A 144,179-nucleotide genomic window follows, 5' to 3' on the forward strand; every position below is an offset into this window, starting at 1 on the left:
AACACAACTGATGGTCCCAACCCCATTTAAGCCTCTTTCACACTAGCGTCGTGCACTGCACGTCGCTATGCGTCGTTTGGTTAAAAAAACGCATCCTGCAAAAGTGCTTGCAGGATGCATTTTTTCACCATTGATTTGCATTAGCGTCACATTGCGACGCTTTGCCACACGTCGCAACCATCGTGCGACGGTTGCGCCGTGTTGTGGTGGACCGTCGGCTGCAAAAAACATTCCATGTAACGTTTTTTGCCGCTGACGGACCGCCATTTCCGACCGCGCATGTGCGGCCAGAACTCCGCCCCCATCTCCCCGCACCCCACAATGGGGCAGCGGATGCATGGAAAAACAGCATCCGCTGCCCCCGTTGAGCAGCGCATTCACTGCTAGCGTCGGTACGTCGGCCCGACGCTCTGCGACGGGCCGAGTACGACGCTAGTGTGAAAGTAGCCTTATAAGGCAAGAAATCCCACTTATTAAACCTGACAGAGCACACCTGTGAAGTGAAAACCATTCCCGGTGACTACCTCTTGAAGCTCATCAAGAGAATGCCAAGAGTGTGCATAGCAGTCATCAAAGCAAAAGTTGGCTACTTTGAAGAACCTAGAATATAAGACATGATTTCAGTTGTTTCACACTTTTTTAAGTATATAATTCCACGTGTTAATTCATAGTTTTGATGCTTTCAGTGTGAATGTACAATTTTCATAGTCATGAAAATACAGAAAAATCTTTAAATGAGAAGGTGTGTCCAAACTTTTGGTCTGTACTGTAACTCTATGCAAATAGGTGACCAGGTGGCATTGTTAGGTGTCTTTTACCTCAAATATGGCGGACAATGTTTATAACTTACTGGTTGCTGTATGAAGAACAGCTCCAGAGCACAAACTGCTGCCCTGACTTATAAAATACTGCACAAATTAACGTTTTAATAAGGGTTGAGCGAAACGGATCGGACAATTTCAAAAATCGCCGACTTTTGGCAAAGTCGGGTTTCGTGAAACCCGACCCGATCCCACTGTGGGATCGGCCATGAGGTCGGCGATCTGCGCGCCAAAGTCTCGTTTCGTATGACGCTTTAAGCGCCATTTCCACTGTCCAACACCACCTTTTCTTTGCAGGGACAGTGGATTTTTTTTTTGGTGCATCAGCTCTGTAGCTTCTTAGGCTGCATTCTAAGGCTCCCTGATAGCTGCATTGCTGTTTGTACGCCGCTGTGCAAACCGACTGCTTTTTTCAAAGCAAAAATCCTGTTGCTTCTTTCTGCACAATTCTCTTGTTTCTTTGTCCACACTCTTGTGTGCAGCAGTCCTTTTTATTGCTGCCATACTTGTTAATACACAGGGCCTGTTTTTTCCTGCAGTCTCTCCCCCCCCCCCTACCCCCCCCCCAAAAAAGGGAGCTTTAAATTGCCACTTAGTGGATCTACGTGAGTTCTGTTTGGCGTATATCTGCCAGCCACGTTCTGCTTGTACATTGTGTGGTGTAATACACAGGGCCTGTTTTTTCCTGCAGTCTCCTCCCCCCCCACCCCCCCAAAAAGGGAGCTTTAAATTGCCACTTAGTGGATCTACGTGAGTTCTGTTTGGCGTATATCTGCCAGCCACGTTCTGCCTTGTACATTGTGTGGTGTAATACACAGGGCCTATTTTTTCCTGCAGTCTTCCTGCCACAAAAAGGGAGATATAAATTCTCCAAAAGTTAATATACACCTTCTACCTTGTTTAACAGTAGCATATAACGGTTGTTATTTTGGAAACATTTCCGCAAAAATGAGGAAGTCTGGTGGAAGAGGCCATGGTCGGTCGTTGCCAGCTGGTACTGATGGTGGTGGTGGTAGTGGAGCATCTGGTGGTAGTGGGAAAAGCAAGATGGCACCAAAGCCTCGAGGTGTTGAGGCAGCGTCATCTGTCATGAATCCCCAATGGCTAGGGATAGCACCGGACAAGCAAAGTACAATAAATATCGGACGAGCTCTAGGGTGATGGAACCTGGGCTGACCGCTGCCCTACGCCTGACAAACGCAACTAGAGATAGCCAGGGAGCGTGCCTACGTTGGTTCTAGACGCCACGCACCAGCCTAAGAGCTAACTAGTACTGCAGAGAAAACAAGACCTCACTTGCCTCCAGAGGAACGAACCCCAAAAGATATAGTTGCCCCCCACATGTATTGACGGTGAAATGAGAGGAAGGCACACACATAGAGATGATGTATATAGCTTTAGCAAATTGAGGCCCGCTGTAAACTAGAAAGCAGAAAGATACAAAAGGGGACTGAGCGGTCAGCAAAAAACCCTAATCAAAAAAACCATCCTGAGATTACAAGAACCCAAGTGCCAACTCATGGCACATGGGGAGAACCTCAGTCCACTAGAGCTACCAGCAAGCATTGAGACATAATAAGCAAGCTGGACAAAAAACCAAACAACTGAAAATCAGCACTTAGCTTATCCTGAAAGATCTGGGAGCAGGTAGGCAGGAACCAAACAGAGCACATCTGAACACATTGATAGCCGGCAAGGGAAATGACAGAAAGGCCAGGTAAAATAGGAAACACCCAGCCTCTGATGGACAGGTGGAAACCAAAGGCCGCAACCCACCAAAGTCACCCAGTACCAGCAGTAACTACCAGAGGGAGCCCACAAACAGAATCCACAACAGTACCCCCCCCCTTGAGGAGGGGTCACCGAACCCTCACGAGAACCCCCAGGGCGATCAGGGTGAGCTCTATGGAAGGCGCGGACCAAATCAGTCGCATGAACATCGGAGGCGACCACCCAGGAATTATCCTCCTGACCATAACCCTTCCACTTAACCAAATACTGGAGTTTGCGTCTGGAAACACGAGAATCCAAGATCTTTTCAACAACATACTCCAATTCTCCCTCCACCAGCACCGGAGCAGGAGGCTCGACCGAAGGAACAACGGGCACCTCATACCTCCGCAACAACGACCGATGGAACACATTATGAATAGCAAACGATGCTGGGAGATCCAAACGAAAAGATACAGGGTTAAGAATCTCCGAGATCCTATAAGGACCGATGAACCGAGGCTTGAACTTAGGAGAAGAGACCTTCATAGGGACAAAACGAGAAGACAACCACACCAAGTCCCCAACAAGAAGTCGGGGAGTCTTCTCCTGAGATAACTTCAAATTGTCCACCACCTGATTCCAAATCTGATGTAGCCTGTCCACCACCACGTCCACTCCAGGACAATCCGAAGACTCCACCTGACCAGAGGAAAAACGAGGATGAAACCCCGAATTACAAAAAAAAGGAGAGACCAATGTGGCAGAACTAGCCCGATTATTAAGAGCAAATTCGGCCAGTGGCAAAAAAGCAACCCAGTCATCCTGATCAGCAGAAACAAAACACCTCAAATAAGTTTCCAAGGTCTGATTAGTTCGCTCCGTCTGGCCATTCGTCTGAGGATGGAATGCAGACGAGAAAGACAAATCAATGCCCATCTTGGCACAAAACGTCCGCCAAAATCTAGACACAAACTGGGATCCCCTGTCAGAAACGATATTCTCCGGAATCCCATGCAAACGAACCACGTTCTGAAAAAATAAAGGAACCAACTCAGAGGAGGAGGGCAACTTAGGCAAGGGCACCAAATGAACCATCTTAGAAAAGCGGTCACACACAACCCAGATAACGGACATTTTCTGTGAAACCGGGAGATCAGAAATAAAATCCATGGAAATGTGCGTCCAAGGCCTCTTCGGGATGGGCAAGGATAACAACAACCCACTGGCCCGTGAACAGCAAGGCTTAGCTCGAGCACACACTTCACAAGACTGCACAAAGGTACGCACATCCCTAGACAAGGAAGGCCACCAAAAAGACCTGGCCACCAAGTCTCTTGTACCAAATATTCCAGGATGACCAGCCAACACAGAAGAATGGACCTCGGAGATGACTCTACTGGTCCAATCATCCGGAACAAACAGTCTTTCTGGTGGACATCGATCCGGTTTATCCACCTGAAACTCCTGCAATGCGCGTCGCAAGTCTGGGGATACGGCGGACAATATTACCCCATCCCTAAGGATACCAGTAGGCCCAGTGTCTCCAGGAGAGTCAGGCACAAAACTCCTGGAAAGAGCATCTGCCTTCACATTCTTTGAACCTGGCAGGTATGAAACCACGAAATTGAAACGAGAAAAAAAATAACGACCAACGAGCCTGTCTAGGATTCAAACGCCTGGCAGACTCAAGGTAAATGAGATTCTTGTGATCAGTCAAGACCACCACGCGATGTTTAGCACCCTCAAGCCAATGACGCCACTCCTCAAATGCCCACTGTATGGCCAAAAGCTCCCGATTACCCACATCATAATTGCGCTCGGCGGGCGAGAATTTTCTAGAGAAGAAAGCACATGGCTTCATCACCGAGCCATTAGAACTTCTCTGTGACAAAACCGCCCCCGCTCCAATCTCGGAAGCATCAACCTCAACCTGAAAAGGAAGTGAAACATCTGGTTGACACAACACAGGAGCAGAAGAAAACCGGCGCTTAAGTTCCCGAAAGGCCTCCACGGCCGCAGGAGACCAATCAGCAACATCAGCACCCTTTTTAGTCAAATCAGTCAAAGGTTTAACAATACTGGAAAAATTAGCAATGAACCGACGATAAAAATTAGCAAACCCCAAGAACTTCTGAAGGCTCTTAACAGATGTAGGTTGTGTCCAGTCACAAATAGCCTGAACCTTAACGGGATCCATCTCAATAGTAGAAGGAGAAAAAATGTACCCCAAAAAAGAAATCTTCTGGACTCCGAAGAGACACTTTGAGCCCTTCACAAACAGAGAATTGGCCCGCAGAACCTGAAACACCTTCCTGACCTGTAGAACATGAGACTCCCAGTCATCAGAAAACACCAAAATATCATCCAAATACACAATCATAAACTTATCCAGATATTCACGGAAAATATTGTGCATAAAGGACTGAAAGACTGATGGAGCATTGGAGAGTCCAAAAGGCATTACCAAATACTCAAAATGGCCCTCAGGCGTATTAAATGCGGTTTTCCACTCATCACCCTGTTTTATCCGCACCAGATTATACGCACCACGAAGATCTATCTTAGTGAACCACCTAGCCCCCTTAATGCGAGCAAACAAATCAGTAAATAATGGCAATGGATACTGATATTTGACTGTAATCTTATTCAGAAGGCGATAATCTATACAAGGCCTCAGGGAACCATCTTTTTTTGCCACGAAAAAAAAAACCTGCTCCCAGAGGGGACGAAGATGGACGAATATGTCCCTTTTCCAAGGACTCCTTAATATAATTCCGCATAGCAGTATGCTCTGGCAGTGACAGATTAAATAAACGACCCTTAGGGAACTTACTGCCAGGAATCAATTCTATAGCACAGTCACACTCTCTATGAGGAGGGAACGAATTGAGCTTAGGCTCCTCAAAAACATCCCGATAGTCCGACAAAAACACAGGGACCTCAGAAGGAGTAGATGAAGCGATTGAAATCAGAGGTGCATCATCATGAACCCCCCGACATCCCCAGCTTAGCACAGACATTGTTTTCCAGTCCAGGACAGGATTATGAGTTTGTAACCATGGCAGACCAAGCACTAGTACATCATGTAAATTATACAGTACAAGGAAGCGAATCACCTCCTGATGAACGGGAGTCATGCGCATGGTCACTTGTGTCCAATACTGCGGTTTATTCATAGCCAATGGTGTAGAGTCAATTCCCTTCAGAGGAATAGGAACTTCCAGAGGCTCTAGACTAAAACCGCAGCGTTTAGCAAATGACCAATCCATAAGACTCAGGGCAGCGCCCGAATCCACATAGGCATCGACGGAAATGGAAGACAGTGAAAAAATCAGAGTCACAGACAAAATGAACTTAGACTGCAGAGTATCAATGGCAAAAGATTTATCAACCCTTTTTGTGCGTTTAGAGCATGCTGATATAACATGAGCTGAATCACCACAATAAAAACACAATCCATTTTTCCGCCTATAATTTTGCCGTTCACTTCTGGACTGAATTCTATCACATTGCATAGTCTCAGGTGCCTGTTCAGAAGACACCGCCAACTGGTGCACGGGTTTGCGCTCCCGTAAACGCCGATCAATCTGAATGGCCATAGCCATAGACTCATTCAGACCTGTAGGCGCAGGGAACCCCACCATAATATCCTTAATGGCCTCAGAAAGACCATTTCTGAAGTTTGCAGCCAGGGCGCACTCATTCCACTGAGTAAGCACCGACCATTTCCGAAATTTCTGACAATATATTTCCGCTTCATCATGCCCCTGAGAGAGGGCTAATAAAGCCTTTTCAGCCTGAATCTCTAGGTTAGGTTCCTCATAGAGCAATCCCATTGCCAGAAAAAACGCATCCACACTGAGCAATGCAGGATCCCCTGGTGCCAATGCAAATGCCCAATTCTGAGGGTCGCCCCGTAGGAAAGATATAACAATCTTGACCTGTTGAGCAGGGTCTCCAGAGGAGCGAGATTTTAAAGAAAGAAACAATTTACAATTGTTCCTGAAATTCAGGAAGGTAGATCTATCTCCAGAAAAAAACTCTGGAATAGGAATTCTAGGTTCAGACATGGGAGTGTGAATAACAAAATCCTGTATGTTTTGAACCTTTGCCGCGAGATTACTCAGGCTGGAAGCCAAACTCTGGACATCCATGATAAACAGCAAAGATCAGAGCCATTCAAGGGTTAAGAGGAGGTAAGAAGCAGCTAGACAGCAATTAAGGGCTAGGCAGCAAAACTCTGAAGGAAAAAAAAAAAAAAAAAATTTCCCTTCAACACTTCTTTTTCTCCTGCTTCAGCCCAAACAATTAACACTTTGTGGGCCGGCTATACTGTCATGAATCCCCAATGGCTAGGGATAGCACCGGACAAGCAAAGTCCAATAAATATCGTACGAGCTCTAGGGTGATGGAACCTGGGCTGACCGCTGCCCTACGCCTGACAAACGCAACTAGAGATAGCCAGGGAGCGTGCCTACGTTGGTTCTAGACGCCACGCACCAGCCTAAGAGCTAACTAGTACTGCAGAGAAAACAAGACCTCACTTGCCTCCAGAGGAACGAACCCCAAAAGATATAGTTGCCCCCCACATGTATTGACGGTGAAATGAGAGGAAGGCACACACATAGAGATGATGTATATAGCTTTAGCAAATTGAGGCCCGCTGTAAACTAGAAAGCAGAAAGATACAAAAGGGGACTGAGCGGTCAGCAAAAAACCCTAATCAAAAAAACCATCCTGAGATTACAAGAACCCAAGTGCCAACTCATGGCACATGGGGAGAACCTCAGTCCACTAGAGCTACCAGCAAGCATTGAGACATAATAAGCAAGCTGGACAAAAAAACCAAACAACTGAAAATCAGCACTTAGCTTATCCTGAAAGATCTGGGAGCAGGTAGGCAGGAACCAAACAGAGCACATCTGAACACATTGATAGCCGGCAAGGGAAATGACAGAAAGGCCAGGTAAAATAGGAAACACCCAGCCTCTGATGGACAGGTGGAAACCAAAGGCCGCAACCCACCAAAGTCACCCAGTACCAGCAGTAACCACCAGAGGGAGCCCACAAACAGAATCCACAACAGTCATCGTCTGACTACACAAGGCCTCGAAGGCTCCCTTATCTGGGAGTTGGAAAACAGCTTTTAAAGCCGGAGCAGCAGGAACAAGTTTTGGCTTTCCTTGCTGACTCAGCCTCTAGCTCTTTCACCTCCTCTTCAGAAGCTTTGAAATCTAAAACCAGCGAGTCGTCAGTGGCTGCTCCAGGTCCGGAAAAAGTTGCTTCCTTGTGTCCTTCACCCAAAACAAAAGTGAAGGATGCGGCAGGCAACACTACACTTTACTCCATGGAGCTCTTTACACATACCGTGCCTGGGTTAGAGAGGGAAATTGTTAAAAGCCCATTACAGGATGAATCGGACATGGAGTGCACAGATGCACAGCCACAGCTTATTATGCTGTTCCATTGACTCAGATCACTACTTTGCCCTTGCAGTGTACTGAGCCCGAATCTGACCCTGATGAGACTATGGTGCCCAGTCCCAAATGCTATAGCCACGCTATAGCTAGTGACGTCGCTACCATGAGGCGAGTTGAGCTCTCTGGCTCAGGCGGCAGTGCCGTCCCTGAAGAGAGGGGGCGGCAGATTCTGTCAGTGTAGTAACTGGATTTGCGTCGGAGACGCACGTTCAGTTACTACGCTAAGCTATTGAGTCTATTCAGGGCTCCGTCCTGGATCTCCTCATCCAGCCCTCCCCAACTCACGTGACATCATCACAGGTCCTGACGCTGAAGTCGCTGTTCTCCATGCATCTCCTTGGGTTGCTCATGGATGGCTGCTCTGTGCACACAGGACCTGTGATGAGATCACAGGAGGGGGAGGAGTCAGCGGTCACATGATCAGGGTAATCGTGTATGCAAGGACGCTGCTGTGGTGATTGTCAAGGTGCTGGATGAGGGGAAGTTGATGTGTGGGGTCAGGAGGGGTTTGCAGAGTGGATGTAGCAGAGCCATATGTGTGCAAGGTATACGGAGCGGAGCCGTGTGTACGGTGCAGAGCCAGGTGTGTATGAGGTACCAGGGCCCCGGGCTTTTCAGACACTGTGGGCCTCCCCGGTCATGTGACGGGGGTCATGTGACGGGGGTCATGTGACGGGGGTCATGTGACGGGGGTGTCATGTGACGGGGGTGTCATGTGACGGGGTGGGGTCATGTTATACCCGAACCAGATTATTCCAGAAAAATGGCCGGGCCCTACTCTACTGTAACCTATTAAATATTTGTTAAAATCTGCAATACAATTTAGGTATATTTTGACCAATAATATCACATACAAGGAACAAATATCACCGCACCATGTCAAGACCACATATTACCAACACTTGGTGACCAAATAGCACATACAAGGGACAAATACCACAACACCATTTCCAGACCACATATTACCACCACATAGTGACTGAATACTACAATACTGATCAGTAATAAAAAAAAAAAAAAAAATAAACACAATACTATCACCATAAGTGCCAGTATTCACAGGAGATCTGTACTTAGTATGCAGTGTCTGTGTAAAGGTAATACAGAGATCACTGGTGACATTATACACAGGAGCTCTGTATATAGTGTATAGGTAATACAGTGATCACTGGTGACATTGTACACAGGACCTCTGTATATAGTATAGTGTATAGTGTCAGTGTATAGGTAACACTGACTCACCAGTGACGTCTCTAGGTGAAGTCCTTCATCTTTCATCCAGCACAGACCGCCATAATTTCTTCCAGCCAGGACCCGTTTCTGCAGGAAATAACAGTTATCTCGAGCTCTGCTTGCAGAACACATTACTTAATTTTTCACAACTTCTACATTACACCACATGGAGAAAAAAAGGCGATATAGTGTCACTCTGCACAGTAACAGGACCGCCCCCCCATTTAAAACAGTATACTCAAAAAATAAAATAAATACATCACTGCAGTAATAATATCCCTTAATTAGCCCCTATGGTAATAATATTCCCCACCCTGGCCCTGTGTGTCTCATTCATGGCTCCTGCCATATGTTCTCCCATCCTGCACTCATGAGTATCCATTCTACACCATATGATCTCCCCATCCTGCCCCATCTGTCTCCATCGTATTCTCCTGCCCCATGATCCAATCCTGCCCCATGACTTTCATTCTGCCCCGTGTCTACATTCTGCCCATGCCTCCAGTCCTGCCCCTAGTGTGTCCAGCAATCTGCCCCAGTGTGTCCAGCATATTACCCCCAGTGTGTCCAGCAATCTGCCCCAGTATGTCCAGCATATTGCCCCAGTATCCAGCAATCTGCCCCAGTGTGTCCAGCATTGCCCCCAGACTGTCTCCAGCAATCTGCCCCAGTGTCTGACTCCAGCATATTGCCCCCAGACAGTGTGTCCAGCATATTACCAACAGAGTGTCCAGCAATCTGCCTGCTGTGAATTAGACTTTTTTGGCTCCCTCTTGTGGTCACTAGTGATATGACTCTGGGATTGTCTTTCCTCAGTTTGGCACCCACCTGGGTCGTTAGTCCAGGGGTGTTGCTATATGAACTTCCTGAATTCTCAGTCTGGTGCCTGGCATCGTTGTAATCAGTCCTTTCTGTTTGCTCCTGTCTGCTGGCCCTGGTTCTTGCAAAATTAAGCTAAGTCCTGCTTCCTTGTTTTTTGGTTATTTGTATTGCTCTTATTTTTTGTCCAGCTTGTACTAAATGTGATTTCTGATTTTGCTGGAAGCTCTAAGGGGCTGGTATTCTCCCCCCGGGCCGTTAGACGGTTCGGGGGTTCTTGAATATCCAGCGTGGATATTTTTGATAGGGTTTTTGCTGACCGTATAAGTCATCTTACTATATTCTGCTATTAGTCAGTGGGCCTCTCTTTGCTAAATACCTAGTTCATTCTTACGTTTGTCTTTTCTTCTTACCTCACCGTTATTTGTTGGGGGCTTGTATCCTACTTTTGGGGTCTTTTCTCTGGAGGCAAGAAAGGTCTATCTTTTCCCTTCTAGGGTTAGTTAGTTCTCCGGCTGGCGCGAGACGTCTAGAACCAACGTAGGCACGTTCCCCGGCTGCTGCTATTTGTGGTGCTAGGATTAGATATACGGTCAGCCCAGTTACCACTGCCCTATGAGCTGGTTTTTTGTGTTTGCAGACTTGGTATGTATTTCTGAGACCCTATGCCATTGGGGTCATAACATCTGCCCCAGTATGTCCAGCATTGCCCTAGTGTGTCCAGCATATTACCACCAGTGTGTCCAGCAATCTGCCCCAGTATGTCCAATTCTCCAGCATTGCCCACAGTGTCCAGCATTGCCCCACTGTCTCCAGCATTGCCCCAGTATCTCCAGCATTGCCCCCAGACAGTGTGTTCAACAATCTGCCCCAGTATGTCCAGCATATTGCCCCAGTGACTCCAGCATTGCCCCAGTGACTCCAGCATTGCCCCCAGTGACTCCAGCATTGCCCCAGTGACTCCAGCAATCTGCCCCAGTGTCTCCAGCATTGCCCCAGTGTCTCCATCTATCTGCCCCAGTGTGTCCTCCAGCATTGCCCCAGTGTGTCCAGCAATCTGCCCCAGTGTCTCCAGCAATCTGCCCCAGTGTCTCCAGCATTGCCCCCAGTGTCGTGTCTCCAGCAATCTGCCCCAGTGTCTACAGCAATCTGCCCCAGTAATCTGCCCCAGTGTCTCCAGCAATCTGCCCCAGTGTCTCCAGCAATCATCTGCCCCAGTGTGTCCTCCAGCATTGCCCCAGTGTCTCCAGCAATCTTCCTCAGTGTCTCCAGCAATCTGCCCCAGTGTCTCCAGCATTGCCCCCAGTGTCTCCAGCAATCTGCCCCAGTGTCTACAGCAATCTGCCCCAGTGTCTACAGCAATCTGCCCCAGTGTCTACAGCAATCTGCCCCAGTGTCTACAGCATTGCCCCAGTGTCTCCAGCAATCTGCCCCAGTGTCTACAGCAATCTGCCCCAGTGTCTACAGCATTGCCCCAGTGTCTACAGCATTGCCCCAGTGTCTCCAGCAATCTGCCCCAGTGTCACCACCAGCATTGCCCCAGTGTGTCCTCCAGCATTGCCCCAGTGTGTCCAGCAATCTGCCCCAGTGTCTCCAGCAATCTGCCCCAGTGTCTCCAGCATTGCCCCCAGTGTCGTGTCTCCAGCAATCTGCCCCAGTGTCTACAGCAATCTGCCCCAGTGTCTACAGCAATCTGCCCCAGTAATCTGCCCCAGTGTCTCCAGCAATCTGCCCCAGTGTCTCCAGCAATCATCTGCCCCAGTGTGTCCTCCAGCATTGCCCCAGTGTCTCCAGCAATCTTCCCCAGTGTCTCCAGCAATCTGCCCCAGTGTCTCCAGCATTGCCCCCAGTGTCTCCAGCAATCTGCCCCAGTGTCTCCAGCAATCTGCCCCAGTGTCTACAGCAATCTGCCCCAGTGTCTACAGCAATCTGCCCCAGTGTCTACAGCAATCTGCCCCAGTGTCTCCAGCAATCTGCCCCAGTGTCTACAGCAATCTGCCCCAGTGTCTACAGCATTGCCCCAGTGTCTCCAGCATTGCCCCAGTGTCTCCAGCAATCTGCCCCAGTGTCACCACCAGCATTGCCCCAGTGTGTCCTCCAGCATTGCCCCCAATGTGTCCACAGTCCACCGTTAGCTTATAAAAAAAACAAAAAAAAAACCAGTCTCCTCACCTTACCAGCGCTCCACGCGGCAAGCTCCCTCCAGCAGCGCACACTCGCCGGCGACTGACAATGACGTCAGACGCCGGTGACATGTGCGCTGCGGCCGACTTCAGCTGCCCGCACGTCAATAGGAAAGCGCCGCAGCGCCGGAAGGGGCCCGGTGAGCAGATGAGAAGGGGCCCGATGCGGGCCCCCTCTCTCTGCCCACCGGGTCCGGGGGCACATAAATGCCGGCGGGCCAGGCATTCAGTCACACTCCGGCAGATTATCAGAGGGTCAATCTGCGGTGGCCCAGGGCCCCCCAAGCCACTGGGCCCTGGGCTACCGCCCATATTGACCCTCTGATAATCTGCCCCTGATGAGGTGTACGGAGCGGAGCCATGTGTGTATGATTTGTGCGAAGCAGAGACGCATGTGCACAAGGTGTGTGGAGCGGGGCCATGTGTGCACTTGGTGTATGGAGCGGAGCCGTGTGTGCACTTGGTGTATGGAGCAGAGCCGTGTGTGTACTTGGTGTATGGAGCGGAGCCGTGTGTGTACTTGGTGTACGGAGCGGAGCTGTGTGTGTACGAGGTGTGGTGCGGAGCCGTGTGTACGAGGTGTATGGAGCGGAGCCGTGTGTGTATTTGGTGTATGGAGTAGAGCCGTGTGTGTATTTGGTGTATGGAATAGAGCCGTGTGTGTACTTGGTGTACGGATCGGAGCCGTGTGTGTACGAGGTGTGTGGAGCGGAGCCGTGTGTGTATTTGGTGTATGAAGTGGAGCCATGTGTGTACTTGGTGTACAGAGCGGAGCCATGTGTGTACTTGGTGTACAGAGTGGAGCGATGTGTGTACGAGGTGTACGGAGCGGAGCCGTGTGTGTACGAGGTGTACGGAGCAGAGCCGTGTGTGTACGAGGTGTGTGGAGCGGAGCCGTGTGTGTACTTGGCGTACGGAGCGGAGCCGTGTGTGTATGTGGTATACGGAGTGGAGCCGTGTGTGTACAAGGTGTACGGAGTGGAGCCGTGTGTGTACAAGGTGTACGGAGTGGAGCCGTGTGTGTACGAGGTGTACAGAGCGGAGCCATGTGTGTACAATTTGTGCGAAGCAGAGACGCATGTGTACAAGGTGTATGGAGCAGAGCCGTGTGTGTACTTGGTGTATGAAGCGGAGCCGTGTATGTACTTGGTGTACAGAGTGGAGCCGTGTGTGTATGAGGTGTATGGAGCGGAGCCGTGTGTGTGCAAGGTGTACGGAGTGGAGCCGTGTGTATACTTGGTGTATGGAGCTGAGCCATGTGTGTACTTGTTGTACGGAGTGGAGCCATGTGTGTACGGGGTGTACAGAGCGGAGCAGCATGAGTACGAGGTGTATGGATCAGAGCCGCATGTGTACAAGGTTTACGGAGTGGAGCCAGGGCCGGCGTCAGCACCCGGCGTACCCGGGCAAATGCCGGGGCCCTGGCGAGACAGGGGGGCCCATTCAGGGCCGGCATTAGGGGCAGGCAGGCCGCTCCCCCAGGGGCCCTCAGCTAGCGGCACATCATGCAGCCGCTATGGGGCCTCTGTGAGGCAGGGGGCCCGCCTGTCGCCAGCGCCAACTTCCCCCCCCCGCCGCCACATTGAACTATACCGGCATCTGCCGGTAAAGTTCAAAGCAAATGATGGAGGAGAGAGCGTCACCTGACGCTCCCTCTCCCATCATTCCCCACTCTGCCTCTGACACTGCCGCTGTGGGTGCGTGATGACGTCATTGCGCACTCGCTGTGTGTCAGGCAGTGCAGCGGCAGCTGCCGAGACCAGAGCAGGGAGCAGTGCGGGCACATTGAGAGGTGAGGAGTGTTTTATTTTTTTTGTAACTATAACAGTGAGTACTGGACTATGGGGCCATTCTTGGGGGGAGGGGGGCTGTGCTGTGTACTACATGTCTGTGCTATATACTTCATGTCTGTGCTATATACTACATGGGTGTGTTATATACTACGTGGGCTGTGCTATATACTATATGGGCTGTTATATGCTACGTGGGCTGTGCTGTATACTACGTGGCTGTTCTATATACTACGTGGGCCATGTTATATACTACGTGGGCTGTTCTATGCTACGTGGGCTGTTCTATATACTACGTGGGCTGTGTTATATAATATGTGGCTGTGCTATATACTATATGGGCTGTTATATGCTATGTGGGCTGTGCTATATACTACTTGGCTGTGTTATACGCTACGTGGGCTGTTATATACTACATGGCTGTGTTATATGCTACGTGGCTGTGTTATATACTATGTGGGCTGTGTTATATACTATGTGGGCTGTGTTATATACTACATGACTGTGTTATATGGGCTCATGAATCGTGGTATGTGTTAAAGGCGGGGCCCACTGAGACTCTTTCGCCCGGGGCCCTTAAAAACCTGGAGCCGGCCCTGAGTGGAGCCATGTGTGTAGGAGGTGTACGTAGCGTGGCCGCGTGTGTACAAGGTGTACAGAGCAGAGCCTCATGTGTACAAGGCTTACGGAGTAGAGCCATGTGTGTACTGAGTGGAGCCGTGTGTGTGCGCAAGGTGTACGGATCGGAGCCGTGTGTGTAAGAGGCATACAAAGCGGAACCGTGTGTATGAGGTGCGTGGAGTCGTGCGTGTACGATGTCGGTGTATGGATCGGAGAGCAAATTTCATACCTCCCAACCGTCCCGGATCCAGCGGGACAGTTCCGATTTAGAGAGGCTGTCCCGGCTGGGAGCTTACTTTTCCTGTGGACACAGGAGTACATGGCGGAGCCCCGAGGAGCACTTTAAAACTCGCACATGACGTTCCACCGGAAGTGACGCGCTGGAAGCTGACCGGAAATGATGTAATTTCGGGAGGAGATTGTGACGGAACCATGGAGGCATTCAGGGAATGCTTCAGATCCATCACCGTGTCCTCCTCCGACAGCGCGGACAGCGGGATCGCCTTGGAATCGGGGATGCAGGCCATGTGAGCAGATCATGATATGTCCTGCAGCGGGATGCTCAGGTGGGCATTACAATGGGAGCTGGGCTATAGTATCTTTATAGAATCTTTCTCTCTCTCTCTTTCTTTCCCTCTCTAATCTTTTTTTCTTTCTCTCTCTCTGTTCTTCCTTTCCCTCTTTAATCTTTTTTTTCTTTCTCTGTTCTTTCTTTCTCTCTCTGTTCTTTCTTTCCCTTCTTTCTTTTTCTCTCTTTCTTTCCCTTCTTTCTTTTTCTCTCTTTCTTTTTCTCTCTCTTTCTTTCCTTCTTTCTTTCTGTTTTCTTTCCCCTCCTTCTTTCTCTCTCTGTTCTTTCTTTCTGTTTTCTTTCTCTCTCTGTTCTTGCTTTCTTGCTTTCTCTCTTTCTCTCTCTCTCCTTTCTTTCTCTCTCTCTGTTCTTCCTTTCCCTATAACCGACGAACAGAAAAAGGGGGCGGGGGTGTTAAAAAGGTACTACTGGCCTCTCATACCTGATAGCAAAATGACTATATTTGCCCATAGGATGAATAGTATATACATGATCTCATTTATATGGTACAAATAAGTGGTGCTTATAAGAAAAGGATGTTATACCCATACATGTTATTGTGACTTACTTGGGCAAGTGGAGGACATATCCTATGGGCAACTATAGTCATTTTGCTATCAGGTCAGATTAATATTGAGGATCTGAGAGGCCAGTAGTACCTTTTTAAAGGGCGTCTTTCACCCCAAAAATCGTATATGAGCTGCGGCCACCGGCATCAGGGGTTTATCTACAGCATTCTGTAATGCATTCTGTAATGCTGTAGATAAGCCCCCGATGTATCCTGAAAGATGAGAAATAAAGGTTATATTATACTCACCCAGGGGCGGTCCCGGTCCGTTACGGGTCAGATGGGCGTCGCTGACCGCTCCAGCTCCAGCTGTTTGCGGGAAGTCAGAAGTAAGAGAAACACGCTATCAGAGCACGTTCACATGTTCAGTATGTTACCTCAGTATTTGTAAGCCAAAACCAGGAGAGTACCAATCAGAGGAAAAGTATAAAGAAACACATCACCACTTCTGGATCTCTCACCCACTCCCGATTTGGCTTACAAATACAGAGGTAAAATTCTGACCAAATACTGAACGTGTGAATGTGGCTTTAGGCTGGTTTCACACATCCTGATATTTCCGGTACCGGAAAAAACGGTACTGGAGATATTTGTGTCCGTGTGTGTAACACGTGTGGCAACTGCCGCATCTGTACGACACGGATGCCTGCCGGGGAAGAAGCACTACAGTTAGCACTGTTCCCCGTCCAAAGGGCACACTTAAAATGAAGCAAGTTGATCACTTCACCTCAGGCGGCATTTAGTCCCTGAAGAAGTGTAAAGTTCGACGTTTCAAATATATTCCTATTTAAAAGTGTATGTGTTTTCCATGCGCGCCAGGTTAGGCTAGTAAAGAGTGAACCACATTTATTATTACTGATTTTATTACGGGGGGGGCGCCATTTTTCCATTCGCCTCAGGCAGCAGAGAGGCTAGGTTCACCCCTGGCTATAGCACCTTACACGTTGACACAGAGGACGGTGCACATGACATTGAATAGAAGGTGATAGGTGATTGGCAGCCATTGGGGGAAGAGGGTGCCGCTGCCTGTAGCTCAGAAGCGGAGGAGGATGATCTGCCACATCGCGTGGCACCGAGGGACTCAGGGAAGCCCGCAGGGAGCCCCCTCCCGGCGCGATTATTCCCTATGATGCCGGAACACTGCGATCATGTTTGATCGCAGTGTGCCGGGGGTTAATGTGCCAGGGGCGGACAATGACCGCTCCTGGCACATAGTGCCGGATGTCAGCTGCGATAGTCAGCTGAGACCCGATCGCGCTCCCCCTGTGACCGCAGCTGATCGCGCTGGATGTACTATCCCGTCACTGGAAATTAAGTCCCAGGTCACCTTGACGGGATAGTACGTCCAATGGGATTAAGGGGTTAATGCTCAGTGGAATATTAATGCAACCATGCCCAATAAATCATAATATAAAAAGCTAGTTCACTAAAAAATAATAGTAGTCGGTGGTAATATGAAATATTAGAGGTAAAGTGAACATGTGCTTAATATAATCCAGAAGGGAATATTATATTCAGTACTAAGGAGCCTAGTAGCAAAGTTAAATGCACACAGCTGAATGGCACAGAATGATTACTATGGAGAAGTAAATAGATCAATGGCTGCACTCCATTTTACTGTACTAAAGCAAGGAAATGTGCGATACACTGATCATGGTTTGGAATTTAACTTTTTCTTTTTTCTCTTTTTGCTGTGCTGGTTACACACTATTTGCCCTAGTAATACTACAATACTAATGGTTTCCCATCTTCTTACAGGGACTGGAAACTCTAATTGAAGGCCTTCGTCTCCATTGAATTTAATCAACGTTCCTGTCACTTGATCTATTGTATATGCAGTGTAGTGTTTTAATATCTCATGAATATCTATTTAGCTGTTCTCTTATTTTGTTCTTATGTATTTCTTTATATTGTATATACTGGGATGTAATCAATTATCATAAGACAGGTATTGTTTGGCACAATTTCAAAAAGTTGTAATCTGTCCTATGTATCGTTGCTTAATAATAAAACAGGTATGATTCGTATTGGGGTAGTGTTGGACTCTTAATGCATGCTGGATGCTTTTAGAAAAATTTATTAAAATCACTGCTAAAGAATTCACTTTGAATTTTTTTTTTTTTAAATCAGTATTCTCTTGGATCCAAGTTTTTCTTACTTTCTTAATTCACTTCACGCAAAGGCAGTACAATGGTTATCCAGCTGCCATTATGCTCATCTGTAGAGATCTGGTAAAGGAGTCAAAAACAATAAATAATACCCTGTGTCCCCGAAATTAAGACACCGTCTTATATTAATTTTTGCTCCTAAAGTTGCACCATGTCTTATTTTCAGGGGGGGGGGGGGGGGTCTTATCTTGCAGCCCCAAATATTCCCATCATCCCATTGCAGCCCTCATCATCCCTTTACAGTCCCCAATACAGCACCCCCATCATTCCATTACAGCCCCCATCATTCTACAGTACAGTATTGCAGCCTCCCATCATCCCACATCATCCCACTGCAGCCTCCCATCAACCCGGTATCCCACTGCAGCCTCTCATTATCACAGTATCCCACTGCAGCCTCCCATGTGTGCAACACACACACACACACACACACACACACACACACCCATACACAGACACACACACACTTTCACTTTCTTACTGGTTTCCTCCGCGGTGCTGCTTTCAGTGCTTTGGTGGTGCAGGAGCCCTGGGCCAATCAGAGCGCAGGAGCCCTGGGCTAATCACAGCCCAGGAACAATCAGAGGCTATGGATGACGTCAGCTGGCCTATGGTTCTTGCGCTGTGACTGGCGCAGGGCTCATGGGAAGAGATCGACACAGAGCTCCGAGGCTGTGATTAACTCCTGCGAACAGCGCGGCTGCAGTGGCGGGCAACGGACAGCGGGAACGAGACACAACTGCATGCCCCATGCACAGAACTAGGTACCGTATATACTCGAGTATAAGCCGACCCGAGTATAAGCCGACCCCCCTAATTTTTGCCACAAAAAACTGGGAAAACTTAATGACTCGAGTATAAGCCTAGGGTGAAAATGCAGCAGTTACCGATAAATGTCAAAAGTAAAAATAGATACCAATAAAAGTAATGTTAATTGAGACATCAGTAGGCTAAGTGTTTTTTTGAATATCCACATTGAATCAGCAGCCTCATATAATGCTCCATAAAGTTTATGATGGCCCCATAAGATGCTCCATATTAAAATATGCCCCATATAATCCTGCATAAAGGTTAATAATGGCCCCGTAAGATGCTCCATAGACACATTTGCCCAATATAATGCTGCACAAATGTTGATTATGGCCCCATAAGATGCTCCATACAGACACTTGCCCCATATAATGCTCCACAAACGTTGATTATGGCCCCATAAGATGCTCCATAAAGATATTTGCCCCCATATAATCCTGCACAAATGTTGATTATGGCCCCATAAGATGCTCCATACAAACACTTGCCCCATTTGCTGTTGCTGCGATAAAAAAAAAATCACATACTCACCTCTCGTCGCTCAGGCCACCAGCACTTTCAATATTCACCTGACTTCGTTCCGGCGCCGCTCCATCTTCAGCATCTTCTGCACTGACGTTCAGGCAGAGGGCGCACACTAACCACATCATCGCGCCCTCTGACCTGAGCGTCACTGCAGAAGACGCTGAAGACAGAGTGGCGCCGGAACGAGGAGCAGGTGAATATCGCACAGAGCTGCGCTCCCCTCCCCGTTATACTCACCTGCTCTTGGCGCGGTGCAGTCCCTGCTTCCCCGGCACCGCAGCTTCTTCCTGTATTGAGCTGTCACTGTTACTGCTCATCTGGCGTAGCACCCCATCACTCTCCTTCTTGGTCAAATAGCCCTTACACAGCCTGGAGGTGTGTTTTGGGTCATTGTCCTGTTGAAAAATAAATGATTGTCCAACTAAACGCAAACCGGATGGAATAGCATGCCGCTGCAAGATGCTGTAGTAGCCATGCTGGTTCAGTATGCCTTAAATTTTGAATAAATCCCCAACAGTGTCACCTGCAAAGCACCTCCACACCATCACACCTCCTCCTCCGTGCTTCATGGTGGGAACCAGGCATGTAGAGTCCATCCGTTCACCTTTTCTGCATTGCACAAAGACACGGTGGTTGGAACCAAAGATTTCAAATTTGGACTCATCAGACCAAAGCACAGATCTCCACTGGTCTAATGTCCATTCCTTGTGTTCTTTAACCCAAATAAGTCTCTTCTGCTTGTTGTCTGTCATTAGCAGTGGTTTCCTAGCAGCTATTTTACCATGAAGGCCTGCTGAAAAAAGTCTCCTCTTAACAGTTGTTGTAGAGATGTGTCTGCTGCAAGAACTCTGTGTGGCATTGACCTGGTCTCTAACGTGAGACTGCTGTTAACCTGCGATTTCTGAGGCTGGTGACTCGGATAAACTTATCCTCAGAAGCAGAGGTGACTCTTGGTCTTCCTTTCCTGGGGCGGTCCTCATGTGAGCCAGTTTCTTTGTAGCACTTGATGGTTTTTGCAACTGCACTTGGGGACACTTTCAAAGTTTTCCCAATTTTTCAGACTGACTGACCTTCATTTCTTAAAGTAATGATAGCCACTCGTTTTTCTTTATTTAGCTGCTTTTTTATTGCCATAATACAAATTCTAATAGTCTATTCAGTAGGACTATCAGCTGTGTATCCACCAGACTTCTGCTCAACACAACTGATGGTCCCAACCCCATTAAAAAGGCAAGAAATCCCACTTATTAAACCTGACAGGGCACACCTGTGAAGTGAAAACCATTCCCAGTGACTACCTCTTGAAGCTCATCAAGAGAATGCCAAGAGTGTGCAAAGCAGTCATCAAAGCAAAAGGTGGCTATTTTGAAGAACCTAGAATATAGGACATATTTTCAGTTGCTTCACACTCTTTTGTTAAGTATATCATTCTACAAGTGTTAATTCATAGTTTTTGTGCCTTCAGTGTGAATGTACAATTTTCATTGTCATGAAAATACAGAAAAATCTTTAAGGCTAGGTTCACATTGCGTTAATGTGTGCACGCTAACGGACAGCGTTGCACGGCGAAAATGTCGCAATTAACGCCGTGCAACAGGTCCGTTAGCGCACCCATTGACAGCAATGTGAATTTTCCCTGCAGCGCATTGCTAGTGCGTGCCTCTTTCGGCTTGCGCTAGCAATGTGCCGTTCTTCTGTGGCGCGCCTCGGACGCTGCTTGCAGCTGCGCCCATTTATGACCTAGTCACATGTTCTCTTTAAATGCATGTATTTTGACTAAAAATCTTTTATGCAATTGGATTTTATTAAATAATTTCCACTGTTTGTCATCTATAGACTATGTGTTGCACTGTTAATTACTGGCTGCAAAATAACTTAACTGAGAGCCTGTCATTGAGCTTGTTCTGATGGAAGAGTTTATAACTATTGTATTCTTTTTTTTAAGCTCCTCTAAGCTCATTCAAGACCTCAAAATTCTGCTTAACTTTCATGTGTTCATAAATCAGAGAGACTCATAAGAATGGATATAAGAGTTATAAATTTGCTCTGATAGATTATCAGTTAACTCAATCTGCAGCCTAAAATAATGAGTGCAACACAGAGGCTATATAATATATTTTTTAATTAAACCCAAACGCAAAATCGATCTTGTTTTTTGCATCTTTTTTTTTTGTTGCTAAAAATGAATTAAAAAGTTTGTTCCCAAAAGTGTCCATATAATTCAACATAAATTTACACTTAGAAACATATTTACGACCTCAGGTAAATGTTTTTGTCGTATGCCGCTCACTTCTTTTTTTTTTTAAACGAGATATTATCATTATTATTTATTATTATAGCGCCATTTATTCCATGGCGCTTTACATGTGAGGAGGGGTCTACATAATAAAAAAAACAAGTACAAATGTGAATCTATTATGCATAATTTTTAAAAAATGTTTGGAAGGGAACGATTTCCAGAAAGTTTTTTGACATATTACTACGTCAATTATTTCCTGCTGTCAATGTGTTTAGTTTGCACAATGGTAGGATTTCCCCACCTCAGATCCTTATATCTAAAGGATATTCCAAAAAATGTTTGATAGATGTCTTTCTTGAAGAGAGGCCCATCTTGGGCTGGCTAGATCAGAGATGCAGCTGCACATGCTTAGTACGGAAGTACCTTGTCAGAGACCCAAGGTATTGTCTCACGCTTACCCTACTATGTCGCACAACATTGCTGAGCGCAATCAGTGTTGAGTCTCATCCAACACCAGGGAAATTATGAACAAGTGCCTGCAGTGCATTAAAAAGTTCCAGCGCCAAGTATACATGTTTAAATTCCTGTTGTGCCACACCCCTGAGGCGCTATTCTACCCAGAGAATAAAATATTGAAGAGCCCTGGGCTTATCAACTTGAGCCGCAGCTCCAAGTGGCTTCTGAACCACCTGATGTATTTAGTTTTCATTCCCTTAGGCATTCCCAATACACATTAGATAGCTGTTGGTTGAATAATGGGTTTGGTCAAAAATTCAGCCAACGACTATCTCTCTTGACTACTCCAGTGTTTCCTAAAAGACAGCTGCTGACAGACATCTTTGATGGTGGCTTGTCTAACTTGAGGCATTTAACCACTTTTGTAGCCCATCTTTGGACTTGTTCTATTTTATCAGTGTTTAGAAAACTGTCAAAATTTAGTATCCCTAAATCTATTACAAAACTACCAATGTGATACTGGGACAGGGAATTTCTTCTCATCATGCTTCAATTTAATCAGTTTAGCTAAAGAGAACCTGTTACTTGCTCAAAATAATCAAGTTAAATACCTTTTAAAAATCCCTGTATTTCTTCTGGAGCACACTATGTGAAATCTCTGCTTTGCAGTTTAACTGGGTGTTTCTTCAGAGTGTTCTCTGGGACGTACTCTTTCATCTCTCCCTCACAGATACAGCCAATCGCAATCACAGCTTGGCAGCCTCTAAGATTGCTAGATCAGCCTCCGAGCTGTGATTTGCAGCATCTGGAAGGGAGGGGGTGAAAGCACACACTGCTAGAAAAAAATCAAAATAAAATCCAGTTGGACTGCAAGCAAAAATTTCACATTCTGCCCTCAGAAGAATCAAATGTGAATAATTCTGCAATTGAGCCACGCAGACCAATATAGAAAAGTGCAGCCAACTCAGGGGAGCCCAGAGATTTTTATAAGATATTTAACTCAATTTTTTGAGAAAGTGACAAATACTCTGCAAGACATTTGGGACTTAATAAGAGGCTGTTCAGAAATCCCTATAGGCGATATCCACAGCACCAACTACATCAAAGCCATTTGAGACATATTTGAAGAAATTAGATGAGTTGTCCACTATATGTTTTTAGTTAAAATGGGCCCTACAAAAACCTGGTCATTCCTCAGTGCTGCTGCTGATGTCCCTGCTGTTCTTCGGACTTCCTGGCATAGGATGTTAGGTGATCCCTGCAGTCAACCGGAGGTCGATGATGTTTTGTCTGAGCCAGAAGAAACACTCATTGCTCTTTTTACATCCTGCTAAGCCAGAACGTGACTGCTGCAGCCAATCAACAACATTTGATTGGCTGCAGCAGTTAATTGGCTGAAGTACTGAAATTATGGATTCTGGGAGAAAATTAACTTTATTCTTCGCAGGAGCTGGCTGCTTTCAGTCATAGAGGAGTGCCTAGAACAACTACAGTCATCGCTCACAACATTGTGAGCCACATAAGTAAGTACGCCCCGGCACTTTGATTGACAGCTTGCTCTGCATAGATGTGCTGCAGAGATGTCATTCGCAGTGTTGGGGCGCACTGACAGCCACTGCTCCTTGTGTTCTGAGTGGTCACTGTAGCTGCGCCGGCACATCTGTAGGACTGAAAGTCTGCGGCTCCCAGGAGGAATAAAGTTAATTTTCCCCCGATAGCTGGACTTTTAATAAGATGAACGAATAGTATTATAACACTATTTATCTGCAGATTAACCCTATATCTGCAGGTTAATAGCATCATTTGGGGACATGACAGGTTCTCTTTAACTTAGTTCATTAGTCTGAAATTTCCCTAGAAGTGGTGTCTGTTCTAAGTTCTGCAATAACATAACCATAGAAAAACTAGTACAAAGACATACAAACCATCCATGAAAGTGAAAATGTTCACACAGAAAATAACACTTAGGAGCTCGGAATTGCTAGAATAAGTGCGCCATCTAGTGGATTTTGTGTTGTTATTATTTAAAGAGCCAGAGAGCAAAATAAGGGTTATGGATATACTGTATAGTATGTTGTTGATGGGTATGGATAGATAACATGATCAAGAAGAACAAAGTGGAAGCCACATATTACAGCTGTATAGCATAAAGCTACTTTTTCCTGCATGTAAGAAGACTCTTGCATATACGCTTTTTCATAAAACAATACTATTTGCATAATATACATTATCATATAGCATCTTCTAATCATCCACATTCAATTGTTGCTCCTTTTTGGCAAAGCCTTAAAATTTGAAAGGTCTCCTGACAGTAACCTCATCATAGGGTCAGGAGTCCAGATTCTGTGATCACCACTGATCAGCTCTGAAGCATTAAACGAGTGCTTGATTTGCTCACAGTGTCACACCAGGTGGAATGTGGTATTACACTTGTCTCAGTGAACTCTGATTTTCTCACATTGAAAATGTCCTGATTGACGTGGAAAGACGCTTATTAAGTTCTAAGGTCTCTCCAAACCCCATAATAAAGGGAGGGGAGAGAAAGGGTTAAAAAATATTAAAACATACTATACTAACCTGTAATGGGTCCTCACCTATCCTTATGCCTCACCAGCCACTACAACATTTCATGGTCTACTATGCAAATCTTTGGTTCTTCAGGTGCTCCCTTCCAGTGCTAAGGCCAAATGGGAGGGGGGAAAGAGCAGCGCACATTAATTTGAGGCAATGATGACCCCTCAATAGGACTGAGTGAGGTCAATCACTGGAGTCACTCCTTGAAAGGAGTAATGGAAGAATCAAAGACCTGAGCAGAAAACCCGAGGAGCTACATAAGGACAGGGAAGGGCTGGGGATAGGTGAGTGTTAGGTATTTTAGTATTTTAACCACTTCTCAGCCCTCAAAAAAGATCTGGAATCATACAAATCAAAATCTTCAAAAAAACAAAATTTCCCAGAAACTCAAGTTTTGAGGAAATTCGTTATGAATTAGGTTCATCATGGATAATTTTCTCATCTCTAATCCCAAAATTACCCGTATATACTCGAGTATAAGCCGAGATTTTCAGCCCAAATTTTTGGGCTGAAAGTGCCCCCTCGGCTTATACTCGAGTCACGGTCTGTGGCAGAGTCGGCGGGTGAGGGGGAGAGGGCGCTGAGGCATACTTACCTAGTCCCGGCGATCCTGTCACTCCCCCTGCCCGTCCCACGGTTTCCGGGTGCAGCAGCCTCTTCCCCTGAGCGGTCACGTGGGACCGCTCATTAGAGAAATGAATAGGCTGCTCCACCTCCCATAGGGGCGGAGCCGCCTATTCATTTCTGTAATGAAGCGGTGCCGGTGACCGCTGACAGAGGAAGAGCTGCGGCACCGAACACAGGCAGGGGGAAGGAGCGGGACGCCGGGAGCAGGTAAGTATGTCATATTCACCTGTCCTGGTTCCACACGCCGGGCGCTGTCTCCATCTTCCTGGCGTCTCTCCGCTCTGACTGATCAGGCAGAGGGCGCGATGACGCATATAGTGTGCGCGCCGCCCTCTGCCTGATCAGTCAGTGCGGGGAGACGCCGGGAAGATGGCGCCGAGAAGCTGCAAGCAAGACAGGTGAGTATGTGTTTTATTATTTTTATTGCAGCAGCAGCAGCAGCACAGCTATGGGGCAATAATGGACGGTGCAGAGCACTATATGGCAGAGCTATGGGGCAGTAATGGTGCAGAGCACTATATGGCACAGCTATGGGGCAGTAATGGTGCAGAGCACTATATGGCACAGCTATGGGGCAGTAATGGTGCAGAGCACTGTATGGCACAGCTATGGGGCAATAATGGTGCAGAGCACTATATGGCACAGCTATGGGGCAGTAATGGTGCAGAGCACTGTATGGCACAGCTATGGGGCAATAATGGTGCAGAGCACTATATGGCACAGCTATGGGGCAGTAATGGTGCAGAGCACTGTATGGCACAGCTATGGGGCAATAATGGTGCAGAGCACTATATGGCACAGCTATGGGGCAGTAATGGTGCAGAGCACTGTATGGCACAGCTATGGGGCAATAATGGTGCAGAGCACTATATGGCACAGCTATGGGGCAGTAATGGTGCAGAGCACTGTATGGCACAGCTATGGGGCAATAATGGTGCAGAGCACTATATGGCACAGCTATGGGGCAGTAATGGTGCAGAGCACTGTATGGCACAGCTATGGGGCAATAATGGTGCAGAGCACTATATGGCACAGCTATGGGGCAGTAATGGTGCAGAGCACTGTATGGCACAGCTATGGGGCAATAATGGTGCAGAGCACTATATGGCACAGCTATGGGGCAGTAATGGTGCAGAGCACTGTATGGCACAGCTATGGGGCAATAATGGTGCAGAGCACTATATGGCACAGCTATGGGGCAATAATGGTGCAGAGCACTATATGGCACAGCTATGGGGCCATAATGAACAGTATGGAGCATCTATTTTTATTTTTGAAATTCACCGGTAGCTGTTGCATTTTCCACCCTAGGCTTATACTCGAGTCAATAAGTTTTCCCAGTTTTTTGTGGCAAAATTAGGGGGGTCGGCTTATACTCGGGTCGGCTTATACTCGAGTATATACGGTATCATATCAAGCACTGATTGCTTGTGTTAAATGGTGCAGGACATAACATTCACTCATTTAAAAATGATATATATATATATATATATATATATATATATATATATATATATATATATATATATATAGTCCCTGGGTTTTAAGGTGTTAGTAAATCTAAAACTTGTTGACCAAATCACTGTCATGTAGCACTTCGCCAACTTTTTCAGCTTTTTTCATGCTAGCTTTAAAATTAGCAATAGTAGAAGAGAGGAGGGTGGCAGTGTTGTAATAAATAGACATAGAATTGCTTCTAACTCTTTTCTTATTCTTTTAAAAATGAATGAGTTGGAGAAATTAGGTATGTTAAAACAGAGATTTCCTGTGATCTTGTATAATGAATATTCTGTTTTCAGTCCAGTCAACTCTTAAAGGGTTATTTTCAAGTTATCTCTTGAGCAGCTAATGACTCTGCAGTCTCCTAACTTCCTTTTTTCTTGGAGGGGCTCTCCTCCTTGAGTAATAGTTCTGGTGAGCAGCAGAGCTGTAGTATTAGGCTACTTTCACACTAGCGTCGTGCACTGCACGTCGCTATGCGTCGTTTTGTAGAAAAAACGCATCCTGAAAAAGTGCTTGCAGGATGCGTTTTTTCTCCATTGACATTGATATTAGCGACGTAGTGCGACGCATTGCCACACATAACAACCGTCGTGCGACGGTTGCATCGTGTTGTGTCGGACCGTCGCCACCAAAAAACGTTGCATGTAACGTTTTTTGGTGCCTCGTGCCCGTCTTTTCCGACCGCGCATGCGCGTCTGGAACTCCGCCCCCGCCTCCCCGCACCTCACAATGGGGCAGCGGATGCGTTGAAAAACAGCATCCACTGCCCCCGTTGTGCGGCGCTTTCACTGCTTGCGTCGGTACGTCACAACGACGCAATTCATCGTGCATCGTACGACACTAGTGTGAAAGTAGCCTTAGCAGAGCTTCTTCTACACTGTTATCACTTGCATTTTGAGATAACAGTGCATTTGATAATGTCTGTAAAGCGCTGTAGAATATTAATGGTGCTATATAAGTTTGTGAAATAAATACATTTGAACAAGCACAATGCTTGTCACAGTAAGAGCTGTGACATTGTGGGCAGGGAACTGGAATGTGAGGCCATGTACACACGTTCAGTATTTTTCGCATTTTTTCACGTTTTTTCACTATAAAAACGTGATACAAAACGCGAAAAAAACGCAAAAAAAAGCTTACATATGCCTCCCATTATTTTCAGTGTATTCCGCATTTCAAATGTTGCATTTTTTTCTGCGAAAAAATCGCATCGCGGAAAAAAAAGCAACATGTTCATTAAATTTGCGGAATTGCGGGGATTCCGCACACCTAGGAATGCATTGATCTGCTTACTTTCCGCTTGTGACTATGCCCACCATGCGGGAGGTAAGCAGATCATGTGCGGTTGGTACCCAGGGTGGAGGAGAGGAGACTCTCCTCCACAGACTGGGCACCATATAATTGGTAAAAAAAAAGGAATTAAAATAAAAAATAGTCATATACTCACTTTCGATGGCCCCCGGAGTCTTCCCGCCTCTCAGCGGTGCACGCTGCCACTTCCGTTCCTATAGCTGGTGTGTGTGAAGGACCTGCGATGACGTCGCGGTCACATGACCGCGACGTCATCGAAGGTCCTGCACACACACACACCATCTATAGGAACGGAAGCCGCTGAGGAGATCGGCTGTCTGCAGGTGATTATAACCATTTTCTTTAATTTTTTTTATTATTTTTAAACATTCTATCTTTTACTATTGATGCTGCATAGGCAGCATCTATAGTAAAAAGTTGGTCACACTTGTCAAACACTCTGTTTGACAAGTGTGACCAACCTGTCAATCAATTTTCCAAGCGATGCTACAGATCTCTTGGAAAACTTTAGCATTCTGCAAGCTAATTACGCTTGCAAAATGCTGAAAAAAACGGGAAAAAAATGCAAAAAAAAAAATGCGGATTTCTTGCAGAAAATTTCCGGTTTTCTTCAGGAAATTTCTGCAAGAAATCCTGACGTGTGCACATACCCTGATTCTACAGGACTGATAAGAGCAGCTTGTCAGGAGCTGAAAAGAAGGGGAGGAAGATGAGAGGCTAACTGCAGTATAGAAAATAATGGCTGGAGAGAACTGACTGATATGTTTGGAGATAACTCCTGTCCTGGCCAGGCTCTAGTGGTCGAGCGCCATGGAAACAATCTGTTCATCATGTAAGATAATAGCATTGCAGGAGAATGAAAATAAATGGTGAAAGTAAAGGTACCTTCACACATAGCGATATCGTTAACGATATCGTTGCAACGTCACGCTTTTGGTGACGTAGCAATGATCCCGCTTAACGATCTCTTTATGTGTGACAGCAACCAACGATCAGGCCCCTGCTGGGAGATCGTTGGTCGATGGGAATGATCAGGACCTATTTTTGGTCGCTGATCACCCGCTGTCATCGCTGGATCGGCGTGTGTGACGCCGATCCAGCGATGTGTTCACTTGTAACCAGGGTAAATATCGGGTTACTAAGCGCAGGGCCGCGCTTTGTAACCCGATATTTACCCTGGTTAACATTGCAAAAGTTAAAAAAAAAAACTACATACTCACATTCTGATGTCTGTCACGTCCCCCGGCGTCCACAGGGTTAAAACTGCTTTCGACAGGAGCGCTGCTATGCACTCGCTGCTGCCGAGAGCTCCCTGCACTGACTGTGCCAGCGCCGGCCGGCCGTAAAGCAGAGCACAGCGGTGACATCACCGCTGTGCTCTGCTTTACGGCCGGCGCAGACACAGTCAGTGGACGCCGGGGGACGTGACAGACATCAGAATGTGAGTATGTAGTGGTTTTTTTTAACTTTTACAATGGTAACCAGGGTAAATATCGGGTTACTAAGCGCGGCCCTGCACTTAGTATCCCGATGTTTACCCTGGTTACCCGGGTGCTGCAGGGGGACTTCGGCATCTTTGAAGACAGTTCATTGAAGACGATGTGATCGCACATCAGAGGACAGAGAAATAGGGGGATTCGAGGACCCTATCATACTTACCGGTGTCCCTGGGTCCTCCTGTGTCTTCTCCTGGCCGCCGGCTTCTTCCTATGGAAAGAAAATGGCGGGCGCATGCGCAGTGTGCCCGCTCTCTGCTGCCATCTGCCGGCCGGCAGGAGAGAAGAGTTGGGGCTAAAATTAGGGTTAGGGCTAGGGTTAGGGTTAGGGCTAGGGTTAGGGCTAGGGTTAGGGTTGGGGCTAAATTTAGGGTTAGGGTTGTAGCTAAATTTAGGGTTAGGTGTTATGACCCCAATAGCAGAGGGTCTCAGAAATAAATACCAAGTCTGCAAACACAAAAAACCAGCTCATAGGGCAGTGGTAACTGGGCTGACCGTATATCTAATCCTAGCACCACAAATAGCAGCAGCCGGGGAACGTGCCTACGTTGGTTCTAGACGTCTCGCGCCAGCCGGAGAACTAACTAACTAACCCTAGAAGGGAAAAGATAGACCTTTCTTGCCTCCAGAGAAAAGACCCCAAAAGTTGGATACAAGCCCCCAACAAATAATAACGGTGAGGTAAGAAGAAAAGACAAACATAAGAATGAACTAGGTATTTAGCAAAGAGAGGCCCACTGACTAATAGCAGAATATAGTAAGATGACTTATACGGTCAGCAAAAACCCTATCAAAAATATCCACGCTGGATATTCAAGAACCCCCGAACCGTCTAACGGCCCGGGGGGAGAATACCAGCCCCCTAGAGCTTCCAGCAAAATCAGAAATCACATTTAGTACAAGCTGGACAAAAAATAAGAGCAATACAAATAACCAAAAAACAAGGAAGCAGGACTTAGCTTAATTTTGCAAGAACCAGGGCCAGCAGACAGGAGCAAACAGAAAGAACTGATTACAACAATGCCAGGCACCAGACTGAGAATTCAGGAAGTTCATATAGCAACACCCCTGGACTAACGACCCAGGTGGGTGCCAAACTGAGGAAAGACAATCCCAGAGTCATATCACTAGTGACCACAAGAGGGAGCCAAAAAAGTCTAATTCACAACAGTACCCCCCCTTTAAGGAGGGGTCACCGAACCCTCACCAAGACCACCAGGGCGATCAGGATGAGCAGCGTGAAAGGCACGAACTAAATCGGCCGCATGCACATCAGAGGCAAACACCCAGGAATTATACTCCTGACCATAGCCCTTCCACTTGACCAGATACTGAAGCCTCCGCCTGGAGAGACGAGAATCCAAGATCTTCTCCACCACGTACTCCAACTCGCCCTCAACCAACACCGGAGCAGGAGGCTCAACAGAAGGAACCACAGGTACAACGTACCGCCGCAACAAAGACCTATGGAACACGTTGTGAATGGCAAACGACACCGGAAGATCCAAGCGAAAGGACACAGGATTAAGGATTTCCAATATCTTGTAAGGACCGATGAAGCGAGGCTTAAATTTAGGAGAGGAGACCTTCATAGGAACAAATCGAGAAGACAGCCATACCAAATCCCCAACACGAAGTCGGGGACCCACACCGCGGCGGCGGTTGGCAAAACGCTGAGCCTTCTCCTGTGACAACTTTAAGTTGTCCACCACATGATTCCAAATCTGCTGCAACCTATCCACCACAGAATCTACCCCAGGACAGTCAGAAGGCTCCACATGTCCCGAGGAAAAATGAGGATGGAAACCAGAGTTGCAGAAAAATGGCGAAACCAAAGTAGCAGAACTAGCCCGATTATTAAGGGCAAACTCAGCCAACGGCAAGAAGGTCACCCAATCATCCTGATCTGCAGAAACAAAACACCTCAAATAAGCCTCCAGAGTCTGATTAGTTCGCTCCGTTTGTCCATTAGTCTGAGGATGAAAGGCAGACGAAAACGACAAATCAATGCCCATCTTAGCACAAAAGGATCGCCAGAACCTGGAAACAAACTGGGATCCTCTGTCAGACACGATATTCTCAGGAATGCCGTGCAAACGAACCACATTCTGAAAGAACAAAGGAACCAGATCGGAAGAGGAAGGCAGCTTAGGCAAAGATACCAAATGGACCATCTTGGAAAAGCGATCACATACCACCCAGATGACAGACATGCCCTGAGACACCGGAAGATCTGAAATGAAATCCATGGAAATGTGTGTCCAAGGCCTCTTCGGGACAGGCAAGGGCAAGAGCAACCCGCTGGCACGAGAACAGCAAGGCTTAGCTCGAGCACAAGTCCCACAGGACTGCACAAATGACCGCACATCCCGTGACAAGGAAGGCCACCAAAAGGACCTAGCCACCAAATCTCTGGTGCCAAAAATTCCCGGATGCCCTGCCAACACCGAGGAATGAACCTCGGAAATGACTCTGCTGGTCCACTTATCAGGAACAAACAGTCTGTCAGGTGGACAAGAGTCAGGTCTACCAGCCTGAAATCTCTGCAACACACGTCGCAAATCCGGAGAAATGGCTGACAAGATTACTCCCTCTTTAAGAATACCAACTGGTTCTGCGACTCCAGGAGAGTCAGGCACAAAGCTCCTTGAAAGAGCATCAGCCTTCACATTCTTTGAACCTGGTAAATACGAGACCACAAAGTCAAAACGGGAGAAAAACAATGACCAACGGGTCTGTCTAGGATTCAGGCGTTTAGCAGACTCGAGATACATCAGATTTTTGTGATCAGTCAAGACCACCACACGATGCTTAGCACCCTCGAGCCAATGACGCCACTCCTCAAATGCCCACTTCATGGCCAGCAACTCCCGATTGCCAACATCATAATTCCGCTCAGCAGGTGAAAACTTCCTAGAGAAAAAAGCACATGGTCTCATTACAGAGCAACCAGGGCCTCTCTGCGACAAAACGGCCCCTGCCCCAATCTCAGAAGCATCCACTTCAACCTGAAAGGGAAGTGAGACATCAGGCTGGCACAAAACAGGCGCTGAAGTAAACCGGCGCTTCAACTCTTGGAAAGCCTCCACGGCTGCAGGAGCCCAGTTAGCAACATCAGAACCTTTCTTGGTCATATCCGTCAAAGGTTTAACAACGCTAGAAAAATTAGCGATAAAACGACGGTAGAAGTTAGCAAAGCCCAAGAACTTCTGAAGACTCTTAACTGACGTGGGTTGAGTCCAATCATGAATAGCTCGGACCTTGACTGGGTCCATCTCCACCGCAGAAGGGGAAAAAATAAAACCCAAAAAGGGAACCTTCTGTACTCCAAAGAGACACTTTGAGCCCTTAACAAATAAAGCATTCTCACGCAAAACCTGAAACACCATCCTGACCTGCTCTACATGCGAGTCCCAATCATCAGAAAAAAACAGAATATCATCCAGATAAACAATCATAAATCTATCCAGATACTTCCGGAAAATATCATGCATAAAGGACTGAAACACTGAAGGAGCATTAGAGAGCCCAAAAGGCATCACCAAGTACTCAAAATGACCTTCGGGCGTATTAAATGCAGTTTTCCATTCATCTCCTTGCTTAATGCGCACAAGGTTGTACGCACCACGAAGATCTATCTTGGTGAACCACTTGGCACCTTTAATCCGGGCAAACAAGTCCGACAACAGAGGCAAAGGATACTGAAATTTAACAGTGATTTTATTCAGAAGCCGATAGTCAATACAAGGTCTCAAAGATCCGTCCTTCTTGGCCACAAAAAAGAATCCCGCACCAAGAGGGGAAGAGGATGGACGGATATGCCCCTTCTCCAGAGATTCCTTGATATACGAACGCATTGCGGTATGCTCAGGTACAGACAGATTAAATAGTCTTCCCTTAGGAAATTTACTACCTGGAATCAAATCTATAGCGCAGTCACAGTCCCTATGAGGAGGCAGAGCACTGGACCTGGACTCGCTGTATACATCCTGAAAATCAGACTAATACTCAGGAACTTCCGAAGGAATAGAGGAAGCAATAGACACCGGCGGGGAATCACCATGAATTCCCTGACAGCCCCAACTTGACACAGACATTGCCTTCCAATCCAAGACTGGATTATGGGTCTGTAACCATGGCAGACCCAAAACGACCAAATCATGCATTTTATGCAGAACAAGAAAACGAATCACCTCCCGATGTTCAGGAGTCATGCACATGGTTACCTCTGTCCAAAACTGCGGTTTATTTGCCACCAATGGCGTAGCATCAATACCTCTAAGAGGGATAGGATTTACCAACGGCTCAAGAACAAAACCACAGCGCTTGGCAAATGACAGATCCATAAGACTCAGGGCAGCACCTGAATCCACAAACGCCATAACAGGGTAGGAAGACAATGAGCAAATTAAAGTCACAGACAAAATAAATTTAGATTGCAAATTACCAATGGCGACAGGACTAACAACCCTTGTTAGGCGTTTAGAGCATGCTGATATAACATGTGTAGAATCACCACAGTAAAAACACAACCCATTCTGACGTCTATGATTTTTCCGTTCATTTCTAGTCTGAATTCTACCACATTGCATTAAATCAGGTGTTTGTTCAGACAACACCACAAGAGCATTAGCGGCTTTGCGCTCCCGCAAACGCTGGTCAATTTGAATAGCCAGCGCCATGGAATCATTCAGACTTGTAGGAATGGAGAAACCCACCATCACATTCTTAATGGCTTCAGAAAGGCCATTTCTGAAATTTGCGGCCAGAGCACACTCATTCCACTGAGTAAGCACGGACCATTTCCGAAATTTTTGGCAATACACTTCAGCTTCATCCTGGCCCTGAGAAATAGCCAGCAAGGCTTTTTCTGCCTGAATTTCAAGATTGGGTTCCTCGTAAAGCAATCCGAGCGCCAGAAAAAACACATCAATATTTGCCAATGCCGGATCTCCTGGCGCTAGCGAGAAGGCCCAATCCTGAGGGTCGCCCTGTAAGAAAGAGATAACAATTTTAACTTGCTGAGCTGAGTCTCCAGACGAACGGGGTCTCAGAGATAGAAACAATTTACAATTATTCCTGAAATTCCTAAACTTAAATCGGTCTCCAGTGAACAGTTCAGGAATAGGTATTTTAGGTTCAGACATAGGACTACTGGTAACAAAATCTTGTATGCCCTGCACACGAGCAGCAAGCTGGTCCACACTTGTAATCAAGGTCTGGACATTCATGTCTGCAGCAAGCTCAAGCCACTCAGAGGTAAAGGGGAGGAAGAAAGAGAGGAAAAAAAAAACAAAAAAAAAAAACCTCAGAATTTCCTTTCTTATTATCCCACTTCTGCAATGCATTAAACATTCAACTTTGGCCTGGCATACTGTTATGACCCCAATGGCAGAGGGTCTCAGAAATAAATACCAAGTCTGCAAACACAAAAAACCAGCTCATAGGGCAGTGGTAACTGGGCTGACCGTATATCTAATCCTAGCACCACAAATAGCAGCAGCCGGGGAACGTGCCTACGTTGGTTCTAGACGTCTCGCACCAGCCGGAGAACTAACTAACCCTAGAAGGGAAAAGATAGACCTTTCTTGCCTCCAGAGAAAAGACCCCAAAAGTTGGATACAAGCCCCCAACAAATAATAACAGTGAGGTAAGAAGAAAAGACAAACATAAGAATGAACTAGGTATTTAGCAAAGAGAGGCCCACTGACTAATAGCAGAATATAGTAAGATGACTTATACGGTCAGCAAAAACCCTATCAAAAATATCCACGTTGGATATTCAAGAACCCCCGAACCGTCTAACGGCCCGGGGGGAGAATACCAGCCCCCTAGAGCTTCCAGCAAAATCAGAAATCACATTTAGTACAAGCTGGACAAAAAATAAGAGCAATACAAATAACCAAAAAACAAGGAAGCAGGACTTAGCTTCATTTTGCAAGAACCAGGGCCAGCAGACAGGAGCAAACAGAAAGAACTGATTACAACGATGCCAGGCACCAGACTGAGAATTCAGGAAGTTCATATAGCAACACCCCTGGACTAACGACCCAGGTGGGTGCCAAACTGAGGAAAGACAATCCCAGAGTCATATCACTAGTGACCACAAGAGGGAGCCAAAAAAGTCTAATTCACAACAGTTAGGGTTGGGGCTAAATTTAGGGTTAGGGTTGGAGCTAAAGTTAGGGCTAGAGTTAGAGTTGGGGCTAAAGTTAGGACTAGGGTTGCGGCTAAAGTTAGGGTTGGGATTAGGGTTTGGATTAGGGTTGGCATTAGGGTTACGTTTGGGATTAGGGTTAGGTTTGGGATTAGGGTTAAGGTTAGGGTTGAGATTAGGGGTGTATTGGAATTAGGGTTAGGTTTGAGGTTAGGGTTGAGATTAGGATTAGGGGTGTGTTGGATTTAGGGTTCTGATTAGGGTTATGGTTGTTTTGAGGTTAGGGTTGCGATTATCCTTAGGGTTGTGATTAGGATTATGGATCGGGTTGGCATTAGGGTTAGGCCTCTTTCACATTTCAGTCTTTTGGCGTCAGTCTGAAACCGCCATTTTCATCAAATAGCGGATCCGCCATTTTTTTTGGCGGTTCCGCTATTTTCCCATAGACATGCATTAGCGATGGATTGTGGCGGATGGTCGTCCATTCCATCCGCCATGTGACGGATCCGTTGAGATTTGGTGGACGTCATCTAGACATTGATGGCCATTGTAATGTTTTTTTTCTGCGCCGAAATGGCGGTTCGCGACGGATCCTGTTATGATCCGGTGGCCTTGGAGCCGCATGAGACTTTCTCTGGAGAAGGTGGAACCTGTACTGACTGCAACCCTAAACTGACACCGCAACTAGAAGTAGCCGTGGGGTGTACCGAACACATCCTAGACACCTCGACACAGCCGGAGGACTAAATAACCCTATAGATGGAAATTCTATCTTGCCTCAGAGCAGAAACCCCAAAGGATAGGCAGCCCCCCACAAATAAAAACACAACCTATTCTGACGTCTGAATCCTTGTTGTTCCATTCTAGACAGAATCCTATCACACTGCATTGGCTCAGGCATCTGCTCTGAGGACAACGCCACAGTGCGCACCGTTCTGCGCTCCCGCAAGCGCCGATCAATCTGAATGGCCAGAGACAAAGAATCACTCAGACCGGAAGGTGTGGGAAACCCCACCATAACATCTTTAATGGATTCAGAAAGACCCTTTCTGAAAATTGCCACCAAAGCATCATCATTCCATTTAGTCAACACAGACCATTTTCTAAATTTCTGACAATACAATTCTGCCGCTTCTTGACCCTGAGACAGGGCCAACAAGGTCTTCTCCGCCTCATCCACAGAATTAGGTTCATCATATAATAATCCTAAAGCCTGAAAAAAGGCGTCTACATTAAGCAAGGCCGGATTCCCAGATTCCAGGGAAATGCCCAATCCTGAGGATCGCCACGCAGCAGGGAGATGACAATTTTAACCTGCTGAATGGAATCACCAGAGGATCGAGGTCTCAGAGCAAAAAACAATTTACAGTTGTTTTTAAAACTCAAAAATTTGGACCTGTCCCCAAAAAACAAATCAGGAGTAGGAATCCTAGGCTCTAAAACCGGAGTCTGAACAATATAATCTGAAATACCCTGTATTCTAGCAGCAAGCTGGTCTACAAGAGAAGCTAATCCCTGAACATCCATGCTAGCACAGGACTCCACAGCCACCCGGAGGAAAAGAGGGAAGGAGAGACAAAGCAGACTACAGAAAAAAAAAATGGCTCAACACCCTTCTTCCCTTCTTCTGAGATGCATTTAACTCATTGTTGGCCAGTTGTACTGTTATGATCCGGTGGCCTTGGAGCCGCATGAGACTTTCTCTGGAGAAGGTGAACCTGTACTGACCGCAACCCTAAACTGACACCGCAACTAGAAGTAGCCGTGGGGTGTACCTAACACTTCCTAGACACCTCGACACAGCCGGAGGACTAAATAACCCTATAGATGGAAATGGGAATTCTATCTTGCCTCAGAGCAGAAACCCCAAAGGATAGGCAGCCCCCCACAAATATTGACTGTGAATATGAGTAAAGACACACACAGGCAGAAAAACAGGATTTAGCAAAAGAGGCACTTCTAGCTAAATAGTAACGGATAGGACAGAGTACTAAGCGGTCAGTATTAAAACCCTAAAAATATCCACAGCAGAAAATACAAAAATTCCACATCTAACTAAAGACATAGAATGTATATCTGCATCTCCAGAGAATCCAGCATGACTGAAAAAATCCAAACAAGTCTAAGCTGGACAAGAAAAAACAATGAATTGTTCTGAATTATAAAGCACACTGCATGTGTGCTGCAGAAAAATAAACCAGACACTTATCTTGGCTGAATTGGCAGCAGGGCAAGAGGAACCAGACAGAGATGTAAACCCTCCAAGAACAATGGACAACTGGCAAAGGCTAATGGATCCTGCAAACCTAAATACCCCAGCAAAGCTGAAATCAGCAGGAACACCTGCCCAGGATATACAACCCAGAGACAACTGCATTACCACCAACAACCACCGGAGGGAACCCAAGAGCAGAATTCACAACAGGATCCGTCGCGTTCGTCATTCCATAGAATGGCCGCCTATGGGCGAAGGATCCGTCGTTACCATCATTTCGGCGGATCCGTCGCCCCAATCCGCTTTTTCAATTGCGCAAGCTCCAAAAAGTAGATACTTTTCCCAGACAACCCCCATGTAATGGATCCGTCAAAAAAACGGATCCGTTAGAACCGTTTTCTCAACAATTGTGACGGATCCGTCGATCCGTCACTATGTCGGAGCTGACTGACGCCAAACAACTGAAGTGTGAAAGAAGCCTTAGGGGTGTGTTGGGGTTAGCGTTGGATTTGGATTTGGGGGGTTTCCACTGTTTAGGTACATCAGGGGTCTCTAAACGCCACAGCCAATTTTGCGCTCAAAAAGTCAAATGGTGCTCCCTCCCTTCCGAGCTCTGCCGTGCACCCAAACAGTGGTTTACCCCCACATATGGGGCATCAGCGTACTCGGGATAAATTGGATAACAACTTTTGGGGTCCAATTTCTCTAGTTACCCTTGTGAAAATAAAAACTTGGGGGCTAAAAAAAATTTTTTGTGGGAAAAAAAATATTTTTTATTTTCACAACTCTGCATTATAAACGTCTGTGAAGCACTTGGGCATTCAAAGTTATCACCACACATCTAGATAAGTTCCTTGGGGGCTCTAGTTTCCAAAATGGGGTCACTTGTGGGGGGTGTCTACTGTTTAGGTACATCAGGGTCTCTGCAAACGCAACATAATGCCCGCAGACCATTCTATCAAAGTCTGCATTCCAAAATGGGGTTCCTTCCCTTCCGAGCTCTGCCATGCGCTCAAACAGTGGTCCCGACCACACATGGGGTATCTGTGTACTCAGCACAAATTGGACAACAACTTTTGGGGTCCAATTTCTCTTGTTACCCTTGTCAAAATAAAAATTTGGGGGCTCAAAAATCTTTTTTTGTGGAAAAAAAAATATTTTTTATTTTCATGACTCTGCATTATAAACTTTTGTGAAGCAGTTGGGCATTCAAAGTTCTCACCACACATCTAGATAAGTTCCTTGGGGGTCTAGTTTCCAAAATGGGGTCACTTGTGGGGGGTTTCTACTGTTTAGGAACATCAAGGGCTCTGCAAACGCAACATAACGCCCGCAGACCATTCTATCAAAGTCTGCATTCCAAAACGGCGCTCCTTCCCTTCCGAGCTCTGCCATGCGCCCAAACAGTTGTTTACCCCAACATATGGGGTATCAGCCTACTCAGCATAAATTGCACAATAAATTTTGGGGTCCTATTTCTCCTGTAACCCTTGAGAAAATAAAAAATTGCAGGCTAAAAAATCATTTTTGAGGAAAAAAAAAAAGGATTTTTTATTTTCACGGCTCTACTTTATAAATTTCTGTGAAGCACTTGGGGGTTTAAAGTGCTCACCGCACATCTAGATAAATTCCTTAAGTGGTCTGGTTTCCAAAATGGGGTCACTTGTGGGGGGTTTCTACTGATTAGGCACATCAGGGGCTCTCCAAACGCGACATGGTGTCCGATCTCAATTCCAGCCAATTCTACATTGAAAAAGTAAAACGGCACTCCTTCTCTTCCAAGCTCTGCGGTGCGCCAAAACAGTGGTTTACCCCCACATATGGGGTATCGCCATACTCAGGAGAAATTGCACAACAACTTTTGTGGTCTAATTTCTCCTGTTACCCTTGTCAAAATAAAAATTTGGGGGCAAAAAATCATTTTTGTAGAAAAAATGTGACTTTTTATTTTCACGGCTCTACGCTATAAACTTCCGTGAAGCACCTGAGGGTTTAAAGTGCTCACCACACATCTAGATAAGTTCCTTAAGGGGTCTAGTTTCCAAAATGGTGTCACTTGTGGGGGGATTCAACTGTTTAGGCACATCAGGGGCTCTCCAAACGCGACATGGTGTCCGATCTCAATTCCAGTCAATTCTACATTGAAAAAGTAAAACGGCACTCCTTCTCTTCCAAGCTCTGCGGTGCGCCCAAACAGTGGTTTACCCCCACATATGGGGTATCGATGTACTCAGGAGAAATTGCACAACAACTTTTGTGGTCTAATTTTTCCTGTTACCCTTGTGAAAATAAGAATTTGTGGGCGAAATGATCATTTTTGTGTAAACAAATGCTATTTTTTATTTTCATGGCTCTACTTTATAAACTTCTGTGAAGTACTTGGAGGCTCAAAGTGCTCGCCACACATCTAGATAAGTTCCTTAAGGGGTCTAGTTTCCAAAATGGGGTCTGTTGTGAATTTGCGTTTTGCTCCCTCTAGTGGTCATTAGTGATTTGACTCTGGAGCTTCTGTCTTCTCCTATATGCTCACCTGGGCCATTAGTTCAGGGGCGTTGCTATATAAGCTCTCTGGACCTTCAGTTCAATGCCTGGCATCGTTGAAATCAGAGCTAATCTGTTGTGCTCTTGTGTACTGATCCTGGTTCCTGCTTGTTAAAGCTAAGTCTCTTCCTTGCTTTTTGCTTTTGTTTTGTTTTGTATTTTTGTCCAGCTTGTTCCAATCTGTATCCTGACCTTTGCTGGAAGCTCTAGGGGGCTGGTGTTCTCCCCCCGGACCGTTAGACGGTTCGGGGGTTCTTGAATCTCCAGCGTGGATTTTTATAGGGTTTTTGTTGACCAAATAAGTTATCTTGCTTTATTCTGCTATTAGTAAGCTGGCCTCTCTTTGCTTAACCTGGTTCATTTCTGTGTTTGTCATTTCCTCTTACCTCACCGTTATTATTTGTGGGGGGCTTGTATCTTGCTTTGGGGTCCCTTTCTCTGGAGGCAAGAGAGGTCTTTGTTTTCTTCTCCTAGGGGTAGTTAGATTCTCCGGCTGGCGCGAGTCATCTAGCGATCACCGTAGGCATGATCCCCGGCTACTTCTAGTGTTGGCGTTAGGAGTAGATATTTGGTCAACCCAGTTACCACTGCCCTATGAGCTGGATTTTTGTATCTCGCAGACTTACACGTACCTCTGAGACCCTGTCCACTGGGGTCATAACAGTATGCCAGGCCTTGATTGAATGTTTGATGCATTGCAGAAGTGGGATTATAAGAAAGAAAATTTTGAGTTTTTTTTTTTTTCATCTCTCATTTTTTTTTTTTCTTTTCCCCTTTACCTCAGAGTGGCTTAAGCTTGCTGCAGACATGAATGTCCAGACCTTGATTACAAGTGTGGACCAGCTTGCTGCTCGTGTGCAGGGTATACAAGATTATGTTATCAGAAATCCTAGGTCTGAACCCAAGATACCGATTCCTGAACCGTTTTCAGGAGACCGATTTAAGTTTAGGAATTTCAGGAATAATTGTAAATTGTTTTTGTCCCTGAGACCCTGTTCGTCTGGAGACTCTGCTCAACAAGTAAAAATTGTTATTTCATTCTTACGGGGTGACCCTCAAGATTGGGCTTTTTCGTTGGCGCCAGGAGATCCGGCATTGGCTGATATTGATGCGTTTTTTTCTGGCGCTCGGTTTACTTTATGAGGAACCCAATCTTGAGATTCAGGCAGAAAAAGCCTTGCTGGCTATGTCTCAGGGCCAGGACGAGGCTGAAGTGTATTGCCAAAAATTTCGGAAATGGTCCGTGCTGACACATTGGAACGAGTGTGCACTGGCTGCTAATTTTAGAAATGGCCTTTCTGAAGCCATTAAGAATGTTATGGTGGGTTTTCCTATTCCCACAGGTCTGAATGATACCATGGCCCTGGCTATTCAAATTGACCGGCGGTTGCGGGAGCGCAAAACCGCAAATTCCCTCATGGTGTTGTCGGAACGGACACCTGATTTGATGCAATGTGATAGAAAAACCGCAAAGTCCCTCATGGTGTTGTCTGAACGGACACCTGATTTGATGCAATGTGATAGAATCCTGACTAGAAATGAGAGGAAAATTCATAGACGCCGGAATGGCTTGTGTTACTACTGTGGTGATTCTACACATGTTATCTCAGCATGCTCTAAACGTATAACTAAGGCTGTTAGTCCTGTCACCGTTGGTAATTTGCATCCTAAGTTTATTCTGTCTGTAACTTTGATGTGCTCACTGTCATCTTATCCAGTCATGGCGTTTGTAGATTCAGGTGCTGCCCTGAGTCTTATGGATCTCTCATTTGCTAAGCGCTGTGGTTTTATTCTTGAACCATTAGAAAATCCTATACCTCTTAGGGGTATTGATGCTACGCCATTAGCAGAAAATAAACCGCAGTATTGGACACAGGTTACCATGTGCATGACTCCTGAACACCGCGAGGTGATACGTTTTCTTGTTTTGCATAAAATGCATGATGTGGTTGTTTTGGGGCTACCATGGTTACAGACCCATAATCCAGTCCTGGACTGGAAGGCTATGTCAGTGTCAAGTTGGGGCTGTCGTGGTATTCATGAGGATTCCCTGCCTGTGTCTATTGCTTCTTCTACGCCTTCGGAAGTTCCGGAGTATTTGTCTGATTATCAGGATGTCTTTAGCGAGTCCAGGTCCAGTGCATTGCCTCCTCATAGGGAATGTGACTGTGCAATAGATTTGATTCCAGGCAGTAAATTTCCTAAGGGAAGACTGTTTAATCTGTCGGTACCTGAACATACCGCTATGCGTTCATATATCAAGGAGTCTCTGGAGAAAGGACACATCCGTCCGTCTTCTTCCCCTCTTGGTGCGGGATTCTTTTTTGTGGCTAAAAAGGACGGATCTTTGAGGCCTTGTATTGACTATCGGCTTTTGAATAAGATCACTGTCAAATTTCAGTATCCTTTGCCGCTGTTGTCTGACTTGTTTGCCCGGATTAAAGGTGCCAAGTGGTTTACCAAGATAGACCTTCGTGGTGCGTACAACCTTGTGCGCATTAAGCAAGGTGATGAATGGAAAACCGCATTCAATACGCCCGAAGGTCATTTTGAGTACTTGGTGATGCCTTTTGGGCTCTCTAATGCCCCTTCAGTTTTTCAGTCCTTTATGCATGACATTTTTCGGAACTATCTGGATAAATTTTTGATCATTTATCTGGATGATATTCTGTTTTTTTCTGATAATTGGGACTCGCATGTGGAGCAGGTCAGGATGGTCTTTAAAATTTTGCGTGAAAATTCTTTGTTTGTCAAGGGCTCAAAGTGTCTTTTTGGTGTACAGAAGGTTCCCTTTTTGGGGTTCATTTTTTCCCCTTCTGCTGTGGAGATGGACCCAGTCAAGGTCCGAGCTATTCTTGATTGGACTCAGCCCTCGTCAGTTGAGTCTTCAGAAGTTCTTGGGTTTCGCTAACTTCTACCGTCGTTTTATCGCTAATTTTTCTAGCATTGTGAAACCTTTGACGGATATGACCAAGAAGGGCTCCGATGTGGCTAATTGGGCTCCTGCTGCCGTGGAGGCTTTCCAGGAGTTGAAACGTCGGTTTACTTCGGCGCCTGTTTTGTGCCAGCCTGATGTCTCGCTTCCCTTTCAGGTTGAGGTGGATGCTTCAGAGATTGGAGCAGGGGCCGTTTTGTCGCAGAGAGGCCCTGGTTGCTCTGTTATGAGACCTTGCGCCTTTTTCTCTAGGAAGTTTTCGCCTGCTGAGCGAAATTATGATGTGGGCAATCGGGAGTTGTTGGCCATGAAATGGGCATTTGAGGAGTGGCGTCATTGGCTCGAGGGTGCTAAGCATCGTGTGGTGGTCTTGACTGATCACAAGAATCTTATGTATCTCGAGTCTGCTAAACGCCTGAATCCTAGACAGGCCCGCTGGTCATTGTTTTTCTCCCGTTTTGACTTCGTTGTCTCGTATTTACCAGGTTCAAAGAATGTGAAGGCCGATGCTCTTTCCAGGAGCTTTGTGCCTGATGCTCCTGGAGTCGCTGAACCTGTTGGTATTCTTAAGGATGGAGTTATCTTGTCAGCTATTTCTCCAGATCTGCGACGTGTGTTGCAGAGATTTCAGGCTGATAGGCCTGATTCTTGTCCACCTGACCGACTGTTTGTGCCTGATAAGTGGACCAGCAGAGTCATTTCCGAGGTTCATTCCTCGGTGTTGGCAGGTCACCCAGGAATTTTTGGCACCAGAGATCTGGTGGCCAGATCCTTTTGGTGGCCTTCCTTGTCAAGGGATGTGCGGTCATTTGTACAGTCCTGTGGGACTTGTGCTCGAGCTAAGCCTTGCTGTTCTCGTACCAGCGGGTTGCTCTTGCCCTTGCCTGTCCCTAAGAGACCTTGGACACATATCTCTATGGATTTCATTTCTGATCTTCCGGTGTCTCAAGGCATGTCTGTTATCTGAGTGATATGTGATCGCTTCTCCAAGATGGTCCATTTGGTTCCTTTGCCTAAGCTGCCTTCCTCTTCCGATCTGGTTCCTGTGTTTTTCCAGAACGTGGTTCGTTTGCACGGCATCCCTGAGAATATTGTGTCGGACAGAGGATCCCAGTTCGTTTCCAGATTCTGGCGATCCTTTTGTAGTAGGATGGGCATTGATTTGTCGTTTTCGTCTGCTTTCCATCCTCAGACTAATGGACAGACGGAGCGAACTAATCAGACTTTGGAGGCTTATTTGAGGTGTTTTGTCTCTGCTGATCAGGACGATTGGGTGACCTTCTTGCCGTTGGCTGAGTTTGCCCTTAATAATCGGGCTAGTTCCGCCACTTTGGTTTCGCCGTTTTTCTGCAACTCTGGTTTCCACCCTCGTTTTTCTTCGGGTCATGTGGAACCTTCTGACTGTCCTGGGGTGGATTCTGTGGTGGATAGGTTTCAGCGGATCTGGAATCTTGTGGTGGACAACTTGAAGTTGTCACAGGAGAGGGCTCAGCGCTTTGCCAACCGCCGCCGCGGTGTGGGTCCCCGACTACGTGTTGGGGATTTGGTGTGGCTTTCTTCCCGCTTTGTTCCTATGAAGGTTTCCTCTCCCAAATTTAAACCTCGTTTTATTGGTCCTTACAGGATATTGGAAATCCTTAATCCTGTATCCTTTCGTCTGGATCTTCCTGTGTCGTTTGCTATCCACAACGTGTTTCATAGGTCCTTGTTGCGGCGGTACGTTGTGCCTGTAGTTCCTTCTGCTGAGCCTCCTGCTCCGGTGTTGGTTGAGGGCGAGTTGGAGTACGTGGTGGAGAAGATCTTGGATTCTCGTCTCTCCAGGCGGAGGCTTCAGTACCTGGTCAAGTGGAAGGGCTATGGTCAGGAAGATAATTCCTGGGTGGTCGCCTCTGATGTTCATGCGGCCGATTTAGTTCATGCCTTTCACGCCGCTCATCCTGATCGCCCTGGTGGTCGTGGTGAGGGTTCGGTGACCCCTCACTAAGGGGGGGGTACTGTTGTGAATTTGCGTTTTGCTCCCTCTAGTGGTCATTAGTGATTTGACTATGGAGCTTCTGTCTTCTCCTATATGCTCACCTGGGCCATTAGTTCAGGGGCGTTGCTATATAAGCTCTCTGGACCTTCAGTTCAATGCCTGGCATCGTTGAAATCAGAGCTAATCTGTTGTGCTCTTGTGTACTGATCCTGGTTCCTGCTTGTTAAAGCTAAGTCTCTTCCTTGCTTTTTGCTTTTGTTTTGTTTTGTATTTTTGTCCAGCTTGTTCCAATCTGTATCCTGACCTTTGCTGGAAGCTCTAGGGGGCTGGTGTTCTCCCCCCAGACCTTTAGACGGTTCGGGGGTTCTTGAATCTCCAGCGTGGATTTTTATAGGGTTTTTGTTGACCAAATAAGTTATCTTGCTTTATTCTGCTATTAGTAAGCTGGCCTCTCTTTGCTTAACCTGGTTCATTTCTGTGTTTGTCATTTCCTCTTACCTCACCGTTATTATTTGTGGGGGGCTTGTATCTTGCTTTGGGGTCCCTTTCTCTGGAGGCAAGAGAGGTCTTTGTTTTCTTCTCCTAGGGGTAGTTAGATTCTCCGGCTGGCGCGAGTCATCTAGCGATCACCGTAGGCATGATCCCCGGCTACTTCTAGTGTTGGCGTTAGGAGTAGATATTTGGTCAACCCAGTTACCACTGCCCTATGAGCTGGATTTTTGTATCTCGCAGACTTACACGTACCTCTGAGACCCTGTCCACTGGGGTCATAACAGGGGTCACTTGTGGGAGGTTTCCACTGTTTAGGCACATCAGGGGCTCTCTAAACGTGACATGGCATCCGATCTCAATTTCAGCCAATTCTGCATTGAAAAAGTCAAACGGCGCTCCTTCTCTTCCAAGCTCTGCGGTGCGTCCAAACAGTGGTTTACCCCCACATATGGGGTATCGGCGTATTCAGGAGAAATTGCACAACAAGATTTATGGTTAAATTTCTGTTTTTACACTTGTGAAAATAAAAAAAAATGGTTCTGAATTAAAATGTTTGCAAAAAAAAGTTAAATGTTCATTTTTGCCTTGCACATTGTTCCTGTGAAGCACGTAAAGGGTTAATAAACTTCTTGAATGTGGTTTTGAGCACCTTGAGGGGTGCAGTTTTTAGAATGGTGTCACACTTGGTTATTTTCTATCATATTGACCCCTCAAAATGACTTCAAATGTGATGTGGTCCCTAAAAAAAAATGGTGTTGTAAAAATGAGAAATTGCTGGTCAACTTTTAACCCTTATAACTCCCTAACAAAAAAAAATTTGTTTCCAAAATTGTGCTGATGTAAATTAGACATGTGGGAAATGTTATTTATTAACTATTTTTTGTGACATATCTCTCTGATTTAAGGGCATAAAAATACAAATTTGAAAATTGCAAAATTATTTTTTTTTTTGCCATATTTCCATTTTTTTCATAAATAATCGCAAGTAATATCGAAGAAATGTTACCACTAACATGAAGTACAATATGTCACGAAAAAACAATCTCAGAATCAGCAGGATCCGTTGAAGCGTTCCAGAGTTATAACCTCATAAAGTGACAGTGGTCAGAATTGCAAAAATTGGCTCTGTCATTAAGTACCAAATTGGCTCTGTCACTAAGGGGTTAAATCAATTGCAAATTTGTTTATCTCCATGCTGTTTAACTGATTAATGCAATGTAATAAGTTGAGTATACCGCTTTAAGTAGTCATATATCGTGATAAATATCAGGACTTTACCTGTAATTTAAATGTGAATGAAGATGCCATACATTTGAAGATTGATTCATTATTTGTAATGCCACTGAAAGAGAACCTGTCAGCATGTTTTTACATCTGTAAGTCATAGTATGGTTGTAGAGTTCCTCATCTCCTAATAAAAAGTTTACCTTTTTTGAAGAAATCCAATATGCCAGTCACGAATAATCTAACAAAGAAGCCATATGCAAGTCATGCAGGAAGTGAGCGGGAGAAGTCCAAGAACATTATCACACCCCCAGTGCACTTTCTGTCTTATTTGCATGTGACTTTTACTCCTTGTTTCTTAAGATTCGTACATCAGATCTCTAAAAATAATGTATCATATTTATTGGAGGACAAGCACCTATACTGTTATGTCACCACTGCCATACATAAGGGACGCTGTCAGTAGGCTCCAGCCTTCTAAGCTGTCTATATGTAGGTCATAGGAAGCTGAATAAAATGATACCTTAGTATCTGCAATCCGATGTCTTATTCCAGAGAAATCATCTTTTTCTTAACCCCTTCATGACCCAGCCTATTTTGACCTTAATGACCTGGCCATTTTTTGCAATTCTGACCAGTGTCCCTTTATGAGGTAATAACTCAGGAACGCTTCAACGGATCCTAGCGATTCTGAGATTGTTTTTTCGTGACATATTGGGCTTCATGTTAGTGGTAAATTTAGGTCGATAATTTCTGCGTTTATTTGTGAAAAAAACGGAAATTTGGCAAAAATTTTGAAAATTTCGCAATTTTCACATTTTTAATTTTTATTCTGTTAAACCAGAGAGTTATATGACACAAAATAGTTAATAAATAACATTTCCCACATGTCTACTTTACATCAGCACAATTTTGGAAACAAATTTTTTTTTTGCTAGGAAGTTATAAGGGTTAAAATTTGACCAGTGATTTCTAATTTTTACAACAAAATTTACAAAAACCATTTTTTTTAGGGACCACCTCACATTTGAAGTCAGTTTGAGGGTTCTATATGGCTGAAAATACCCAAAAGTGACACCATTCTAAAAACTGCACCCCTCAAGGTGCTCAAAACCACATTCAAGAAGTTTATTAACCCTTCAGGTGTTTCAGAGCAGCGGAAGCAACATGGAAGGAAAAAATTAACATTTAACTTTTTAGTCACAAAAATGATCCACGAATGTTGTTGTCCAATTTGTCCTGAGTATGCTGATACCTCATATGTGGGGGTAAACAACTGTTTGGGCGCACGGCAGGGCTCGGAAGGGAAGGAGCACCATTTGACTTTTTGAATGAAAAATTGGCTCCAATCTTTAGCGGACACCATGTCGCGTTTGGAGAGCCCCCGTGTGCCTAAACATTGGAGCTCCCCCACAAGTGACCCCATTTTGGAAACTAGACCCCCCAAGGAACTTATCTAGAAGCATAGTGAGCACTTTAAACCCCCAGGTGCTTCACAAATTAATCCGTAAAAATGAAAAAGTACTTTTTTTTCACACAAAATTTCTTTTAGCCTCAATTTTTTCATTTTCACATGGGCAACAGGATAAAATGGATCCTAAAATTTGTTGGGCAATTTCTCCTGAGTACGCCGATACCTCATATGTGGGGGTAAACCACTGTTTGGGTGCACGGCAAGGCTCGGAAGGGAAGGCGCGCCATTTGACATTTTGAATGGAAAATTAGCTCCAATCGTTAGCGGACACCATGTCGCGTTTGGAGAGCCCCTGTGTGCCTAAACATTGGAGCTCCCCTACAAGTGACCCCATTTTGGAAACTAGACCCCCCAAGGAACTTACCTAGATGCATAGTGAGCACTTAAAACCCCAAGGTGCTTTACAGAAGTTTATAACGCAGAGCCATGAAAATAAAAAATAATTTTTCTTTTCTCAAAAATGATTTTTTAGCCCGGAATTTTTTATTTTCCCAAGGGTAATAGGAGAAATTGGACCCCAAATGTTGTTGTCCAGTTTGTCCTGAGTACGATGATACCCCATATGTGGGGGTAAACCACTGTTTGGGCGCACGGCAGGGCTCGGAAGGGAAGGCACACCATTTGGCTTTTTGAATGGAAAATTAGCTTCAATCATTAGCGGACACCATGTCGCGTTTGGAGAGCCCCTGTGTGCCTAAACATTGAAGCTCCCCCACAAGTGACCCCATTTTGGAAACTAGACCTCCCAAGGAACTAACCTAGATGTGTGGTGAGCACTTTGAACCCCCAAGTGCTTCACAGAAGTTTATAACGCAGAGCCATGAAAATAAAAAATAATTTTTCTTTTCTCAAAAATGATTTTTTAGCCCACAATTTTTTATTTTCCCAAGGGTAACAGGAGAAATTGGACCCCAAACGTTGTTGTCCAGTTTCTCCTGAGTACGCTGATACCCCATATGTGGGGGTAAACCACTGTTTTGGCACACGTCGGGGTTCGGAAGGGAAGTAGTGACGTTTTGGAATGCAGACTTTGATGGAATGGTCTGCGGGCATCATGTTACGTTTGCAGAGCCCCTGATGTGCCTAAACAGTAGAAACCCCCCACAAGTGACCCCATTTTGGAAACTAGACCCCCAAGGAACTTATCTAGATGTGTGGTGAGCACGTTCAACCCCCAAGTGCTTCACAGAAATTTACAACGCAGAGCCGTGAAAATAAAAAATCATTTTTCTTTCCTCAAAAAAGATGTTTTAGCAAGCAATTTTTTATTTTCACAAGGGTAACAGGAGAAATTGGACCCCAATATTTGTTGCCCAGTTTGTTGTGAGTATGCTGGTACCCCATATGTAAGGGTAGACCACTGTTTGGGAGCACATCAGGGCTCGGAAGGGAAGTAGTGACATTTGAAATGCAGACTTTGATGGAATGGTCTGCGGGCGTCACGTTGCATTTGCAGAGCCCCTGATGTGCCTATAGAGGAGAATCCCCCCACAAGTGACCCCATTTTGGAAACTAGACCCCCCAAGGAACTTATCTAGATGTGTGGTGAGCACGTTCAACCCTCAAGTGCTTCACAGAAGTTTACAACGCAGAAAAAATCATTTTTCTTTCCTCAAAAAAGATGTTTTAGCAAGCAATTTTTTTATTTTCACAAGGGTAACAGGAGAACTTGGACCCCAATATTTGTTGCCCAGTTTGTCCTGAGTACGCTGGTACCCCATATGTGGGGGTACACCACTGTTTGGGCGCACGTCGGGGCTTGGAAGGGAGGGAGCACCATTTGACTCTTTGAACGCAAGATTGGCTGGAATCAATGGTGGCGCCATGTTGCGCTTGGAGACCCCTGATGTGCCTAAACAGTTGAAACCCCTCAATTCTAACTTCAACACTAACCCCAACACACCCCTAACCCTAATCCCAACTGTAGCCATAACCCTAATCACAACCCTAACCCCAACACACCCCTAACCACAACCCTAACCCCAACACACCCGTAACCCTATTCCCAACCCTAACCCTAATCCTAACTCTAATCCCAACCCTAACCCTAATCCCAACCCTAACCACAACTGTAACCCCAACACACCCCTAACCCTATCCGTAACCCTAACCACAAGCCTAATCTTAACCCTATTTCCAACCCTAGCCCTAATTCCAACCCTAACTCTAATTCCAACCCTAACCCTAAGGCTATGTGCCCACGTTGCGGATTCGTGTGAGATTTTTCCACACCATTTTTGAAAAATCCGCAGGTAAAAGGCACTGCGTTTTACCTGAGGATTTACAGCGGATTTCCAGTGTTTTTTTGTGCGGATTTCACCTGCGGATTCCTATTGAGGAACAGGTGTAAAACGCTGTAGAATCCGCACAAAATTGACATGCTGCGGAAAATACAACACAGCGTTTCCGCACGGTATTTTCTGCACCATGGGCACAGCGGATTTGGTTTTCCATAGGTGTACATGGTACTGTAAACCTGATGGAAAACTGCTACGAATTCGCAGCGGCCAATCCGTTGCGGATCCGCGGCCAATTCGCTGCGGATCCGCGGCCAATCCACTGCGGATCCGCAGCCAAATCCCCACTGTGTGCACATGCCCTAACCCTACCCCTAACCCTAACCCTACCCCTAACCCTAGTGGAAAAAGAAAAAAAAATATTTTCTTTTTTTTATTATTGTCCCTACCTATGGGGGTGATAAAGGGGGGGTAATTTACTATTTTTTTTTATTTTGATCACTGTGATAGGTTATATCGCAGTGATCAAAATATACCTGAAACGGCAGATTCATCGGGCGCACTGCGCATGCGCCCGCCATTTTGGAAGATGGCGGCGCCCATGGAGAAGACGGACGGACGCCCGGAGGCTCGGTAAGTATGAGGGGGGGGGTGATCTGAGCATGGGGGGGATCTGAGCACGGGGGGTGGCATCGGAGCACGGGGGAGCGGACAGGACGACGGGGGAGCGGGCAGGACTACCTAGGGGGCGGACCACATAACGGAGGACTGGGGAGGAGATCGGTGGGTGTGGGGGGGGGACAGATTAGGTTTTCCAGCCATGGCCGATGATATTGCAGCATCGGCCATGGCTGGATTGTAATATTTCACGAGTTTCCATAGTGAAATATTACAAATCGCTCTGATTGGCTGTTTCAGTTTCAACAGCCAATCAGAGCGATCGTAGCCATGAGGGGGTGAAGCCACCCCCCCCCCCTGGGCTGAAGCACCACTCCCCCTGTCCCTGCAGATTGGGTGAAATTGGAGTTAACCCTTTCACCCGATCTGCAGGGACGCGATCATTCCATGACGCCACATAGGCGTCATGGGTCGGAATGGCACCGACTTTCATGACACCTACGTGGCGTCAAAGGTCGGGAAGGGGTTAATATGTAATACTTTACATGAAATGGTGAGACATGCAATGACTGACAGTCTGCCCTCATGATCTACATGTCTCCCACTGGTAACGCCGCCTTTCATTTATAATAAGCTCCGGAGGCAGATTCTCGGGGAGATCTATGTCCAGCCCATAGATCTTAACAGCTTATTTACATATTAAGAAAAATGTGGATTTCTCTGGAACAAAACACCAGATCAGAAATACGAAGGTATCATTTTAGTCACCAACCTGTAGCTTTCCAACTGTTGTGAAATTAGAATTACAATTTCTGTTAAAATTGTAAGTCATTGATTTTTTTTTTTCCATAATAGAGAGACGTGAAGGAGCAAACCAGATTGACTGCCCTTTACCAAATGAGAACTCAACCTTCTTATTTCTTAAAAATGGACTTGAGGAAATTGCATCTTTTTGGATAAAGTCCGGAGATTACCGCAGTCGCATAAATATCTCTGGTACTTTATTGAATCTCAAAATAACACTGAATAATCTGAGTATAAAAGATACTGGTTCATATGAATGCACAGGAAAAGCAGAAGGCATAGAAGAACAGTTAATTGGAACGCCTACTTTTCTTACTGTCAGAGTAAGTACAATGACGGCCTATATGATGGCTTTTTAAAATTACATATAAGAGCACTTCCACTTTCACTACCATTTGTGTAACTGCTTCAGAAAAGGACTAATTTTGCCCATAGTTTTAATGAAAAATATACTACCATTTTGCGCATATAAATGAGTCTCAATGGTAAAAAACTAAGCAAATCTTTGCAGTCTGATTCTACATTTGTACTGCCTTTAAACTGGCATTCCTACTTTTTGGGTAGCTTTGTAACATCTAGGTGACTCTATGAGATAAGGGGTCAAAATTGACTCTAACTCCCACTCGAATTGAGGATTGTGACCTGCACTGGGGCAAAGCGGTAGTGGATAATGAAAGAGGGTGGATCAAAGAAGCATCCGGATCTTCTATGCCAAAATTAAAAATGTGATAGCATGGGTCAACACCAGAAAGGAGGGTCCAAAACAATCTCTGGAATCTATATAGAAGATAGCATGGGTCAAGTTGATCATCGTAATTAGTATTTTACTTTAGGTTTCTAATACCTGTTTGTTAGCACTGCCGTCTGATGGATTAACATTCTGTCCTCCTTAGGATCATGGAATTGGCATATACACTGGCAATATGGGATTGGCATTTGTTGTGGCATTGGCATCTATATTTTTATTTTATTGGCCTTGGTAAGTATTGTACTGTAAATCAGATATAATGTGTTGGTGCCATTCTTCCTGTTGTCATATTATTATTTCCTGTTGATTTCTATGTAGAGTGACCACAATCATACCCAACTCCTGGGTCTACCTACACCAGCTATGAAGCCCATAGCTTAAGGGGACCTGGTGCTGAACTGTGCCTCTGCTCCTTGTGACACTGTCATTGCAAATCCCTGCCGTTGACATTATGGAAAGCTGGTTTATGCACCCATTTATACAGCTTTCACTGAGGTTAAATAGGTTGCCTTATCTGGGACATTAATTGCATAAGGGTAGAATATCTAGAGACAATCCTTTTATTGTCCACTATACATGCAATGAGCTCCCCTAGCAGTAGCTATAGGATTTCAAGAAGAGCCTATTATAACTCCTGTGAAAACACACCAAATTGAGTGCCCTGAGACCTCTGAATGAATACAAACCTAACCCAGACCCCTAAACAAATACAGACCTTCGACCAGATCCCGTAAATTTAACCCCTTCACGCCACAGTCCATTTTCATTTTTGCGTTTGTTTTTTGCTCCCCTGCTTCCCAGAGCCATAACTTTTTTATTTTTCAGTTAATATGGCCATGTGAAGGCTTGTTTTTTGCAAAACGAGTTGTACTTTTGAATGACGCCATTGGTTTTACCATATCTTGTACTGGAAAACGGGAAAAAAATTTAAAGCGTGGTGAAATTGTAAAAAAAAATGTAAAAAAAAAATGCAATCCCATAACTGTTTTTTTAATACAATGTTCACCAAATGCTAAAACTGACCTGCCATTATGATTCTCCAGGTCATTACAAGTTCAGGTTGCAATGGTCCTGGAGGCCAGGAGATGAGGTCCTAAAGCTCAGACTGGAAAGTTCACAATATTGACATTTGATAGAGGCAATAAGGAAGCTCCTTCTCTCTCCTCCATCCTCTCTCCATTGTGCCACTGCACATAAAAATGAACATGCTCACTTCACTTTCCCACAAAAGTTAAGAGGCCTATTATGCCTTTTATTTTCAGTAAATAATAAAAAATGAAAGTCAATAAAATAAAAAAGCAGCAACTCCCCACAAAAAAATTAAAACATTTTGCAAAATTTGTTAGTAAATACTTTAATTAGTTGAACAAAAAAAATTACAATCCTTTAAGACTTTGAGACTTCGGATCGTCAGTATGCTAAGATCGGGATGTAAATTATATTCCAACCTAGAAAAGAATAAATATACAAGTATCATAAGGATGAAAAGTCAAAACTAATGATTTTTGTATATATTAAAAAAATATATAAAATATATATTATATATTAAATAATATGTTTTAATATTTAATATATTCACCCATCTCTCCCCACCCCTATTATTTTTTTATTAATATGATGTGTGTGAAATGCTTTACAAAAATGAGTATTTCTACCACTAAATGTCCAATGCTGTTTTTGGAGCTATTTCATAAATACAGAAGTTCATTCATTGAAGAGTGGCTTTCTCCATAAATAAGGGCTGATTATGAATGGAATTTATTCTACACTTCCTATCTGGGAATGTTATGGTTATTTTTCTAAGCTTCCTTTTTGGCATTTCTTTTAGATGACCAAAGCTGCAAGAATGAAGGAAATCTCAATGAGAAAGTGTTTTCATCTACTGGTTTACATTAAAGTTTGCACTGAATTTTTAGATATTTTTTAGTTCCATAATTAGATTCTCCTTTAGATATTTTTTGTAAGGGACTGCAAGAAAAAAAAGACGCTGTTATGGTAACTAAAATCATTTTATAGATTGGTACACTTTTGGAGGTACGGATATACAATATGTGTTTTTTTAAGATTATAATTGTTTAATGGAAAAAAAATAAAACAAATAGTACTCATTCTTTATTTATGTTTTTGAATATATTGAAAAATAATTTAGTATATTTTTCTTTGTCAGAAAACAGCACACTGCTGCCTCCAATTCGTCGGGGAGATCACAAAGATACTCAAAGTCCTGACCATCACACCATTTACTGATGATTGATGAACGAGGCAATGCCTACTATTACTACTAGGCAGGTTATTGAGAGCTTCCCAGTGAATGTATAGCATATACACATCCGATTTTGACACATGGTTATATATACACCTCTGTACGGTCGCTACCTAGCTTCACAATAATCAACGAAAAACAAGCTGCCATCACTAATCGTTTATTACAGGCCAATTGGTCACTTGTTACTGGTGGTGTGTGGCCTCATGAGACTCCAGATACCAAAAATTAGAAGATCACTGATATGAAAGAAATTTGTCCCACTGGAGGTCCCAGGCGGGAGATATTAATGCCATATTTCTGATCATCATTTTAGCTTTCTATACATATGAGGCATGGCATATACAACTTTATTCATCTGACCAATATTAATTCTGGGATGCAAGTGAATGCATTGCGTTGCACATTGTGCCGCGATGCGGGACATATGTCTACCATAACCATAGATTCTACACCTGTCACAATAAACCCAATATTCATATCTGGTATTTGGCTCTGTCCCAGCTAAACCCTCGCTCTGTGTAGTTCTTTGTAGACAGGAAGGACTTATAATCATTACACTCTGTTATTAACTTTTCCCACTGATCACTCCACAGGACGTAGCTACATCACAGCGTGGGGTCGTAGAGCAAAGGGTTGGAATGGAGTGCTAGCTCTTTTACAATTTATAAAGAAGCTATACTTCTATGCCCAATATGACTGTTAGAGCTTCCCTCTCAAGAGATGGTTTAAGAGATTGGTCCTATTTTACCTTAAATTTATGACGTTTAGCAGCATTATTTAACTACTGTATTGGAATTTCTGGAATTTCTGTATAGTCCCACACAGGGTCTTCTAACAGGCATTCTCACGGGTCTTTGACTTTTGTTAAACCTCAGGCTGCCATTTCACAATTATCTAGGGATGATTAAAGCCTAATAGAAGAAAATTCTACTTTTATTTATACCCAATAGTCAATGGCTTAATACCCAACCGAACACCTATGGGGAATTCTGAAGAGACAAGTTGTCACCTCTCTCTCTCCAGACTCTAAAAAGTTTGTTCTTGAAGAATGGGAAGAATGGAAAAAGAGTGATGTTGCAATATGCCACCAACTAGTTCATTTCAGGCCTATAACACTTGATGCTGTCCTTATAAATCTTGCAGGTCATACAAAAAACTAGATGTTGTAATTTTTGATGTGGGTTGTATCTGTTTTGCATCAATTAATTTGAGTAAAACTAAAAAAATTGTAGCAAGTTATATTATTAACCTTACTTTCATGTTATGGGTTAAAAATGCTCTATGCATCTCAGTCTTGTCAAAATTTAGGAACTTGTTCTTGTATTCAATGAGATGTTGATTTAAATCTTACTTTTCAAAGGAGGTGTACTCATTTATACTGAGCATTATAGATATAGGTTTTTTTTTTAGTCCCCCTTTGGAAATTGAGCCTTAGATCGCTTGTACGGTACACTGCAATACAGTGATATTGAATTATATTCTAACATTTCAGATCTCCTATGAAGCTTAGACACAGGCTAGGCTTCATAGATATGCAAACATGGCCGACATGGGGGAGGCTTCTTCAGTTAGATCCAGTCTTAAGTAATACATTTTTATAATCTTTTTCTCATCTGGAGGAGAGATGGCGACATCTGCAGTGTGGACATATTCAATCCCACTCAAATTGAAGATTAGCGAATACAATGCCTGAGACTTTTCATAGTGTGAGAATGACCTTGGGTAAATCCAAGCAAGTTCTTATTTCCTTAGCTAATTAGAGTGTGAACATATGTCTTTGATTAGCCTTTATGCTGATTGTTTAGAATGTGACAAATAATAATAAGATTCGATAAGTATAAGTCACATTGTTGCTGTGGAGTGAGAATGTCCAAGTTTTTCCCCCAGACATTCTCAAATATCATCTTCTTCTATTGTGTTATAACATATAATATCTCTACTTACATGGATACAGACCAGCGATAGAAGAGATAAGAAGAGAAGCAGCATAGAGGCGGTCATTACAGCAGCTGCAAAATAAAAAAGTATGAATAACAGTCAAGTAAAAAAATGTCAAGGGCACTGGTCAAGTGCCCGCAGCTGGTAGCCTCTAGCTGCTGGACTAAAGCACTACAAGACTCCTAATACCTGTTGCATCCACAGGACCACTTCTGATGAGTAGGGCCCCCTGACCCAATGTAATAACACCATGGTGTGTATTAATCAGAAGAGGAACTAGAGATCCTGTAGGAAGTAGGATGTTCGCAATGCTCTTGTCCGGCAGCCACAGGCTACCAACATGACCGCTCAGTCCGAGTCCAGCAAATGGTTTGGCTAAGTTCTAGAATCCAGCATGCCCAATCCCCAGGAGCACAGTCAGAGGCCGGACATGCGAACGGGATCGTTCGTTAATTCCCCCTATATTGAGAGGTTAGGCCAATTTTTTTCCCCCATGTAGTCTAAAACACAATGCCCAGTTTTTTAAAGGCATCAAAATATATGTGCAAAAATATTAACCCCTTCACCCCCAAGGGTGGTTTGCACGTTAATGACCGGGCCAATTTTTACAATTCTGACCACTGTCCCTTTATGAGGTTATAACTCTGGAACGGTTCAACGGATCTTGGCGATTCTGACAATATTTTCTCGTGACATATTGTACTTCATGTTAGTGGTAAAATTTATTCAATATAACTTGCGTTTATTTGTGAAAAAAATGGAAATTTGGCGAAAATTTTGAAAATTTCGCAATTTTCCAACTTTGAATTTTTATGCCCTTAAATCACAGACATATGTCTTACAAAATACTTAATAAGTAACATTTCCCACATGTCTACTTTACATCAGCACAATTTTGGAACCAATTTTTTTTTTTGTGACGGAGTTATAAGGGTTAAAAGTTGACCAGCAATTTCTCATTTTTACAACACCATTTTTTTTTTAGGGACCACATCTCATTTGAAGTCATTTTGAGGGGTCTATATGATAGAAAATACCCAAGTGTGACACCATTCTAAAAACTGCACCCCTCAAGGTACTCAAAACCACTTTCAAGAAGTTTATTAACCCTTCAGGTGTTTCACAGGAATTTTTGGAATGTTTAAATAAAAATGAACATTTAACTTTTTTTCACACAAAATTTAGTTCAGCTCCAATTTGTTTTATTTTACCAAGGGTAACAGGAGAAAATAGACCCCAAAATTTGTTGTACAATTTGTCCTGAGTACGCTGATACCCCATATGTGGGGGTAAACCACTGTTTGGGCGCATGGCAGAGCTCGGAAGGAAAGGAGCGCCATTTGACTTTTCAATGCAAAATTGACTGGAATTGAGATGGGACGCCATGTTGCGTTTGGAGAGCCCCTGATGTGCCTAAACATTGAAACCCCCCACAAGTGACACCATTATGGAAAGTAGACCCCCTAAGGAACTTATCTAGATGTGTGTTGAGTAGTGTTGAGCATTCCGATACCGCAAGTATCGGGTATCGGCCGATACTTGCGGGTATCGGAATTCCGATACCGAGATCCGATACTTTTGTGGTATCGGGTATCGGTATCGAAACAACATTAATGTAAAAATGTGTAAAAGAGAGAATTAAAATAAAAAATATTGCTATACTCACCTCTCCGACGCAGCCTGCACCTTACCGAGGGAAGCGGCAGCGTTCTTTGTTTAAAATTCGCGCTTTTCTTTCCTTACGTGAAGTCCCGGCTTGTGATTGGTCGCATGCCGCCCATGTGGCGGCGACGCAACCAATCACAGCAAGCCGTGACGTAATTTCAGGTCATTCAGTATTTTAAAATTACGCTCCGGCTTTGTGATTGGTTGCGTCGCAGTCACATGGGCGACGCAACCAATCACAGCAAGCCGTGACGTAATTTCAGGTCCTTAAGGATTTTAAAATTACGTCCCGGCTTTGTGATTGGTTGCGTCGCAGTCACATGGGCGCCGCAACCAATCACAAGCCGTGACGTCACGGGAGGCTGGACACGCGCGCATTTTAAAATGGGCGCGTGTCCAGCCTCCCGTGACGTCCCGGCTTGTGATTGGTTGCGGCACGGTCAACCAATCACAAGCCGGGAGGCTGGACACGCGCGCATTTTAAAATGCGCGCGTGTCCAGCCTCCCGTGACGTCCCGGCTTGTGATTGGTTGCGGCGCCCATGTGACTGCGACGCAACCAATCACAAAGCCGGGACGTAATTTTAAAATCCTTAAGGACCTGAAATTACGTCACGGCTTGCTGTGATTGGTTGCGTCGCCCATGTGACTGCGACGCAACCAATCACAAAGCCGGAGCGTAATTTTAAAATACTGAATGACCTGAAATTACGTCACGGCTTGCTGTGATTGGTTGCGTCGCCGCCACATGGGCGGCATGCGACCAATCACAAGCCGGGACTTCACGTAAGGAAAGAAAAGCGCGAATTTTAAACAAAGAACGCTGCCGCTTCCCTCGGTAAGGTGCAGGCTGCGTCGGAGAGGTGAGTATAGCAATATTTTTTATTTTAATTCTTTCTTTTACACATTAATATGGATCCCAGGGCCTGAAGGAGAGTTTCCTCTCCTTCAGACCCTGAGAACCATCAGGAATACTGTCTGATACTTGAGTCCCATTGACTTGTATTGGTATCGGGTATCGGTATCGGATTGGATCCGATACTTTGCCGGTATCGGCCGATACTTTCCGATACCGATACTTTCAAGTATCGGACGGTATCGCTCAACACTAGTGTTGACCACTTTGACCCAACAAGTGCTTCACAGAAGTGTATAATGCAGAGCCGTAAAAATAAAAAATCATATTTTTTCACAAAAATGATCTTTTCGCCCCCATTTTTTTATTTCCCCAAGGGTAAGAGAAGAAATTAGACCACAAAAGTTGTTGTGCAATTTGTCCTGAGTACGACGATACCCCATATGTGGGGGTAAACCACTGTTTGGGCGCATAGCAGAGCTCGGAAGGGAAGGAGCGCCATTTGACTTTTCAATGCAAAATTGACTGGAATTGAGATGGGACGCCATGTTGCGTTTGGAGAGCCCCTGATGTGCCTAAAGATTGAAACCCCCCACAAGTGACACCATTTTGGAAAGTAGACCCCCTAAGGAACTTATCTAGATGTGTGTTGAGCACTTTGACCCAACAAGTGCTTCACAGAAGTTTCTAATGCAGAGCCGTAAAAATAAAAAATCATATTTTTTCACAAAAATGATTTTTTAGCCCCCAGTTTTGTATTTTCTCAAGGGTATCAGGATAAATTGGACCCCAAAAGTTGTTGTCCAATTTGTCCTGAGTACGCTGATACCCCCTATGTGGGGGGGAACCACTGTTTGGGCGCATGACAGAGCTCGGAAGGGAAGGAGCGCCATTTGGAATGCAGACTTAAATGGATTGGTCTGCAGGCGTCACGTTGCATTTGCAGAGCCCCTGATGTACCCAAACAGTACAAACCCCCCACAAGTGACCCCATATCGGAAACTAGACCCCCCCAAGGAACTTATCTAGATGTGTTGTGAGAACTTTGAACCCCCAAGTGTTTCACTACAGTTTATAACGCAGAGCCGTGAAAATAAAAATTCTTTTTTTTTTTTTCAAAAAATGATTTTTTAGCCCCCAGTTTTGTATTTTTACAAGGGTATCAGGATAAATTGGACCCCAAAATTTGTTGTCCAAATTGTCCTGAGTACGCTGATACCCCATATGTGGGGGGGAACCACTGTTTGGGTGCATGACAGAGCTCGGAAAGGAAGGAGCGCCATTTGGAATGCAGACTTAAATGGATTGGTCTGCAGGCGTCACGTTGCATTTGCAGAGCCCCTGATGTACCCAAACAGTACAAACCCCCCACAAGTGACCCCATATCGGAAACTAGACCCCCCCAAGGAACTTATCTAGATGTGTTGTGAGAACTTTGAACCCCCAAGTGTTTCACTACAGTTTATAACGCAGAGCCGTGAAAATAAAAATTCTTTTTTTTTTTTTCAAAAAATGATTTTTTAGCCCCCAGTTTTGTATTTTCACAAGGGTATCAGGATAAATTGGACCCCAAAATTTGTTGTCCAAATTGTCCTGAGTACGCTGATACCCCATATGTGGGGGGGAACCACTGTTTGGGTGCATGACAGAGCTCGGAAGGGAAGGAGCGCCATTTGGAATGCAGACTTAAATGGATTGGTCTGCAGGCGTCACGTTGCATTTGCAGAGCCCCTGATGTACCCAAACAGTACAAACCCCCCACAAGTGACCCCATATCGGAAACTAGACCCCCAAGGCACTTATCTAGATGTGTTGTGAGAACTTTGAACCCCCAAGTGTTTCACTACAGTTTATAACGCAGAGCCGTGAAAATAAAAAATCTTTTTTTTTCCCACAAAACTTATTTTTTGGCCCCCAGTTTTGTATTTTTCCAAGGGTAGCAGGAGAAATTGGACCCCAAAAGATGATGTCCAATTTGTCCTGAGTACGCTGATACCCCATATGTTGGGGTAAACCCCTGTTTGGGCACACGGGAGAGCTCTGAAGGGAAGGAGCACTGTTTTCCTTTTTCAACGCAGAATTGGCTGGAATTCAGATTGGATGCCATGTCCCGTTTGGAGAGCCCCTGATGTGCCTGAACAGTGGAAACCCCCAATTATAACTGACACCCTAATCCAAACACACCTTTTACCCTAATCCCAACAGTAACCCTAACCACTCCTCTAACCCAGACACACCCAACCCTATTCCCAACCGTAAATGTAATCCAAACCCTAACCCTATCTTTAGCCCCAACCCTAACTGTAGCCCCAACCCTAGCCCCAACGCTAGCCCTAACCCTAGCAATAACCCTAGCCCTATCACTAGCCCTAACACTAGCCGTAACACTAGCCCTAACCCTAGCCCTAACCCTAGCCCCAACCCTAGCCCCAACCCTAGCCCCAACCCTAGCAATAACCCTAGCCCTATCACTAGCCCCCACACTAGCCCTAACCCTAACCCTTGCCCTAACCCTAGCCCTAACTCTAGTCCTAACTCTAGCCCTAACCCTAACCCTAATGGGAAAATGGAAATAAATACATTTTTTAATTTTTTTATTTTTCCCTAACTAAGGGGGTGATGAAGGGGGGTTTGATTTACTTTTATAGCGGGTTTTTTAGTGGATTTTTATGATTGGCAGCCGTCACACACTGAAAGACGCTTTTCATTGCAAAAAATATTTTTTTGCGTTACCACATTTTGAGAGCTGTAATTTTTCCATATTTGAGTCCACAGAGTCATGTGAGATCTTGTTTTTTGCGGGACGAGTTGACGTTTTTATTGGTAACATTTTCGGACACGTGACATTTTTTGATTGCTTTTTATTCCGATTTTTGTGAGGCAGAGTGATCAAAAACCAGCTATTCATGAATTTCTTTTATACCGTATAATTATTTTGGTATCGCTTTATTCTCAGGACTATAACTTTTTTATTTTTTTGCTGATAATGCTGTATGGCAGCTCGTTTTTTGCGGGACAAGATGACGTTTTCAGCGGTACCATGGTTATTTATATCAGTCTTTTTGATCTCGTGTTATTCCACTTTTTGTTCGGCGGTATGATAATAAAGCGGTTTTTTGCCTCGTTTTTTTTTTTTTTTTCTTACGGTGTTTACTGAAGGGGTTAACTAGTGGGGCACTTTTATAGGTTGGGTCGTTACGGACGCGGCGATACTAAATATGTGTACTTTTATTGTTTTTTTTATTTTATTTAGCTAAAGAAATGTATTTATGGGAATAATATATATATTTTTTTCTTTATTTAGGATATTTTTTTTTTTTTTTTTACACACATGTGGGGATTTTTTTTTAAACTTTTTTACTTTGTCCCAGGGGGGGACATTACAGATCATTGATCTGACAGTATGCACAGCACTCTGTCAGATCGACGATCTGCTGTGCAGGGCTGCAGGCTTACCAAGCGCCTGCTCTGAGCAGGCACTCGGTAAGCCACCTCCCTCCCTGCAGGACCCGGATGCCGCGGCCATCTTGGATCCGGGACCTGCGGCGAGGAGGGAGGTAGGAGACCCTCGGAGCAACGCGATCACATCGCGTTGCTCCGGGGGTCTCAGGGTAGCCCGCAGGGAGCCCCCTCCCTGCGCGATGCTTCCCTATACCGCCGGTACACCGCGATCATGTTTGATCGCGGTGTGCCGGGGGTTAATGTGCCGGGGGAGGTCCGTGACCGCTCCTGGCACATAGTGCCGGATGTCAGCTGCGATATGCAGCTGACACCCGGCCGCGCTCCCCCCGTGAGCGCGGCCGATCGCGTATGACGTACTATCCCGTCGGTGGTCATACGGGCCCACCCCACCTCGACGGGATAGTACGTCAAATGTCAGGAAGGGGTTAATATAGATCAAAATTACCATTTGCAACAATTATTTGGGTTCCTTTAGATGGTTGAAATGCCATCTTTTTGCACTATTGCCACACAGTAGTAATCATTTGACTTGTTGACTTTCATTTCAATTGTGTAATCGGTTAAAGTTCCTTTAAAAGTGATGTCTGGATTTTCAATGAAGTATTTAGTGGAGTTCCGCTTCATCAACGCTGGCAGGTTTTCGCTTATTTCTATAGATATGAAGTCAACATCACACGTGCCTTGAGTGGTGCAGGTGAATTTGACTTGACTTCTTAGGGGCACATTATTTATCTTATCCGGTTTCTGGTCAATTTCTACAGGGGAAACAGAAAGCATGTTAAAAAAAAGTGAATATCATTAAAAGTTGATCAAGATATATCTAATCCATCTCAAGGTCCATACCAGTCAATCTACTCTACTCAAGGTTGGATAATAGAGACGATACATAGGAAAAGTCTACTGTGGCCTCTATGACCTTGGAGATCTAGTAGGCCACCAAAAATTTCCTATCCCGCTTCATGTCTGATTATTAAAATTCCAATAGATTGGGAAATTCAGTTGAGAATTATTTTAAGCTGGTGCTCTATTTCCGCTTTCTGGATCATCCCTCTTCCTACGTGCAGCCCCAAATTGTGCGCAATCTGTCACAAGTTTACCATGAGACCCATACTTTTCAAGTTACTTTCCTCATGGGATGAATTAAGGTTGGTGTAAGCACTTAAGAAAAAATGAAAGGGAACCCAAAACCAGTAGCAAACAGTAACATGTCCATGGTCCTCCTCTCAACACTGTTGATGAGATTGTGATTAAAGAAGCCTTCCTCCAAACAAAGCTTTTATTCTCTTAATATATTGCAATCATCATATAATATGGCACTATGTGCTTACAATTGCTCATTTTGCCCTTTTACCAAGTTAATTCTTCTGTTTTCCATTAGGCCTATGACATCACATGATTAATCCCATCATGATCCCCAGCTTTTTTCGATTTTGCGTTTTCGCTTTTCGCTCCGCTCATTCCCAGGGCCATAACTTTTTTATTTTTAGATCAATATGCCCATGTGAGGGCTTATTTTTATACGGGATAAGTTGTACTTTTGAATGACACTATTGGGTTTTGCATGTCATGTAAATTCCAAGTGTGGTGAAATTGCAAAAAAAGTGCAGTCCCACACTTGTTTTTTGCTTGGCTTTTTTGCTAGATTCACTAAATGCTAAAACTGACCTGCCATTATGATTCTCCAGGTTATTACGAGTTCATGGACAATAAACATGTCTAGGTTATTTTTTATCTAAGTGGTACAAAAAAATGCAAAACTTTGCTAAAAAAAAAATTGCGCAATTTTCCAATACACACTGCGTCTCCATTTCTCGTGATCTGAGTTTGGGTGAGGGCTTATTTTGTGTGTGCCGAGCTGACATTTTTAATGATACCATTTTGGTGCAGATACATTCCTTTAATCGCCTGTTATTGCATTTTAATTTTAATTCTGGTGATTCAAATGTTTTTCTCGCTACGCCGTTTAGCAATCTGGTTAATCCTTTTTTTTATTGATAGATCGGGCAATTCGGAATGCGGCGATATCAAATATGTGTATATTTGATTTTTTTTATTGTTTTATTTTGAATGGGGTGAAAGGGGGGTGATTTAAACTATTATATTTTTTTATTTTTTTCATATTTTTAAACCTTTTTTTTTTTTACTTTTGCCATGCTTCAATAGCCTCCATGGAAGGCTAGAAGCTGGCACAACTCGATCCACTGCTGCATAGGAGCGATGCATAGATCGTTCCTATGTAGCTGAATTACTGCATTTCTATGAGCGCCGTCCAGACCTCCGCTTGTCATGCCGATGCATCGCTGACCCCCTATCACGTGACGGGGATCAGCGATGTGCGCATTTCCGGCACAATGGCCGGAAGCGCTAAATACCCCTGTCAGCGTTTGACAGCAGCATTTAACTAGTTAATAGCGGCGAGTGTATCGCGATTCCACCAGCCGCTATGCTATTGCGGGCACATCTCAGCTGTAAAAAACAGCTGACATGTCCCAGTTTTGATGCGGGCTCACCGCCAGAGCCCACATCAAAGTGGGGGTTCTGATCTCGGACATACTATCCCGTCCGAGGTCAGAAAGGGGTTAAAGATTGAACAGCTGCATCATTCTAAGTTCTACAGCTCTGGCAAAAATTAAGAGACCACCACATCAAAAGCCCAATCTCCAGACCTGAACCCCATTGAAAACCTCTGGAATGTAATCAAGAGGATGATGGATAGTCACAAGCCATCAAACAAAGAAGAACTGCTTACATTTTTGCTCCAGAAGCTGTGTGAAAGACTGGTGGAAAGTATGCCAAGACGCATGAAAGCTGCGATTAAAAATCATGGTTAATCCACAAAATATTGATTTCTGAACTAAGGTAAAACATTAGTATTGTTGTTTCTTAATGATTAGGAACTTGTTTTCTTTGCATTATTTAAGGTCTGAAAGCACTAGGTTTTTATTAATTTTGACCATTTTTCTTTGTCAGAAATGATGATGGGAAATCTAGTTCATTTTGGTGATTAGTTCACCATGAACTAGTTCACTGAAAAGATTAGTTCATTTAGTTCAGTATTTCTCTGGATTCTGCGGAGAAGAGATGCATCAGTTCTAGTTCGTTACACAGAAGCTGTGGCTCCTAGGATGAGTTATAGTTTTGTTAAAATGATTAGAAATCGTTAATACATCTGATCATTACATAAAAAACTCTTGTTAAAGGGGTACTCAGTCTGGAGAAAATTCTAAAGTTCTTTATTCAAGTTAGTAATTTCTTTTTTTTCTTTGTGAAATATTCCAGCCTCCCAGTGCGCAGTGTATTATCTGCACACATTATGGTCACTTGCAGTGTCTCTGGTATTGAGCACTGAGCAGGCAGACAGGATTCATTTCACACCACTGCAATAGGTTGCAAAAGGAAGAGATGTGGTGAAACTACACAGAACTACAGATTTACCAAGCTGCCTTACAGTCAATGGATCTTTTGCTGCCCATAGCAACCAATCACAGCTCAGATTTCACTTGCCAGAGCACTGCACTGCTGCAGTATCAGAAAGCTGACCTGTGATTGGTTGCTATGGGGCAAAGAAAATCTTCCTATTACACAGCCTGATAATTCTCCACCCTAGCTCCTGTGAGGAGCTGATAGGAAATGCATCATGTCATGAGACCTGTGAACTAAATGAACTACATGTTCTGCTGAGAATGACTCAGGACAGCCTAGGTCAACGTGATGCATCTCACTGAGCCCAGCAGCAGTTCCCCCTGTATTAGTGTAGAGTACTGACTCCTAATGATTGTGTATGAGAGAGCTGAGAAGCCGTTCAGCATCCTGAGAACAGAACAGGAGCCAGTGGTAAAGATTGTAGCAAGGCTGATCCTGTACAGGAGGCTGATCTTATCACAAAGACTGGTGAGGGGCATGAACCACACCACAGAAACACTCTCTCATACACACATGAGCTGGGTCTGTCTACTGTACAATTTCACTTTTTATTATTACTATTCTATTTGTATTTGATGTGTGGTATAGTGTTTTACTACCTTCTTTTCCAGCATCAGGAGCTATAAAGAGCAAGTGTGAGACCAGGGATCTTCAGTGTGAGGAGCTGTATGAGGGATAATAATAATAATAATAATAATTTTTATTTATATAGCGCCAACATATTCCGCAGCGCTTTCCAACTTATAGAGGCGACTTGTACAGACAATAGACATTACAGCATAACATAAATCACAGTTCAAAACAGATACCAGGAGGAATGAGGGCCCTGCTCGCAAGCTTACAAACTATGAGGAAAAGGGGAGACACAAGAGGTGGATGGTAACAATTGCTTTAGTTATTTGGACCAGCCATAGTGTAAGGCTCGGGTGTTCATGTAAAGCTGCATGAACCAGTTAACAGCCTAAGTATGTAGCAGTACAGACACAGAGGCTATTGACTGCATAAAGTGTATGAGAACACGATGCGAGGAACCTGATTATGTGTTTTTTTTTTTTTCTATTTTTAATAGGCCACACAGGGATAGTTCGGTTAATGCGTTGAGGCGGTAGGCCAGTCTGAACAAATGTGTTTTTAGGGCACGCTTAAAGCTGTGGGGATTGGGGATTAATCGTATTAACCTAGGTAGTGCATTCCAAAAAAATCGGCGCAGCACGTGTAAAGTCTTGGAGACGGGAGTGGGATGTTCTGATTATTGAGGATGCTAACCTGAGGTTATTAGTGGAGCGGAGGGCACGGGTAGGGTGGTAGACGGAGACCAGAGAGGAGATGTAGGGTGGTGCTGAGCCATGGAGTGCTTTGTGGATGAGGGTAGTAGTTTTGTACTGGATTCTGGAGTGGATGGGTAGCCAGTGTAATGACTGGCACAAGGTAGAGGCATCGGTGTAACGGTTGGTGAGGAATATGATCCTGGCAGCAGCATTCAGGACAGATTGGAGCGGGGAGAGTTTGGTAAGAGGGAGGCCGATTAGTAGAGAGTTACAATAGTCCAGACGAGAATGAATAAGTGAAACTGAGAGTTTTTGCAGAGTCGAAAGTAAGAAAAGGGCGAATTCTAGAAATATTTTTGAGATGCAGATAAGAAGAGCGAGCCAGTGATTGGATGTGGGGGGTGAATGAAAGCTCGGAATCAAGGATGACCCCAAGGCAGCGGGCATGTTGCTTGGGAGTAATGGTGGAACCGCACACGGAGATGGCAATGTCAGGCAAAGGTAGGTTAGTAGAGGGAGAGAACACGAGGAGTTCAGTTTTTGACAGGTTCAGTTTCAGATAGAGGGAGGACATGATGTTAGAGACAGCGGTAAGACAATCACTGGTGTTTTCTAAGAAGGTCGGAGTGAAAGCAGGAGAAGAAGTGTATAATTGGGTGTCATCAGCATAGAGATGGTACTGGAACCCAAATCTACTGATTGTTTGTCCAATAGGGGCAGTATACAAAGAGAAGAGGAGGGGGCCTAGGACTGATCCTTGAAGAACCCCAACAGTAAGGGGAAGGTGAGAGGAAGAGGAACCAGCAAAACATACAGTGGAGGATCGGTCAGAGAGATAGGAGTAGAACCGAGAGAGAACGGTGTCCTTGATGCCGATGGAGCGGAGCATAGTGAGGAGGAGCTGATGATCCACAGTGTCGAATGCTGCGGAGAGATCCAAGAGAATTAGCATGGAGTAGTGACCATTAGATTTAGCTGTTAGTAGGTCATTAGAGACTTTAGTGAGGGCAGTTTCAGTAGAGTGTAAAGAGCGGAAGCCAGATTGAAGAGGGTCGAGAAGAGAGTTATCTGAGAGATAGCGGGTAAGACGGGAGTGGACCAGGCGTTCGAGGAGTTTAGAGATGAAGGGAAGATTAGAGACAGGTCTATAATTAGCGGCACAGTTTTGGTCGAGGGAGGGTTTTTTAAGTAATGGATGTATGATGGCATGCTTAAATGAGGAGGGAAAAATACCGGAAGTGAGGGAAAGGTTGAATATTTTTGTTATGTGAGAGGTGACAGCCGGGGAAAGGGACTGGAGGAGATGTGACGGAATGGGGTCACTGGTGCAAGTGGTCGGGCGAGAAGATGCAAGGAGCCTGCTTACTTCTTCTTCAGTAACTGGTTCAAAGTCAGAGAGTGAACTAGATGCAGTGGGGGAGGGAGGACAGTGCCTGGTATGAAGAGATTGGGAGATGATTTCCTGTCGAATGTGGTCAATTTTTTCTTTGAAGTAATTGGCCAGATCGTCAGCGCGGAGATCTGTGGTTGGGGCCTGCTCTCTTGGGTTGAGTAGGGACTGGAAAGTGTCGAAGAGACGTTTAGGGTTATTGGACAGTGAGGTGATGAGGGTGTTGAAATAGGTTTGTTTGGAGAGGTGAAGGGCAGAGTTGTATGTTTTTAGCATGAACTTATAATGGATGAAATCTTCGGGTAGATTAGATTTTCTCCACAGATGTTCGGCGCACCTGGAGCATCGCTGCAGGAAGCGTGTTTGCAGCGTGTGCCACGGTTGTCGCCGTCTGTGTCGAGTTGCTCTATGTATAGGAGGAGCAGCTTCATCCAGGGCACTTTGCAGGGTTTCATTGTAATGGTTCAGAGCAGAATCAGGACATGAGATGGAGGAGATTGGGGCCAATGAGGACTGCAAGTTCTTCATAAGTTTCTGGGTGTTAATGGCCTGTATGTTTCTATAAGTGTGGAAAGTGGGGGTGACCTGAGCGGGATGGCAGTTCTTGATAGAGAATGAAAGAAGGTTGTGGTCAGAGAGCGGGAGAGGGGTGTTTGTGAAATCATCCACTGAGCAAAGTCGGGAGAAGACCAAGTCAAGGGAGTTTCCATCTTCATGCGTTGGAGAGTTAGTATGCTGCGAGAGGCCGAAAGAGGAGGTTAGAGATAAAAGGTGAGAAGCAGACGGGGAAAGGGGAGAAGCAATGGGGATGTTGAAATCACCCATGATAATGGCGGGGGTGTCACAGGAGAGAAAGTGTGGAAGCCAGGTGGCAAAGTGATCCAGGAACTGATGAGAGGGGCCAGGAGGACGATACACCACCGCCACTCGCATGGAGAAGGGGACGTAGAGTCTGACAGCATGGACCTCAAAGGAAGGGAATACAAGTGAGGGTACTTGGGGGATAGCTTGGAAGGTACATTTGGGTGAAAGGAGCAGCCCAACGCCTCCACCTGCTCTGTTGTCTGATCTTGGGGTATGAGAAAAGTGTAGTCCACCATAGGAGAGAGCAGCAGCAGCGGTTGTGTCTGACTGCTGGATCCAGGTTTCAGTAAGAGCCAGGAGATTAAGAGCCTTAGAAAGGAAGTAATCATGGGTGAAGGAGAGTTTATTACACACAGAGCGAGAATTCCAAAGAGCACAATTGAAAGAGACAGAAGGCATGCATGGAATATTAATAAGGTTAGAGGGGTCTCTGGGTGTAGCAGTTGGGAGGTTTGACTGGCTATAACATGGGGGGGCTGGGGTTTGGAGAGATGTCTCCAGCGACTAGGAGAAGGAGGATAGAAAGAGTGAGCAGATGGTTAAGTGATTTGTGAGAGTGTCTTTTGTGTTGGATGGTGGGACTGAATGGATCTGCGCTGTTAAGCAATGTGAAGAGAGCATGAGTGCTATACATAGGAGAGGCAAGGACAGAGGGGCCGATATGGATGGAGTTTAAAGAGTTTATGAAAGGGCGGTGAGTGAATGGAGCAGCCAGAATATAGATTATACAGATACATATGGTGTGTATTTGTTCTGTTTCAAGTGAATAGAGAGTAGGTTTAGATTGTCTTACCTGTCTAACTGCCATGTTATAACTGCGTCATACTTAGAAAAAAAATATACTTTGACAAAAGTACACGAATAATAGTGCACGAATGCACCCCTGCATGAACACATCCCCAAGCTTTGTCAAAATTTATAGAAGGCTAGCTCTTAGATCTCACTTTTTTTTTTTTTTTTTAGAAAAGGGTGTTTCTCCCCCTCTTGTTACCAATCAATCTAACTCAGTAGAGACAGCAGGACACAATAAATGTAGTGATCAGATAAACAAATGTCCAGGTCTACATGGATCATAAACCCCTTTGAAAAAGTTATGTGATCTCTCTACATAGGGAAAAGCAAAAGTAAGTTAAATATCTATAAACACAAACAAATGCATAATAAGATGACTATCATATATAGCTATATGCAGGATTCAATGCCGAAGATAGAATGAATCAGATACCATCCAAGCCACTTGCTGTCAGGGAATGGAGCAATAGACATGCAGGATAGTTCAGTTCAGGGAATGAATGATATGTTTACCATCCAAGCCGCTTGCTGTCAGGGAATGGAGCAATAGACATGCAGGATAGTTCAGTTCAGGGAATGAATGATATGTTTACCATCCAAGCCGCTTGCTGTCAGGGAATGGAGCAATAGACATGCAGGATAGTTCAGTTCAGGGAATGAATGATATGTTTACCATCCAAGCCGCTTGCTGTCAGGGAATGGAGCAATAGACATGCAGGATAGTTGAGTTCAGGGAATGAATGATATGTTTACCTGTATTGAAGAGAAGAGAGATGCTTGTTATATTCTGCCATGTTATAACTGCGTCATACTTAGAAAAAAAATATACTTTGAAAAAAAGTACACGAATAATAGTGCACGAATGCACCCCTGCATGAATGCATCCCCAAGCTATATGATCACTCTCTGTCTCCTCCCACTTGCTGTTTAGTTTATAATGAACTAATCTCTGTCAGGATGGTGAACTAGATGAACTAGTTCACTCTGAAGATTAGTTAATTTTGAACTACTCACTCACGAACTACCCATCACTACTAGTGTCCATCATTTTCAATCTAATATATAAAGCTGAATGTGTGTATGTGTGTATGTATGTCCGGGATTGGTATCTGAACCGTCGCAGCTACAGCCACAAAATTTTGCACAGTCACACGTCTGGACCCCGAGAGCGTCATAGGCTATGTTGTGAGGTGAAATTTTAACCCCACGCTTTCCAATTCACCAAACAATTTTGCCCCTATCTACATAATGGGGAAAAAGTGAAAGGAAAAGTGTTGGAGGCGTCGCAGCTACAGGCACAAAATTTTGCACAGTCACACGTCTGGACCCCGAGAGCGTCAAAGCTATGTTGTGAGGTGAAATTTTAACCCCACGCATTCCAATTCACCAAACAATTCTGCCCCTATCTACATAATGGGGAAAAAATGAAAGGAAAAGTGTTGGAGGCAAATTAACAGCTGCCAGATGTGAACAAGGAGGACTTAAAGAATGAGAGCGATGGCGCCAAAGAGTATACACTGTACAGTTGCTAAGGTGGGGCCCCGACATGGGATAATCACCACACCACCACGGGGATATGAACACACACACAAAATGCGCCACACACTACCACGTGCTCGAACACATATACCACCCTCAGCGCACATTTCACCACACATACACCAACCTCGCCACATAAAAGTCGAAACACAAAAGTCACCGCTCAAAACTCGCCACGCGCAAAACTCTCCACATGCAAAACTCGCCACACGTGCAAAACTCACCTCATGGAAAACTCGCCACACGCAAAACTTGCACACGCGGAAAAATTGCCACATGCATAAAAGTTGCAACACATGCAAAAGTTGCCTCACACAAAACTTGCACATACTCAAAAGGCACCACACATAAAACTCGCCACGCGCAAAACTCGCCATGTGCAAAACTTGCTGCACACAACTTGCTACACTAACCTGTCACATGCAACTCGACACACAAAAAGTTGCTACACGCATGTCGCCACACAAAACTCATCTCACAAAAGTCGCTACATGCATGTCGCCACATTCAACTCAACACACACAACTTGACACACGAAACTCGCCCTAAAACACACACAAGTCTGGTATTATCCTTCAAAAAAAAAAATCTGATTAATAAGCAGACAAACTACAAGAGCAACAAATGTACCATATAGGAAATACGGCAGCTGTCAGTCACATGACCAGTCTATTATGTGTATGTGTGAGCTAATATATACTGCCAGGGCGTGGGCTTACTGTTGGCTGGGGATTTATCAGGCTGCCAATTTAGCTTACAAATACTGAGGTAAAAATACTGACCAAATAACGTGTGAAGGAGGTCTAATACAGGAGGAGATGACATACAGATATATACTATATATAGGTGAGATGACACGCGTATATACTATATACAGGAGATTACATACAGGTATATACTATATATAGGAGGAGATGACATACAGGTATATACTATATACAGGGGAGATGACACACAGCAGGTATATACTATATACAGGGGAGATGACATACAGGTATATACTATATACAGGAGATGACATACAGGTGTATACGCATGTAAAGTAAGCTGCGGAGACACCATCATGTTTCTCAACGCAAGCAATGAATAGCCAGGCCTTTCTTCGGGAAGGAACAACCACGGGAAGGGCAGCATCCAATAAAGGAGAATATCCAATAAAGGAAGACCACCTATGCCAAGCATGGTATCCATCCACAAACAGCTGTTTCGGGGTTTTTGCCCCTCATCAGTGTGGAGTAGGAAACTGGCTATTAGGAGCAGTGCCTGGTGAAAGGCTATGAAGGAACAGATGAATGATCTCGGGGAGACCAAAACATCCAACACTGCGGAGACACCATCACGTGTTTCTCAACGCAGTGATCCAGAACACTGCCCCCATCCCTTATGGGAAATATGCAAACGCATGTAAAGTAAGCTGCGGAGACACCATCATGTGTTTCTCAACGCAAGCAATGAATAGCCAGGCCTTTCTCCGGGAAGGAACAACCACGGGAAGGGCAGCATCCAATAAAGGAGAATATCCAATAAAGGAAGACCACCTATGCCAAGCATGGTATCCATCCACAAACAGCTGTTTTGGGGTTTTTGCCCCTCATCAGTGTGGAGTAGGAAACTGGCTATTAGGAGCAGTGCCTGGTGAAAGGCTATGAAGGAACAGATGAATGATCTCGGGGAGACCAAAACATCCAACACTGCGGAGACACCATCACGTGTTTATCAACGCAGGTGTATACTATATATAAGGGAGATGACAAACATGTATATACTGAGGTGAAAATGAGAGGTGTGAGGTGAAAATGAAAAGGTGTGAGTGCAAAATGAGAGGAGTGAGGGAAAATAGTGGAGTGATCGGAAAATGACAGATGTGAGGTCGAAATGACAAGTGTTAGGGGGAATCAGAGGAGTGAGGGGGAAAATAAGAGGAGTGACGGTGAAAATGAGAGGTGTGAGGGAGAAAATGAGAGATGTGAGGGGGAAAATGAAAGATGTGATGGGGAAAATGAGAGGCGTGATGGGAAAATAAGAGAAGTGAGGTGCTATAACTAACCACAGATATTTACTATGCCCAGGCAACGCCGGGCTCTTCAGCTAGTGATATCATAAAATGCAATTACTTACATTACATTATCACTTCTAGAGTATTACAGGGGTAACAAATGGTGTATGTCGATCACTGGTATCTTATTGCATAACGTTAACTACATTAACTACTAAAAGAGAAAAAAAAAAAAAAAAAAAGAGAGAATGCCGCCAAAGTAAAATTCCGTATAAATTTCATCCTGTAAGCAATATCCCCAAAACCACGGACCCTACTTCTCACATGTATACTAAATTATTATGAATTATAGAGTGTGATGAGAGGAGTTCCATCTGACCCATATTTTCTCAAATTTATCTGGACATCCTCTATTCTGATATAATGTCCGTTCATACGGGATAATTGAGTTTACTAAATCAGCCCAAGCTCTAAGCGATGGGCAAGAACCACCCATCCATCGCAGCGCCAGTACCTTTCGCGCCATAAATAGTGTCTCTCGCAGAAATATCCCAGTGTGGTGATCCCAGGTTTCCGCATCCCACACCCCAAATAAACAGGTCAATGGCTCAAGTGGGACAGGAATCGACAACAAGGATGTCAACAATGTCGTCACCTCTTTCCAATAATGAAAAATAACAGGACATCTCCAAATCATATGAATGAAGTCCGCATCACTGGAATGACATCTTAGACAATCTGATGAATGGAGACGACCCATTTTAAAAAGGCGAATCGGGGTCAAATAGGATTGGTGTATAATGTATAATTAATCGACGGGGAAACTTTAGTTGGAGATTCCAAAATATCGTCCCATTCTTCCCCTAGTGTATCCGGAAGAAGTCCCTCTCATTTCCCCTTAATAGAATCTATAATAGACTCCCCTCCTATGGATAACAAATAGGTATATAAAGAGGAAATAAGTCCTTGAGGACCTTGCGAATTAAGAATTCCTATTAAAGGTAGAGACGAAATAGCTCGACCTGTACCCATATTCCGCATGTGCGATTGAAAAGCTGATCTTAATTGTAAATAGCGGAAAAATTGAGACCTCGGGATATTGTAAGAATTTTGTAATTGTTCAAAGGAAGTGAAAATCCCCTGGTTATGTATATGACCTACTGAGAGAACACCATACGATATCCAAAATTCCGTGGACGGGTGGCCCAATAGTTCCGGAAAATAACTATTATTCCACAATGGCATTTCCGCTGCTATATCAACAGATTTAGTTATTTTTTTAATTTGTCTCCATATTGATCGTGTCAACCGGAGCATAGGCAACAGACGAGGAACACCAACCCTCTCCAACTCCAGAAACCCCAATGGACAATCAATCTGGGCAGAGTGAAGCAAGTGGTTCTCAGAATTAGGGAGAGAGTTATTGGGCATCCATTTATTTATCATTTTTGCCTGCCCGAGAAAAGGACAAATTTGGCCCATAGTTTTAATGAAAAATATACTACCATTTTGCGCATATAAATGAGTCTCAATGGTAAAAGACTGAGCAAATCTTTGTAGTCTGATTCTACATTTGTACTGCCTTTAAACCGGCATTCCTACTTTTTGGGTAGCTTTGTAACATCTAGGTGACTCTATGAGATAAGGGGTCAAAATTGACTCTAACTCCCACTCGAATTGAGGGTTGTGACCTGCACTGGGGCAAAGCAGTAGTGGATAATGAAAGAGGGTGGATCAAAGAAGCATCCAGATCTTCTATCCCAGAATTAAAAATGTGGTAGCATGAGCCAACACCAGAAAGGAGGGTCCAAAACAATCTCTGGAATCTATATAGAAGATAGCACGGGTCAAGTTGATCATCGTAATTAGTATTTTACTTTAGGTTTCTAATACCTGTTTGTTAGCACTGCCGTCTGATGGATTAACATTCTGTCCTCCTTAGGATCATGGAATTGGCATATACACTGGTAATCTGGGATTGTCATTTGTCGTGGCATTGGCATCTATATTTTTATTTTATTGGCCTTGGTACGTATTGTACTGTAAATCAGATGTAATGTGTTGGTGCCATTCTTCCTGTTTTCATATTATTATTTCCAGTTGATTTCTATGTAGAGTGACCACAGTCATACCCAACTCATGGGTCTACCTATACCAGCTATGAAGCCCATAGCTTAAGGGGACCTGGTGCTGAACTGTGCCTCTGCTCCTTGTGACACTATCATTGCAAATCCCTGCCGTTGACATTATGGAAAGCTGGTTTATGCACCCATTTATACAGCTTTCACTGCGGTTAAATAGGTTGCCTTATCTGGGACATTAATTGCATAAGGGTAGAATATCTAGAGACAATCCTTTTATTGTCCACTATACATGCAATATAGCAGTAGCTATAGGATTTCAAGAAGAGCCTAATATAACTCCTGTGAAAACACACCAAATTGAGTGCCCTGAGACCTCTGAATGAATACAAACCTAAACGAGACCCCTAAACAAATACAGACCTTCGACCAGATCCCGCAAATTTAACCCCTTCACGCCACAGTCCATTTTCGTTTTTGCGTTTGTTTTTTGCTCCCCTGCTTCCCAGAGCCATAACTTTTTTATTTTTCGGTCAATATGTCCATGTGAAGGCTTGTTTTTTGCAAAACGAGTTGTACTTTTGAATGACGCCATTGGTTTTACCATATCTTGTACTGGAAAACGGGAAAAAAATTCAAGCGCGGTGAAATTGTAAAAAAAATGTAAAAAAAATGCAATCCCACAACTGTTTTTTTAATACAACGTTCACCAAATGCTAAAACTGACCTGCCATTATGATTCTCCAGGTCATTACAAGTTCAGGTTGCAATGGTCCTGGAGACCAGGAGATGTGGTCCTAAAGCTCAGACTGGAATAAGGCAATAAGGAAGCTCCTTCTCTCTCCTCCACCCTCTCTCCATTGTGCCACTGCACATAAAAATGAGCATGCTCACTTCACTTTCCCACAAAAGTCAAGAGGCCTATTATGCCTTTTATTTTCAGTAAATAATAAAAAATGAAAATCAATAAAATAAAAAAGCAACAACTCCCCCCCCCCCCAAAAAAAAAAAATTAAAACATTTAGCAAAATTTGTTAGTAAAGATTTTAATTAGTTGAACAAAAAAATTACAATCCTTTAAGACTTTGAGACTTCGGATCGTCAGTATGCTAAGATCGGGATGTAAATTATATTCCAACCTAAAAAGAATAAATGTACAAGTATCATAAGGATGAAAAGTCAAAACTAATGATTTTTGTATATATTAAAAAAATATATAAAATATATATTTTATATCAAATAATATGTTTTAATATTTAATATATTTACCCATCTCCCCCCACCCCTATTATTTTTTTATTAATATGATGTGTGTGTGTGAAATGCTTTACAAAAATGATTATTTCTACCACTAAATGTCCAATGCTGTTTTTGGAGCTATTTCATAAATACAGAAGTTCATTCATTGAAGAGCGGCTTTCTCCATAAATAAGGGCTGATTATGAATGGAATTTATTCTACACTTCCTATCTGGGAATGTTATGGTTATTTTTCTAAGCTTCCTTTTTGGCATTTCTTTTAGATGACCAAAGCTGCAAGAATGAAGGAAATCTCAATGAGAAAGTGTTTTCATCTACTGGTTTACATTAAAGTTTGCACTGAATTTTTAGATATTTTTGTAAGGGACTGCAAGAAAAAAAGACGCTGTTATGGTAACTAAAATCATTTTATAGATTGGTACACTTTTGGAGGTACGGATATACAATATGTGTTTTTTTAAGATTATAATTGTTTAATGGAAAAAAAATAAAATAAATAGTACTCATTCTTTTTTATGTTTTTGAATATATTGAAAAATAATTTAGTATATTTTTCTTTGTCAGAAAACAGCACACTGCTGCCTCCAATTCGTCGTCCTGACAATCACACCATTTACTGATGATTGATGAATGAGGCAATGCCTACTATTACTACTATGCAGGTTATTTAGAGCTTCCCAGTGAATGTATAGCATATACACATCCGATTTTGACACATGGGTATATATACACCTCTGTACGGTCGCTACCTAGCTTCACAATAATCAACGAAAAACAAGCTGCCACCACTAATTGTTTATTACAGGCCAATTGGTCACTTGTTACTGGTGATGTGTGGCCTCATGAGACTCCAGGTACCAAAAATTAGAAGATCACTGATCTGAAAGATATTTGTCCCACTGGAGGTCCCAGGCGGGAGATATTAATGCCATATTTCTGATCATCATTTTAGCTTTCTATACATATGAGTCATGGCATATACAACTTTATTCATCTGACCAATATTAATTCTGGGATGCAAGTGAATGCATTGCGTTGCACATTGTGCCGCGATGCGGGACATATGTCTACCATAACCATAGATTCTACACCTGTCACAATAAACCCAATATCATATCTGGTATTTGGCTCTGTCCCAGCTAAACCCTCGCTCTGTGTAGTTCTTTGTAGACAGGAAGGACTTATAATCATTACACTCTGTTATTAACTTTTCCCACTGATCACTCCACAGGACGTAGCTACATCACAGCGTGGGGTCGTAGAGCAAAGGGTTGGAATGGAGTGCTAGCTCTTTTACAATTTATAAAGAAGCTATACTTCTATGCCCAATATGACTGTTAAAGCTTCCTTCTCAAGAGATGGTTTAAGAGATTGGTTATATTTTACCTTACATTTATGACATTTAGCAGCATTATTTAACTACTGTATTGGAATTTCTGGAATTTCTGTATAGTCCAACACAGGGTCTTCTAACAGGCATTCTCACGGGTCTTTGACTTTTGTTAAACCTCAGGCTGCCATTTCACAATTATCTAGGGATGATTAAAGCCTAATCGAAGAAAATTCTACTTTTATTTATACCCAATAGTCAATGGCTTAATACCCAACCGAACACCTATGGGGAATTCTGAAGAGACAAGATGTCATCTCTCTCTCTCCAGACTCTAAAAAGTTCGTTCTTGAAGAATGGGAAGAATGGAAAAAGAGTGATGTTGCAATATGCCACCAACTAGTTCATTTCAGGCCTATAACACTTGATGCTGTCCTTATAAATGTTGCAGGTCATACAATAAACGAGATGTAGTAATTTTTGATGTGGGTTGTATCTATGTTTTGCATCAATTAATTTGAGTAAAACTAAAAAAATTGTAACAAGTTATATTATTAACCTTACTTTCATGTTCTGGGTTAAAAATGCTCTATGCATCTCAGTCTTGTCAAAATTTAGGAACTTGTTCTTGTATTCAATGAGATGTTTATTTTAAATCTTACTTTTCAAAGGAGGTGTACTCATTTATACTGAGCATTATAGATATAGGTTTTTTTTTTAGTCCCCCTTTGGAAATTGAGCCTTAGATCGCTTGTACGGTACACTGCAATACAGTGATATTGAATTATATTCTAACATTACAGATCTCCTATGAAGCTTAGACACACGCTAGGCTTCATAGATATGCAAACATGGCCGACATGGGGGAGGCTTCTTCAGTTAGATCCAGTCTTAAGTAATACATTTTTATAATCTTTTTCTCATCTGGAGGAGAGATGGCGACATCTGCAGTGTGGACATATTCAATCCCACTCAAATTGAAGATTAGCGAATACAATGCCTGAGACTTTTCATAGTGTGAGAATGACCTTGGGTAAATCCAAGCAAGTTCTTATTTCCTTAGCTAATTAGAGTGTGAACATATGTCTTTGATTAGCCATTATGCTGATTGTTTAGAATGTGACAAATAAGGAGCCGATAATAAGATTCGATAAGTATAAGTCACATTGTTGCTGTGGAGTGAGAATGTCCAAGTTTTTCCCCCAGACATTCTCAAATATCATCTTCTTCTATTGTGTTATAACATATAATATCTCTACTTACATGGATACAGACCAGTGATAAAAGAGATAAGAAGAGAAGCAGCATAGAGGCAGTCATTACAGCAGCTGCAAAATAAAAAAGTATGAATAACAGTCAAGTAAAAAAATGTCAAGGGCACTGGTCAAGTGCCCACAGCTGGTAGCCTCTAGCTGCTGGACTAAAGCACTACAAGACTCCTAATACCTGTTGCATCCACAGGACCACTTCTGATGAGTAGGGCTCCCTGACCCAATGTAATAACACCATGGTGTGTATTAATCAGAAGAGGAACTAGAGATCCTGTAGGAAGTAGGATGTTCGCAATGCTCTTGTCCGGCAGCCTCAGGCTACCAACATGACCGCTCAGTCTGAGTCCAGCAAATGGTTTGGCTAAGTTCTAGAACCCAGCATGCCCAATCCCCAGGAGCACAGTCAGAGGCCGGACATGCGAACGGGATCGTTCGTTAATTCCCCCTATATTGAGAGGTTAGGCCAATTTTTTTCCCCCATGTAGTCTAAAACACAATGCCCAGTTTTTTAAAGGCATCAAAATATATGTGCAAAAATATTAATATAGATCAAAATTACCATTTGCAACAATTATTTGGGTTCCTTTAGATTGAAAACGGGTCGAAATGCCATCTTTTTGCGCTATTGCCACACAGTAGTAATCATTTGACTTGTTGACTTTCATTTCAATTGTGTAATCGGTTAAAGTTCCTTTAAAAGTGATGTCTGGATTTTCAGTGAAGTATTTATTGGAGTTCCGCTTCATCAACGCTGGCAGGTTTTCGCTTATTTCTATAGATATGAAGTCAACATCACACGTGCCTTGAGTGGTGCAGGTGAATTTGACTTGACTTCTTAGGGGCACATTATTTATCTTATCCGGTTTCTGGTTAATTTCTACAGGGGAAACAGAAAGCATGTTAAAAAAAAGTGAATGTCATTAAAAGTTGATCAAGATATATCTAATCCATCTCAAGGTCCATACCAGTCAATCTACTCTACTCAGGGTTGGATAATAGAGACGATACATAGGAAAAGTCTACTGTGGCCTCTATGACCTTGGAGATCTAGTAGGCCACCAAAACTTTCCTATCCCGCTTCATGTCTGATTATTAAAATTCCAATAGATTGGGAAATTCAGTTGAGAATTATTTTAAGCTGGTGCTCTATTTCCTTTTTCTGGGTCATCCCTCTTCCTATGTGCAGCCCCAAATTGTGCGCAATCTGTCACAAGTTTACCATGAGACCCATACTTTTCAAGTTACTTTCCTCATGGGATGAATTAAGGTTGGTGTAAGCACTTAAGAAAAAATGAAAGGGAACCCAAAACCAGTAGCAAACACTAACACATGTCCATGGTCCTCCTCTCAACACTGTTGATGAGATTGTGATTAAAGAAGCCTTCCTCCCAACAAAGCTTTTATTCTCTTAATATATTGCAATCATCATATAATATGGCACTATGTGCTTACAATTGTTCATTTTGCCCTTTTACCAAGTTAATTCTTCTGTTTTCCATTAGGCCTATGACATCACATGATTAATCCCATCATGACCCCCAGCTTTTTTCAATTTTGCGTTTTCGCTTTTCGCTCCGCTCCTTCCCAGGGCCATAACTTTTTTATTTTTAGATCAATATGCCCATGTGAGGGCTTATTTTTATGTGGGACAAGTTGTACTTTTGAATGACACTATTGGGTTTTGCATGACATGTAAATTCCAAGTGTGGTGAAATTCCAAATAAGTGCAGTCCCACACTTGTTTTTTGCTTGGCTTTTTGCTAGATTCACTAAATGCTAAAACTGACCTGCCATTATGATTCTCCAGGTTATTATGAGTTCATAGACAACAAACATGTCTAGGTTATTTTTTATCTAAGTGGTACAAAAAAATTCGAAACTTTGCTAAAAAAAAAAAAAGATTTGCGCAATTTTCCGATACACGTTGCGTCTCCATTTCTCGTGATCTGAGTTTGGGTGAGGGCTTAGTTTTTGCGTGCCGAGCTGACATTTTTAATGATACCATTTTGGTGCAGATACATTCCTTTAATCGCCTGTTATTGCATTTTAATTTTAATTCTGGTGTTTCAAATTTTTTTCTTGCTACACCGTTTAGCAATCTGGTTAATCCTTTTTTTTATTGATAGATCGGGCAATTCGGAATGCGGCGGCATCAAATATGTGTATATTTGATTTTTTTTATTGTTTTATTTTGAATGGGGCGAAAGGGGGGTGATTTAAACTTTTATATTTTTTTATTTTTTTCATATTTTTAAACCTTTTTTTTTTTTTTTACTTTTGCCATGCTTCAATAGCCTCCATGGAAGGCTAGAAGCTGGCACAACTCGATCCACTGCTGCATAGGAGCGATGCATATGTTCCTATGTAGCTGAATTACTGCATTTCTATGAGACCTCTGCTTGTCATGCCGATGCATCGCGGCCCAATGGCCGGAAGCGCTAAATACCCCTGTCAGCATTTGACAGCAGCATTTAACTAGTTAATAGCGGCGAGTGTATCGCGATTCCACCAGCCGCTATGCTATTGCGGGCACATGTCAGCTGTAAAAAACTGCTGACATGTCCCAGCTTTGATGCGGGCTCACCGCCAGAGCCCGCATCAAAGTGGGGGTTCTGATCTCGGACATACTATCCCGTCCGAGGTCAGAAAGGGGTTAAAAATTGAACAGCTGCATCATTCTAAGTTCTACAGCTCTGGCAAAAATTAAGAGACCACCACATCAAAAGCCCAATCTACAGACCTGAACCCCATTGAAAACCTCTGGAATGTAATCAAGAGGATGATGGATAGTCACAAGCCATCAAACAAAAAAGAACTGCTTACATTTTTGCTCCAGAAGCTGTGTGAAAGACTGGTGGAAAGTATGCCAAGACGCATGAAAGCTGTGATTAAAAATCATGGTTAATCCACAAAATATTGATTTCTGAACTAAGGTAAAACATTAGTATTGTTGTTTCTTAATGATTAGGAACTTGTTTTCTTTGCCTTATTTAAGGTCTGAAAGCACTAGGTTTTTATTAATTTTGACCATTTTTCTTTGTCAGAAAAAAAATACAAAATATACTGCTTGGAACTTCGGAGACATGTTGACAGAAGTTTATAGAATAAAAGAGCAATTTACATTTTACTCAAAAATATACCTATAAAGAGAAAAATCAGACAAACTGAACATTTTGCAGTGGTCTCTTAATTTTTTCCAGAGCGGTATATAGAGTTGTGCTCAAAAGTTTACATACCCCGGGAGAATGATAACACCAAAACCTTTTCTCCACTCATGGTTAGTCGTTGGGTGAAGCCATTTATTGTCAAACTACTGTGTTTTCTCTTTTTAAATCATAATGACAACCCAAAACATCCAAATGACCCTGATCAAAAGTTCACATACCCCATTTCTTAATACCGTGTATTGCCCCCTCTAACATCAATGACAATTTAAGTATTTTGTGGTAGTTGTTGATAAGCTTTTCTTTTATCTCAGATGGTAAAGCTGCCCACTCTTCTTGGCAAAAATTCCTGGGCTCTCTAGCATGAACTGCACGCTTGAGATCTCCCCAGAGTGGCTCAATGATATTGAGGTCAGGAGACTGAGATGGCCACTCCAGAACCTTCACTTTGTTCTGCTGTAGACAGGTCAACTTGGCCTTGTGTTTTGGATCGTTGTCATGTTGGAACATCAAAGTACATCCCATGCGCAGCTTCCGGGCTGATCATTGCAAATTTGCCTCCAGTGTTTGCTGATAACATGCTGCATTCATCTTTCCTTCAACCTTGACCAAGTTTCCTGTGCCTTTTTGTGTGCCTTTGTGGCTCACACATCCCCAAAACATCAACAATCAACCTCCATGCTTTACAGTAGGAATGGTGTTCCTTTCATTATAGGCCTTGTTGAACTCTCTCCAAATGTATAGTTTATGGTTGTGGTCAAAAAGTTCAATTTTGGTGTCATCTTTTCAAATTACCTTGTTCCAGAAGGCTTGCCTCTGTGCTGTTTTGCATATTGTAGGCGAGATACTTTGTGGCATTTGCACAGTAGTGGCTTTCTTCTGGCGACAAGACCATACAGCCCAGTTTTCTTCAAGTGCCTCCTTATTGTACATCTTGAAACAGCCACACCACTAGTTTTCAGAGAGTCCTGTATGTCAGCTGATGTTATTTGTGGGTTTTTCATTGCATCCATAACAATTTTGCTGGCAGTTGTGGACTAAATTTTTGTTGGTCTACCTGACCATGGTTTTGATTTTACAAAGCCCTTGATTTTCCATTTGTTAATCACAGTTTGATCACTGCGACTGGCATTATCAATTCCTTGGATATCTTTTTGTATCTCTTTCCTGTTTTATACAGTTCAATTACCTTTTTTCACAAAGATCCATTGACAATTATTTTGCTTTTCCCATGACTCACAATCCAGAAGTGTCAGTGGCTGGATGAAAGATGCAAGAGATCCCAGAAATTCACTCAGCTCTTATGCGCACACACTGATTACAAGCAAACAGGTCACTGGTGGGGATGTTACCTTTAGTCGTCATTCAAACCCATTTGTGCCAACTTCTGTGCATGTTATCAGGCCAAAATCACCAGGGTATGTGAACTTTTGATCAGGGTCATTTGGATGTTTTGGGCTGTTATTATGATTTAAAAAGAGAAAACACAGTATTTGACAATAAATGTCTTCACACAACCACTAACCATGAGTGGAGATAAAGTTTTGGTGTTATCATTTATATTCTCTGGAAAAAGACCAAGACAGCAAAAATTCTGCCTGGGTATGTAAACTTTTGAGCACAACTGTAGAAACAGGAAGTGCATGAGTCATCATTAGAACTACAATTCTACATCACTGCAAAGTTATTGTCAGCCCAGCTGCACCCCCTGTTAAATTCATGACTTGGCTACCCCGCTCCTCCCCCTGGCAAGGACTTTGCAGTGATGTAGAATTATAGTTCTAATAATGACTCACGCATGGAAAAGAGACTTCCTTTTTATACAGCTTTCTATATAGCTTTGAGGGATTCAGCTAGTGATGTGATGACATAGACCTAATGAGGAGAAGAATTAACTGGGCAAAAGGGCAAAATTAACAATTGTAAGTAAACAGTGCTATTTAATATAACAATTGCAATGTATTAAGAGGATAAAAAAATTGGTGGGAGGAGAGCTTGCTAACACTGGGATACATATTACAGACACGCTGTGGATGCCAGTATATGGGACACAAATTAATGTATAAAGGGACAAGTGGGGTGAAATTGCACTATTTCCCTAGGTTCCCGCAGCCATTTACTATTTTACATCATATTTTGCCTTTAGGGTATGTGCACACGTTGCAGATTTGCCTGTGGAATTTTCTGTGCAGATTCTGCATCTCTTGGCAGAAAACGCAAGTAAAAATCAGCGCGGATTTGATGCGTTTTTGATGCGGATTTTCATGCTTTTTTTCATGCGGATTTGTCTGCGTTTTTGTAAGCTAAATAAAGATCTATTATTTAACAAAAAAAAAGAATTGTGATGTAATTTCCTTATCCAACCTCTTCATTTACATACTCTTTTGAAGTATAATGTTTACACACACAGATAGAGAGATAGATCGATAGATAATAGATAGATCTATAGATGGATCTAACTATCTATCAATATATCTATCTATCTATAGATATATCTAGCTATCTATTATTTATCTATCTATCTTTAGATTGATCTATCCATCTATCTATAGATATATCTATCCATCAATCTATAGTTATATCTATCCATCTAGCTATAGATATATCTATCCATCTGTCTACAGATATATCTAACTATCTATAGATGCATAGATATATAGATATATTTATAGATAAATAGATAGATACTGTAAATAGTATCAGAAGCTCCCCCTGGTGGCCTGGAGTGTGAATGTGTTGCATGTTTGTGGTACCTGGATGCAGTTATCCTTCCTTGCCTCCGAACGTAGCATCACTCCCCCCCGGGAGGAAAGCAATATCACTGTGATGACCAGGACCCTGGGGCACCACACTATGGCCTGGGAAGGGGTTAATACCCATGGATCTTCCCAGTTTATGAATATCAGCCCGCAGCTGCATATTTGGCATTTACTGGCTATTAAAATGGGGGGACCCCCCCAAAAAAATTATGGGGGGTCCCCCTATAATTAATAGACAGAAAAGGCTATGCAGACAGCTGCGGGCTGATATTCATAGCCTAGGAAGGGGCCATGGATATTTCCCCCCCGGCTACAAACACCAGTTCTCAGCCACCCCAGAAATGATGCACCAATTCTGGCACTTAGCCTCTCTCTTCCCACTGCCCTGTATTGGTGGCAAATGGGGTAATATTTGTGGGGTTGATGTCACCTTTGAAATGTAATGTGACATCAAGCCAGCTTAGTAATGGAGAGTGTCAATAAGACACCTATCCATTACTAATCCTATAGTTGTATAAGGGTTAAATAAGAACAGCCAGAATAAAGTATTTGAATGAAATAAAACACTAAACACAGTTTGCTATCTTTATTGTTCTGCCAATCCATGCGACGCCCTTGATCTACTGCAAAAAAAAATAAAATAATAAACCAGCACAAATACTCCCTGGTCCGATGTAGTCCATTTAACCCCTTTCTGCCATTGGACGTACTATTCCATCCATGTGGGGTGGGCCCTTATTCCCAAGGACGGAATAGTACGTCCAGCACGATCGGCCACGCTCACGGGGGGAGCGCGGCCGATCGCGGCCGGGTGTCAGCTGCCTATCGCAGCTGACATCCGGCACTATGTGCCAGAAGCGGTCACGGACCGCCCCCGGCACATTAACCCCCGGCACACCGCGATCAAACATGATCGCGGTGTGCCGGCGGTACAGGGAAGCATCGCGCAGGGAGGGGGCTCCCTGCGGGCTTCCCTGAGACCCCCGGAGCAACGCAATGTGATCGCGTTGCTGCGAGGGTCTCCTACCTCCTATCCCTGCAGGCCCCGGATCCAAAATGGCCGCGGGGCTGCATCCGGGTCCTGCAGGGATTACTTCCGGGTGCCGTGCAGGTGCTGGTAAGTGAGATCAGTGATCTGACAGACAGGCGCTGGTAAGCCTGCAGCCCTGCACAGCAGATCGCCGATCTGACAGAGTGCTGTGCACACTGTCAAATCACCGATCTGTAATGTCCCCCCCTGGGACAAAGTAAAAAAGTTAAAAAAAAAATTCCCACATGTGTAAAAAAAAAATAAAATAAAAATTCCTAAATAAAGAAAAAAAAAATATGTATTATTCCCATAAATACATTCCTTTATCTAAATAAAAAAAATCAAACAATAAAAGTACACATATTTAGTATCGCCGCGTCCGTAACGACCCCACCTATAAAACTATATCACTAGTTAACCCCTTCAGTGAACACCGTGAAAAAAAACAAAAAAAAAAACGAGGCAAGAAACAACGCTTTAATCTCATACCGCCAAACAAAAAGTAGAATAACACATGATCAAAAAGACGGATATAAATAACCATGGTACCGCTGCAAACGTCATCTTGTCCCGCAAAAAATGAGCTGCCATATAGCATCATCAGCAAAAAAATAAAAAAGTTATAGTCCTCAGAATAAAGCGATGCCAAAATAATTATTTTTTCTATAAAATAGTTTTTATCGTATAAAAGCGCCAAAACATAAAAAAAATAGAAATGAGGTATCGCTGTAATCATACTGACCCGAAGAATAAAACTGCCTTATCAATTTTACCAAACGCGGAACGGTATAAACGCCTCCCCCAAAAGAAATTCATGAATAGCTGGTTTTTGGTCATTCTGCCTCACAAAAATCGGAATAAAAAGCGATCAAAAAATCTCCCGTGCCCGAGCATGTTACCAATAAAAACGTCAACTCGTTCCGCAAAAAAAAAAAAAAATTATGGAAAAATTATAGCTCTCAAAATGTGGTAATGCAAAAAATTTTTTTTGCAATAAAAAGCTTCTTTCAGTGTGTGACAGCTGCCAATCATAAAAATCCGCTAAAAAACCCGCTATAAAAGTAAATCAAACCCCCCTTCATCACCCCCTTAGTTAGGGAAAAATAAAAAAATTAAAAAAATGTATTTATTTCCATTTTACCATTAGGGTTAGGGCTAGGGTTAGGGCTAGGGCTAGGGTTAGGGCTAGGGTTAGGGCTAGGGTTAGGGTTAGGGTTAGGGTTGGGGCTAGGGTTAGGGTTAGGGCTAGGGTTGGGGCTAGGGTTAGGGTTGGGGCTAGGGTTAGGGTTGGGGCTAGGGTTAGGGCTAGGGTTAAGGCTACAGTTAGGGTTGGGGCTAAAGTTAGGGTTAGGGTTGCGGCTAAAGTTAGGGTTAGGGTTTGGATTACATCTACGGTTGGGAATAGGGTTGGGATTAGGGTTAGGGGTGTGTCTGGGTTAGAGGTGATGTTAGGGTTACCATTGGGATTAGGGTTAGTGGTGTGTTTGGATTAGGGTTTCAGTTATAATTGGGGGGTTTCCACTGTTTAGGCACATCAGGGGCTCTCCAAACGCGACATGGCGTCCGATCTCAATTTCAGCCAATTCTGCGTTGAAAAAGTAAAACAGTGCTCCTTCCCTTCCGAGCTCTCCCGTGCGCCCAAACAGGGGTTTACCCCAACATATGGGGTATCAGCGTACTCGGAACACATTGGAGAACAACTTTTGGGGTCCAATTTCTCCTGTTACCCTTGGGAAAATACAAAACTGGGGGCTAAAAAATAATTTTGGGGGGAAATTTTTTTATTTTTTTATTTTCACGGCTATGCGTTATAAACTGTAGTGAAACACTTGAGGGTTCAAAACTCTAACAACACATCTAGATGAGTTGCATAGGGGGTCTACTTTCCAAAATGGTGTCACTTGTGTTTTTTTTTTACTGTTTAGGTACATTAGGGCTCTGCAAACGCAATGTGACGCCTGCAGACCATTCCATCTAAGTCTGCATTCAAAATGGCGCTCCATCCCTTCCGAGCCCTCCCATGCGCCCAAACAGTGGTCCCCTCCCCACATATGGGGTATCAGCGTACTCAGGACAAATTGGACAACAACTTCTGGGGTACAATTTCTCCTGTTACCCTCGGGAAAATACAAAACTGGGGGCTAAAAAATAATTTTTGTGGGAAAAAAATGTTTGTTCTATTTTTACGGCTCTGCATTATAAACTTCTGTGAAGCAGTTGGTGGGTCAAAGTGCTCACTACACCTCTAGATAAGTTCCTTAGGGGGTCTACTTTCCAAAATGGTGTCACTAGTGGAGGGGTTTCAATGTTTAGGCACATCAGTGGCTCTCCAAACGCAACATGGCGTCCCATCTCAATTCCTGTCAATTTTGCAGTGAAAAGACAAACGGCGCTCCTTCCCTTCCGAGCTCTCCCATGCGCCCAAACAGTGGTTTACCCCAACATATGGGGTATCAGCGTACTCAGGACAAATTGTACAACAACCTTTGGGGTCCAATTTCTTCTCTTACCCTTGGGAAAATAAAAAATTGGGATTGAAAAGATAATTTTTGTGAAAAAATATGATTTTTTTTTTTTTTACGGTTCTGCATTATAAACTTCTGTGAAGCACTTGGTGGGTCAAAGTGCTCACCACACCTCTAGATAAGTTCCTTAGGGGGTCTACTTTCCAAAATGGTGTCATTTGTGGGGGGTTTCAATGTTTAGGCACATTAGTGGCTCTCCAAACGCAACATGGCATCCCACCTCAATTCCTGTCACTTTTGCATTGAAAAGTCAAACGGTGCTCCTTCCCTTCCGAGCTCTCCCATGCACCCAAACAGTGGTTTACCCCCACATATGGGGTATCAGCGTACCCAGGACAAATTGTAAAACAACTTTTGGGGTCCAATTTCTTCTCTTGCCCTTGGGAAAATAAAAAATTGGGGGCGAAAAGATTATTTTTGTGAAAAAATATGATTTTTTATTTTTACGGTTCTGCATTATAAACTTCTGTGAAGCACTTGGTGAGTCAAAGTGCTCACCACACCTCTAGATAAGCTCCTTAGGGGGTCTACTTTCCAAAATGGTGTCACTTGTTGGGGGTTTCAATGTTTAGGCATATCAGTGGCTCTCCAAATGCAACATGGCGTCCCATCTCAATTCCAGTCAATTTTGCATTGAAAAGTCAAATGGCGCTCCTTCCCTTCCGAGCTGTCATGCGCCTAAACAGTGGTTTACCCCCACATATGGGGTATCGGCGTACTCAGGACAAATTGTACAACATCTTTTGTGGTCCATTTTCTCCTGTTACCCTTGGTAAAATAAAACAAATTGGAGCTGAAGTAAATTTTGTGTGAAAAAAAAGTTAAATGCTCATTTTTATTTAAACATTCCAAAAATTCCTGTGAAACATCTGAAGGGTTAATAAACTTCTTGAATGTGGTTTTGAGCACCTTGAGGGGTGCAGTTTTTAGAATGGTGTCACACTTGGGTATTTTCTATCATATAGACCCCTCAAAATGACTTCAAATGAGATGTGGTCCCTAAAAAAAAATGGTGTTGTGAAAATGAGAAATTGCTGGTCAAATTTTAACCCTTATAACTCCCTAACAAAAAAAAAATTTGGTTCCAAAATTGTGCTGATGTAAAGTAGACATGTGGGAAATGTTACTTATTAAGTATTTTGTGTGACATATCACTGTGATTTAATTGCATAAAAATTCAAAATTGGAAAATTGCAAAATTTTCTAAATTTTTGCCAAATTTCCATTTTTTGCACAAGTAAACGCAGGTAATATCAAAGAAATTTTACCACTACCATGAAGTACAATATGTCACGTGAAAGCAGTGTCAGAATTAGGGTTGAGCGAAATGGATCAGTCAATTTCATAAATCGCCGACTTTCGGCAAAGTCGGGTTTCGTGAAACCCGAGCCGATCCCAGTGTGGGATCGGCCATGCGGTCGGCGATCTTCACGCCAAAGTCGCGTTTCATATGACGCGTTCAGCGCCATTTCTCAGCCAATGAAGGTGGACGCAGAGTGTGGGCAGCGTGATGACATAGGTCTCGGTCCCCTCCATCTTAGAGAAGGGCATTACAGTGATTGGCTTGCTTTCAGCGGCGTCACAGGGGCTATAAAGGGGCATGCACGCCAACCGCCATCTCACTTCTGCCGATCTGAGCATAGGGAGAGGTTGCTGCAGCTTCGTCAGAAGCAGGGATATTGTTAGGGAGGAAATATAAACCCCCAAACTGCTTGTGCTGTAGCGATTTCCACTGTCCAACACCACCTTTTCTTTGCAGGGACAGTGGAGGCTAGATTTCTGTGCATCAACTCTGTAGCTTATAAGGCTCCCTGATAGCTGCATTGCTGTTTGTACGCCGCTGTGCAAACCAACTGCTTTTTTCAAAGCAAAAATCCTGTTGCTTCTTTCTGCACAGTTCTCTTGTTTCTTTGTTTGTCCAAACTTTTGTGTGCAGCAGTCCATTTTACTGCTGGCTGCCATACTTGTTCTGAGATCATTGTAGGGAGATTGTTATTGTAGCACAGTCCCTTTTTTTATATATATATCTGCTAGCCACTGTCTGCCACTGAAGCTGTGTAGTGTAATACAGTGGGCCTGATTTTCCCAGCAGTCTCCCACACCTATAAAGGGAAATTTCCATTGCCACTAAGTGCATCTGCGTCAGTCCTGTTTGTGGCATACCTGTCAGCCACTTTCTGACACTGAAACTGTGTAGTGTAATACACTGGGCCTGATTTTCCCAGCAGTCTCCCACCCACACCTATAAAGGGAAATTTCTATTGCCACTAAGTGCACCTGCGTCAGTCATGTTTGTGGCATATCTGTCAGCCACTTTCTGACACTGAAACTGTGTAGTGTAATACAGTGGGCCTGATTTTCCCAGCAGTCTCTCACCCACACCTATAAAGAGAAATTTCTATTGCCACTAAGGGCATCTGCGTCAGTCCTGTTTGTGGCATATCTGTCAGCCACTTTCTGACACTGAAACTGTGTAGTGTAATACAGTGGGCCTGATTTTCCCAGCAGTCTCCCACACCTATAAAGGGAAATTTCTATTGCCACTAAGTGCATCTGCGTCAGTCCTGTTTGTGGCATATCTGTCAGCCACTTTCTGACACTGAAACTGTGTAGTGTAATACAGTGGGCCTGATTTTCCCAGCAGTCTCCCACACCTATTAAGGGAAATTTCTATTGCCACTAAGGGCATCTGCGTCAGTCCTGTTTGTGGCATATCTGTCAGCCACTTTCTGACACTGAAACTGTGTAGTGTAATACAGTGGGCCAGATTTTTCAAACAGTCTCCCACATCTATAAAGGGAGATTTAAATTCACAACAAGTTTACATACACCTTCTACCTGGTTTTACAGTACCATATAGCGGTTGTTAGTTTGGTTACATTTTTCCAAGAATGAGGAAGTCTGGTGGAAGAGGTCGTGGCCGTGGGCGGTCATTGCCAGCTGGTAATAATGGTAGTGGTGGTGGAGCATCAGGTGGTCGTGGGAAAAGCAAAATAGCACCTAAGTCTCGAGTTTTTGAGCCAGCGTCATCGTCTGGCTACACAAGGCCTCGAACGCTCCCTTTTCTGGGAGTAGGAAAACTGCTTTTAAAGCCGGAGCAGCAGGAAAAAGTTTTGGATTTCCTTGCTGACTCTGCCTCTAGTTCTTTCGCCTCCTCTTCGGAAAGTGCAAAATTTAAAAGCAGCGAGTCGTCAGTGGATGCTCCCGGTCAGAAACAAGTCACTTCCTTGTGTCCTTCACCCAAAAAAACAGTGAAGGATGCGTCAGGCGACACAACAGGTTACTCCATGGAGCTCTTTACACATACCGTGCCTGGGTTAGAAAGGGAAATTGTTAACAGGCCATGCCCATTACAAGATGAATCGGACATGGAGTGCACAGATGTACAGCCACAGCTAGATTATTATGCTGTTCCATTGACTCAGATCACAACATTGCACTCGCAGTGTACTGAGCCACAATCTGACCCTGATGAGACTATGGTGCCCCGTCCCGAACGCTATAGCACCGGCTTACACAGTGACACAGAGGAAGGTGCACAGGACATAGAAAAGGAGGTGATAGATGACCCAGTTGTTGACCCCAATTGGCAGCCATTGGGGGAACAGGGTGCTGCTGGCAGTAGCTCTAAAGCGGAGGAAGAGCCGCAGCAGGCATCAACATCGCAACAGCTTTCATCTGGCAGGCCCGTATCTGGCCAAAAACGTGTGTCAAAACCAAAAACAGTTGTAGGACAGCGTGGCCATCCAGTTAAAGTAGCACAGTGTGCAATGCCTGAAAAGATATTCAATAGTAGGAAGAGTGCAGTCTGGCAATTTTTTAACCAAGATCCGAATGATCAGTGCAAAGTGATCTGTAAGAAATGCTCAAGGACCTTTAGCAGAGGTCAAAATGTCAAAAATTTAAATACAACTTGCATGCGTAGACATTTAACCACCATGCACTTGCAAGCCTGGACTAACTACCAAACGTCCCATAACGTTGTTGCACCCACTCACAATGAAGCTAGTCAGCAACGCTACATTCCTTCCCTCACTGTAAGCCCACCGTTTATGACACCACCTGCAGCAAATGTGGAGGTATTGTCGCAAGGCCCAAGCAGTCAGGGAATCACCAGGTTCTTGGTAGGAAACACTGTATGTAGGCCAACAGCAAGAATACCATCACCAACCCTCTCTCAGTCTGCCATGTCCACCACCAGCCCCGCTAGTTCCACCATATGCAGCTCTCCAGTCCAGTTTACCCTACAAGAGACTCTCGTTAGGAAAAGGAAGTACTCGTCCTCTCATCCGCGTACAAAGGGTTTGAACGCCCACATTGCTAGACTAATCTCGCTAGAGATGATGCCCTACCGGTTGGTTGAAAGCGAAGCTTTCAAAGCCCTGATGGCCTACGCAGTACCACGCTATGACCTACCCAGTCGGCACTTCTTTGCGAGAAAAGCCATCCCAGCCCTCCACCAGCATGTCAAAGACCGCATTGTCCATGCACTCAGGCAATCTGTCAGTTGAAAGGTGCACCTCACAACAGATGCATGGACCAGTAGTCATGGCCAGGGACGTTACGAGTCCATCACGGCACACTGGGTTAATGTGGTGGATGCAGGGTCCACAGGGGACAGCCATATTGGGACAGTTCTGCCTAGCCCATGGTCTAGGAAACAGTTGGCAGTAGGCGTTCGACATCCCTCCTTCTCCTCCTCCTCCTCCAGAAGCAAAAGCTCGTCCACAGAGTGCAGTCACCCTACCACTCCATCCGCAGCTGCCAGTGTTGCACACGAGGTGTCCCATTATGGAACAGCTAGTGGTAAGCGTTAGCAGGCTGTGTTAGAAATGAAGTGTTTGGGCTACAACAGACACTGCGCGGAAGTACTGGCAGAGTACTTGCAGCAAGAAACTCAGTCATGGCTGGGCAGTGTACATCTTGAGGCAGGCAAGGTAGTCAGTGATAAAGGAAGACATTTTATGGCTGCTATAGCCCTTTCAGAACTGAAACACATACCTTGCCTGGCTCACACCTTGAACCTGGTGGTGCAGTGCTTCATGAAGTTATCCGGGCTTACCAGCCCTGCTCCTGAAGGTGCGAAAACTTGGCTCGCATATCCGCCGTTCGCCCGTACACTCCAGCCGTATGCAGAACCATCAGCGATCTCTTAAGCTTCCCCAGCACCGCCTAATATTCGACGTTGCAACAAAGTGGAACTACACACTGCACATGCTTCAGAGGCTGTGCAAACAGAGGCGTGCTGTAATGTATTTGTGGGAGGATACACATACACGGGCAGGCAGTTGGATGGCAGACATGGAGTTGTCAGGTGTGCAGTGGTCAAAGCTACAAGACCTCTGTCAAGTCCTTCAGTGTTTTGAGGAATGCACATGGCTGGTAAGTGCAGAGGACGCCATCATAAGCATGAGCATCCCACTAATGCATCTGCTGATGCAAAGTTTGACGCACATTAAGGAGCAGGCATCTGCAGCCGAGGATGAGGAAAGCCTTGATGACAGTCAGCCATTTTCTGCTTAGGGAACTCTCCTGGACGAGGTGGCGGATGAAGAGGAGGAGGATGATGGGGATGAATATTTATGGGAGGAGGATGCTTCTCAGGGGGCAATAAAAACTGGTGGTGTTGCAAGGTCAGTTACAGGGGTTTTGCGGGAGACAAGTGATGTTGATTTGCAAGAAAGTGCTCCTCAGCCCAGCACAAGCAGTGAATTGACACCTTGTACATTGGCCCACATGGCTGATTATGCCTTGCGTATCCTAAAAAGGGACGCCCGCATTATAAAAATGATGACCGATGACGATTACTGGTTGGCCTGCCTCCTGGATCCATGCTACAAAGGGAAATTACAAAATATCATGCCACATGAGAACCTTGAGCAAATATTGGCTACCAAACAAGCAACTCTTGTAGACCGTTTGATTCAGGCATTCCCAGCACACAGCGGCGGTGATGGTTCTCACACGAGCTGCAGGGGGCAACATGGCAGAGGTGTTAGAGGTGCACAAATCAGAAGTGGCGTTGGACACAGGGGTTTTATGACCAGGTTGTGGAGTGATTTCGCAATGACAGCAGACACGACAGGTACTGCTGCATCGATTCACAGTGACAGGAGACATTTGTCCAGTATGGTTACTAACTATTTTTCCTCCCTTATCGATGTTCTCCCTCACACGTCATTCCCATTTGATTACTGGGCATCCAAAATAGACACCTGAATTGGCAGAATATGCATTACAGGAGCTTGCTTGCCCAGCTGCTAGTGTGCTATCAGAAAGAGTATTCAGTGCTGCTGGTTCAATACTGACCGAAAAAAGGACTCGTCTGGCTACCCAAAATGTTGATGATCTAACCTTCATTAAAATGAACCAATCATGGATTTCTAATTATTTTGCCCCACCTTTCCCTGCTTACATGTAGCTTGCCTGAAAAATGTCTTGCTTTTGGACTCGTCTTACTGACTGCTCCAATTTCTCCAATTGCAGCTGCTGTATGTCCACCATAGGCCATTTTTACACCTCCCTAAATGGGCTGACTCCCCCCACGGGGCCGTGGTCACCACTTGGCGCAAGCACCCGTGCGAGTGCCATTTGGCTGAACAGGTGGGTGTGCCCACTTTTGGGCGACGGCACTGGCACAGGGTCCCTCATAGTACAAAGAAGTGTCTCTGGCGGTGGTGGTGCACACCCACGAGAGAGTGTTCCCCCCCCAGCTCAAACAGTGCTCTACCACTTGCAAAATTACCTCTCACTGCTCTACCACTGTTTAGTCTGTGCTGTTAAATCCTTCAATGGCTCTGCCAATACCAATTTGATGACATGATTGATGCTAGTAAAAATATTCAGGGGCCCTGTCCTACGTTTACACCAGTTAATACTTTGCGCCAACTACTACTGTCTGCAAGTCAGCAGAGGAGCCCATCCCTGTACCTAGGTATACCACCTGTTTATTTGTGAATTTTTTTTTTGCCAGACATTAACCTCACTTTATTATTTTGGCCTACTAAATGTGTCAGACATTCCTTACAGTTGTCCTCCACTGACCAAACCAGTGCTGCCTTTGTACCCCTGTAACCTATTTAAAACAGCATAGAGCCTACTTTTTTATTTTAGGCCTAGTAAGTCTGTGCCACTCCTTCCAATTGTCCTCCGCTGACCATACCAATGCTGCCTGTGAACCCCTGTAACCTTTTTTAAACTGCATTGAGCCAACTTTTTTGCTTAAGGCGTACTACCTGTGTCTGTCTGCGCCACCCAATACAGATGTCCTCCTCTGAAAAAAGCTGGGCTTCAATTGTCAGGTTTTCACCCTATCGAAATTTGAAAACTGCATTGGGGCTACTAGTTTGGTTGGGCCTACTAACAGTGTCTGCCACTCCTTGGTGTTCTCCTGGTTTTTTATCCTGAGCTTCTATCTTCAGGCTTTCGGCCTGTATTTACAATATTAAACTGCATTTAGGCTACTAGTTTGGTTGAGCCAACTTACGGTGTCTGCCTCTCCTTGGTGTTCTCCTATTTTTTTTCCTGAGCTTCAATCTTCAGGCTTTCGGCCTATATTTTTACTATGAAACTGCATTTAGGCTACTAGTTTGGTTGGGCCTACTAACGGTGTCTGCCGCTCTTTGGTGTTGTCCTCCAAGGTAAAAAGCTGAGCTTCAATCTTCAGGCTTTCGGCCTATATCAGATATTAAACTGCATTTGGCCTACTAGTTTGGTTGGGCCCTACTAACGGTGTCCGCCGCTCCTTGGTGTTCTCCTCCACTGAACAAAGTTGAGCTTCAATCTTCAGGCTTTCGGCTTATATTTTTAATATGAAACTGCATTTGGCCTACTACTTTGGTTGGGCCCTACTAACGGTGTCTGCCGCTCCTTGGTGTTCTCCTCCACTGAACAAAGCTGAGCTTCAATCTTCAGGCTTTCGGCTTATAGTTTTAATATGAAACTGTATTTGGCCTACTACTTTGGTTGGGCCCTACTAACGGTGTCTGCCGCTCCTTGGTGTTCTCCTCCACTGAACAAAGCTGAGCTTCAATCTTCAGGCTTTCGGCTTATATTTACAAATTTTAAACTGCATTTGGCCTACTAGTTTGGTTGGGCCCTACTAACGGTGTCAGCCGCTCCTTGGTGTTCTCCTCCACTGAACAAAGCTGAGCTTCAATCTTCAGGCTTTCGGCTTATATTTTTAATATGAAACTGCATTTGGCCTACTAGTTTGGTTGGGCCCTACTAACGGTGTCTGCCACTCCTTGGTGTTGTCCTCCAAGGAAAAAAGCTGAGCTTCAATCTTCAGGCTTTCGGCCTATATCAGATATTAAACTGCATTTGGCCGACTAGTTTGGTTGGGCCCTACTAACGGTGTCTGCCGCTCTTTGGTGTTCTCCTCCACTCAACAAAGCAGTGCCGCCTGTTTACTCCTGTTACCAATTTTGAACTTTATTTGGCCCACTTTATTATTTGGGCCTATTAACTGTGTCTGCCTCTCATTACAGTTGTCCTCCACTGAACAAAGCAATGTGCCTGGTTAGTCCTGTTACCAATTTTGAACTGCATTTAGCCCACTTTATTATTTGGGCCTATATCTATGTTTCCTCCTCATCCTGCACATTGCCCAGCCAGTGCTACATGAGTCTGCTGGTACATTTAGCCAGACCACTACATTCCCCTTGCACTCTACACAGCCAGAATCTGACCCTGCTGAAAGCCAGGTTCCCCTTCCCGCATACTATACCACCTTACACGGGGACAAAGAGGAAGGCGCAGATGAAAGTGCAGGTTCCTTCATCAGGTGGGGAGGGCATATTCATTGGCGACGTCACTGTCACAGGGCCCCTCATAGTACGCAAAAGTGTCTCTGCTGGTGGGAGGCGCCCCCGCCGTCAAACACAACACCGTACTTTGAGTGGCCCTGTGCCAGTGCCAATGCGAACGAGTGCCCCCCCCCCCGCTTGCTCAGGATCACAGCACTTGCAAAGTTGAAATACTGACCTCTCCCTGCTCCACCGTCGTGACGTAGTCCGCATTTCCTGGGCCAACGAAAAACTTGAGCCAGCCCTACCACCCCCCCCCCCCCCACAACTTTAGCCAAATGACCCTCAATTTTCAATGCCTAACTATTATTATAAGGTAAATTAAGATTCATAAGCTTAAGTGACACGAATTGATGTTTTTGACATTACAATGGGCACTGTAGGTGTTTTCCTGTCCTCCACTCACTGCCGACTTTGCTTCCCTATTGACTTACATTGGGTTTCGTGTTTCGGTCGATCCCCGGCTTATAATAATCAGCCGATTTCACTCAACTCGACTTTTGACAAAGTTGGGTTTCGCGAAACCCGACTCGATCCTAAAAAAGTTAAAGTCGCTCAACCCTAGTCAGAATCATCAGGATCCATTGAAGCGTTCCAGAGTTATAACCTCGTAAAGGGACAGGGGTCAGAATTGTAAAAATTGGCCCGGTCATTAACGTGCAAACCACCCTTGGGGGTAAAGGGGTTAAAAACTTTTTTTAACATTTGGTTAATTTTTAAAAACTATGTGACCCCCTTTTTGTTTATATAACTTTTTTATCAGGACAAAAAATATTTTTTATATTTTTGTTTATGACCTTTTTCTTCTAAGCAAAATATGTTTAACTCCTTATTGTGCAGCTATTATAATCAGAAAGTTAATAATATTACAAAAGATTGATCTCATGTATGTATAATTTACAGAACTGACTAATAAGGTTTCTTCACTGTTGGCCAGTCAAACCCAGCAGAGTTAAATTCCTTGGATCTAACAAATCCTCCTTAGGGTACCATCACACAGTGCCATTTTCATCGCTACGACGGCACGATTCGTGACGTTCTAGCGATATCGTTACGATATCGTTGTGTCTGACACGCTACTGCGATCAGACATCACGCTGAGAATCGTACGTCGTAGCAGATCGTTTGGAACTTTATTTCGTCGCTTGATCACCCGCTGACATCGCTGGATCGTTGTGTGTGACACCGATCCAGCGATGTGTTCGCTTGTAACCAGGGTAAACATCGGGTAACTAAGCGCAGGGCCGCGCTTAGTAACCCGATGTTTACCCTGGTTACCAGCGTAAACGTAAAAAAACCAAACAGTACATACTCACATTCCGGTGTCTGTCCTCCGGCGTCTCAGCTTCTCTGCACTGTGAGCGCCTGCCGGCCGGAAAGCGAGCACAGCGGTGACGTCACCGCTCTGCTTTCCGACTATGGTGCTTACACAGTGCAGAGAAGCAGAACGCCGGGGAACAGACACCGGAATGTAAGTATGTAGTGTTTGTTTTTTTTACGTTTACGCTGGTAACCAGGGTAAACATCGGGTTACTAAGCGCGGCCCGGGGACTTCGGCATCGCTCCAGCGCCGTGATTGCAAAGTGTGACCGCAGTCTACGACGCTGGAGCGATAATCATACGACGCTGCGACGTCACGAATCGTGCCGTCGTAGCGATGAAAATGGCACTGTGTGACGGTACCCTTAGTGTTGCTACAAATGTTTACCCAGAGAGGGGCCAGCTCTAATTCCTTTTGTACTACCTTGTGCAAGGATATTCAAGAAATTTCTTAATCTTTAACACTTTACATTCAGGGAAATAGTGCAATTCTTTAGTTCCTTATTCCAGGAAACAACCATACTAGTGATGAGCGAATATACTCGTTACTCGAGATTTCTCGAGCACGCTCGGGGGTCCTCAGAGTATTTTTTAGTGCTGGGAGATTTAGTTTTTCATGCCGCAGCTGAATGATTTACATCTGTTAGCCAGCATAAGTACATGTGGGGATTCCCTAGCAACCAGGCAACCCCCACATGTACTTATGCTGGCTAACAGATGTAAATCATTCAGCTGCAGCAACAGAAACGAAATCTCCGAGCACTAAAAAATACTCGGAGGACCCCCGAGCATGCTCGAGAAATCTCGAGTAATGAGTATATTCGCTCATCACTAAACCATACCATTAAGGGTATTGTGATGCCAATGCCATAAAGCAGGAGATGGTTGCAGTAGCATGGTTGTATGCAGCTGACATCTTCTTAAAGGTTTTCCACTACTAGGACAACCCCTTCTCAATCTTAATGTCTGCCCTAATTACAACTAAAACATATATATTCACTTACTGCGTTCCAGCAGTGTCAGCACTCACATTCCTGAGGCTCATGGGAGGTTTTTATGTCACGTCAGCTTTGAGGCCAATCAGCACTAGCTTCACTGACCACATCTTCAGGTGTATGAGTATTCAAGAGGAAGTCAGCGGCTCTGACTTCCTGTTGATTACTTGGTCTAAAGACGGGGACAGCAAAGCCGGCGCGTGATTTAACAACCTCACGTGAGCCCCGTGAACACAAATGCCATTACCGCCCGAAAGGCACCAGCCGAGGAGGTGAGTATAGGTGTTTTAATTATCACTGGAGCAAACATTCAGATTGAGAAAGGGTTGCACTAGTATCGAACAATCCCTTTAAGACAGGATTGAAGATAACTCCATTTTTTGGTAAATAGTAATTGCAGCACAAAGTGGTATGGCTTTGAGGTGGCCGAAGGGACGGTTGCCCCAGGTACTGTATTCTATGGAGGTGTAAATGTTAATTTGCAAGAACACTGCTGTTTCTTCTTGGAGCTGCACATGGGGGACAATGAATACCCACCCGCAGCTAGTGAACTAAATGGTTAACCCCTGTCCAACGTTGGGCGTAATAATACGCCCACATCGGACTCCCCCTACCGGAGCCCACACCATTCCGGGCACATGTCAGCTGATCTATACAGCTGATATGTGCTCACTTACCGGAAGCGCATCAGAAATCCGATCACGGGTCACCGATGGGGTCAGCAAGGCAACCAGAGGTCTCCAGCAGATTTCTATGGTTGTCATTGCCAAATTGCTATGAGTGCAGTCTGGTGGTCGGCGCTCATATCAAATGAGCATTTCTGCTACACACAGGCGATCTGATCATCAGAGTCTATCAAAGTACTGTGCAGCTTCTAGTCTCCCATAGAGACTATTGAAGCATGCAAAAAGTAAAAAAAAGTTTTTAAAAATATTTAACAAAATAAAAAATTAAAATTAAAATCGCCCCCCGTTTCACCCCATTCAAAATAAAACAATTAAAAAAAAATGAAACATACACGTATTTGGTATAGCCGAGTTCAGAATCGCCCGATCTATCAATATGAAAAAATAATTAAGTCGATTGCTAAACGGCGTAACAAGAAAAAAAGTCAAAATGCCAGAAGTTAGTTTTTTTGGTCACTGCAACATTGCATTACGATGCAATAACGGGCGATCAAAAGATCATATCTGCACCAAAATAGTGTTAATAAAAATGTTAGCTCAGCGCGCAAAAAATACCCCCCCAAACCAGCCCGAGATCACGAAAAATGGAGATGCCACAAGTCTTGGAAAATTACGCAATTTTATTTATTTTTTTAACCCCTTTCTGACCTCGGACGGGATAGTACGTCCGAGGTCAGAAGCCCTTCTTTGATGTGGGCTCTGGTGGTGAGCCCGCAGCAAAGCCGGGACATGTCAGATGTTTTGAACAGCTGACATGTGCCCGTAATAGGCGCTGGCAGAATCGCAATCTGCCCGCACCTATTAACTAGTTAAATGCCACTGTCAAATGCAGACAGCGGCATTTAACTGCCGCATCCGGCCGGGCGGCCGGAAATGACGGCATCGCCGACCCCCGTCACATGATCGGAGGTCGGCGATGCTTCAGTATTGTAACCATAGAGGTTACAAGATTGCCTTGTGCAGGCATGTACTACGGAGGACAGAGAATGAACTTCAATCCAATATTGCAGCCAGCATGCAGCCAGTGGGTAAGGAAAGGGTGAATCAAACACCCGAAAACCCCACCCATATGACTGAAAATTGTTCCCTCCAAATTCAGGTGACAGAGTCCCTTTAACTGCTGTATTCTGCTCTCCCACAGCTCATGCCTTTGCATTTCTTCTCACTTGTAATTTTGTGAGATGCAAGACAGAAACCTGCAGTTTTTTGTAAAAAAACAAAAAACAAAACAACAGTATCTATACAAATAAATTGAAAGTTTTTGCATACTTTTTCTAACCCTAACTAGATTTGGTTAAGTCTATGCTTAGGTTTAAGACTAAAGTTAGAGCTAGGGTTTGGGTTCAGACTAGGGTTGCATATACAGCTCTGGCAAAAATTAAGAGACCACTGCAAAATTTTCAGTTTGTCTGATTTTTCTCTTTATAGGTATATTTTTGAGTTAAATGTAAATTGCTCTTTTATTCTATAAACTACTGATAACATGTCTGCGAAGTTCCAAGAAATAAATTTTGTATTTTTTTTCTGAAAATGAGAAATGGTCAAAATAACAAAAAAATGCATTGCTTGCAGACCTCAAATAATGCAAAGAAAACAAGTTTATAATCATTTAGAAACAACAATACGGGGGCATGGCCTGAGCTCTGGCGATGTAGGAGGTAAGAGCTCTGAGCTCCCACTAAAGAACCCAAAAAAGCGACGAAAAAAATCCACAAGAGGCATTTATTTATAACTTTTATTAAGTTATTATCCCTCTACAACAGAATTGGAACATTTTAATGTCAAAAAACGCTTTCAATCAAGAATTTTTACTTCATAGAATGTAGGAGATAAAACCGGAGACGACATTGTGAAAAGCGGAGGGATTCCTTTACCTATTTTTTTTTTTTTCACACCAGGATTCAACTTTAAGGTCAGTGCTTGCATTTTCCACCTAAGAGCCAATTTGACAGCTATCCCTGGTCATTTGGGTGCCCATATTGCTGAGATTTCTTTTTATTTGGGTCTCTTGTGCACTGAAACTGCATTCTTCCCTGCGGTGTAAAGGCGGAGGGATACCTACATATATTTTTGACTGCAGGATATAATTAAATTGATGACCAGTGCACCTAGTTTTCACTCAGTGGACAACTTAGATTTATCATCCTGTCATTTTGACACCTATATCTGAAAGATTAGAGGTGGCACAACCGAGGTTTACCAGTAAAACCCGGCTGGAATACCGCACAACTTAACAGCATTTTCACCTGAGGTAGAAAGTAGTTCCGGCCGCTCCATTTGACTTACTGTGGCAAGCTCCTGCTTCAGCAAGATTATAGATCCAGGAGCACCTCAGGCACTTGCTTCCACGCCGACCATCAATACAGATACATCGCTTATCTAAGATCAAAGGGGCTGAATTGTCTGAAGACAGAACACCAAAGGCGACTGCAATTTTGGAACACCAGAGAGGAGGAGAGTAGTTTTTTTTAAAGCACCGATCATTGTAGGATGCTGTTTCCCTATCAACCAAATAAGAATCTTAAGGCGAAGACATTTTAAAACAATAAAGGCGACTCTGGTTGCCTGGGTGGTGTCTTGGGATTCAGTCCCATAAGGAATTGACGGCTTTCAGAGAACTTTAAAGGTTACTTGTACCTAGAATGCAAATGGAGAGGGTTTAGGGGTTGTATATAGACCATCTCATAAGTAGTGTGCCTTATAAGTTTATACCTTATAGTTCCTATTTAATTTTGGTTAGTGGCATCCAAGCTCCATATATATTTAATTAGGGGACTTATAAGTGTCCTATGATACATAATATTAATCAACTGCAGCTCAGAGCCTTGTTCTTTTAACCCCTTTCTGCCAGCTGATGGAATAGTACGTCAGCTGGCAGATCCCCTGCTTTAAGGTGGGCTCCGGCGGCGAGCCCACCTTAAAGCCGCGACATGTCAGCTGTTCTGTACAGCTGACATGTGCGCGCAATGAGCGCGAGCGGAATCGCGATCCGCCCGCGCCCATTAACTAGTTAAATACCGCCGTCAAGCGCTGACAGCGGCATTTAAATAGCGCTCCCGGCCGCGCGGCCGGAGGTACTTTCACTGCTGACCCCCGTCACATGATCGGGGGTCAGCAGTGCATCGCCATAACAACCAGAGGTCTCCTTGAGACCTCTATGGTTGTTGATGGCCGAATGCTTTGAGCGCCACCCTGTGGTCGGCGCTCAAGTAAAACGACCATTTCTGCTACATAGAGGTGATCTGTATTTCACCTCTATGTAGCAGAGCCGATCGAGTTGTGCATGCTTCTAGCCTCCTATGGAGGCTATTGAGGCATGCCAAAATTAAGAAAAAAAAGTGTTTAAAAATATAAAAAAAATAAAAGTTCAAATCACCCCCGTTTTGCTCCAATCAAAATAAAATAATAAAAAAAAATCAAACCTACACATATTTGGTATCGCCGCGCTCAGAATCACCCGATCTATCAATAAAAACAAAGGATTAACCTGACCGCTAAATGGCGTAGCGAGAAAAAAAATCAAAACGCCAAAATTACGTTTTTTGGTCGCCGTTACATTGCATTAAAATGCAATAACGGACGATCAAAAGAACGTATCTACACCAAAATGGTATCATTAAAAACGCCAGCTTGGCTCGCAAAAAATAAGCCCTCACCCGACCCCAGATCATGAAAATTGGAGACGCTACGGGTATTGGAAAATCGCGCAATTTTTTTTTTTTTTTTAGCAAACTTTGGAATTTTTTTTCACCACTTAGATAAAAAATAACCTAGACATGTTAGGTGTCTATGAACTCGTAATGGCCTGGAGAATCATAATGGCAGGTCAGTTTTAGCATTTGGTGAACCTAGCAAATAAGTCAAACAAAAAACAAGTGTGAGATTGCACTTTTTTTGCAATTTCATCACACGGAATTTTTTTCCCGTTTTCTGTTACACGGCATGGTAAAACCAATGGTATCGTTCAAAAGTACATCTCATCCCGCAAAAAATAAGCCCTCACATGGCCATATTGACAGAAAAATAAAAAAGTTATGGCTCTGGGAAGGAGGGGAGCGAAAAACGAAAACGAAAAAACGGAACAAGCTCCGGGGGTGAAGGGGTTAATATATAACAATCTGGTCAGAGACTTTACTCCCCTTATCTTCTAATCCTACTGTCATCCATAGGCTCAGCTCTGTTAGGGTACCGTCACACATTGAAATTTTCATCGCTGCGACGGCACGATCCGTGACGTCGCAGCGATCGTATGAATATCGCTCCAGCGTCGTAGACTGCGGTCACACGTTGCAATCACGGCGCTGGAGCGATGCCGAAGTCCCCGGGTAACCAGGGTAAACATCGGGTAACTAAGCGCAGGGCCGCGCTTAGCAACCCGATGTTTACCCTGGTTACCAGCGTAAACGTAAAAAAACAAACAGTACATACTCACCCGTCGGTGTCCTTCAGGTCCCTTGCCGTCTGCTTCCTGCTCTGAGTGCAGCCGTACAGTGAGAGCAGATCGCAGCACCGCTGTGATCTGCTCTCACTTTCCGGCCGGCACTCAGAGCAGGAAGCAGACGGCAAGGGACCTGAAGGACACCGACGGGTGAGCATGTACGGTTTGTTTTTTTACGTTTACGCTTGTAACCAGGGTAAACATCGGGTTACTAAGCGCGGCCCTGCGCTTAGTTACCCGATGTTTACCCTGGTTACAAGCGAAGACATCGCTGGATCGCTGTCACACACAACGATCCAGCGATGTCAGCGGGTGATCAAGCGACGAAAGAAAGTTCCATACGATCTGCTACGACGTACGATTCTCAGCAGGATCCCTGATCGCTGCTGCGTGTCAGACACTGCGATATCGTAACGATATCGCTAGAACGTCACGAATCGTAACGTCGTAGCGATGGAAATTTCAATGTGTGACGGTACCCTTACTCACAGTTTGTTTGGGCAAATTTGAGGAATAGGAATCATTGTATTCTTCTCTTCATCCTGATCAAGGAATCAAGAAACTTCCTATACTCCCATTGTACGTTACACAGGCTGTTTATTTAATCTTTAACCTCTTCCTTGGCTGGATATAAATCTCATTACGCTGCCACATCAAAGATTCTAGATTTAAAAGGTACATTACCCTATTTACTCTTTACAAAACTTGAGAGGCCTATGAGGTAGTTATCTGCCTACTTTAACTTGTAAGCTTCGTATGCTGATCCTTAGTGTGTAGTATCTTGTGTTTCAGGTTACCAACTTTATTTGTTTGACTGACAGCTATTCTGTTATCAACATATTGTATCATACAGCAATATTCACATGCAATTACCTGTATATTGAGTTCCAAGGGCTATATACTATTATTAATTGTATCATACTATTATATCTATCCAAGTGTCAATAAATGAGACCGACCAAAATGGAGACAGGAACAGGGAAAACAAAAAATAAATCCCAAATAAGTAGACAATCTCTACAAAGGGCTCACTCTAAATCTTATGAGGATTTCACCAACTCACTTAGTCCTACTAGATCAAGGTCCCCTGTTAAGTCAGAGGAACCAAGTTCTACATTTATAAAACAATCCTCATTCCTAACATACAGTAAAGCTACAAAGGAAGGGAGTATACGGAAAAATTCAACATCCAAATTGCCGATAAGCATGTCATCCCGTAAAGGAGACCCCAATGGAGTGTCCAAACTTCCAATTCTAAATAACATCTCACCTAATGAAATGGATACTTCCAGATCTTTTAAAAGAAAAGGTCCTAGTGACAATGGGAGTAAAAATGGGGACCCTTCCACTGAAGATTTGGACAATCAGTCTGATGACTATTCACCGAACAATAGCCCAGACAAAGAGTTAAAAGAGATCACATAGAGGTGCCACCAATAGCAGAGATCCCACCGCCTTTAATTAACCTGGATGAATTTCTCAGTTCTAACTTAAGCCTGCCACTGAAGGTTTCTCGGCTAGCCTTTTTAGGTCATTTAATGAATCTATGAGAATAGGATTTGAATTACAGAGCAAAACCCTGCAGGAAACTTGCAACAATTTCATTCAAAGATTCCAGAAGAATGAAAAAAGATTAACTCTTGTTGAAAAAGACACCATTTACCTATCCAAACAGAATTCTAATCTTTAAGCTGAGATCCTTAACCTCAAAAATAAGTTAACAGACCTCTAAGATCGTAATCGAAGAAATAACTTAAAGATAAGAGGCATTCCTGAATCCGTCCCGCAAGGTGAACTCTCAAACTACACTAAAAATCTATTCAAAAACCTGGTCCCCAATCTCTCTGACTTACAACTGAACATTGACCGTATCCATCGCCTACCACGTCCTAAGGGGATACCCCAAGACAAGCCCAGGGATACTATCCTTAGAGTACATTTCTTCGATACAAAAGAAAAGATTTTGAAAGGCATCAGGGAAAAAGGTTCCTTCCCTGATCCGTATCGGAACATAAAATTGTTCTCAGACTTCTCCAAAGCGACGATGGATGCGCGTAGATCCTTTAAAGACATAACAGCTAAACTTAGAGACCTCAAAGTGCCCTATAGATGGGGCTTCCCAACAAAACTCTTAGTGTGGTACAACAGCAAAAATTATCCGATCGATACCCCTCAAGAAGGCTTGAGATTTATTAAATTCCTCATGGAAGAACCTGCCTTTAAAGATAAACATTAGAAAATATTCTTATTATTATTTTCATAATTTCATTCTTTCAATAGACCTCTAACTCTGAGGTGTCTTTGTGGGCCTCAGCCACAAGTCTTGTATACCCCACACTTAGGTGAGACTCAATAAATTTGAAGTCCTCCAGGAGAACCCTAAGTTAGTTCTTGTGTATTTTGGCTAGTTTTAGATAGGCCAACTACCAGTTTTGTTGTATTTGTTTTTATCGCTCAGTTTTGTTTCATTCATAATTAATAATGAAAATCCTTTCTTATAATGTTAAAGGCATCAACAGCCCTAATAAAAGATTTACCATTTGGAAAGAGATTATTCGTTCTCATGCCAATATTGTATGTCTACAGGAGGTGAAATTAGCGAAAGACAATCATCCAACTTTTCAGCACAAAAAATTTCCACATATCTTTAAATCGCTACATTCGTCTAAAAAAGGGGGTGTCATCACTTTAATAAGTAGCGATGTTCCATTCCAACTTGTTGATGAAGTAACAGACCATTTGGGCAGGTTCCATATCCTTACTTGTTATTTAAACAACAAACCTTGTACAGTGGTGAATGTATATGCTCCAAACACAAATCACATTTCCTTTTTAAATAATCTACATAAAAAAGTGAATAAAATTAAATTAGGAGATATCATATGGATAGGAGACTTTAATATTGTGCCTGATAGCATTATGGATTCCTCCTCTCTAGTCCGTTACAAGGCGCCAGTTTTAAAAAAGTGGTTGATCCAAAATGAACTCTACGACATATTCAGATGTCTTAATTCTTCTTCCCGTGAGTATTCTCACTATTCTGACGTGCATAAAACATCTTCCCGTATAGATTTAATTTTGGCAAATGTTTTTACCCTCTCTAAATTTAAGAGTATTCAAATTTTAAAAAAACCCATTTCAGATCATGCCCCAGTGTTAGCAGATTTCCTTCTAGGACCCCCACTCGGAAATAACTACCTATGGAAATGTAATCCTACACTGTTTAAAATTCCAGATTATAAGCAGGAAATAGAGACAATACTAAATAATTACTTCAAAGAGAATGTCTGAAGATATAAATGCATTTACACTGTGGAACGCCCACAAGGCAGTCCTCAGGGGAAGTCTCATACAATTAGCTGCAAGATATAAAAAGAAAAACAGGGAAAAGATTGCTAACCTACAGATCCAAATCAATACAAAAGAATTACAGCAAAACAATCTGCAAATACCATCTTCAAATATACAGGCGGAAATCTTCGAGTTGAGGCGAAAATTGAAATCCGAGATTTTCCAAGAATATGACTATGTTATAAAGGCCTCAAAATTCAAAGGGTATACATCATTAAACAAGCCTACCAAATATATGATGGTAAAGATTAAAAAAGAACGTATCAACAGAAGAATTAACAAATTTATTTCCTCGTCAGGTGAAGTTATGATTCATCCCAAAGACATTGCTAGCTCTTTTGCAGACTTTTTTCATCAATTATACAATTTGAAAGATGACCCATGCACACCCAGTATCGACCCAGACTCCATTAATGCATTCCTATCTAGTATTAACCTCCCCAAAATAACTCCATTGGACTTAATATCTATTAATAGTCCCTTTACAGAAAAAGAAATAATCGATACTATTAATAAATCAAAAAATCAAAAAACACGGGGCCCAGATGGATTTTCCAATGAATATTTTAAATCTTTTTCAAAAATTCTAGCCCCGCACTTAGCTTCTATTTTTGCTCTTGCCTCCTCTCAGGGTTCCTTTCCTAAAGAGATGCAAGAAGCAGTTATCGTTATGATTCCCAAAACTGGGGGGGATCCTGAGAGGATGCAAGACTACTGTCCAATCTCACTAATAAATAGTGATACAAAAATGTATTCCAAGATTTTGGCGGATCGTTTAAAAAATATTCTCCCACGTTTGCTGGTAGATGACCAGATGGGATTCACTGATGGACACCAAGCATCAGATGGGACCAGAAGGGTGATCAATTTAATCAACATTATCCAAAATTCAAATTCAAAAGCAGCCTTTCTAACCTTAGATGCTGAAAAGGCTTTTGACAGGATAAACTGGTCTTATTTGAGAGCGACACTTGAAAAGTTTGGGCTTGATTCTGCATTTATGTCCACTATCTTTGCTCTGTATTCAGGACCTAGTGCCAGGATCTACTCCAATAATTTCATGTCAGATCCATTCATCATTTCCAATGGCACACGTCAGGGGTCTCCTTTGTCACCCCTGCTGTTTGTCCTTGCAATGGAACCTTTGGCGGAGAGAATCAGATCCAATATAGATATTCTTGGAGTTGATATCCAATCCCGTCAATTTAAAATTAGCATGTATGCAGATGATATTTTTCTTACACTACTTAATCCAGCAGCCTCGATTGAAGCTCTCTCTTCAGAGTTAGACACATTCTCCAAGATATCATATTTTAAGATAAATCCACATAAATCTAAATATTTAACTTTTAATATGAATGAATCACATGTTGCAGAATTGAGGGATCAGATAAATCTAGCTGGGGAGGGCGACAAAATAGTGTATTTAGGAATAATCTTAACAAACAGACTACAAAATATAATATAAACTAACGCTGATAACATTTTTAAAACAATTTCTCTTGACATCTCTCAATTTGCTCAATCGGAACTTTCTTTCTTCGGGAGAACAATGACTATCAAAACAATCATTCTACCCAAGATACTTTATCTTTTTAGAACTCTCCCAGTGACCTTCCCCTACCAATTTATTCATAAACTTCAAACTATGATAAACTCATTCATATGGGGCGGTAAGCGGGCCAGGTTGTCTTCAGATTTATTGTGCAAACACAAACGTAATGGTGGGGCTAGCCTCCCAAATGTCCATGCTTATTATCTGGCTTCCCTGGTAAAACAAAGCCAACAGGGGTTTGATAAAAAAACTATACCCAGCGTGGTTCCAAATCGAAAGTGACATTAATAATCTTAATTTAGCACAGGATTCTTTTTTCAGTTTCTTATTTCACAAACCAAAAAAGGAATCATCTCATCCCATTTTTAAGGCTATAATACAGGCCTGGAAAACTCTTCTTAAACCTCCAAGAAAAAATGTTGACAAATCAGAGCAAATTATGAAACTTCCTCTTCATCTATTGGCATTGATATATGATCTTCCACTTTCAGAAATTTGGGCCAAATCAGGCATTAAAAAAGTTGGACATATCTATAATGGGATGAATTTTCTCACCTTTAGCGAAATTAAGACTAAATTTAACTTACCCTCATCTGAATTAATATTCTTTTTAACCCTAAAAGAGCATATACAGAAATTACTGACTAGCCAACCATTAAATTTAGAAATTCTTTCTTCATTACTGTGTAGTGTAAAGAACAAACATATATGGAGTCTAAATAACCTCTACAGTCACTTCAATAGAGATACCTCTTGTTTTAAAAATATATACATGAAAAAATGGGAATTGGACCTCAACATTTCTTTACAAGTTGAGCAATGGGACAAGGCCATTAAGGATACATGCATGTCTACCATTTCAATGGCTCTACAGGAGTCCTACTTCAAGGTGATCACACGTTGGTACTACACACCAATTAGACTTGCGCATATATATCAGGATCACTCTCCTTTGTGCTGGAGGAAGTGCGGATATCAAGGAAATCTTTTTCATCTTTTTTGGGGCTGCCCGAAAATAAAACCTCTATGGTCAAAAGTTTCATTTCATATTAATTTATTTGTTAAAAATGTTGTGATTACTCCCCAGAGGGCTCTCATTTCTCTGGACATGGAAGGAATTGATCCTCAGGTCAAAAACATCCTAATACATATATTTCTAGTAGTCAAAAGTACAATAGCACTCTGGTGGAAAAAATCGGATTCACCCAGTTTACAGATATTCTAGATAAAATCCATCAGCATAGTGCATTAGAATGGAGATTTGCTGCCAACACCAATGGTATTAGAAAATATCTGAAAAAATGGAGGATTTGGAATGACAAGTTTTGTAAAGAGTAAATCTCTTGTAGTCATGCAAAGTGGATAAAGATTGTTACTTTATATCTCTTTCCAATACATTGCATAAGAAAAAATTGTAGTATATTCTATTCAAAAGATCATATTTAATGCATTTTTTTTTTCTTGTGTATTCGAGATTGATATTTGGTTCTCTAATTATATTGATTCCGTTTTCCCTCACCCTTTTTTTTTTCCAATGTTAACCCCTTCCCCATCTTCCCTTCCCTTTATCCACTACCATTTCTTATGAAAAATTTCAATAAAAATATTTAAAAATAAACAACAATACGAATGTTTTAACTCAGGAAGAGTTCAGAAAACAATATTTTGTGAATAACCATGATTTTTAATCACAGCTTTCATGTGTCTTGGCATGCTTTCCACCAGTCTTTCACACTGCTTTTGGGTAACCTTATGCCACCTCTGGTACAAAAATTTAAGCAGTTTGATGGCTTGTGACTATCCATCTTCCTCTTGATTACATTCCAGAGGTTTTCAATGGGGTTTAGGTCTGGAGATCGGGCTGCCCACGACAGGGATTTGATGTGGTGGTCCTTTATCCACACATTGATTGACCTACAGTATCTGTGTGGCATGGCGCTTTGTCCTGCTGGAAAAAAACAGTCCTCAGAGTTGGGGAACATTGCCTGAGCAGAAGGAATCAACTGTTTTTCCAGGACAACCTTGTATTCAGCTTTATTCATTCATGCTTCGAAAAGATTAACCTGCCCAATTCCAGCCTTGCTGAAGCATCCCCAGATCATCACCGATCCTCCACCAAATTTCACAGAGGGTGCAAGACACTGTGGCTTGCACGCCTCTCTAGGTCTCTGTCTAACCATTAGATGACCAGGTATTGGACAAAGCTGAAAATTAGACTCATCAGAGAAGATTACCTTACTCCAGTCCTCTATGGTCCAATCCTTATGGTCTTTGGAAAACTTCAGCCTGGCTCTCATTTTCTTCTCATTGATGAAAGGCTTTTTTCTAGCGTTACATGACTTGAGTCCTGCCTCTAGAAGCCTATTACTAAATGTTTTTGCCTTGCACTTTACACCAGCTGCCTTTTACATTCCTTTTGTAGGTCACTTAATGTCATCCTGCGGTTACTGAGTGACATTCGAAGATGACGGTCATCCCGGTCAGTCGTTTTCGCCCTCTGCCAGTCTGTAGCTTTGTTGTTCCTAATGTCTGCTGCCTGACCTTGTTGTAATGGTCTGCCATCTTAGAAATGTTAAGGATGGAGGCAACATGATGCTCACTGTGTCCCTCTGCTAGTAAAGCCAGAATTGAGCCCTTCTTTTCCTCACTCAAGACTTTTCTTTTCAACTCCTCTTTGGCATGGTTAAAAGTTATTTTTTCCATTCCTATTTCTTTTGGGATATTTCTAGCGCTTGTGTTGCCATCCAGCTTTTCCTATTGCAAGAGGATTGTGAACACCACAGCAGGGTTTTTTATACTTTCCTTCATTAAATAAGATTTGGTTCAGGTGATCACCTAATCAGAAGCACATTAAGTAGAATGAGGTGTACTCTGGTTGGAATTCATCTGACACTGGAATAGAATGGCTGTCAGCCATGTAGAGAAGCTGATTTTTATAAAACTGGGCAGTGGTCTCTTAATTTTTGCCAGAGTTGTATATTTAGGGTTTAGGATTAGGACGACGGTTAGAGATAATAATAGGGTTAGGTATAGGGCCATGTTAATAAAATAGTTATATATATTTAAAAAAAAAACAATTTCACAAAAGATAGAGAGTTAAAAAAAACTATAAGTGTGACAAAGACTGAATTCTGCTTTCCCACAGCTCCTTGCCTTTCTAGTCACTTGTAATTTTGTGAAACCTGAGACAGGAAAATGCTGGAGGAGCTGTCTTAAATTGAAAAAATTGTGCTTGGGAAAAAAAAACACATCGGCAATAAAATAAATTTTAAGATTTTACATACTTTTTCTAACCCTAACAAAGGTTAAGAATATGGTTAGGGTTAGGAGTAGGGCTTCAGATAAGGCTACGGTTTAGGGTTAGGACATGGTTTGGAGTTAGGGTTACGGTGTGGGTTAGAAGGTGAGTTAGAGGTAGGGTTATGGTTTGGGTTAGGACATGGGTTAGAGTTAGGGTTAAGGTTTGGGTTAGGACGTGGGTTAGGCTGCTTTCACACTAGCGTCGGTACGGGGCCATCGCGCTGCGTCGGCCCGACGTACCGACGCATACTGTGAAAAAAATGCCCGACGTGGGCAGCGGAAGCAGTCTTAGGATGCTTCCGCTGCCCCATTGCAAGGTCTGAGGAGGAGGGGGCGGAGTTTCGGTCGTGCATGCGCGGTAGAAAATGGCGGTCTCGAAGCACAAAAAAGTTACATGTAACTTTTTTTGTGGCAGTGGTCCGCCAAAACTCGATGCAACCGTCGCAAAACGGTTGCGACGTGTGGCACTGCGTCACAATGCGTCGCTAATAAAAGTCTATGGAGAAAAAACGCATCCTGCAGGCAACTTTGCAGGATGCGTTTTTCTCCACAACGACGCATGGCGACGTGCAGTGCCCGACGCTAGTGTGCAAGTAGCCTTAGAGGTAGGGTTACGGTTTGGGTTAGGATTTGGGTTAGATAGGTTTAGTGTTAAGACAAGGGTTAGATATATTGCTGGGGTTAAACTTGGAGCCAAATTAATAAATTAGTTATATTAAAAAATACGCAAAGGTTAATAAAGAATAAAGTTAAAAAGACTATAATAATGAGAAAGGCTGCATTGTGTTTTCCCACAGTTCTTTGCTTCTCCTCTCTAATTTTGTGAGAGGATAGAATCCTGTTGTGAGAGCTGTCTCAAATGTAAAAAAGTGTATCCTGTATGAAAAAGTATGTAAAAACTAAAATTTAATTATACTGTGTGTTTTGTTTTTTGTAACCCTAACCAAGGTTTAAGGCTTCTTTCACACTAGCGTTGGGCTCGGCCCGTCGCCGTGCGTTGGGCCGAGGTCCCCGACGCTAGCGTTGTCCCCGCCGCACAACGGAGGCAGCAGATGCATTTTTCCTGCGCATCCGCTGCCCCATTGTGAGGTGCGGGGAAGTGCGTGGAGGTGGGGGCGGAGTTCTGGCCGCGCATGCGCGGTCGGAAAAAGCGGACCGTCGGGAGCAAAAAAGTAATGTTTTTTGCTCCCGACGGTCCGCAACAGCACGGCGCAACCGTCGCAGGACGGTTGCGACGTGTGTCATTGCGTCGCAAATGCGTCGCTAATGTTAGTCAATGCTGAAAAAACGCATCCTGCAAGCACTTTTGCAGGATGTGTTTTTTCGGCAAAACGACGCATTTGCAACGTAATGCAGTTAACGCTAGTGTGAAAGTAGCCTAAGACTATGGTTAGGGTTAGTATTAGGGATAGGGCTTGGGTTTGGGTTTAGACTTGAGTTAGGGAAATGACTATGTTTAGTGTTAGGACTTTGGCTAGGGTTAGGTTTAGAGACAATTTATTAAAATAGCCAGGGGAGCTCTGCCAAATGTTAAAAAGCATCCCCTGTAAAAAACAAAACAAAACACTACCTATGCAATTTTTAACTAAGGTTAAGACTATGCTTAAGACTGGGGTTAGAGCTAAGGTTTGGGATAGAACTTGAGTTAGGGATATGACTAAGGTTAGTGTTAGAACTAGGGATATTGCTAGGGCAAGGATAACACAATAGCTATATAAAAAACCCAAAATGTAATGAAAAATAAAGGAAAAAAGTACTATAAGAATGTACTCTATATTTTTTTAATATTAAAATTACTCTGGGAAAGCTAATGGTCTACAAGTTCTGAGGCACAAAACGCTTGACCGGAAAACAGGCAAACCATGGTATGCCACTGGCAGCACCTATTGAGACTGGAAGTGGGAGAGTGGCATCTGTTAGATCAGGTTGACACATATAGCCAGGCTCCTGATACTGCAAAGACTGCAGAAATCTGGTTGAACACTGATCCTTGTAAGTTTAGGAAGACGGGGCTCTGTCTCTCAACTCATCAGCTCACAAGGGAAGGGCAATGATGTGTTGCCCCTATGACTGCCATATTTGCGCTACTAGTTTAACAGAAATACAACATGATTCATGTCAATTTTATACAGAAGCATTTCATTGAATCTGTGTCTGGACTCAGCCGAGTTCAAGTCCACTAATGGGACTAAAGTTAAAAAAAAAAAAAAATTGGAAAAAAAAAAATCAGATTGCCCTTTCCCCTAAACCATTGTTCTATGAGATTTTTTTTATTTTTTAAATAGTATTTACCCATCCTTAACAACCCGACCTATAAAAATATTACATTATTTTCTAGAATTTACGAGTTTGTTCATCCTCCTACCAAAATAATGGAACAGAAGGCAATCAAGAAATAACATGTACATCCACATCATCTATGTGGTTAAACAGGGTAGTATTCTTTCCTAAGCATCGCAGCAGCACGTCAGCTGTATCTTATTTGTCACCCTCCTGCAGATGCCGAGAACACAACTCATATCCGCAGTTTTGTCATTCTGGTTCGGGAAATGGATTATGAAAAATAATTATTTTTGGATTACATTCACATTCACTTGATTATAATCATGCTAGTGATAAGAACTTTTTATAATAATAACATCTACTTAACCCCTTACTGAATGAATGGTTTTGTTCTGCACTGTAAAAGATGTACTGCAACATAACAGCTGTCATCTCAAGAAATCAGTCGGCTATCAGTTACCGGGTGAAAATAGATCCAACAAAGTCCTAATTGTGACACTTTTGGTCTTTTCTAACTTCTTGGGACACAATATGAAAAAAAAGAATGAAAATGTGAAATAATACAAGTTTAAAAAAAAATTAGGTAAATATATCAGTTTCTCTCATTTTTTACTCTAAATACCCAAACAGCAGTACGATGTGAGCGTGGAACTTCCCAACTGTGTATAAATACAGCTGGTATGTCTCCGTTCAAGGCAAAACAAGTCTCGACACAAAAAAGCTTTTCATCCAGAAAATAAACAGTATAAAGAAAAACAAATCACCTACCTAACGTGCATGATGCTACCATCGAAATCTGCAAGATGTAAAGACATAGCAAAGAAGACAGGATCATTGTATCCAACTCCTTGCGAACTCCTTGAAGAAATGATGACTGTAAAGATGAACTCCTGCTATACTCTGATGGCGCAGGAAATCCATTCCTTTGGAAGAATCCGGTAACCTTCCCTATTTCCTGAATTTGCCAGAGTTAAGAATTACTCCCAAGACATGAAGTTAAAATGGGGTTCTCTAGTGGCCAATGTGAAAACTGCAATGTACAGAACTTTCTTTTACATAATCACTTAATACACTCTTGAACATTGAGATTACAACACCAAGAAGGAAAAGTTGTGGAATTATGGAAATTTCAGGATGGACAGACATGCTAATAATATGCAAATGATGAAAAAGTAGAAATAAAATTTGGTCCTATTCATTCTTGAGTACAAGCGCCATGTACAGAAATCCCCGCACTTCCAGCCTTGACTGCTATTGATAAGGTTATTAATGGTCATCTGAGAAAGGTTCTGCCACTCTGAATGCACTTGGGAATGAAAATCATCAAGATCCGCTGCTGGCTGCTTCTTTCACAATTTCTGACCGATGACATCCCAGATGTGCTCAATGGGAGACAAGTGTAGAGACACTGCAGGCATTGATAGCACGTTTAGGCCACGTAGGCTGCTCACAGTAGCATAAGAAACATGTGGCCTGGTTGATGTGACATGTTGAAATACACGTTGGAGAAATGGCAGTACCACTGGTTCCACGATCAAATCAATGTAACGCTAATCTGTTAGTGTACCTGGAATGAAGACTTAAAGGGTGTCGTTTCTGTCCATTGCGCCACCCCACACCATGATCCCAGGAATATGACCAGTATTACGCTCCCTCATGAAGGCCTCTTCATCTTGGAACCCAAAGTTGTCTTTAGACCAATTTCCAGCTATCATTGCATCCAAGGCAAAAACTCATTGCTGAAGACGATAGACCTTTACTACAGCCTCCACTGCCATCTTGCCCTGCACCATGACAGCCTTTGAGAGCTGTGGAGTGAGGTTGTGAGCAGGTTGCAGGATGCAGTAAGTGACAGGAGGCAAAGCAAGGGTTAAAGTTAATTTTACTATAACAGGGGTATACTCCACGCAGGGAGAGAAAAGTAGAGGCAGGGATATGGCAGGTGATATGAGCACAATTGGTGGGTTGAGAGAGGTAATGAGGGCAATAAGTATAACACCTGTTCATTAAGGGTAAAGTTATCAGTCTGACGGCTTCCTGACTGCAGAGTCTTAAGTTCTAATGGTGGTGCCGACACGGTCAGCACGTGATGAATCCGGTGTCGTCTTGCAGGCCTTGATGATCCGATTCCTGGCGGTGATGATGAGTCCTTGACATCTTGCATGGAGACCTTAGTCCAGGATATTGGTTGCAGAGCAGAGACACTGCTGGGGCTTGACGGGGCTCAGCAGAAGTATGTGGGTAAGAGAGGGAACAGTTCTCGGCAAGTCACCCGGTGTTTCTCAGGTGGCACGCGAGCGTTATTTACTGACCAGCAGCATTGGGTAACTTGAGCTGCGGGAGCCAGGGGGCAAAATACAATTCTCCGGTCACAGTCTTTGTAAGTGGCAGCAGGGACAACATAGCGCAGACCTGCACTGTCACATTGCTCAGAGGGCGGAACACTAAACTTCCCCTGCTGCATGCTGCATGCTCCCGCCAAGTTTACTCTCCTTTTTGTGCGCTTTGTCCTTTTTATCCTAGCTATGCCCCCTGCTGTCGAGTGCAAAGGTTGGTCCGGGTTTCTAAGCTTTCCCCCTGACAACAAAGGTGGACAGTCCCAGCAGTTCCGGAAACGGGGCAAGAAAGTTACCCCCGGTCCGGTCCCTCTTCTTACAAGGTCAATTGAACATGTGTAGCTGGACGCCAGCCAAATGTAATGCAATCGCCTTCTGATGGTTTGTGTAGACTCTGTTTGATGCCTTAGACTTGATATGTAATGTCAAATTTCCCTTGCAGTATATAATGGATCAATCAGGAACCAGTGGAAGTGCCATTTCTCCCACCCTACAGCTAAATGCAAATATCTGTCAGTCATTATCCCCATTATAGTGGCACATCGGCTGTAAAACACAGGCAGCTCCTGCACATCTACTGTGCGCCCCCATACATGGGTTGTATAATTATGGTAGTTTACATTAATGGGGTTCTTTGGTTAAAACAAGTTATCACCGATCCATGGGCTCCACAGGATAGGTGATCGCTTAGGTCCGACCATTAGAAACTGCACTGATCGGAGAAATGAGGAAGTTTTATCGCTGATAGGACAATTATCCCCATTTTAAAATGGAGCGGCAGGTGGGATATCTGACAGCAGCTCCATTCATTCTCTTTGGGGCTTCTAGAAAAAAACAAGTGCAGCCACTGAGGGAATGAATGGATCAGTGATCTAGTCAGACATGCCACTCCAGTCTAATGGGGACAAAAAGTTCCACATTTTGCTGAATGGGTCTAAAGGTACCGTCACATTAAGCGACGCTGCAGCGATAGCGACAGCGATGCCGATCGCTGCAGCGTCGCTGTTTGGTCGCTGGAGAGCTGTCACACAGACCGCTCTACAGCGACCAACGATGCCGAGGTCCCCGGGTAACCAGGGTAAACATCGGGTTGCTAAGCGCAGGGCCGCGCTTAGTAACCCGATGTTTACCCTGGTTACCAGCGTAAAAGTTAAAAAAACAAACAGTACATACTCACCAGCGCGTCCCCCAGCCTCTGCTTCCTGACACTGACTGAGCTCCGGCCCTAACAGCACAGCGGTGACGTCACCGCTGTGCTTTCACTTTCAGTTTAGGGCCGGCGCTCAGTCAGTGTCAGGAAGCAGAGGCTGGGGGACGCGCTGGTGAGTATGTACTGTTTGTTTTTTTAACTTTTACGCTGGTAACCAGGGTAAACATCGGGTTACTAAGCGCGGCCCTGCGCTTAGTAACCCGATGTTTACCCTGGTTACCAGTGTAAAATATCGCTGGTATGGTTGCTTTTGCTGTCAAACACGGCGATACACGGCGACCTAGCGACCAAATAATGTGCAGACCTTCTAGCAGCGACCAGCAATTTCACAGCGGGATTCTGATCGCTGCTGCGTGTCAAATACAGCGATATCGCTCCCTAGGACGCTGCAACGTCACGGATCGCTGGCGACGTTGCTTAGTGTGACGGTACCTTAAGCAGTCAGACCCCCAGCAATCAATACGTTATCACTTATCCTGTGGATAGGTGATTACTTTTTTCAACAGGAAACCCCTGTGGAAAAAGTGCATCTCTGCTGTTGTGTTCCAAGTATCTAATCTCTAATGGAAATAAAGAATCTTCTCCTAATTAATATCAGAGAGAACAAATTACTGCCATACATAACACCAATACAATGCCCTATACAAAGACAAATACCACCACATACAGGAAGTAATACAACCACACCATGACCAGACCACACCATGACCAGACCATACAGTGACCGAATATTACTACATACAACACAATTATGCAAATTGTCTCTTCACAAAGGAAGAGAGCTAGAACTCTAGTTCCACCTATTGGAAGGTAGCAATCCTACAAGTCAATGTTGACCCTTTAACGAGCCTTGTCACATGACTTAGGATAATAGCAAAACCAGAATCTCAATTTGCAGACACTGTGTTTCGGGGTACTGCCCCTCGTCAGTGCAAAGCGGAGATCTGGTTTGGCTATGTGAGAGGAGTCAGACCGTTATCCAAGAAGTATCATTTCTCCTTACGGAGACCGACATGCTAAGCTTGCCGAGATGAGGAGACTTAAAGCTGCAATGCTCCTCTGGGTAATATGCTAATTATGCAAATTGTCTCTTCAGAGAGGAAGAGAGCTAGAACTCTAATGCCACCTATTGGAAGGTAGCAATCCTACAAGTCAATGTTGACCCTTCAACGAGCCTTGTCACATGACTTAGGATAATAGCCAAACCAGAATCTCAATTTGCAGACACTGTTTCGGGGTACTGCCCCTCGTCAGTGCAAAGCGGAGATTTCGTTTGGCTGTGTGAGAGGCGTCTGACTGGAATCCAAGAAGTATCGTTTCTCCTTACGGAGACCGACTGTGTTTAGGAGGTATGTTCACCTTTTAGGTGATTCACAGGAATTAACAGTAAAATTAGGAGAAAAAACACCATACAGTTCGTTATGCAACTTCTCCTTAGTAAGGCCGTACCCTATATCAGGCCACATACAACTGCTTGGACACACGGTTGAGCTTAGAATGGAAGAAAAAATTTAAACACCCGAATTAAAGTTTTTGACCTCTGCAAAATTGCTATAAAATGCAATGAGGCAATCAAAACATTGTATCTACCTCAAAATGATATCAGTAAGAAGACAGCTCAGGGCTCTTGGAAGAAGGAGAAGGAAAAAAACAAAAAGAAAAAAAATGAAATTTTTTCCGGGGGCTGAAGGGTTCAACTAGTGCTAGCACTGACTTGGGGAGTTCCATCAGGGTGTTAACTGTATGTAACAACTGGCACCTGCTGTTCATGTGTTTCCTTAATCCTGTTCAATCTCTTTCATTCTGTTATATCCACTCTATTGTGTGCTATATCAGCCATTAAGGGAATTAATTATGAGCCAACTTTTTACAGAATTGCATTAGAAGCAGATTACTATGTTTGTCTCTGACCAGAAAGAGTCAAACAAAAGACTGGTCAAATACATAATTCTATGATTGGAAACAACAATCTCAACCAAAATGATTATTTGTAATGTGAGATGTAACAATGGGCAATTACTTAGTCAATCAACAGCAAACCTCCATCATCAGGAATAGTCATGTTTAACATTTTTCCAATAGTCACTGCTCCTTGAAAAATCATTACTTGAAAGAACATTCCTAGAAAGATCTTTTTTCCTTTGCCCATTGGCAAATTGTAACAGCCAATTTGGATTAAAATGTGCATGTCTGCATGAGCATGCTGATCAGATAATGAATTTTAGGGAGCACTGTCAATGAAAGGCTGGCACCTCTAAAAAGTACTTCCACAGCCAGACTTTGCACTGCCATGCCATCTAACAGATCCCAAGCAATACCCTGTCCTTCACCCTTTAACTCCTATACCGATATCTGGACTTACAAAGCAGTAAGGAGTGGATGCTGGCCAAGGGACAAGGGAGCGACCTGGCAGAGGGTAGTCACTTCAATTCCAGGAGGTCAGAGACAGGAAGAGAATCGTCAGGCAGACCGATAGTCTAAACATAGGTCGAAGTCAGAAACTGAAATCAAACAAGCTAAATAGCAGGAGAAAACCAGTGCAAGTATAAACTATAACTGGCACCTCCTAGCATCATGCTGGAAGTTTAATTAGGGTGTGGTACTATATCACTGGCCACAACAGGAAGCTGATTACTCCTGCTGGACAGCGCACACACCAGTTGTGCCAGACTGGACAACACTACAGGTTTCTGCCACACTATATCTCTTGGTGGATAGATCTTGCATCGCCAGAGTTTCTGGCCCTGACATGTCCCCATCACCAGCATCACCAACATAATGAATACAGAGGCGCCTGGTGACAGAACAAGACATTGCAGGAGCAGGTTCTGGTGGAGATGTGGCAGTAAACCTCAGTTTAAGAGGGGCCTCTTTGGACCCCTAGGTTCATCCTGGAGCAATAGATGAAATCTATTTAGGTTGTTATCATTGATCTTGCTCAACGGAAACCCAGGATCTCTCCTCTCGACCATAACCCCTTCCAGATAACCAAATATTGTTATGAGCTCCTCATTATACATGAATCTAAAATTCTCTGTAGCTACTCCAAGTTGCCTTTGATTATTACGGGAGGAGGAGGATCTTTGAAAGGGTGAACAGGTGAACACTTTACCTTGAGAATGAACCTGTAAAAAACATTTGGTTTCTTAAATTACATCGGAAGTATCAAATGTAAAGATACAGGGTAAATGACCTCAATTATTTTATATGAAGCAATACATTTTGGATTCAGCTTGGCACAAGGAACCTTAGTCAGTCCAGAACAGGTACATTTTCAGCTTTATCATACATATGCTTTCAATACCTCTAAAATTTGTGCAGATTCCAAATGAAACCACGCATTTCCTACACTCCCGAACTATAGCTTGCCACCAAAAATACCTGGCTTCCAGTCCATGAGTATAATTAATCCTAGGCTGATCTGTGAAAATTGAGTCATGTGATTTCGATAGGAATCGCAGAAGGAAATGAGGAGGAATAAACAATTTTAAGGTGAGAGAATTGTACAGGACTAGATCTTGAGATCTATAGATTTCTTCAGTCAGATCTAGAGAAAAAGCAAGAATAGGAACTTGTTTAAAGACAGAGAGAAATTTGTTGAGATCACATAGGCTTTTGTTTTTATCACCAATTCTGAATGTCAAAATCAAAGCTCCCCACCTAATTGTCAAGTGCTGCGGAATATGTTGGCGCTATATCAATAAAATTATTATGATTATTATTATTGTAATTATTATTATTAAAGCTACAAAAGAACAAATCCCATCTCGCTTGCCTGGGGTTGTATTCTTTGGTTGTTTCTTCAGTGACTTTATGCCCAGCACTGTTAAAGAAATGAAGCCAACAATTTATGTGAAGCATTCCTTCAGCTCAGTGAAGACATGGGCCGCCTCAGGTCTCCAGCAAACCACATCTGCTCCTTATTTAGTTAAGTCAATTAATAGTTTGGCAATTTTAGAAAAATGTTTAATAAATTTACAGACAAGATATACTTGAACAAGTAAAATACATTTTTCAAGCTTAGCAAACAAAAAATTGTCTCTGAATCTTTGGAGTACAGGGTGCAAATGTTAGATGTGAGACTCATAATCAGTTGAATAAACCAAGATGTCTTCCAGATAGGTCATTATATATTAACAAAAAGAGAAATGATCCAGCTGGAGGTGGAGGCAGTTCAGACTTTGTGAGACTTTATTAGACAACTAAAGCAATAAATAGTTCTTCAAAAAGAAAAATCTTTACATAGCAAACACCTAGGCACACCAGTGAAGAGGATCAACGCGTTTCAACTATGAAGTCTTACTCATGATCATGATTGTCTTCATTTGCTGTGGGTGCTCACCCCGAACCGTGCTGGGCGTTCGCGGATCTGGGGATTTCGTCTAAGACCGGTAAGCTGACTACATTCCCTTTTTTCCTTTGTTATTATATATTAACCACTTAAATCTCTGAATATGTCATTCACTAAATTTGGCTTAACAGCTAAGGCGTTACGTAGTCCAAAAGTATCACGTGATACTCATATAGTGACCCTCAGGTAAGTTAAATGACGTCATCCACCTGTCTCCTTCTCTTATATGGATCAGGTTATATGCACCTTTGAGATCAAGTTTGGGTAACCAACGGGCACCCAACAGCTGGTTATAGAGATGACGGAGGAGTGGCAAAGGATACTGATTCTTCTGTCTCTCTTTTGTTAATTTCTAATAGTCAATACATGTCTGAAACTACAATCTTTTTTAATGCCAAAAAAGAAACCTACACCTGCTCGTGACGAGGACAGTTGATGAACCCATGTTGCAGGCTATCTGCTACTGTATATAATTTTTCATGGCCTGATGTTCTACACCAGAAATATTATATAGTGCACTCTTGGGAGATGAAATCTTTTTACCAGGTCTATGGGGAAATGATCATTTTTGTGTGTGGGTAATTTTTCTTATTCCGATACATAAGAAAAATAGCAAAATTACCTGGGGCAGGTAATCCACTGGGCATGACTTTAGACAGATAAAGACATACATTTCTTCCAACACCCAATGTTCCAGCATACAATATCACCCTGGTGCAAATCAATAATCGATTTATGTTTACATGGTAAGACATGTAAGGCAACAGGTTTTCATTAACAAAAATGTAAATGGACTCAAAATGTAATGCACCAACAAGTAGGGACATACAGTGGGTACGGAAAGTATTCAGACCCCTTTAAATTTTTCACTCTGTTTCATTGCAGCCATTTGGTAAATTCAAAAAGTTCATTTTTTTTCATTAATGTACACTCTGCACCCCATCTTGACTCAAAAAAAAGAAATGTAGAAATTTCTACATATTAATTAAAAAATAAAAACATAAATATCACATGGTCATAAGTATTCAGACTCTTTGCTTAGTATTGAGTAGAAGCACCCTTTTGAGCTAGTACAGACTTCTTGGGAATGAGGCAACAAGTTTTTCACACCTGTATTTGGGGATCCTCTGCCATTCTTCCTTGCAGATCCTCTCCAGTTCCATCAGTTTGGATGGTGAACGTTGGTAGACAGACATTTTCTGGTCTCTCCAGATGCTCAATTGAGTTTATGGAAGATAAGGGCTCTGGCTGGGCTAGCCAAGAATGGTGACAGAGTTGTCCTGAAGCCACTCCTTTGTTATTTTAGCTGTGTGCTTAGGGTATTTTTCTTGTTGGAAGATGAACCTTTGGCCAAGTCTGAGGTCCAGAGAACCCTGGAAGAGGTTTTCATCCAGGATGTCCCTCTACTTAGCCGCATTCATGTTTCCTTCAATGGCAACCAGTCATCCTGTCCCTGCATCTGAAAAACACCCCCATAGCATGATGCTGCCACCACCATGTTTCACTGTTGGGATTGTATTGGGCAGGAGATGAGCAGTGCCTGGTTTTCTCCACACATAACGCTTAGAATTATCACCAAAAAGGTCTATCTTCATCTCATCAGACCAGAGAATCTTATTTCTTACAGTCTGGGAGTCCTTCATGTGTTTTTTAGCAAACGCTATGCGGGCTCTTTCACTGAGGAGAGGCTTCTGTGGGGCCACTCTGCCATAAAGGCCCCACTGGTGGAGGGCTGCAGTGATAGTTGACTTTGTGGAACTTTCTCCCATCTCCCTACTATATCTCTGGAGCTTAGCCACAGTGATCTTGGAGGAGGGGGTGGAGGAACGGGTGTAGGAGGTGGAGGAAACCCTGATAGAAGTAGGGCCAGCAATCCTTGGTGTCATTAGCACATGTGTTGAGCCAGTGTGAGACTCAGCCCTGGCCTCCACAATGTTTACCCAGTGACCCAGTGTGCTGTCAGGGAAACGTAGCGTCCCTGGACACAAGTGCTTCTCCTCATGTCGGTCATTAAGTGGTCAATCCTAGTAAGTGCTTTGGTAAGGGCACGGGTGGTGTTCCTGGACATGTGCTGGGACTCCACACTGGGAGAAATAGTGGAGGCTGGGGACCGAGTACTAAGGTATGGCTGCTGCCATAAGTGTTATAGAAGTGTAACACAGAACTAGGATAGAAGGGGGAAAACTGACCCTGCACTGAGACTAGGCTGATACCCTACGATGGAGTGGGCGACCCATTCCTTGTGAATAGACCCACCGACGTTCCTAGGTTAATCTCAGCGAAGACATATAGATAGGGGGAAGGAGGTCCCTGAAAGATCTAAGTAATACATTTGAAAAACTGACCGTCACATCCATACATAGACTAAGTGTGAACAGGTGCTAAACCTAGAGTAACCAACTCCTATACAGCCAAGCAAATAAGCTAGCACACTGCAGCGCTAAAACATGCAAACATGAAATATGAAAACTAAATCGCATTACTGCACTAGAAATATGAAAAATGAGAGCGTTTAGCGCATAAAAAAGGCCAATTTTATGTGTACCTGATAGCCACTTTACGGCATCTCTCTTATATCAGGTCCTACGCTTGCCTTCCTCGCTGAGAATAAACGTCTCCATGTGAATAGGTACCTGTGAAAACCTCTTCCTAGACTCATATTCTCTCTCTCTGTGGAGGGGTACCGGACCTGCTGGGATTAAAACACCTGGGCTAGAAGGCGGAGTGCTCGGTCAGAAGGCTAAATAATACATTTGAAAAAACTGACCGTCACATCCATACATAGACTAAGTGTGAACAGGTGCTAAACCTAGAGTAACCAACTCCTATACAGCCAAGCAAATAAGCTAGCACACTGCAGCGCTAAAACATGCACAGAGATAGAGAATATGAGTCTAGGAAGAGGTTTTCACAGGTACCCATTCACATGGAGACGTTTATTCTCAGCGAGGAAGGCAAGCGTAGGACCTGATATAAGAGAGATGCCGTAAAGTGGCTATCAGGTACACATAAAATTGGCCATTTTTATGCGCTAAACGCTCTCATTTTTCATATTTCATGTTTGCATGTTTTAGCGCTGCAGTGTGCTACCTTATTTGCTTGGCTGTATAGGAGTTGGTTACTCTAGGTTTAGCACCTGTTCACACTTAGTCTATGTATGGATGTGACGGTCAGTTTTTTCAAATGTATTATTTAGCCTTCTGACCGAACACTCCGCCTCCTAGCCACAGGTGTTTTAATTGCAGCAGGTCCATTACCCCTCCACAGAGATAGAGAATATGAGTCTAGGAAGAGGTTTTCACAGGTACCCATTCACATGGAGACGTTTATTCTCAGCGAGGAAGGCAAGCGTAGGACCTGATATAAGAGAGATGCTGTAAAGTGGCTATCAGGTACACATAAAATTGGCCATTTTTATGCGCTAAACGCTCTCATTTTTCATATTTCTAGTGCAGTAATGCGATTTAGTTTTCATATTTCATGTTTGCATGTTTTAGCGCTGCAGTGTGCTATCTTATTTGCTTGCCTGAAAGATCTAAGGACTGGGTATAAAAAACAAGTCACCTCTTAATAGAAATCACAGAGAAGGCTGCAGAAAACAACTGAAAACAGAAATTAAAGATAATAGAACTAGAGATCCCAGAACTGCATAAAATCCAACACAGAAAGCTATCAAAGCACCTAGCCAGAACTCTAGTGGATTAACACTATTGTCCAGCAAGGCCTGGGAGGCAGGTGCTGGGTAATAAAGGGTGATACAATCACCTGACCTAAGACAACCTAGCACCAGGGGAAAAAGACCAGCAGCCAGAAAACCACAACAAGGTGGCGGATGGTCAAAAGCAAAACATTCTAACAATGAGTCGGGCGGAAATCCTCCATGTCTACAAATCTAAAACGGCAACATTTCCATTGTAAGCAGACTGGAGCTGTGTCCATTTAGCAATTGGGCCTGTGGGTGGGTGGCTGGGAGCTTTCTTTTTTGCTCCGAGACCTGGGGTAGCAAGGCCAGCTGACATTATGCTGGGGAAAGGATTTGTAAGTGCCTGATGATGGTGCCTCAGAATGTGGAAGGACAGGTGCAGGGCTGGAGGCATTTGCACCAGTGTCATGGACAGAGCTTTGGCAAGCATGTAGCCCAGGGGAAGAGGCAGTAGTGTCATGCGCTGGCACCAATTGTGGACCCAGACATTCGGCCCATCGAGTCGGGTGCTTATATGACATGTGCCTGATCATGCTGGTGGTTGTTAGGTTCTAAGTAGTCAGGCCCCTGCTGATCTTGCCATGACACAGGTTGAAAATGACCATTTTTTTTGTCTCAGAACTCTATTTAAAAAAGTCCCAGACTGGGGAACACCTAATTCTTTGACGGAGAAATTGACGAGTGTCGGTGCTCTGCGGAACAGTTAACCGCCTTCTCCCTCTGGTCATGCCACTGCCTCATCCTGCCTGTTTCAGTGCTGCTGATCCCTACCTCTCAACACTTCTGTGTTGGGTCAGTGACTGCGTCATCCACCACCTCGTCTTCCACTGCCGCACCCTGGTCCACCTGACTCGGTGACTTAACAACAACCTGACTTATCGGCAACTGTTTTATCTTCATCTACCTCAGAAAAAATTTGCCATTTCCTACCATCATCTTGTTGTGACCGTGGCTGCTCTAAGTTTCATGCATCACTAAACAGCATGTCCTCCTTTCCCTCTTGGAACATGCAGCATGAGCGGCCACATTTAAGAAATGAGGATGTAAAGAGCTCCTTGGAGTGTCCTAGTGTGGGATCACTGGTCTCCTGAGATGTGACATGGTGGGAGGACAGAGGATCAGGGTGAGGATTAAGTGATTCAGAGTCTTGGGAGGTGGGACTGGACCTTGTGGAAGACTGAGTGGTGCTGGCAAGCATGCTGGAAGCATTATCTGCCCTCCAACCAACCACCTGTTTGCACTGGTGTGGCTGCAGAAGTGGTGTCCCATACCTCCCTGCAAAGTGGAACAGGAAGCTACGTGTCATGGATGGGCATGTTGCTTGTGCTCCAGCAATAGGTGCAGTAGCAACTTCCCCACAGTCTCATAGTCTGCACGTACCATCATCAGCATTTCCACTTTCCCGTCCATTACCACACACCTTACGAATTTTGTAATTGTTAGGTTTCTGGAAACCAAGTTTCCTTGATTAACTGAAGCTACAAAATTTTTAATTACAAAAAAAATTGTCACCTGTTTTTGAACAAAAAACGTGGTCACCTGTAGCAGGTCAAGCAGTTTTTAAAAATTTTAAACCATCGTAATTTTACACACAGAACATTAAACTGTATGGATGACAATAGTCAATGTTTGGAGCAAAAATATTTGGTGAACTATATAAGGCCAAGCGGTTTTTGCACATCTTAAACCACTGTAATTTTACACAAAGCTAGTTCAACTGTATAAATTACAATAGTCAATTTTTTGAAAAGAAAAAAATTGTGCGCTGTATCGGGCCAAGCGGTTTTTTAAAATTTTAAACCACCATAATCTTGTACAAAGTGCGTTAAACTACAATAATGACAATACAGTCAATTTTTTCACCCAAATAGAAAGTGTCACCTGCAGCAGCTATATATTTAGCAGCAGACTGCAAAGCCCTAAGCACTGCCTACAGGCTATATTCAGCCAGTTTCTTTGCTCCAGCAGTTGTCCCTAGCCTAAATGCAAAATGTATCACATAGAAACAGAACAAGTACAAGATTAGGCCTCAGAAGGACTTTTAGTATGATCAGAGGCATAGCTAGGGTTTTGATTGGAGGGGAGCATACTTCTACTTGGGCCCGTAATCAGCTAACCTTGATTACAAGTAGATGTATGAGAACCTGAGCAGATGACTGCGCTGTTATTGAAAATAATCTCTATACAAAGAGCAACACTGATATTACCGCCATATGGTGACCATATAGTAGTGCATACCTGTCCTACGGAACATATAAATGATTACAGTACGGTTACAGATAGTGACTTACAGATGACGTTCTTTCTGATGGAATCGTTCACTTTTACCGTCTTTTCCATCTGGCCCAGACCGACATGACAACTTCTTCCAGCTAGGACTCATCTGCAGAGATTACAACAAAGACCCATTTAACTTCTCACATTTCCTGCTCTGCCCCATCTATTCCCAACCTGCACAAACTCCTCATCCTGCTGATACCTCAATACGGAGTAGCTGCTGCTGTATGTGTCCCTATTACTGCACCTGATACCCCAATACTGAGCCGCTGCTGCCGTATGTGTCCCTATTACTGCACCTGATACCCCAATACTGAGCCGCTGCTGCCGTATGTGTCCCTATTACTGCACCTGATACCCCAATACTGAGCCGCTGCTGCCGTATGTGTCCCTATTACTGCCCCTGATTCCCCAATACTGAGCCACTGTTGCCGTACGTGTCCCTATTATTGCACCTGATACCCCAATACTGAGCCGCTGCTGCCGCATGTGTCCCTATTACTGCCCCTGATATCCCAATACTGAGCCGCTGCTGCCGTATGTGTCCCTATTACTGAACCTGATACCCCAATACTGAGCCACTGCTGCCATAAGTGTCCCTATTACTGCACCTGATACCCCAATACTGAGCTGCTGCTGCCGTATGTGTCCCTATTACTGCACCTGATACCCCAATACTGAGCTGCTGCTGCCGTATGTGTCCCTATTACTGCCCCTGATTCCCCAATACTGAGCCACTGTTGCCGTACGTGTCCCTATTATTGCACCTGATACCCCAATACTGAGCCGCTGCTGCCGTATGTGTCCCTATTACTGCACCTGATACCCCAATACTGAGCCACTGCTGCCATAAGTGTCCCTATTACTGCACCTGATCCTCTAAATTCTAAAACACCCCTCTATATTATTGCCTTTTGCTAGTGCCCTATAAAACAGTGCCCACATTTTGCCCCCTAGAAAGTAATTTTTCCGTGTGCCCCTTTGATAGTCACAGTAACCTGAGTTCCCCTATAACAATAAATGCCCACTTTACATTTAATAATTTCCCGAGTCTCCCCCTGAACAGCTCCCCTATACACAGTATGATGTTCTCTTACACACAGTCTAATGCCCCCCTTAGTAGCCTCCAAACTGATGGCTCCAACACTGTAATCCCCACACTGTATGATGCCCCTCTAGATAGCCTCCATATAGTATAATGCACCAGATCGTCCTCAATATAGTATAATGCACTCCCCATAGGCCTACTCTATATTGTATAATGCACCCCCCTTAGGCAGACTCTATAGCACAAGGCAGACCCCCCCATAGGCAAATCTGTAATATTAGGCTGACACCCCATAGACAGATTCTATAGCATAAAACAGCACCATAATAAAAAAATTAACCTCTTTTCTTCCTGCGCTGCCGTGAGCTCCAGCTGATCTCCTGAGCAGGCATCGGTCAGTGACTATTCGCCCCGCTGTCAACGTCTGTGACGTCAGACGCTGACAGGGGGATGATGGGGAAGGAGCGCAGCGCTCCTTCCCTCATCATTGCGGTCAGCTGTATTGGTTAAATGCCGGTACAGCTGACCTTTTGATGAGAGTCGGGGGTCCCACTGCTGGCACCGGGCCCCCCCGCCTGCTCAGGTGCCACATAGCGGCTAGCGGCAGAGCAGGGCGATCGATTCTCCCTGCTGTGCCGCAGAAGGTAACTGTTTGGGCGCGCTGGGTGCGGCGATAGTTTCAGTAATGTAGCCCCCTCTGAGCATAGGGCCCGGGGCGCCCGCACCCTCTGCCCCCCCGGTAGCTACACTACTGTATGGATACATTTATTTTTAAACACCCTTTTTAAATCATGTTTTCCGTGTGACATCTCACTTATAATTAACCACTGGGCACTGCTGAGTCCTCCCCCGATCTTTATACAGGACGTGCATCACATCACCATGTAGCTCAGCATCCTTTTTTTACCAACTATAGTAATCTCAAGTCACCTGCCCGTCACTATAGCAGTACATCACCTATCCTTCCTTGAAGGTCCTAAAAGTGAAAACGTTACATGCACTTCGACACCCGGCTACGTCTGTGGTCAGGATGATGGGCCGCTATCAGTCATGATTCACAGACCGCCTCACGTGTCGTGTGAAATAATGAAAGACTTTTTTTCTCAGTCAAAATGGTAGTGTTCTGAACTGGACAGTTGGAGTTAGTGCTGAGTGTGCTGTTGAGATTTCTGGGTTCTGTAAGTGAGCAGGCTGTGTACCAGGCAGTAGTGTTAACGTGGATTGGTGTCTGTTGCCCGCTTTTTAAGATACCGTTCTTTTGAGGACTGTAAAGATGCCCTTCACTTTCTTAACATTGGATAAACTGTAAAACTCATAATCACGTCACATTATTTGTAAAAGTTTCCACCATACACACAGTCTTATTATAGTACATTGAGACAACAATTTAAAAATTATAGGAAATTTTGATTTACCGTATATTATAACAAAAAAAGAGTAAAAATATTGATTCCAGAGAAATTGTGCTAAATAATTTTAATATGTAATATTACATGTATTACCTTTTATTTGACAAAACTTTACAGTTAGCATTTAATATTTATATAACATTTAAAATAAAAAACTTTTTTTTAATTTTAATGACAGAAATAAAAAAAATATCCTAAAGATTTCTTGGTTCCTATAACTAAAAATTTAATATGCGAGACGTGTATTATGTGTTTTAAAAAGGTGTTATGTTTTCATTACTTTTGAAAACAAAATAAAACACAAAATATGTATGTAATATAAATTTGTATAACTAAATTTTAACAATTGTTACTAGGATAAATGTAAGTAAATACGATTATTCTAATGACATGAATTCAGCTGGGTTATCATAATGTAACTTGAAACCCATATATTCTTGATGTTCCAATGATGGTATTGGTCGTCTGTTGCCTTTTCCAAGGAAGCCATAGATCCATGCTGTGCATGCTCTATAAGCAGTCTTGCTTTTTTTGCTAGAAAACAATATTGTATAGTTGTTAAAAATAAAAAAATTTAATCCTTTTTCCAAAAAATAAAAATAAAAAAGGAATAGACTTTTCACTCTGTATTCCAAAAAATGTACAATTAGAAAGTTTTTTGTGTTTAACAACATTCACAGGAGACAGTGCACCCCAAAATGTGGTGTAAATATTTTCCTTTGTAAGATTGTACCCCATATGTGTGTGTGTTTGTTGGTGGTGTTGAATTTGTTTGTATATTAACACATTGCGGTGTTTTGAGAAAATGAATTGTTGACGTTTAAAAATACATTTTGTGAACGAATTGTCTGCTGGCTGCAAGTCACTTTTGCAGAAACTATTATGTGCCTAAGGGCTGATACTCACTTGCACGATACTCGAATCATTCTCGCACGGCAATACCCGGCAGCACTCAGATCGGAGCTTGCGGACGCATAGGAATCCATGCAGCCCTCTGCTCCACTCCTCCATTCGCGGTGCAGAGCGGGGTTTTGCTGTGCGAGACTCATCATAGTTTCGCACAAGTGAGTATGAGCCCTTCGTTTTAAAAACCACCCAATTTTAACTCAAACCATAACCATAATCAATACCTAACCCTACCAATACCCCTAACCCTATCAATACCCCTAACCCTATCAATACCCCTAACCCTACTCCTAACCCTACCAATACCCCTAATCCATAACCCTCACCCTAATTGTACCACTAACCCCAAAGGCTAAAGTAGCAAAGGGGGTTGATCGCAGGGGCGTTGACATTGATAAAGCATTTAGAGGTGATTATATTGAAGTCCAGCCAGCATGTTAACTCGCTGTTCAGCTTAAAGGGACATCATGAGCTAATTAATTACCGTATGTTCATATTTCGAAAAATTCTATTTGAAAAAAAATATATATTAGAACTCTCACACTGCTGTAATATATAATGTTTCAAACCCTTTTTTTTGTTTTAAGTGTTTTATGGTCTGTACACAACGTTTTTTATTAGAAAAAACTGTAGTATGGTGCACTCATGGCTTACCATTGCTAGAGTCCTTCAAATTTGCAATGTTTTTATTTTATGCCAAGTTATAGCGTACAGTTAATTTTTTGTCAAAGAAACAGAAAAAAAGTAAGGTCCAGACTATGATAGTACTATATAGTTACATAGTTACATAGTTACTTCAAGTGTGAGGTGGTCCTTAAAAAAAATGGTTTTGCTAATTTTGTTGTAAAAATGAGAAATCGCTGGTCAAATTTTAACCCTTATAACTTCCCTAACACAAAAAAATTATGTTTCCAAAATTGTGCTAATGTAAAGCAGATTGAAGAAATTTTACCACTATCGTAAAGTTCAATATGTCACGAGAAAAGAGTCTCAGAATCACGAGGATCCGTTGAAGCGTTTCAGAGTTATGACCTCATAAACTGACAGTGGTCAGAATTGAAAAAAATGACATGGTCAGGAAGTTGAAAACAGGCTTCGGGGTGAAGGAGTTAATAACTTTTTTCTTTTCCAAGATAGCTTTTTTCTTCACACCCAGGGGACCGCAATGGGCTCCAATGTAGCACCTCCTTATGCTAACACGTACATGGCAGAGATTGAGAGTTCTGTCATTTACAAGCATCCACTTTACATCAATAATATTTTCCTATGGAAACGCTATACTGTATTGATGACATTTTTTGTATTTGGGGTGGCTCATTGGAGTCCTTGCAGCAGTTTTTTTGATTTTCTCAACGACGCCTGGCCAAGAATAAAGTTTACTATGACCCACGATTTAGATGCTGTTAATTTTTTGGACACTATGGTCCTCAAAGACTCTGAGGGATTTTTGACCACAGATCTTTATATTAAACCTACGGATAGGAACAGCATGCTACATTATCATAGTTTTCACCCCCCCCCCTCAGTCAAACGTTCGATACCTATATTGCAGTTTCAATGGGTTAAAAGTATTGTCTCAAACGACACTCTTTGTACCCAACGCCTTCATGACATGTCTTCTAAATTTTCCAAGAGAGGCTATCCTGCTACCATCCTAGAGAAATCTAAGGATCCTCCGCCCAACAATCAGAAAAGGGACCCCAGTAAACGTATCCCTTTTGCTCACTCCTACCATCCTTTTTCTTTTATTTTACACAAATCAATCAGGAAACACTGCCATTTACTATCCACCTCACACCCCAATATACCGTAGTTCAAGGAACCCTTTTTACCGTGCTTCAAAAGACCATCTAATTTGAGGGACAATCTAGTTAGAGCTAACATTGGCTCTATCGGCCCACATAAACAACTTTTTTTATCCAGACCAAAAGCTGGCAGATTTCTGTACCTCCATTGTGCTCAATGTAGCAATGTTCAAAAAGGTAGCACCTAACAACGTCCAAGGTCCAGCAAAAGCTTTCACATCAAAGATTTTTTTCACCTGTGAATCATCCTTCATTGTATGTCTTATTAAATGTCCCTGTGGTTTACTTTATATTGGCGAAACCAATCAGTCAGTACGATATAGGATTTCTAAACATACGTCCACTATATGCTGTAAAAATGTACTCTTGCCAATTCCTAACCATTTTCACTCCCAGGGTCACTCAGTGTCACAACTTAAATATCAGGTGATTGATTATGCACCACCACCTGTTATGACCTGGTGGTTAGGAGTGCCCGGAATGACCTGATGGTTACACTATAGGACAGGACAAGCTCTGGGGAGTGGGAGCTCTGCTGACCGCAAACCCTAATCTTATCACACACACTAGAAATAGCCGTGGAGCGTACCTAACTCTGCCTAGATGCCTCTTCACAGCCTAAGAGCTAACTACCCCTAAAGATAGGAAATAAAGCCTTACCTTGCCTCAGAGAAATTCCCCAAAGGAAAAGGCAGCCCCCCACAAATATTGACTGTGAGTTAAGAGGGAAGTCACAAACACAGGAATGAAACAGGTTTCAGCAAAGGAGGCCAGACTTCACTAAACAGACCGAGGATAGGAAAGAAATCTATGCGGTCAGCACAAAAACTACAAAAACCACGCAGTGTGCAAAAAGACCCCCACTCTGCACCCCCAGAGCTTCCAGCTAGCAAGGTAATATCATGATAGCAAGCTGGACTAGAACTTAACAAGTACTAAGAAATGTATTCAGTACACAAAGAACAACAATGAACTAGCAGGGACTTAGCTTCTGCTGGAGTAGACAGGTCATCAGAAAGATCCAAGAGAGATCTGAACCAGTACTGATACATTGACAGCTGGCATGGAGTAACGATCTGAGTGGAGTTAAATAGAGAAGCCAGCCTGGTAATAAACGAGGACAGCTGAGGAAGGAACCTCAAGAATCAGCCGTTCCACTCACAGCCACCAGAGGGAGTTCACAGACAGAACTCGCCGAAGTACCATTCATGACCACAGGAGGGAGTTCGAGAACGGAATTCACAACAGTACCCCCCCTTGAGGAGGGGTCACCGAACCCTCAGAGCCCCCAGGCCGATCAGGACGAGCCAAATGAAAGGCACGAACTAAATCGGCAGCATGGACATCAGAGGCAACAACCCAGGAATTATCCTCCTAACCATAGCCCTTCCAATTGACCAGGTACTGACGTTTCCGTTTCGAAATACGAGAATCTAAAATCTTCTCCACCACATACTCCAACTCCCCCTCGACCAACACCGGAGCAGGAGGGTCAACGGAGGGAACCATAGGCGCCACATATCTCCGCAACAACGACCTATGGAACACATTATGGATGTCAAAAGAAGCTGGAAGGGCCAAACAAAATGACACAGGATTGAGAATTTCAGAAATCTTATAAGGACCAATGAAACGAGGCTTAAACTTAGAAGAAACCTTCATAGGAACATAACGAGATGACAACCAAACCAAATCCCCAACATGAAGTCGGGGACCAACACAGCGATGGCGGTTAGCGAAACGTTGAGCCTTCTCCTGGGACAATGTCAAATTGTCCACTACGTGAGTCCAAATTTTCTGCAACCTGTCCACCACAAAATCCACACCAGGACAGTCCGAAGGCTTAACCTGCCCTGAAGAAAAACGAGGATGGAAACCAGAATTACAAAAAAAAGCGAAACCAAAGTAGCCGAATTGGCCCGATTATTAAGGGCGAACTCAGCCAATGGCAAGAAGGTCACCCAATCATCCTGATCAGCAGAAACAAAGCATCTCAGATATGTTTCCAAAGTCTGATTGGTTCGTTCGGTTTGGCCATTTGTCTGAGGATGGAAAGCCGAAGAAAAAGACAAATCAATGCCCATCTTCGCACAAAAGGACCGCCAGAACCTTGAAACAAACTGGGAACCTCAGTCCGACACGATGTTCTCCGGAATGCCATGCAAACGAACCACATGCTGGAAAAATAATGGAACCAAATCAGAGGAGGAAGGCAATTTAGGCAAGGATACCAAATGGACCATCTTAGAGAAGCGATCACAAACCACCCAGTTGACCAACATCCTTTGAGAGACAGGGAGATCTGAAATAAAATCCATGAAAACATGCGTCCAGGGCCTTTTCGGGACCGGCAAGGGCAAAAGTAACCCACTGGCACGAGAACAGCACATCCCGTGACAAGGAAGGCCACCAAAAGGACCTAGCCACCAAATCTCTGGTACCAAAAATCCCAGGATGACCAGCCAACACCGAACAATGAACCTCAGAGATAACTCTACTAGTCCATCTTTCAGGGACAAACAGTTTCTCCGCTGGACAACGGTCAGGTCTATCAGCCTGAAACTCCTGCAGCACCTGCCGCAAATCAGGGGAGATGGCAGACAGAATTACCCCCTCTTTGAGAATACCAGCCGGCTCAGGAACTCCCGGAGAATCAGGCACAAAACTCCTTGAAAGGGCATCAGCCTTCACATTCTTAGAACCCGGAAGGTACGAAACCACAAAATCGAAACGGGAGAAAAACAGCGACCATCGAGCCTGTCTAGGATTCAACCGCTTGGCAGACTCGAAGTCAGATTCTTGTGATCCGTTAAGACCACCACGCGATGCTTGGCTCCTTCAAGCCAATGTCGCCACTCCTCGAATGCCCATTTCATAGCCAACAACTCCCGATTGCCAACATCATAATTACGCTCAGCAGGCGAAAACTTTCTAGAAAAGAAAGCACATGGCTTCATCACGGAGCCATCAGAGCTTCTTTGAGACAAAACAGCCCCTGCTCCAATCTCAGAAGCATCAACCTCGACCTGAAAAGGGAGCGAAACATCTGGCTGACAACACAGGGGCCGAAGAGAAACGACGTTTCAACTCCTGAAAAGCCTCAATGGCCGCAGAGGACCAATTCACCACATCCGCACCTTTCTTGGTCAAATCCGTCAACGGTTTAACAACACTAGAAAAATTAGCGATGAAGCGACGGTAAAAATTAGCAAAGCCCAGGAATTTCTGAAGGCTCTTCACAGATGTAGGCTGAGTCCAATCATAAATGGCCTGAACTTTCACAGGATCCATCTCGATAGTAGAAGGGGAAAAAATGAAGCCCAAAAAGGAAACTTTCTAAACTCCGAAGAGACATTTAGACCCCTTCACAAACAAGGAATTAGCACGAAGGACCTGGAACACCATTCTGACCTGCTTCACATGAGACTCCCAATCATCCGAAAAGACCAAAATATCATCCAAATATACAATCATGAATCTATCCAGATACTCTCGGAAGATGTCATGCATAAAGGACTGAAACACAGATGGAGCATTAGAAAGCCCGAATGGCATCACCAGGTACTCAAAATGGCCCTCGGGCGTATTAAATGCTGTTTTCCATTCATCGCCCTGTTTAATATGCACAAGATATACGCCCCTCGAAGATCTATCTTGGTGAACCAACTAGCCCCCTTAATCCAAGCAAACAAATCAGACAGAGGCAAAGGGTACTGAAATTTGACCGTGATTTTATTGAGAAGGCGGTAATCTATACAGGGTCTCAAGAGAACCATCCTTCTTGGCCACAAAAAAGAACCCTGCTCCCAACGGTGATGACGACGGGCGAATATGCCCTTTCTCCAAGGACTCCTTTATATAACTCCGCATAGCGGCGTGTTCTGGCACAGATAAATTGAAAAGTCGGCCTTTAGGAAACTTACTACCAGGAATCAAATTAATAGCACAATCACAATCCCTATGAGGAGGTATGGCACTGGATTTGGGCTCATCAAATACATCCCGGTAATCCGACAAAAACTCAGGGACTTCAGAAGGAGTGGAAGAAGAAATTGACAACAATGGAACATCACCATGCACCCCTTGACAACCCCAACTGGACACAGACATTGATTTCCAATCCAATACTGGATTATGGACCTGTAGCCATGGCAAACCCAACACGACCACATCATGCAGATTATGCAACACCAAAAAGCGAATATATTCTTGATGTGCAGGAGCCATGCACATGGTCAACTGAGTCCAATACTGAGGCTTATTCTTGGCCAAAGACGTAGCATCAATTCCCCTTAATGGAATAGGATACTGCAAGGGCTCCAAGAAAAAACCACAGCGCCTGGCAAACTCCAAGTCCATCAAATTCAGGGCAGCGCCTGAATCCACAAATGCCATAACTGAGTAGGACGACAAAGAGCAAATCAGAGTAACGGACAAAAGAAATTTAGGCTGTACGGTACCAATGGTGACAGACCTAGCCTATCACCTATCTTGGTGAACCACTTGGCACCCTTAATCCGGGCAAACAAGTCTGACAACAGAGGCAAAGGATACTGAAATTTAACAGTGATTTTATTCAGAAGCCGATAGTCTATACAAGGTCTCAAAGATCCGTCCTTCTTGGCCACAAAAAAGAATCCCGCACCAAGAGGGGAAGAGGATGGACGGATATGCCCCTTCTCCAGAGACTCCTTGATATACGAACGCATTGCGGTATGCTCAGGTACAGACAGATTAAATAATCTTCCCTTAGGAAATTTACTACCTGGAATCAAATCTATAGCGCAGTCACAATCCCTATGAGGAGGAAGCGCACTGGACCTGGACTCGCTGAATACATCCTGATAATCAGACAAATACTCAGGAACTTCCGAAGGAGTAGAGGAAGCAATAGACACCGGCGGGGAATCACCATGAATTCCCTGACAGCCCCAACTTGACACAGACATTGCCTTCCAATCCAAAACTGGATTATGGGTCTGTAACCATGGCAGACCCAAAACGACCAAATCATGCATTTTATGCAGAACAAGAAAACGAATCACCTCCCGATGTTCAGGAGTCATGCACATGGTTACCTGTGTCCAAAACTGCGGCTTATTTTCCGCCAATGGCGTAGCATCAATACCTCTAAGAGGGATAGGATTTACCAACGGCTCAAGTACAAAACCACAGCGCTTGGCAAATGACAGATCCATAAGACTCAGGGCAGCACCTGAATCCACAAACGCCATAACAGGGTAGGAAGACAATGAGCAAATTAAAGTCACAGACAAAATAAATTTAGGTTGCAAATTACCAATGGCGACAGGACTAACAACCCTTGTTAGGCGTTTAGAGCATGCTGATATAGCATGTGTAGAATCACCACAGTAAAAACACAACCCATTCAGACGTCTATGATTTTTCCATTCATTTCTAGTCTGAATTCTACCACATTGCATTAAATCAGGTGTTTGTTCAGACAACACCACCAGAGGATTAGCGGCTTTGCGCTCCCGCAAACGCCGGTCAATTTGAATAGCCAGCGCCATGGAATCATTTAGACTTGTAGGAATGGAGAAACCCACCATCACATTCTTAATGGCTTCAGAAAGGCCATTTCTGAAATTTGCGGCCAGAGCACACTCATTCCACTGAGTAAGCACGGACCATTTCCGAAATTTTTGGCAATACACTTCAGCTTCATCCTGGCCCTGAGAGATAGCCAGCAAGGCTTTTTCTGCCTGAATTTCAAGATTGGGTTCCTCGTAAAGCAACCCGAGCGCCAGAAAAAACGCATCAATATTTGCCAATGCCGGATCTCCTGGCGCTAACGAGAAGGCCCAATCCTGAGGGTCGCCCCGCAAGAAAGAGATAACAATTTTAACTTCCTGAGCTGAGTCTCCAGACGAACGGGGTCTCAGAGATAGAAACAATTTACAATTATTCCTGAAATTCCTAAACTTAAATCGGTCTCCAGAAAACAGTTCAGGAATAGGTATTTTAGGTTCTGACATAGGACTACTGGTAACAAAATCTTGAATACCCTGCACACGAGCAGCAAGCTGATCCACACTAGTAATCAAAGTCTGGACATTCATGTCTGCAGCAAGCTCAAGCCACTCTGAGGTAAAGGGGAGGAAGAAAGAGAAAAAAAAAAAAAAACAACTCAGAATTTCCTTTCTTATTATCCCACTTCTGCAATGCATTAAACATTCACCTTCGGCCTGGCATACTGTTTTGACCCCAATGGCAGAGGGTCTCTGAATTTAATACCAAGTCTGCAAACACAAAAAACCAGCTCATAGGGCAGTGGTAACTAGGCTGACCGTATACCTGATCCTAGCACCACAAATAGCAGCAGCCGGGGAACGTACCTACGTTGGTTCTAGACGTCTCGCGCCAGCCGGAGAACTAACTAACCCTAGAAGGGAAAAGATAGACCTTTCTTGCCTCCAGAGAAAAGACCCCAAAAGTTGGATACAAGCCCCCAACAAATAATAACGGTGAGGTAAGAAGAAAAGACAAACGTAAGAATGAACTAGGTTTCAGCAAAGAGAGGCCCACTGACTAATAGCAGAATATAGGAAGATGACTTATACGGTCAGCAAAAACCCTATCAAAATTTCCACGCTGAATATTCAAGAACCCCCGAACCGTCTAACGGCACGGGGGGAGAATATCAGCCCCCTAGAGCTTTCAGCGATATCAGGAATCACATTTAGTACAAGCTGGACAAAAAATAAGAGCAATGCAAATAACCAAAAAATAAGGAAGCAGGACTTAGCTTATTTTGCAAGAACCAGGACCAGCAGACAGGAGCAAACAGAAAGGAACTGATTACAACGATGCCAGGCACCAGACTGAAAATCCAGGAAGCTTAAATAGCAACACCCCTGGACTAAGGAGCCAGGTGGGTACCAAGCAGGAGAAAGAAACTCAAAGTGTCATGTCGCTAGTGACCACAAGAGGGAGCCAAAAAGTCCAATTCACAACAGTACTGATACATTGACAGCTGGCATGGAGTAACGATCTGAGTGGAGTTAAATAGAGAAGCCAGCCTGGTAATAAACGAGGACAGCTGAGGAAGGAACCTCAAGAATCAGCCGTTCCACTCACAGCCACCAGAGGGAGTTCACAGACAGAACTCGCTGAAGTACCATTCATGACCACAGGAGGGAGTTCGAGAACGGAATTCACAACAACCACCCAGACGAGGTGGTGACAGGATCTCCTTATTGAAAAAAAGAGAGGCGCACTGGATCCATACGTTGGAGATACTTGTTCCCAAAGGACTGAACAGAGATTACGAACTTATGGCATTTATATAAATACATGTTTATGTTGATACCTATTGTCACTAATACTATTATCACTATTTTCCTAGAGTCGCCTCTACTGACCACCGGACACAGTTTGTCATGAGCACCTTTATATCCTAACGAATATTACACCATCACCCTGCTCCGGATAGTTTTTGTGCTCCTGTCTCAAATATTCTTACTACTATCATCATGTTCACTTCTTTTGGCCACTTCTCCTATAAGACAATGTGTCCTCATAATCAGATCGTCCATACCATACAAGTGTGGTTTCACATTTTCGAGTCCACACACATTAGACCCGGTCAATGCTATTTAATGAGTGGTACACATGGAATGCATCGGTGGAACGCATGGCCATATTAATTACGTCACTTCCGCTTCCTGCCTACAGCGCTGGAACGCTAGCAATCAGCCTGCCATGCAGAAGATATCCGACTTTATGGCCGGCCTCATTATGCTGCTCCTACAACACTGCCCTAGACCAGCGGTGGATGCCGCATCAGCAGCAACTCTCCAGGTAAAAATGTACCCTCGTTCTCCCACACATTGCGGATGTTGTCTTCCTTATTTCAGACCCATATCTGTCTTTATCCAGGATGCACCCACCCTGAACAGATGGTATTTGTCTGACTATAATTTAGACTATTGGTAGGTTCTCACCTTCCCCACTCGGTACACCTCTTATGACCCCGCACTAACTTGGAGCACTCGATTCTTGTTATAGGCATTTTTCTGCTACTAGATCCTTTGACTTCGGTATAACTGTGCATTATACCATAGCCCTTAGTACGGTATGTTGTCTTTATAAATATACTTTGACTGTGCCTCGGAATATGTTCTTCTACACCAGCACCATCCTTATTCACCGGTTTGCTATTATGAAAATATACAAAAATATATATTTTCTTGTATATACATTGTTTTCTATATGGTTTGTTTTGGTTTATCCCTTCTGTACAATTGATATGTTATATATCTATGTGTATTTCTACAGTAACTGACGAAGGTCTCCTGTTGGGACCGAAAAGTTTAATACTAATTGGGATTGAATAAAATCACCTTAAACCTTAACGCAAAGTTGAGTGCCGGGTTCTGTTTTATATTGATCTTCCTGATGAACCTTGGGAGAAAGGGAAGTGGGGGAAACCCGTACGGAAGACAGAACTGACGCCATGGAATGACAAGTGCATCCGCTCCAATCGCATCTGTATCCCAAGACTGAGCTATGAACTTGAGCACCTTGGCGTTTAGTCTTGATGCCATCAGATCCACGTCCAGAGTCCCCAGCAA

General features: G+C 43.6%; 1 protein-coding gene and 1 long non-coding RNA gene across 8 annotated transcripts; one reads left to right on the top strand and one right to left on the bottom strand.

The window, feature by feature from the left end:
- The first annotated feature begins 25,328 nt into the window (after positions 1-25,328).
- Positions 25,329-55,027, top strand: LOC143766093 (uncharacterized). Of its 3 annotated transcripts, none has more exons than XR_013213531.1 (4): positions 25,329-25,402; positions 52,229-52,500; positions 53,071-53,156; positions 54,754-55,027. It is a non-coding gene; the product is annotated as an uncharacterized LOC143766093 (long non-coding RNA). The 3 variants fall into 3 exon arrangements; XR_013213529.1 differs by lacking the exon at positions 25,329-25,402 and adding an exon at positions 25,495-25,593; XR_013213530.1 differs by lacking the exon at positions 25,329-25,402 and adding an exon at positions 26,916-26,939.
- On the bottom strand, positions 54,264-117,480 carry LOC143766092 (uncharacterized). Of its 5 annotated transcripts, XR_013213528.1 has the most exons (5): positions 117,306-117,480; positions 80,884-81,201; positions 80,317-80,381; positions 77,536-77,603; positions 69,382-71,601 (listed from the first exon to the last, which is right to left on the bottom strand). XR_013213528.1 is itself a non-coding variant. In XM_077253478.1 (4 exons), exons 1-4 carry the CDS (start codon positions 117,370-117,372, stop codon positions 54,362-54,364), a joined length of 462 nt encoding a protein of 153 aa, XP_077109593.1. In that variant the 5' UTR covers positions 117,373-117,480; the 3' UTR covers positions 54,264-54,361. The 5 variants fall into 5 exon arrangements, 3 of the variants coding, with proteins under 3 accessions (XP_077109593.1, XP_077109591.1, XP_077109592.1); XM_077253478.1 differs by lacking the exons at positions 69,382-71,601; positions 77,536-77,603; positions 80,317-80,381 and adding exons at positions 54,264-54,373; positions 57,136-57,200; XM_077253476.1 differs by lacking the exon at positions 77,536-77,603.
- Between the last annotated feature and the right edge of the window lie 26,699 nt (positions 117,481-144,179).

The sequence above is a fragment of the Ranitomeya variabilis genome, chromosome 4 (genome assembly GCF_051348905.1).
Source record: "Ranitomeya variabilis isolate aRanVar5 chromosome 4, aRanVar5.hap1, whole genome shotgun sequence".
NCBI lineage: Eukaryota > Metazoa > Chordata > Amphibia > Anura > Dendrobatidae > Ranitomeya > Ranitomeya variabilis.

Bases quoted from the DNA above. Each gene is read 5' to 3' on its own strand.
- LOC143766092 (XM_077253476.1), bottom strand. From the start codon at position 117,372: ATGATCCTGTCTTCTTTGCTATGTCTTTACATCTTGCAGATTTCGATG. The intron at 80,382-80,883 runs GTAATTTTGATC...TTTATTTTGCAG, and splicing joins CCAAATAATTGTTGCAAATG to CTGCTGTAATGACTGCCTCT. The intron at 71,602-80,316 runs GTAAGTAGAGAT...TCTTCAATACAG, and splicing joins TATCACTGGTCTGTATCCAT to GTAAACATATCATTCATTCC.